This window comes from Schistocerca nitens, chromosome 5, assembly GCF_023898315.1.
Source record: "Schistocerca nitens isolate TAMUIC-IGC-003100 chromosome 5, iqSchNite1.1, whole genome shotgun sequence".
Classification (NCBI taxonomy): Eukaryota; Metazoa; Arthropoda; class Insecta; order Orthoptera; family Acrididae; genus Schistocerca; species Schistocerca nitens.
The window spans coordinates 503994173-504130832 of record NC_064618.1 but is presented as its reverse complement, the minus strand read 5'-3'; the positions used below and the strand labels follow the sequence as shown (position 1 = coordinate 504130832).

Here is a 136660-nt window from a genome sequence, read left to right as displayed (position 1 = left end):
AGGTATAAAAGAGCGTGCCTTGGCAAAGCTGTTGTTTGTACTCAGGCGATTCATCAGAAAATGTTTCCAACATGATTGTGGCCGTACAACTGGATTGCAGAATGGTGGTTGGACCTAGATGCATGGTACATTCCATTTTTAAAATTATTACGGAATTCTATATTCCGAGATTGACAGCGTCAAGAGTGTGCTGAGAATACCAAATTTCAGGCATTACCTCTTACTACAGACAATTCGGTGGCAGATGGCCTTCACTTACAGACAGCAGTGGCCTTTGCAAAGAGTTTTCAGTGCTGACAACTGCAAAAATCAATGTGTGACATACAACGAACATATCAGTTAGGACAGTGTAGCGAAATTTGGCGTTAATGGGCTATGGCAGCAGACATCCGACGCAAGTGTCTTTGCTAACATCACCTGCAGCACCTCTCCTGGGCTTGTGAGCATATCGATTGGACCCTAGATGACTGGGAAACCATGGCCTGATCAGATGATTCCCGAGTTCAGTTGGTAAGAGCTGACCGTAGGGTTAGTGTGTGGCGCAGACCCCACGAAGCCATAGACCCAAGTTGTCAACAAGGCTCTGCAAGCAGGTGGTTGGTCCCTAATGGTGTGGGCCATTTTTACTTGGAAAGGACTGCGTCCTGGTTATGGTCAGCTGCTTGGAGAACATTTGCAGACATTTAGGGACTTCATCTTCCCAACAATGATGGAAGTTTTATGGATAACAATGCACTGTGCCACAAGGCCACAATTGTGTTTGTTTGAAGAACATTCTGGACAGTTTGAGCAAATGATTTGGCCACCCAGATCAACCGACATGAATCCCATCGAGCATTTATGGGATATAATTGAGAGATTAGTTCATGCATAAGATCCTGCACAGACAATGTCTTCCCAATTACAGATGGCTATAGAGGCAGCATGGCTCACTATTTCTACAGGGACTTCCAATGACTGAGTCCATGCCACATCGAGCTGCTGCACTTTGCCAGGCAAAAGGCGGTTTGACAACACATTAGGAGGTATCACATGACTTTCGTCACCCCAGTGTATATGTTCAGTATCTCACGTAAGTCATATCTGGTATGAGTCCCACACACTTAAGCAGTATTTTGATGTGGAACACTCACATGGTATGAAACGAGTCTACTTTGTAGATTGGCTACATGTCCCAAGTATCCTGCCAATGGACTGAAGTCCACCATCTGACTTGCCTATGACTTAGCCTGTGTGAACATTCCATTTCATTTCCAAAAAAAGTGTTATACCCAGGTATTTTTGAGTTGACTGATTCTAATTATGAAATTGTCGTCTTAGGGTACTACACTTTTTCATTTTGTGAAGTGTGTAATTTTATATTTCTGTGTGTTAAAGTAAGTTGCTAGTTTATGTACTGCTTTGAAATCCTATCAAGATTTAATGAAATAATTCTGCAGCATTTTTCAGATTGTACTTCATTATAAATAACTACATCACGTAAGATAAACTCTGACCTTGTTATTGCAATTACTCTGCAAGGTCATTAATGTAGTCTGCCTACATAGCTGAGTGGTCAGCTTGACTGGCTGTCGTGTAAGACCTGGGTTTGATTTCTGGTACTGCCAGGGACTTTTACTTGGTTGGAGGATGAGAGAGGTTGCAGTCAGCCTCGTGATGCCAATTGAGAGACTACTTGACTGAGTAGTAGTGGCTCCAGCTCTCAGAAACTCACAACAGCAGAGTAAGTGGTGTGCTGATCCCACGCCCCTCCATACTGCATCGAATGATGCCAATGGCCGAGGATGACACGGCAGTCAGTCGGTACTGATGGACCCATCAGGGCTTGTGGATGGCATCAATAATATACAAAATGAGCAAGGGTCTCCCAAAAGACTTTCCTATGGCACACCTAGGTTACTTTTACTTTTGTCGATTACTTTCTGTCTCAAGATAACGTGCTGTGTCCTGCCTACCAGGAAATTATCAACCCAGTCACAAAGTTTGTTCGATATTCCATCTGATCATACTTTGGTTTATAAATGTTGGTGTCTTATAGAGTCAAACGCTTTTCAGAAGCCAAAAACTTGCTTGATCCATGGCTTTCAGGAGGTCGTGAGAAAAGCACGAGTTGGGTTTCGTGTCATCGATGTTTTTGGAATCCATGCTGGATGCCATAGAGGATGTCATTCCATTCGAGATACCTCATTGTATTTTAGGTCAGGATATGTTCTATGATTTTACAATAGTTGGATATCAATGAGAACCGGTGGTAATTTTGTGGATCAGTTGTGTTACCCTTTCTGTAGTCAGACGTTAACTGTACCTTTTTTTTTTTTATACAGTTTTTTTGTTGAAATGATCTGTAGTATATAATGGTTAAAATGGGAGCTAACTCAGTTACAAATTCATTATAGAATCTGACAGAGATACCATCTGGCCCTGGAGCTTTGTTTAATTTCAGCTGTTTCTCAATTCCACTAAGACTAATACCTATACTGCCCATCTTTACAATGGTGTGAGAAGTAAACTGAGATAGTACATCTGTATCTTCCTTAGTAAACAAACAATTGAAAAAGGAGTGCAGTGTTCCTAGTTTTGCTTTCATGTGCTCAGTTTTAGGTTCTGTGTCATTCACAGCCACTAATTTTCTGAGAGATCTGTAGATAAGATTTGCTTTTCTAGTCATTAAAGGCTTCAACATTACCCTCTTGTCACCCAAATATGTTTCATTCAGCATCTCTGTATCTGTGTACCTATGCTACGTCTTAAGTCTATTATACAGAGGTCGCTGTTCCTTTACAGAGAATATAGAATGTATCAATACAAAGACTGCTATCAGAAAAAGGACATTGTCTGCTATTACTATGAAAACGATAGATTGCTACTCGCCATGTGGCAGAGATGTTGAATCGCTTGTGGACACAACAAAAAATCTGTTATACACAAGCTTTTGCCAAAGGATCTTCCTCCGAATTACATGACATACATCCACACGTTTACGCAAAAGCAACTCGCACGCACATGACCACTCTCTCGGGCTGGCGAAGCCAGGCTGCAGTCTTGCCTCGGCAGCCAGAGAAAGTGGTCGTGTGTGTGAGTCGCATTTGCATGAATGTGTGGGTGTGTATGGTATTGGAAGAAAGACTTTTGTCCGAAAGTTTACTTGTTTAATAGCCTTGTTGTTGTGCCTATCTGTGACTCAACATCTCTGCTATATGGTGAGTAGCAATCTGTCCTTTTCATAATATTATCTTTTGTCTGCTACGTCGTATTAGTAGAAGATATGTCGCAGTGATCCATGCTTGTAGTCTACATGGTGTAAGCTGTGGTGAATCCTTGAGTCCTTCCACCAAGTGTTGTCAATGTCTTTGTACGGAAATGTAAGTCCATGAGAAGTGTCCTTTAGAAGTACAGTGACATCCTGGGTGAATAACCAGGGCTAAAAACTGAGGGGTAATGCAAGTCCGGTTGTAACTGGTATTCAGTCTTTCGTATTGATATTGATCTTAACCAAGTCTCAGTCCAGTTGCTTTTAAAATATATTCAAAAGATTGGTATACCCTGTTAATCTCCCCCTGCAGGTCCGGGGGTTAGAATAGGCCCGAGGTACCTCTGCCTGTCATAAGAGGCGACTAAAAGGAGTCTTAACACTTTTTGGCCCTATAAGTTCAGGTTTCATTTTATGGTTTGACCTGCCACTTTCCAAATTCTACAGAAGTGCACGCCATATGGGGAAAGACACCTTATGTCCTGCACGAGTTATCCATAGTGCCTTTTGATTCAATCTCCTGAACCTCTTGTCATGACTTTGGATCTCCACCTGCAATTAAACTATTTGGGCGAGGACACATTTTGGGGTATGTCATCTTCTTCCATTTGTCCTGTCTTCTTTCACCTCCATGACAGTATTGGATTTCTCTGCACCCAATATCCAGCACAGTAGGCAGTCTTTTGTGGTGGAGCCATCATGTACCCATTTGGTGGTAGGTGCCTGACAACACAGGGATTCCACTGCTGATGCCTGAGCTGCACCCCATGTATGCCAAGGAGTAGATGATGCTTGTCTTCCTGGAGCATCAGGACTCCCGGCAATGGCCATCATGCCAGGTGGCCTTTGCTATGGCTGGGTGGCGCCCGTGGGGAGAGCCCCTAATTGGAGTGGGTGGCATCAGGGCGAATGACCCGCAATGAAGCGGACTAAGTCGTCTCTTGCTGGTGACTGTCCAGCACCAGCAGTCTCTAAGAAGGGTAAGATTGAGTATAATGCTGACAGATATGACCCTAAATCGTTTCCCTCCCTCGTTACACCATGGGAGGAACGTAGGGCTACAGAAAGAAGAGAGCCATATTTGCCTCGGTATTTAGTCTGTAGAGAATTCATGGGGACTCCTTTCTACCTATGAAGCCTTAATTTTTTGTTGAACATCTTGAGGATAAGTTTGGAGAAGTGACTTTGCTGTCCAAGATGAGAAGTGGCGCAGTCTTGCTTCAGACAGCACCCCTAGCTCAATCCCAAGCATTACTCAGTTGTGAACAGCTGGGTGATATTCCTATTTCCGTCACTCCCCATAGAAGCCTCAGCATGGTCCAGGGGATTATTTTCCATCGCAACCTCTTGTAGTCTGATGATGAGCTCCATGACAATCTAGAATGGCGGGGTGTTCATTTCATCCGGCGCATTTACAGGGGACCCGAAGACAACAGGGTTGCTACCAGTGCCTTCATCTTGGCCTTTGAGAGTCTCCCCCTATGCGGTGCTGTAAGTGCTGGAAATTCAGGCACATCTTCCCGCTGCACTTCCAACGCCACATGTTGACGCTGCAGAAGTCCACTGCATCCAGATACATCCTGTGCGCCTCCTCCCACGTGTATCAACTGCAGAGAGCCGCACTCTCCCTGCTCGCCAGATTGCACAGTACTCCAAAAATCGTGGAGTGGAAAATCATGGAGTACAAGACCTTGGACCAGTTGACTTATACAGAGCCTGAACATAAATTTGAACGATCACACCCCCTATTCAGTTGACGTCCACATACACTGCAGCTACGTTACCATTGCCATCACAAGTACCAGTCATACCACACTCTGTGTCTTGAACAGTGGGCCCTCCGGGCCTCCAGAATATCTGTACGTCTGCCCCCTTGGTGGTAGGGGGAAAATCTTCCATTGCTCCCAAAGTACCTACTTCAGGAGCAAGGCCCCCCTAAACGCAGGGAATATCGGTCCCCTCCCCCCAGCCGGAGAAGCAACAGCCTCCACCGGCTCCCCTCGTACGTAAAGGATCCCTTGGGACCCTCTCTCCCAAGGCCTCCACTAATGCCACAGCATACACTCGCCAGTGGCTAAAGGAGACACAAGCTGCTGGACGAAGAGCTTCACGGTCTTCCTCCGTGCTTGAAGCTATCTCAGAGAAGTCCACCCAGCAAGCCCCTAAAGAGAAGTGACAGGGCAAGCAAAGAAGTCTGCTAAGAAAAAGGACCCTCCGGTGGCCCCAACACCACCACTTCCTACCAATTCTGCACCTGTGGATGAGGTGGAGATCTCAGCGTCCCCTGAGGACCTGGATCTCACTGTTGTCTCATCCACAATAGGAATGGATACATATACTCAATCGGTGGCAGCAGGTGACCCTGAGGCATAACCTGCCTCCTTGTGTGCTTCATGCACTTCCAGCCTCACAATAATGTCATCCTCCAGTGGAATTGCTGCAGTTCTTTCCACCACCTGGCTGAGCTACAGCAAGTGTTAAGCTTTACACCTGCTTTCTGCATTGCCCTCCAGGAAACCTGGTTCCCAGCAATGTGGACCCCTGCCTTTCGCAGCTATAGGGGATATTACAAGAACCATTGTGACTATAATAGACTGGAGTTTGTGTATATGTCCTGAGCTCAGCATGCAGTGAACCTGTGCCCCTTCAAATCCCTCTTGAAGGTGTGGCTTTCAGGATAAGGACGGTGCAGGAAATAACTGTCTGCAATGTATATCTTCCTCCAGATAGTGCAGTACCCCTGAATGCATTGGCTGCACTGATTCAACAACTCCCTAAACCTTTCCTACTTTTGGGAGATTTTAACATCCATAACCCCTGGGGTGGCACTGTGCTTACTGGCCGAGTTAGAGATGTCGAAACTTTCCTTTCTCAACTCTACCTCTACCTCTGCCTCATAAATACTGGGGCCCCCACACATGTAGGTGTGGCTCATGGTACTAACTAGGCCATTGATTTATCTGTGTGCAGCCCAGGACTTCTCCCATCTGTACAATGGAGAGCCCACAATGACTTGTGTGGTAGTGACCACTTTCCCATCTCCCTGTCACTCCACAGTGCCATTCCCCCGGGCGTCTACCAAGATGAGCTTTAAACAAGGAAGACTGAAGCTTTCACCTCTGCTGTCACCGTTGAATCTCCCCCCACATAGTACAATCAATGTGCCGTGTTATATACCGAAGCAAAAGCAATTGCCGAGCACTTTGCTGAGCACTATGTTCAAGCCTCCGTGTCAGAGAATTATCCCCCAGCATTTCACACCCTCAAACGGCGGATGGAAAGGAAAGCCGTCTTGTTCACTGAACGTCACAGTGAACCCTATTATGCTCCATTTACAGAGTGGGAGCTCCTTAGCTTCCTTGCACATTGCCCTGACACAGCTCCTGGGCGAGATCGGATCCACAGTCTGATGATCAAACATCTCTCGTCCGACTAGAAGCGACATCTCCTCATCATCTTCAATCGCACCTTGTGCGATCGTGTCTTTCCATCGCAATGGCAGGAGAGCACTATCGTTCCAGCGCTCAAACCTGGTGAAAACCCACTTAACATAGATAGCTATCAGCCTCACCAACATTCTTTGTAAGCTGTTAGAAAGTAATGTAAGTTGACGTTTGTGTTGCGTCCTGGAGTCATGTGGCCTACTGGCTCCATGCCAGGGTGGAATTCTGAGTTTCCCTCGAGTCTGCCATCTGAACAGCCTTTTCCAGACGCCAACACCTGGCTGCCGTCTTTTTTGATTTACAAAAAACTTACGACAGGACCTCGTGAGATCCTACCCTTGCCACATTATGTGAGTGGGGTCTCCGGGACCCACTCCTGATTTTTATTCAAAATTTCCTATCGCTCCATACTTTCCATGTCCAAGTTGGTGCCTCCCATAGTTCCTCCCATATCCTGGAGAATGGGGTCCCGCAGAACTTGGTATTTAGTGTATCTCTATTTTTGGTGGCCATTAATGGTATAATAGCAGCTGTTGGTCCGTTGGTCTCACCTTCTTTGTATGCAGATGACTTCTGCATTTCGTAATGCTGCTCCAGTACTGCTGTTGCCAAGCGGTGCCTACAGGGAGCCATCCACAAGGCGCAGTCATGGACTCTAGCCCACAGCTTCCAGTTTTCAGCCATTAAGTTGTGTGTCATACACTTCTGTCGGTGTTGTACCGTTCATCCAGAACCAGAACTTTACCTTAATGATGATCCACTCACTGTAGTTGAGACATCGATTCTTAGGAATGGTTTTCGACACTCAATTGACGTGGCTTCCTCATCTTCATGAGCTGAAGTGGAAGTGCTGGCAGCAACTCAATGCCCTCTGCTGCCTGAGCAACACCAACTGGGGTTCAGATCGCTCTACGCTGCTGCAGATCTACAGAGCCCTTGTTCAATTCTGTCTTGACTATGGGAGTCTGGTTTATGGTTCGGCAGCACCCTCAGCATTGTGTTTACTCGACCCAATGCACCACTGGCATTTGACTGGCAACAGGAGCTTTTAGGACGAGTCCAGTGACCAGCATCCTGGTGGAGGCCAGAGTGCTTCCATTGAAGGTTAGGCGTGCACAACTGCTCGCCAGTTACGTTGCACACATTCATAGTTCTCCTGAGCACCCGAATTACAGTCTCCTTTTCCCATCTATGGCTGTTCATTTCCCACATCGCGGAGGCCCAGGTCAGGGCTTAAGACTGCGGTTCGTGTCCGATCTCTTCTATGGTCCTAAGGACTCAGTTAAACCTGCAGCTCTCTGCTATCACTTCTTCTCGATTCTTGACATGTACTGGGACTATGAAGTGGTTTACACTGACGGCTCGATGGCTGTTGTTCACGTTGGCTTTGTGCATGTTTAAGGAGGACATATTGAACAGCACTCCTTGCCAGATGGCTACAGTGTTTTCACTACAGAGCTGGCAGCCATTTCTCGTGCTCTTGAGCACATCCGCACATGCCCTGGCGAGTCGTTTTTTCTCTGTACTGACCTGCAGTCGTTAATACGCCACAATGTTTTTCAGTTTTGGGAGATCGAATGGCATAATCTCAGTACGCACGGCAAACTGCGTGCCCGTAAGGAGACTATGAATGCATGGAAGACCTCCATGCAGGCCTCTCGCGGGGACTCTGTGGTTCTCTGTTGGCTCCACATTGGCCATATGTGGCTAACACATGTCTACCTCCTGTGTCGGGAGGACCCACCTCGGTGTCACTGTGGCTCACATATGACTGTCGTCCACATTTTGCTGGACTGTCCACTTTTAGCCACTGTGGCGGACTTTTAACCTTCCCAGCACTCTACCTTCAATGTTGGGCAACAGTGCCTCAACAGCAGATTTAGTTTTACATTTTATTCATGAGGTTTTTTTTATCGTACCATCTGAGGGTGAGCATTTAGCTTTCTCTCTGAGGTTGCCACCCTCCCTCCATTTTAACTCTGTCACACTTCATTTGCATTTATTTGTCTTGGTGGTCGTCTTTTCCCTACATGTATCTCCCTTTGTCTTTATGGGGTGGACATTTTAACGTGTTGTAGAGTGGCGGCCTTATGCTGTTTAATTATTGTGATCTGCCAGTCCAGACCATATGCTCTATGGTTGTAATAACTTCTTCTACTTTTCCTTGTGGTGTATGTTTTCCCCGTTTTTTGTTCGTTTCATTTGTTTTCTTTTTAGGTGTGGTGTTGGGTATTTTTGTACCTTGAGCCTTGCTTGCGTCAGGAAAAAGGGACTGATGACCCTGTAGTTTGGTCCCGTTATACCACAAACAAACCAACCAACCAACCAACCAACCCTGTTAATCCAACCTGACATACAAAGATAGAAACTTAAATTGTGGCAACCGTTTATTTACATCTTATACTCAATAGATAAATGTTTGAAAGTTTTACTCCCCTTTAAAATAGTCACCAGCATTGTGAGTAAACTATTGACACTAATGTGGAAATCATAGGATACCCTTAGGAGCATCAGTTGTGTTGATATTTTGAGTAGTATGGCCTATTCTCCACCGAATCTCTGTAACAGCTCTGAAGCGGATGCCATGAAGAGCTTTCTTCATGTTAGCAATCAGACTGAAGTCACAGAGGCTTTAATCTGGGAAGTGTGGTAGGTGCTACAGTGCTACACCACTTCCCAGACCCATCGATCAAATCTGTCAAACAAATCAGTCACAACTTGCGTCATATGCAACCAAGCATTGTCCTGAAAAATTCGCCTCAAACTGTGAATTTACATAAATATGGAATACAATAGCTTGCAATACAAGTCAGGATATTTAGAGGATCATGTGTGACCGTTTGAAATCCTACTGAATTTTGTTTTATAATTGTCGTCTCCGTTGTGTAGATTATGTGAAGAAATTTCATTCATTTTTTGTGCATGGTGCAAAAAAAGTTATGTTTTAAACATTTCTTTACAGATTATCATTATTATAGTTATTGTGTATTGTAATAATGAGTTATTTGTTATTTTCAGTTACCAAAATACACATATGTAAATGGAAAACTAAAAACAAACAAAAAACATGAATGTAAAATAACAATTTAAAACATAAAACAAATATAAGTAACATAATAATTTTAGTTAAGCATGTTGAAAATACTCAGGTAGCACATTTGTGTCAAACTTATTTTTCAAAAACGGTATTTTAGAAATCAGCTTTATTACACAGGGGTGTATGTGACTTGAAAGCTTCTTTAATTTATGTTGTAACAAAAGTTTTCATTTTTTTATAATTATTTAATGGTGGTGGGGTATTTTGCAAAATTTCGAAATATTGCTGAAGTAGGTCATACTTTTTTGAAGAATGTTAATTACACATGAACTTTTATGTGAAAAACATTTTTCAGGCATCATTTGGCATTTGGTTACAGCATTATGCAACCCCCCTCCCCTTCCCCCCCCCCCCCCCCTCTCTCTCTCTCTCTCTCTCTCTCTCTCTCTCTCTCTCTCTCTCTCTCTCTCTCTGCAACCTTAATGTGGAGTAATGAAAGTCATTTTTCCTCTGGTATTGTTCCTTTTGAAATGCAGTGGATATTTACAAAGAAATTCATGAGGGAATAAATATACTGTGAAGCACTGATCAAAATGCCTAACAACTTAAACAGATGTCTACAACATGATCATGGGTTAGCTTTAAATATTATTCTTATAGCACGCTATTGAGCGTTAAAGACTTTCTTTCTTGAAGATGAGTTACCTCATAACATTAATCCATATAACATTATTGAATGAAAGTATGCAAAATATGTCAACTTAATTTGTCTCTCAACCAAGAGTTGCCATGATTGTAAGTGCAAATGTGACTGTACTGTCAAGGGAACAATCCCAAGTGTCAAACAATCTTGATGAAACCTAATGGGTGTGTAGAAGGGGCAAAATAGTGTGGCATTTTTTTTTTTTTGCCCAATTTCACTTTGAAGGGATAAAAACTCACCCCAAAAGGTTATTTGGCATTGTGGGTGGGTCCTACAGAGAGTGACATTGCTTCATTTGATAAGCTGATCTTTTTGGAACACAGCCTGCGACCAGGTTGGAGAAAATCTGCGACACACTGTGCGGGACCCGCCCTTCATTTTGCAAGGTAATGCTTAATGTGTCATGATTGATTTGTTCAATTGATGGGACTTGGAATTGCTGTACCACCCTCTACTTCCCTGTGATAGACAATGCCTCTCTTGTAGTGTCTACCCTTGGAATTTGTTAAGAATATCCGTAATACTCTCGCACTGTGATAACAATCATGACAAAAAGCATCACTCTTTGTTCAATCTTCTCTTTCTCGTCTATTAATCAAACCTGTTAAAGAATCCCAGAACGATGAGCAATACTCAAGAGTCAGTTAAACAAGTGTTTCCTAAGCTACTTCTTTCTTGAATCACATTCCTTAAGACTCTCCTAATGGCACTCGACCAGGCATGTGCTTTTTTTCTATTTGTGTTATGTGGTCATTCCACTTTAGGTAATTACAGATCGTTAATCATACATATGTCATGGTTGTCACTGTTTCCAATATTTTATTAGAAATAATGCAATCAAACAGAAACTGATGATCAACATCAATCCCTGATCCTCTGCAGCTGTTCCTGCATTTCACCACAGTTTTCTGTTGCTAGGGTTGTTTCGACTACGCTGTAGAAGTTTTGCTGGGAAGCACTTACACATCCTCCGTACAGTCCCAAACTCTCCCCATGCATTTCCATATTGAAGTAAGACATTCGTGGACATCGATTTGATTCGGATGAAGACGTGCGCACCTGGGTACGATCATGGTTCCATAGGCAACCAAAAACATTTTTCCTTGAAGGCATTGACTGTCCTGTCTCACAGTGAGATAAATGTATTTATTAACTGTCCTAGTGACTGCTTTTGAAATAATAATCAGTTTGCTTACTTTTTTTCCACCTGTCTCATTTTCGTGTGACTGCACCTTACAGCAACAAAACCACTTTTCCATCAGGAGAAGCTGTTTCAAAAATGTCTGCCTACTATACCAAATGTAGCAAACACATTGTAGCATGGCTGTCCAATCAAAGTGAGATGCAGAGAACATCTATTGAGATAGAAACATGGTAGTGTACACAATTCCACCTTCGCAGAACATTTACTTAGTGCTGATCATTCGCTGAGGAATTTAGAGGATATCGTAATTCTGCACAAAGAGGTAAAAGTGCAGAGTGAACAGAGACTGCAGTATTTCGATCAATCAGCTCCAGCTTGCAAGTTGACATTATGTTGAAGTATTTAAGCCACTACTTCTGACATCATAGCCAATTTACCGCTCACTGTTGGCCTCTGCCTGATGTTTGTTTCCCTCAGAATTATATTTCAAGTTATGAAGCCTATTATCAATTTTGTAATTTCATGTACTATACTTTGTCATGCATAGCTACTTTCTCTCTTTCAATATTTCATATTTAATGTACCCCCTTGGTTCCTCTCCCCCCCTTTTTTCATCGTGTATTAATCTGCTTGTACCATTTTAAGTATCTTGTTCTTTCAAGTAAAGTACGTACTGATCATTGTGGCTTTGCGCATCTTTGTTTTGTTCATTATCGTAACAGGTCACAATGTATTCACTTTGTTTTCCACAGAATGCTACTTCTGTCTGTCTGATTTTATTCTGTTTACGTAGTATGCTTTATTATCAAAGTTACTTTCCTAGTTACTTCATATGTTATAATTATCCCCCCCCCCCTCCCCTGCTTTTTGCTTGTATTTTAATCTGTTACATTCCTTCTTAAAAGTACCTATTCTTTCACGTTAGTTATGTGCTGATTAATGCAGCTCGATGTATTTTTGGCTTTTTTACATTATGACAACGTGTTTTGTGTAGTGTAGTGACTTTATAAAGGCCTATTGGTACTTGGCAAGTTCCCATAGTTATTTACAAGTACTTCTTGTGCAGCTTTCTACCCACTCATATGCACTCCACTGTTTATCTGAGCCTACAGGTTCTTCTCATACCATATGTGTAATGCCTCCTTCCTCCCATTTTTTGTTAGTTTTATTCGTTTTAACTTTAGCTATTAACCATTTTATTTGCTGAAATGGACATTAGCTGCTCAGGGTGGCTACAGGCACACTGGTCTGCACAAGAAGTGCCACCTACCGTAGTTTACGTATCACCAGTGTCTCCACATCTGAGTCAATCAGTCCGTAACACTAGTTGTATGTGTGCATTTTAATTGTTAACATTTGAGGGCGTCATGCACACTGTACTAGACAAGACAACCATTTGTGTCAATATGTGATTTCACGGGTGGGTATACTCTTCTAAAACATTTTTGTAATTATTGTTTATCGAATTTGGTTCCATCTCCCGTTGGCATCTGTAATAATTTGTAACCTAACATGCAGCTGCCTCAATATACCGTTCAATATAACAATTGGAAGTAGGGAGCAGTGGAAGAATAAACCACGATACTGTTCAGGAGAAATAGTGCGGTTTTCTGACTGTTCGGAAACAGACAAGGTGCTGGTACCTGGGTATACAGGGTTCAGCCTAGACAAGAGAGCACAATACCTCTAGGGAAGGAACAGATATTTTCTATCAGAGTGTGCGTGGAGGTGAACATACATAGCTGCTACAAAGATTGGGCAGCTGTATTCGTTCAGACAGCCAAGCAGCTCTGAAATTTCCGTCATCCATGGGTTCAAAGATCATTGCAGAAAGCCATGCACTCCTTGTGAGTTGGGGGTGAAGCAACAGAGTAAACATTTTGTGTGTCCGTGTTCACTCAGGAATTAGTGGTAATGAACAAATGAAAGACTGGCCAGGACAGGATTGATGACTCCATCTATTGGAGCAGAATTCTAGGACACCATTTGTTGGAGCAGGATCTGTCTTAACCATCATAAAGATGATGGCAAAATAAAAACTTTTCAGCTGGATCAGAAGGCAGATGCAGAATATTGGACTAAGATCCAAAAACAAAAATGTGGCAAGCTAATGATGCCAAAACTGTTTTAAGAGAAGTTCTGCAGTCCTGGGCTTGAAACTGGCCATGGGAACTTCAGAAAACACCTGCACATGATGGGTATAGAGAAAGAAGCCCCTATGTGCGGACTATGTGGGTGAGGATGAAGCAGTAGAGGCCAAAAGATAAAATATTTGGGTCGTTAATTCCTGAAGAAATTGTGTCTAATAAAGACCACGTAAAATGTCTCCCACTGCTCTTATGGGTACTGGTTGGCCTTAAGGAATGACAGGGAGAGAAACCACACAGCCAATTCAATTACACCATAGGTCACAAGGGGCTAAGGCTACTCTTGTTTTGTCTTCCTGAGTAAATCAAATCAAGATGCATGAATGAACTTTATTAAGCTCCCTGGATACAACAGAGATTTGTTCAAAATAGTAACTGCTCATTACTTAAGAGACACTATAAGTAGGGGCATCTTCTGGCTTTTTGGGAAGAAGGCATTGTGACAGGGGACTCGACTTAAGTTTCTGTGTTGGATGCCCATCAGGAAAACGACATGGCTGATAGTCAAGATATTCTGGGGTTTATCAAGCTCCAGGCATGTTGCAGTATTGTTGTGTAATTTTATTGTGATGTGATATGGCAAAGGAAGCTCCAGTGTCATTGAAGAATTCCAGCAGATGATGTGAAAAGCATCCCTTCGGGTTAGAGAAGGCTAAATAGCTCTGCATCTTGCCTCACCTCACAAGTAAATGTATTATGCACTTGCACTTCATATTTGTGTCTTCTGGACAACAGTACTTAAATCGCTGATAGCCACTCGGTCATGACAAATAATGTTCTTCTGAAAGTGCTCAGAGATTTAGCAAGTCGCTTCTTAGAGTGTAAGGCCCACACGGCAGAACTAAGATTAAAGTGAGCAGTACCTAAATTTGTCTGTGGATTCCAAGAGTTACAAAAATTATGCTTGCATTATTCATGTCAGTTTGGCTGTCTCTGCTTTGGTGTAGATTTAGTAAGGGCAGTTTTTACGGGACCACCATCCCTCTAGATAAATTGTTTCCGTTTAATTAATAAATCTCTCCTGAATGACCTGCCAATAAAATCATTTCCTACTGAAACAGTATTATGAAAAGGAAAGTTGCTATTCACCATATAGGGGAGATGCTGAGTCACAGATAGGCATAACAAAAAGACTGTCAGAAAGTGAGCTTTCAGCCATCAAGCCTTCATTGAAAATAGGCAACATACACACGGATACATACAAAAACGCAACTCTCTCTCTCTCTCTCTCTCTCTCTCTCTCTCTCTCACACACACACACACACACACACACACACACACAAAACCACAGTCTCTGGCTGCTGAGACCAGACTGAAAGCCCTTGTTGCCCCTTATTCACATGTGTAACAGAGACAGTGCATCACATGCTCATTTTTGCAAACAACAAGTAGCAGGTACATGTTGCAGGACTCCAGCCCTCAAGTCAGTGGTTGTGACGTACAAATTCAAGGTAAGTGTTTTTGAAAGTGGATTCATTTGCACACTAGAGATCAGGAACAGAGCAATGAGGAGTGTAAAGTTGAGGGTTGCACATATTAGAAATCAAGATGGCGCTTTTATGCTGGTGCTACATTGGCTTGTTTCCTTCCTGCTACAGTTCCAGGAGTATGACGAGTCTGAGAATGTTGGCACTGGTATTTGCTACCTACTCCTACTGGAACTGACCGACTCTCAGGATCAGATGGCCTCTAATGAAGCTATGTTTTGTGAGACTGGAGGGTGTAAGTTGAAAATTAAGTATATACAACAGCAAATGTGCTGCAAAAGAGGAAGAGTAATTTATGGAGCAAGTTTGATGCTGTAGTTGATGCTTCAAAGTTCCTCCAATGCAAACAAAAGCAGGGTGGCAATTCTTCTGAAAAACCTAGGATTACATTTTATGTGGGAAAATAAGGGAATTTCATAAAATCTCAGGGAATTCTGTGTTTTTAACCTAGCATTGAAATTGAATTATTAGTATTTATAAATCACAAATTTTTAAAAAAACTTAATATCTCATAGTGTGTTAATTATATTAATATTATTTCACATAAATTATCAATGCTTAAAAATATGTAGCTTATAGCTCACCTGCGAGGAAAGAAAAGTCACTATCGTGGTGTGCAGCTCTGGCCAATCCCCCCAAGCTGCACACCATTAATTTGTCAGAAGCTTCTTGACACCATCTTCCTCCTCACACCTGGAATTCTCAGAGACTTTTTTCCCCAAGTTTGAGTAGCCACAGTGAAGAGGTTGTTTCTTATTTGTTCCACATCCACCAAGAAAAACATATGTGCTCTGTCAAATGGAAACAGGGCACAGGGAAACATCACTTTTCTCCATACAACCAAAAAACATGCTATTTTGCGTATTCTTTTGGTTATGGCAACTTGCATTTATGGGCTAACATTGAGCTGTGTAGCTCATCATTCATTTCTGCTACGTCATAGGATGCACTTAAGAGTTTAAAGCGAGTATATGGAGATCATTCCTGATCTCTGTTGTATACTGTCCGGTCACCAATAAAAAGATGGGGAGTAGGTGTTTTACTCAGTCAGCCTACCTCACAGGAAGAAGCACACTGCAGTGCAACATAACTCAGGTAACGAGATTACCTGTGCACTTGGGCTCATTGGTCTTTGCTGTACTGTTGTACTGATCGGACAACTTGTGCTTGAAGTTATTCAGGCTTACACAATGTGTGTGTGTGTGTGTGGGGGGGGAATGGATATCCATTTTGTGTATGGTCAGTGTCACCAAACTCTTAGCGGTAGTGCATTTGTATTGTGCACGTTATCCTGATCGTGCCAAGCCCTCATAGTCTGTCACTGCAAACATTAGAAAAGAATTTTAGGAAACTGGAAATATGAAAAACAAAATACACAAATGAAAATGAACAGCTGCTGATGAGAGAAATTCAACCAACATTTCAGCATGGAAGACACAAACCACATGTCACTACAAGTTAGCTTGAATGTGTGAGTGATACCAGCCACTGAAGAGTGATGCAAATACTGTAGTCCAATACATTTCACCCTTTCCAGAAATTACTGCATCAACAGCTACATGTCAATGGTTTTCAAAATCTGTTATAGTTCTCTAAATTGGACCTATGTAAACTGCAAAGTGATTCTGTGTTTATAAGTGAAGTATTGTTTACAAACCATGGGCAAATTAACCTTAACAATATGCATTATTTGGCAGTAGAAAATCCACACTCGCTCAGTGATCTGGATAAACAAGGACCTTAGTCTGTCAGTTGTGGTGTGGGCTTTTTAAGAACTGCATCATTAATCCCTGTTTTATTGATGGAACTCTTCAAGTAGCCACAAATATATACAGTTTCTAACAAACATGCTGCCACTGTTATTGATAGACATCCCACTGGACATAAGGCAGCCCATATGGTACCAACATGATAAATACCAACATGATGGATGGCATACCCATTCTGTACAGATAATTACAGACATCATTGGATTTGTCACTCAGGAAACAAAATAGTGCACACACTTGCCAGAATTAACACTTCTGGAATTTTATCTGTGGAGAAAATTAAAACAATATATCTATGTGGAAATGATAACTTCCAAAGACATGAAATGCTGTATAACACATGAAATGCTGTGGGAAGTGCAGATGAAATTTAAAATGCATTATTTTCTATGTGTAATCACCTTATTGCACATATAAGTACTTAATGTGAGTATTTGAAGCGACAGTTGTAATAATAAGCTCACAGACTGTAACTGAGTTACCCATACGAGGATTGTTCAATAAGTAATGCCCAACATTTTTCTTATCTCAGAACACATTTATCGTTACGAGTCAGAATTTGGTGACAGTATATATCAAGATGTCTTGTCCATGTTCTATTTTTCTATGTAGTCTCTATCACATTCTATGGCTGTATGCCAATGTTGTGGAAGAGCAGGTATTCCCTGCTGGTAAAAGCTCTCGTCCTGTAGGTGTAACCATGTTTTCTTTGCATGACTGACACTCTTGTCATCTTTAAAGCGTGTTCCCTGCAGATAACCTTTAAGCGGCCGAAAGAGATGGAAGTCCAAGGGTGCCAGGTCTGGACTGTAGGTTGGTTGAGGTAATGATGTGCAACCCAATTTGGCGATGTGTTCATTTGTTCTCAGACTTGGGTGTGGGCGTGCATTATCGTGCTGGAGCAACATTTCTGCTGGATTCTTGTCCGATCGAACATGTTGGAGTCTTCACGTATGCCTCTGAATTGATGGTTGACCCTCTTGGCATCACATCCACAAGAATAATGCCATCACAATCCCAGAAGACTGTCACCATGACTTTTCCGGCAGAGGGGGTTGTCATGAATTTCTTCTTTCGTGGTGAATGAGGACCCACTTCATGGGCTGCCTTTTTGTTTCCAGCGCAAAGTGGTGCACCCAGCTTTCGTCCCCCGTTGACAGCCTCTCTTTTAGCCTCAAAATGCGCCTACAATTCAGATGAAATGGCCTTTCTTTGAATCTTGTGGTTCACTGTGAGCATTCGTGGAACCCATTGTGAGCAACTCTGAGTATCCAAAAGTCTCGATCAGTGCATACGCACTTCTAATGCTGACCGACAACTGTAGCAATGGCTGTGACAGGACGTCCTGAGTGTGGCTGATCATGGAGCTCTGCTTCTGCATTTCCTGAGGCTGTAAGTTTCTTTACCTATCACCCAAATATACTCCTATCAACTGCAGCATCACCATACACTGCACACAAATGTTTATGGATGTTCACTACAGTTTCTTTTTCTGCACACAAGAATTCAATAACAGCATGCTGCTTGTAATGTGAGTCATACGTATACACCATTTTGACACTGTACTATGACTGCCATCTGTCAGAACAGTTTGAAACTTCACCAGCCCACAGAACAAACTTCAAATGTGGAGTACCAACAAGGATGCATGTCTATGTATATTGTAATGCAGACATTTGAGGGGCTTGTTCTCCTGACAGAAGATCATCACTTTGTGATGCTGTTATCTAGTTATGCTTTCATAATTTCAACGCATATTATGCTGCTGAAGTCCTTTTTGCTCTCCCCAGTGACACAGAAAAAAGAATATTGTTCCATTTAAAAAAACTGGTGTCATCATACAGCATAATACAGTATAATATAATAAAAATATATAATACAAAAATGTTTAGATATATGGAAATAATGAGATTAATTTTTCAGCACTCAGACAAGCACAATAAGCTGGGCTATGCCTGTAAATGGGTTCATATTAGTTCTGCATGGATGAAATAGTTTTTCTCTTGTTGTAGATTTATGCTTACAATTAATAATACTATGTCCAATCGCCTTATCCACCTGCAAAATCTTGAACATGTCCATGATATGGGAATCGGATCTTCATGGTAACTCCGAAGTACACAGGTGGGCTTTTTCAGTTCCTCTATATTTCAGTAATACTTGCAATAATAACTCAATTTTTCACTAATAAAATATGAATGTATTATTTGTTCTACACACATAAAAAAATACAGACTTTTCACTTATTCTCAAAACCGCCGATTACACTCTAAAATAACGTGTGTCTACTCTTGTTCATTAGGGGGGGGGGGGGGGGAGAGAGAGAGAGAGAGAGAGAGAGAGAGAGAGTCCTTCCTGTTACCGAGGAACAGGAAAAACGTTTTTTAACATTTGAAAATCAGAAATACATGACAGTAGACACAGGCTCTACACTGGGCTAATGCTTCACCTTTTCTCTTTGCTTTTAAAGAAAATGAAAACATAAGAGCAAGAAATGCAAAAGCTACATCACAAAAGTGCAAATTACTTACGTGCATTTAACACAAGCAACATGATTAATAGATATTTAAGAAAGTTGAAACCTATCCCTTTAACATACATATGATTTTTGGTGATTACATGTCGAGATTATTTGCAGTGGCAGCTGCTGTGTAAGAGCATGTGAACACCCTTTTGCCACCTTGCGGATTTACTGATTATACTGTTAAATGTGATGTAGATGCAGTAATCTGGAATACACAGCACTAAGTTTACCACACTGTGCTACATGTTGCTCCTCTAGACTCAGTGAAACTTGCCATCAGGGTCGCGAGCACACCTTTACTTGTGCACGTTTTAAGAAGCTTCTGCGCATCTGCAACTGGCGTGATGTAATTCCCTTACGGGCAAGGTACAGACAGATTTGATAAACAATGTGCACCATTCACAGCATGCTAGCCCTTACCACTCAATTACAAGTTTACACCAGTGCCACCAGGTGGTAGCACACTGCAGCAAATTTTTATCTATATTCACTTAGCATAAATCCTGCTAGGCGGCAGCATGCTCAACAGATAAGTGAATCCACTCACTATATAGTAAACTGGACCAGACATCAGTATATGTTATAGTTATACTGATGGAAAAGCCTATTTTGTGGGACTCTGAATGAGATATAGTCCATTAAGTTCAGGATTTTATCACAGAGTAATCCATTTGAAGTGCTGAGAACCATAAAGCGTATTATCGTCGATTGTGAGACTGTAGCATTTATTCAGGCATCTGACATCTGTTGATCATATGGTGGGTCTGGTTTATCTGTACTGTTAATTTTTAAAAAGTTTGTTACTTTTGAGGAAAAATTATTAATTGATTAATTATTCAGTACAGTATATTATATTACTTATGTTATATGGAAAATTGTAAACTAGTTTTTGTGTTTTGATGAGTCTCCTGTACATTAAGTCAACGGCTTGAAATTATATGTTACGAGACAAAAAACTTCTATTCTGTATGCTCATATTATACATATATATCTGAACATTCACGAAAGCTGTCTTGCTGGTTTCTGTAATATTCACTTAAATACTCAGGTCAAAGAAGGTGTGCTTTTGGCCCTTATGACTCTCAGCACCTCATTTGTGTTCTAGTCAAGTGACCTTGTTGGTATGTAGTACTACCTGAATTTAATCATTTCCACAAATGGCAGTTTGTGTTTGGAGTTGGCGGTCTGCTGTGCAGGAAGCTGCTTTCCTGGGGACAGGCAACATGGACTCTGTTGAATCTGTATTAACCACTAACAGAAAAGAAAATTACCAGTAAAAGTTAACCGCAAAGAAACTAGGACATTCCACACCAGATCCGTCGTCCGAGAAAGTGATGAAATCAAATAAGTATGACTTTAAGTGAAAATTTAACAAGAGTGTAAGTTATTGTGTGCCTGCAGTGTAAGAATACGTGATTTTCAACACAGAAGCTAATTTGTTAACTAATACATGAATTAGTACTCTTGTACATTTGATGAAAAAAGGCACAAAAACTCCAACTTACACAAAAATGTGAAACTGGGAGTAACAAAAGCTTGAACATTATTTCGTTCTTGCCATAAACTGTACTTAATTATGTACAAAATAAAATTCCACATAAACATTTCTTCCTTTTTTCAGACAGGTTATGCATGTTATTATTATTATTATTATTATTATTATTATTATTATTGACAATGGCTGAAGTTTTCTAAATATGTTGATAAGCATAACTGTTATACAGCAGATGCTATTAATTTCGAACTGTCATAGTTATCTGAATTTGTAAATTTGTGAACACCCAGAATGTATAGCTATGAGCCAATTATTTGTAACACACCATCCTACCTTGGCAGAAAACATGATAACCAAAGAAATCCAGAAAAATCTCAGTCTTCCTTTTCTTAATCAACCTCAGCTAGAAAGTAATCATCTTGTTCTGTCATCAACATCTACCACTGTACCTCTGAATCTACCTCAGAGGACTGCCCTGTGCTTGTTCATGATCAAAGCCAGGTTTACAGACTTGTAAATAAATACTGTCATAGTTACAACACTAGCAACTTAAAGGTCATCCATGTATGTTGATTAAATAAAATCTGCACTCAAAAGCATGTGAACCACATCAGAATAGTACTTGACAATGGACTGCCAGCTTACAGAGAGGGTTTGGTTAAGGCGCAATTAAAACACATTTCTACTTCACAGTTTTTCAAACCCTAACTTTGCTCAGTATATTTACAACCAGATTGTAGGTATACTGTTTCTACTTTGTGTTTTCACATATAGATGTTTAAGCTCTTAGTTTTGTGTGTGTGTGTGTGTGTGTGTGTGTGTGTGTGTGTGTGTGTGTGTGTGTGTGATACAGATAACATGAAATTAGCTTTGAAATCTCTCATTCAACTGATTCTTGAGCCCTATCATGGGTTTGTTTAGTAAACATGAGAGCATCATGGGGTTGCTCATCTAACCCAAACTCCAGAAGCAGGTATTGCGAGAGGTTTACTGTTAAAATTCCAAGAGCATTCATTCCAAGTAGAGTCGGACAGTGCATTGCTGGCTGCCACGTACACCTTTTGAAATGACCTTAACAAGAAAATCGGAGAAATTTGGGCTCATTCAGTAACATTTGTCCTATGTACCATTTGCAGGTGAAACAAGGAAAAGGGGAAATGATGGTGGTACCAAAAGTATCCTTGGCCACACACTGTAAGGTGTCATGTAGTGAAGTTACAACACAGATTTTAGCAATTCTGTCAGCTAAATTAGTATAATATCATAATACATTGTCAACTTTGTGCAAAAAATTTGTCACTGTGCCTTGTAGGAAAAAGGAGAGAAGAAGTAAAAGTGAATTCAGTGTCTCATTGATGATGAGGTCATTAGTCAGAGCACAAGCTCAGACTGGGAAAGGATGAGGAAATCAGTTGTATACTTTTCAAAAGAACCATCCTGGCAGTTGTCTTAATTGTTTTAGGGAAACCACAGAAAACTGTCATGTAAGAGAGACGAGCTCTCTTCCTCGCAATTGCAGAATGTTTGTTGCTGCAAGAAATATTATTTTGTTTATGCAGGTATTACGATCATGGAGAAGCACTCCAACATTCTGTTTCTGAGGCTTTTATTAAAAGAAAGCAGTAACAAATTACCTGTTGATAGGTAATACCCATATAAGAACATTACATAGGTATAAAACGTAAAAATCATGTTCCAGATTCCTCCTGTAGGAAATTCCTTTGCATTTAGCTACAAAATGAAGCTTAATAGATATTCAAATGTTGATTGATGAGTGTTCATTTTTAAACATGCTTGTTACAATAGACTTCTCGAGAATGCATCAAGTTTTCACATTCATCATCTTGATTTCATCTTGACAAGAACTCCATTTTCTGGCCGCAGAATCAGTTCTCCAATTAGTGTCATCTTTTCTCTATCTTCTACAGATTCTATTTTAAATTTTCTTATTATGTTGGACAAAACAACTTTTTCTTCTAGCAGTGCAAATTTCTGACCTGTGCAGCAAAACATAAGTTACTTGTAAATAAAATTCAATGTACAAAGTGTTAATGCATTTTTTGTATTAAAACCATAGTTACTCACAAATACAACTTATTGAAAAATTCAGAAGAAGAGTTACTTCTCATATATTAATTAAGGTTCAATAAAGTAATACTATAGAAATATTTGAAGAAACATTATAAGACAGTATCATTGTCTGAAAAACAGTATCTTATAATTTCTTGATGTAGCAAACAATGGAAAATCCAGGATCGAATGTAAGAATGCTATGAAAAGGCCTTGTGGCACAACAGATGCAGCATCAAAAATATTTCTGCATACATATAAGTTAATACCTTCCTTGTCTTTTATAAACAAGTTCTTACCTATGCAATTCCTTGGTCCACCACTAAATGGTACATATGCAAATGGATGCCTTCCTTGTATTCGTTCTGGCAAGAAATTGTCTGGGTCAAAGTGCTCAGGATTAGGCCACTGTTCTGGATCACGATGAGTATGATATATGTGAATGTTTACAAGGGTGTCTGGTGGGATTGTATAGCCATCTGCAAGAAATATTACAACAAATTACTTTTCATTTCAAAAAGAACTTTCATATAGTCAGACAGATGAAATTTAACTACAATAAATTTTAATGCAAACAGCAGTCTGCAGAACCACCATATATACTTTTGCTCCCTATTATTCTCGCTTGCTGAAGAATCAATAAGAACAAAGCTAAATCAGAATCAATGTACCAAGACTACATAAAAATTGCAGCATAAGATATAAATTCAATTATGTACAGACAGTTAAAGAATCAACTTACCACTCAGAAATGTTACAGCTCACTCAAGGATAGGTATATTGTACTAAGGCAAACAAACCTCATTCTTTTGGAACTCTGGATAGAAGGATGGAAACATGAAAAAAGTGAGAGAGAAGTAGGTCAAAACAGGAAAGAATACCAGAAGTTGAGATAGTGTGCATACTGATTATTTTATACTTTTTAGTCCATTTTAAAAATACAGTACATTAAAAAGTTTTTTATTTAAATAATTATTTTCTGGTTTTTAATTTAGTGCTTCTGAAATATGTTATATGGACACCGTAATTGATTGTAAATAAAAAATTAAATAAACTGGCACTATATTGAAGCATGCAAGCTCTAACATTAATTGAAACTGATGCCAATCTGCCTTGGCATATTTAATAGAAATGCTAATAAGGGATAGAAAATACACAGCTTTGCAGGGAGAGACAGAATATAATGCAGCAGGAGACCACAGGCCCATTTGGCAAGTAACCAATCCGGCAGGCAGGGAAAGTGAGGTGCCTCATGCTGGCTGGGCTCTCATGGTAGGTTGTACTGACCCACTCAGACTTGCCTGGCTGGCTCAAGTGCCAGGCAGGCCAAGTCACAGCACACAGGCTGGCTCAAGTGCCAGGCAGGCCAAGTCACAACACACAGGCTGGCAGACTGGAACCAGCACTGTGGATGATGCTACACTGGGCAACAGCCTCAAAGTTTTGGGAACGTATGAAAAATACTCCTTTCTTAAGTTGCAGTTTACTCAGAATACTACTCAGAAGGAAAAAACTTATAGTGACATACCTATTTTTGTTTCCTTACGGAGTATACGTCCAATAAATGGTACACTGGGATAAAGTCTTAAACCTTCTTTGATGACACGTTCTAAATACTTCATAGCTTGAATATCCTGCATAGTTGTAGGTCTATCAGAACCTTGGAATATGTCAAACAGTTCTTCTGCTACCTTTTCCTGTGGAAATCAAGAGGATGTTAGTCAACAACAAACAATCTTAGGCAACAGAAAAAAACACAACTGTCACTGTAGACTCATCTGTTACAGTTGCTCCAAACTGACCTGTACATCCTTATGAAGTCCCAGAAGATACAGGATCCATGACATGCTAGCTGCTGTGGTGTCATGTCCCTAGTAAATGAATTTTTATCACATTACATGTACATAAATGACAATAGAGTTTTTCAAATTCTGAAAAATCTAACTATGAGATAGTCTACTTCATTTTATTGTTAAAATATATTACTAACTGAGGCATATGAGACTTCATGGTTGCTGTTGGCTCCATATTAACACTTCACTGTTGTAAATTTGATACTTCTTCATCATCAAACTTTGTTTAAAAGCACAATGATGCAAATGTAGTTTTGGCTATGAGGTATAAAATACGCTAAGGAATATATACAGCAGGGAAAATGGACAACATAGCATCCCCCCCAGCCCCGTCACAGACACACACACACACACACACACACACACACACAAGAAGAGAGTATATATTGCAGCCATTGTGGTAAATAGCAATATTGGGGAATCATTCATCACAATGATCCAAGTGACATATAACCGTGCTTTTGTGGAGTTAATTTATAGTAAATTTAAAAAATTTCTCATCTGTTGTCAAACATGCCATAACATTACTTGATCTCAACACTACATTTAATAAGCACAAATTGTGCTCCAGATAAAATGATGTCTAGAGGACTCATCTGCACAATCCTTACTCACTTCAGGATTTATTTTCTTAGTGTCATACTGAAATTACAATGAATTAGGAACAATGCAATACTGTGGGCACATGAGAGTATATCTCTAACACATCAAAAGTACAACATAGGGAGCAGTTGAACCCTCTTGAAGACATAACTGCTATCAAGGAAATGTCTTAGACCTGTATTTGTTCTGCAATCCACTGAACATTACATGACAGGGGTATCATGCAGTCTTCCTTGAATACTGGTTCTCTAAATTTACTCATCATCCAAGAAAAATATTGGCTAGTGTAATAGTCTAGAAACTGTATCTCATTTTCCTTACAGATATCATCTATATTCCCAGAACTTTTGTACAAATCTAAGTATGCCATTCACATTTCCTAATGTAATACACATTTTACATGTTCACCCCATTTTATATCTCTTCTTAGTGTTACCTCTAAATATTTAAACAATGTTATCGACATCAAAAGTTCAACACTAATCTCATAATCAGATACCGTTGGGGTCTTTCTCTTTGTTATGGACATCGTCTTGCATTTATCCACTTATAAAGATAGTTGCCATTCATTACATGAAGCAAGAGATTTTTTCAATTCCTTCTGATTCCCACCTGTTCTGACTATATAATTGTTGAGAATAATTTTTATTTATTCTACTATTGGCCAATTTCAGCTGCAGAATCATTTTCAAATGCACTGGAGTGTACAGTAACACTAATATTGGCTAATTTCAGGCATAGATCCATTTTCAAGTGGGTTTGAAATGTTCCTACAAAATTTACAAATTATTATTAACTTAAGTCATCAATCTGATTGTGCTGCTGACCATATTTGATAAATTGTTCATAGAGCTTGTGAACATTAGTGTTGTCTTTGTTCCTCTGTGGCACAACCCAGTATTACTTTTGTTTCTCTGGAATATTTGATGCTCAGTATATAATACTCAGTTCTGTAAGCAAAAGTTCATTGAAGCCGTCACATAATATCTACTGAGATACTCTGTATGATTGTATCTTTGTTATTAGTCAAAATGTGGTACACTGTCAAACACCTTCCCAAAATCGAGGAAGACAGAATCTGCCAGTCCACTTACATTTACTGTTCTCAAGATACTTTGAATGTATAAAACAAGCTGGGTTTCACAGTGGTGGTTTTCCATGAGTCTGTGCTGATTCTTTGAGAATACGTTTTCCTCCAGCAATATTACTTTATAATTCCGTGCATCTGTTCTTTTATAGTTTTTGTATACAGGAGTGACCTGCACTCTTTTTCCAGTCACTAGACTAGTGACGCTGGAAACTGTTGATGGCAACATATTTTTATCAACTGGTATGCAAATATTCAAGCACTCAGATACTGTTACTGATTTAGTATATAGTATGATATAACTGTCTATCAGAAAAAAAACTGCATAGATTTTCAGTCAGATACTGATAAGATTTCAAAATAGCGCAAAGATTAGCAACTTGCTTTAAATGTCCAGAAGTATAAAGTTGTACACTTCACAAAACAAAAAAGTGTAGTATCCTATGATTACAATATCAATGAGTCACAATTGGAATCAGTCAACTCATACAAATATCTGGGTGTGACAATTTGCAGGGATATGACATGAAACAACCACATAGCCTCAGTCACAGGTAAAACAGATGGTAGACATCTGTTTATTGATAGAATACTAGGAAAATGCAAAGAGTCCACAAAGCAGATTGCTCACAAAACACTTGTGTAACCCATCCTAGAATGTAGTTCAAGAGTGTGAGATATGTACCAAATAGGGCTAACAGAGGAAAGAATGTACACAGAGAAGGGCAACAAATGTTCGCTCACATGTTTGACCTATGAGAGACTGTCATGGAGATGCTGAAAAACTTGAACTGGCAGGTGCAAAATATCCTGTGAGAGCCCACTTACAAAGTCTCAAGAACCAACATTAAGTGAGAAATCTTGGAATTTACTATAACCCCCATACAGACTGTGAAGACTAGAGAACTCTATTACAGCATGCACAGAACCATTTAAGCCATCATTATTACTCTGCTCCACATGCAGATGGATTGGAAGAAGCCTTAATGAGTGGTACAAAGGAAAGTACCCTCTGTCATGCACTTCATCCTGCACATTATAGATGTATTTTGTTGAGCCTGCAACCTTTTTTTTTTTTTTTTTTTTTTTTTAAATTCCTTCTCATCCTGACCGATAAGTCTCCCCTCATCCAGGGTTCTGGATGACTTTTCTCCAAAAGCTTGAAGAAGTTAAACCCTTTTGTGTGTGTGTTCCTCTGACAGCACTTGGTGAGTAGATTTTTTAGCTATCCATTTACATTACATATACATGTCCTGCCAGAATTGTTACCTCGAACATGAAAGTATCCACTTCCTCTCTTATTTCCAAGTCTGTCAGATTTTTCCCACCATCAGAAGCTTCCAGCAACAAATCCAAGAAAGCTACTCGTTTCTTCTTTCCTATCAAAGACAACATTTATCAGCAAATTCAAAATAAAAGAGAAAGAAATTTATTATAAAGTAACTGCTATGACAAAGGTTTATCAGATACACTTTTAAAAAGTAAACTAAGGCTGTTCCGGTGTTATCACATACAGCTGGCAATAAAAAAACGGTTGTGAAAATTATGAGTTTAAATGTCAGTTGTAAATGATTAATGGAAAATCTCATATAAAGATGTGAAACAAATACTAACAAAGAGATAGAGGGGCTGGCCAGTACTTACCTCAGCTCAGTACAGCCGATAGATAACACAAAACAGAACATAAAATTTACATTCCTAGCTTTCGGAACTTTGTTCCTTCATCAGGGAGGAGAGAGGGGAAAAAAGGGAAGAAGGGAAAGTGGATTCAGGTACTCACAACCCAGGTTATGAAGCAACAGGGAAAGGTAAACAGGGAGGGTAGCAAGGATGGAGGCATGGTTGTCAGGGCGAAGCCAAAGTCCTCTTCTTTTTCCCTCTCCTCTTTAGCCATTCACACATCTTTTCATCCTACATAGTTGTGTTTATCTTTATACTATATATCTCTTTACTTCTGTATACATCCTCTTTGGTTTGAAGCTGGCACAGTACTTAAGAGTAGAATATCTTTGGCTTCGCTCTGACAACCATGCCTCCATCCTTGCTACCCTTCCTGTTTACCTTTCCCTGTTGCTTCATAACCCGGGTTGTGAGTAACTGAATCCACTTTCCCTTCTTCCCTTTTTTCCCCTCTCTCCTCCCTGATGAAGGAACAAAGTTCCGAAAGCTAGGAATGTAGATTTTCTGTTCTGTTTTGTGTTATCTATCGGCTGTACTGAGCTGAGGTAAGTACTGGCCAGCCCCTCTATCTCTTTGTTAGTATTTGTTTTAAATATCACTTGTGGATTTCCACAAGTTAAGTTGTTAATTAGCAACAAGGGTCATTTACATGAAGACAGAAACTATCTGCATCATGATAGTGGAGCAGGATATTCAACCTAGTGGATGGATCTAGTGTAACATATGACTTTCACTAAGGTAGACAGCAACTAAAATGGAAATGTTACATGTTGCACATGTGTTAATTTCTAACAATTCAAAACCTCACTGTTCATAATCACAAGTGCCTTTTTAAGCCAACACATATTTCCAAATTTCAGACCTTCTTCATCATAGGAGACATGAGAATAACACTAATTTTATTCTGTTGGAGGCGAATCATACTAATTATAAAACTGCCATGTCTGTCTATTTGGACATGTTAATTTCCAAAGTAACAGAATTAAGCACTGCAATCATATCTTTATGAATAAAAACTAACATTGAATTTACTTTGCATTGTGTATTAAAAACTTAATGTCATTGCTTTGCTTCTTTCAGTAGGTTTTGGAAAAACCTATCTAGTAAGTTTGCTGTGTGTTTTGGTTTCCTACTCATTACAGTTTGATATCATTACATATACAAACAAAAATGTCTAGAAAATGGACAAGTCTTTCCAACTGGAACAGCTAAAAGAGTGAGGACTATGAAGTCTTAAGAATACAGTGAAGATTGTGAGGTGAGACTTGCTGTGGCTAAAGAGCATCAGGCTTTAACTTTCTCTATGGAAACTCCTTCTGAAAGCGAGTCATTATGTATCTCTGATAAAGAGCATCATGCATTATCTCGCTTCTCAGAACTGTTCACTCACAAAGCTTAAAGCTATGCCTCATCAATGTAACTTCATAGAAGTGGAAATTTTTATGGGAAGTAGTGCAGGTAGGAGAGTTTTTTCACCCCAAATCCTACATATTCCTAATGGTTTACAATTTCACTTTAAAAGTGTACAATGCCTGATAAGGTTATGTTATGATACGACCATAAACAAAGCACAAGGCTGCATACTGCAGGTTTGAAACTTAATGTCAGTTTGTGTGTGTGTAAGTGGCCTTCTCCTGTATTCGTGAAGCAAGCAATCTCTTTGTTCATATCTCCAATCATACTACTTCAAATGTTGTACACAAAGAGGATTTATAAACCAATAATAAATCCCACACATACATAATCTTGGGTACAGCTGTAAATAAATCTCTGGGTAATGTTGGATTTCTCAGCTAGTTATGGAATAAAAACCAAAATATGTGATTCAAGTTTAAAGATAATTCCTATTGAAATGGATTTGCAAATTATAATATTGCTCTATAATGCTGTGCATCTGTTCTTTCCACAGTTCTGAGTACAGGAAATGTTGGAAATTATTGATGTCAATGTATTTGTTATCAACTGAAACACAAATATGCAACAGCACGTCACTCAATGGCCTATGGTGACATGTGACCCTAGCGTACCTCAGTATTACCACTGTGGAAAGGGAACCTACATTTTCACGTGGACTCAAAACCACATGTCATTCCAGCCAAATCTTCACATCACTGAGAGGAGAAGGCCAGGTTAAAGGCAGACTGAAATATTTGGTGAACCAAACAGGATTCGGTCCTGTGACTTCAGTTTCCACACATGCCCTAGGCCACCAAACTCAACAGTTTGTAAGTAGCAGCTGTTAATGATCATCAAACATTAAAATTAAATGAAGTTAACTAGGACTGTTCACTACCACTGAGTACATTTTAATAATTTAATTAAGAATGATGAAAGAAAATTTCAGAAAATGTGTTCTACACCTAGTAGGATTTTGTGGAGCATGCTTATGCAGTGATATGCCGCTAATGAGGCGTGCAGCACCAAAATAGGTTTCTTCTCTCCCAGATTATAAAAAACTTCATTTTTGAATTCTAAATAAGTTCTTGACCATATTGACACAAAAGTATTTCTGGTTTTGTGCTAAGTTCTTACTTAATGCTCTGATTCCAAGAACGTGGAAGGCTCATAAACTATTAACAACTCTATTTTGTTTCTCTTTTAATCTCATGCAGTGTATTGATGGATGGTGCAATAGTATCAATACACCTAATTAAGCCTACATACAGCACGATCACTGTGAGCAGTGAGCAGTGCAGCATCTCTGGATGGCAAGTCACATGGACCCATCAGCTAGCCAGCTTTATTAAGTCAAGTGGCCCCAGGCCCAGTCTCACATTTATTTAATAGTTGATGTTTTCTCCTGCACTGGAGTGTTGATGATGGCTCTGCACAATACAGGTTTTATCTGGGTATTCTTTAGAATGACTGTGTTATTTGTTCAGTACAACTGGGCCTGCTAGGGTTCTGAGTATAGTGACTTCCAGCTACCACTATTAAGTTGTTATTCTGTGGACTGTGATATCATTTTGGACAAGTGACTGGTTTCAGTCTTGTCCATGACTGACACCGTCCACCATAATTCAAACTGTCTTAATTCCAATTGTTTTCATTTGTAGTCCAGGGAAATTCACAGGGCCAGTAACTTTTATGAGCTATTTATCATTTAATCTGTGTATCTGCGTATTCAATATTTTATTAATAAATTACTTTAGTGATTTAAATTGGAGACTATTAAAGTTTGCTGTGTGAATTGGGTATGACTGCCAATCATCCACAAATATTGTTGGTAATAGGACCATGTTTTATTCTTTTGTGAGTGTTTAAGGATATTTATTACTTCTCACTTATATTACTGAGGAAAGATTTGAGTTAGTACTACAATCAGTTTATCACAACATTAGCTGACAAAAATGAAAGAATATCAGAGAGAATTGTTACACTTGCTGGAATAAACAAATTCTAAAAATAATATTAAAATATTAGCAGTGTGACAAATATACCAACTGGTCGAGAATCATCATTAACACAAACTGAAATTGTGAACCAACTTGTGAAATTTCCAGATAATCAGATGAATAATAAATTAGTAGTTTATCAGATTTGCAAGAACTGCCTTTTGACTTAGCATTTAGCTCACTCTAACAAACTGACAGTTATTGCAAGAATCTGTAGTTATTTCGATATCATACTTTTTCACTTCAGTTTCATTTTACATTTCTATAAATCTTGTACATTTATGTGCTTTAATGATACAGTGTGGCATGCAAATCACTTTTCTTACACATGCCCTGTAGATTTTGTTGTGTACTAACACCAACTGTCATCTAATTTTCATTACTTACTGTTTCCCTTGTAGCTGGCATGTCCACAGAGCTTTTAGGTGAATTATACCTTCTGTCATCAATTAACAGTATCTCTGTTCAGCTTCATAACTCCCATGAAACCCTTAAGAAGAAATATTGGGTTCCAACCTTTTGTGATTCAGAATTTACTTCAGCATATTCTTTATGGTGAGCTTATGGTCCAATTTATAACCATGAAGTCTTTCATGACAGACTTGCTGTATTAAATGTTCCAGGTGAAACTTAATTCTACATGAAAATCTAAGCTTTCGATAACATCCATCATTGTCTTCATCAGGAAATGAACTGACTTGTGAGTGTAATAGGAGTAATAGTCACATGGATGTAACTGATGTAGTTGTACCATGGACATGTAATAAGGGGAGTTGTCATGCTATCACGAACTTGAAGCCAACGTTAGCCATATTAGTTGCCCTGAAAATTAGGTTCTGGTGGAAGTTTTTATTCAGACATGCCAGGTTGCATCAGGTATGGGTATACTTATCATTCTGATTACAGTGTAAAGGAATCACATTTCATTTGTAAGTGGAATCATTCAAGCAATATTTTCTTTTGTTGATAATTCTTCCGGGTTATATGGCCGTGGTCCATGGCATTCTTCTATTCCTAACGTTTCGTCCAATACTACGTTCGACATCCTCAGAGGTATGGCTGGTCCTGCTGAGTCCTACCGACTGACGAGTCGGGCGTCGGAGAGTGGCCTAAATACCGAGGAAAGTGGGCATGGTCTAGCTTGCACATAGTGGCAGAGAGAAAACTAGTCAAAGATAAAATGTAACTATCGATAATAGTCCATCATAGATAAAAATCACTTATCGATTGTGTAACACCACTGTCCAGATCTTGCTTAATTTCAAGGCCTCTTCTTTTCTATTAAAATTATCTTATTGTTTATAAACAGTGGACAGTGGCGTTACACAATCGATAAGTGATTTTTATCTATGACGGACTATTATCGATAGTTACATTTTATATTTGACTAGTTTTCTCTCTGCTACTATGTGCAAGCTAGACCCCGCCCACTTTCCTCGGTATTTAGGCCGCTCTCCAACACCCGACTCGTCAGTCGGTGGGACTCAGCAGGACCAGCCATACCTCTGAGGATGTCCAACGTAGTATTGGACGAAATGTTAGGAATAGAAGAATTCTATGGACCACGGCCATATAACCCGGAAGAATTATCAACAACAGTACCATCCGGTTGTGAAAGCCTTCATTGTATGAATATTTTCTTTTATATACATCAATGTTGGCTACTCTACTTACTTTTACTGTAATAGTTTTATTTCTCTCATGTGACTTTAGATTTCCTATCTGTCCAACTTAAAAAGCTTTTTGAGTGAATGCTGTGAGCTTAGAAACTGACCAAACACAGCAAAATATTGTCATAGTAATTTCAAGAATAGAACATAGACCGAACATCAGTTTCTTTAGTACATATTAATGAAAATGCTGGATTACAAAAGCAGCCTTTTCATGTCACATATGTCTCTTGTTAGTTATTTGAAACGTATAACAAAAATAAAGTTATATTAATGAGGTAAAATGGATTGTATTGCTGTATCAAACATGCATTTAAGACTAAAAAAAAGTCTAAAAATGCCTTTCTGATGCTGTGTTATCCATGAAAGGACTGTAACATTTTCTATTTAAAGTGACTGGTGCATGCACACATCAGAAATTAAGAACAAGTAGCAATCATAAACAACAGCCTGCTAATGTTTTGGGCCATCTAACATGGCCGTATTGGCTTCAAAACAATGTACAGCTTAATTGTCACTTGCCCCTATCATACTTTCATGATTTTTGTCCACTGGGATGAGGGAATACAGTGGCACCAACAATGATGATTCATCTGTGGCATCTTGTTTCCATTAGGACATATAATATGGGATACACTCCTAAGCAGTTCATCAGTATCAAGTGCCCAAATCCACACATTGCCAAGTTCTTAGTCTATATTTCCATTCGGGTGGCAATCACCAACCAGGAGTAAGTGAAACTGAAGTACTAAGTTATTAAGAGAGAAGGAAATTGGTGGCTTACAGACAACAGAACTAAACTAAAGAAGTAAATTACTACAAGATTAAATTTTTGATTTATTCCCATAGTAAATTTATTTACTTCATAACTGGTGGAGAGCACCATGAAAGAATACATACTATGTCAGTAACTTAAGGAGGAAAGAAGGCCAAAATTTACTCATAAGCAGTAGTAGGAGAAAAGTTAGAGTGTAAGGTGTGTTGACAGGTTTCTGTGTGTTAAATACCAAATTCTATAAATTATCTGGACTACAAAGAATATATGGAAATGGAAGAAGAGGTAAACATCCCAAGGATGAGGGTTTTAATTGAGAGAAGGGACCTACTTCTGAAGTATAGTGACAATGACCTCAAAGAGTGGTTTGGGTTTCGTGAGAAATCTGTTGAGTCGCTGCTTCGTATGCTGGGGTCATTACTGCAGCATAATTCTGACAGGAACCATGGTTTGTCTCCGAGACTGCAACTTCTCTGTGGTCTGCAAATCTTTCACACAACTACTTAGCAAATTGTAGCAGGGGCTCTCATTAACACCCATCGCACTACTGCTGGAAGAGCTTGTAACAGTGTGGTAAATAGTTTAATTACCTTAAAGCCACTGTATGTGTCCATGCCACAGAACCAAGGAAATACATCACAGAACAAAAGGGAATCTATTGAATTGGTGGATTCCCAAATGTCATAGGGGCCATAGATTGTGTACATATATTCATACTTTTTCCTTCTGGAGCACAAGCAGAATTATATAGGAATCAAAAGATTTTTTTTCCTTCAATACACAAATTATCTGTGATGTCAATATGAAGATTTTGAACATGGTAAGCCACTGGATGGTCTCCATGCATGATGCATGTGTTTGGGACATTAGTAGAGTTGCAGAATTTGAAAATGGACAATATAATGAGTTGCTTGTTAGAGAAACATCTTATGATCCCTGTGTTTCAACCTCACATGGGAGCCAAAGGGCACTACAACAAATCCCATATTGCTACCAGACATGTAAAAAGGTATACATTCATTGTTTCGAAATAACATTTCCACATTCTCACTAAAACAATGCAACATAGACAACAAGTGTGGAAATTTATTGTGAATGCTGCACAACTTTGGAATAGAAGTTGGAGATGTGTTTCATCCTGATGTTGTGGAGATGAATGACACTGATCAATGTGCTCAATACACATTTCAGCCAGAAGCAGATGCTGCAGGCAGAAGGTCTATTATACTTGATGATTTTAATTAAAATTGTACCTAATTTGCTACTAAAATAACAAGTTCGTGTAAAGACTTTTCCTTCTGAAATGAATAAACAAGGCTCTGGATCATCACTGCATCAGTGAAATATGCCCTATTTTATAGTTATGTTTCTCTATATCTTTTTTTTCCAGTTAGGGGATTAACATTTTGTTTCTTACTTCAGTTCACAGAGTTGTACAATAAAGATGTTTTGATTATTTCTACAGAAAACAAGAAGTCTACTTTTATAAATTTGGTAATACAAGTAAATATTAGAATGTGGTGATTACAAAAATTAAATGTACTGATACTGAAATAATAAACATAAATATTATGTCATGTGAAAAACAAGAACATAGTAACCATTGGAAAAAATATCAAGCAAATAAAATGTATACTGAAGCACCAAAGAAACTGGTATAGGCACACTTATTCATATACTGAGATATGTAAACAGGCAGAATACACTGCTGCAGTCAGCAATGCCTGTATAAGAAAACAAGTGTCTGGTGCAGTTGTTAGACTGGTTACTGCTGCTACAATGGCAGGTTGTCAAGGTTTAAGTGAGTTTGAACTTGATGTTATAGTTGACACATGGGCAATGGCACACAGCATCTCTGAGGTAGCGATGAAATTGCCATTTTCCCCTATCTTAATACTTAATTGTTCTTGGCCATCTCCATGTTGCTGTTAGCTCATACTCCAACCTGCAAGTGCTCCTTGAATTAACATGTGTCACCCACCAATAGATAAAGCTAACATGATATTATTATCAGAAAGTGATGCAATAATACAAACAACTTTCTGAGGAGGGCAACCACAGCTTAGAGACATTAGCAATAACAATAACAATAATCAACACTCAACAGATGTTTAAAAATTACAACAATTAAAAACTCAAGAATGATGAGATGTTTCCAAAAGCTGCAAAGCTGTATGAGGTGCTTTATTGACAACTACTGGTATCACGTCAGTATAGATGCATCTACAGGTTTATCTGTCAAAAATACAAATCACAGTGTGAAATTTTTGAAATGGCAGAAATATAGAACTGTAGTGTTGACATTCAACAAGAAACAATTATGAGTACTCGCAATGATGTGGGTGGAGTCCCAGCTTTCAGAGGTCAAACCACAATGGTGGGTTGTCATAACAAAATTGAGTACCCCCGAAAGATGTTAGTAAAAATGTACAAAGCATGGCTGCTGAATGTGCCAGGCCTAGAAAAGAGTGGGGGGGGGGGGGGGGGGGAGGAAACTAATAATGAATGGAACTGCTGTGAGCAGGGATAAACTGCCTAAAAATAACTGATGTCTAGGGAAAGTATACAAGAAATATTATCCCAAAAATAATAATCCAGTACGAAAACAAAATATTGCAAATGAAAGAAATCTGAAAAATAGCTTACTGGATAACACCACATAGGATTTATCATAAGATACGGTAGACACCAGCTGCGTAAAACCAATGTAGTAAAAGTTAAAATCGCATGCAATGTGTGTACTTCTGTCAAACTGATAAGTGGCTGATGTGGTGTAAGGAGTCTGTGGAGACATGCAATACACAGGAAAGTGGAAGGCCACATTGGCTAAGAGGCAACCAAAGTAAACACATGAGCAGCTGGAAGAGGAAATCAGATGGAAGTGAAAAAGAAGGGAGATGGCACTATGACTTACGCTGTTCATTGCATCCATGAGCTGCATACACCACATGTTCCATTCATTATTAGTTTTTCTCTCATTTTTTTCTATGTCCGACTCATTCAGAAGGCATGCTTTGTACATTTTTACAAGCATCTTTTGGGTGTCATCAATTTTATTATGACAACCCACCATTGTGGTTTAACTTTTAACGTGGATAACTTCCTGAAAGCTGGGACTCCATAACCGTCACCAACATTATGGACATATAACCATTTTGAGTACTTGTCATTGTGTCTTGTTAAATGTCAAAACTATGGTTCTGTATTCCTACCATTTCAAAAAATTTTCACAGTGATTTGTATTTTTGATAGATAAACCTGAAGATGTTCCTACACTGATGTGAAATCAGTAGCTGTGAATACAGCACTTCATACAACTATGCAGCTTTTGAAAACACCTCATCCTTCTTTACTTTGATTGTTGTAATTTTTACGATAATTTGAGCATTGAGTGTTGTTATTGTTACAATGTTTGTGGCAATATTTCTGAGAGGAACTGAAATGCCAGCAAAATGCTGAAATGGCTTACTTCTTTAGTAAAAAGGCATTTCTACTTTAGTTACAACTAAAGAAGTAAATGGAAATTGAGCTTTCCGACAGTTACTAGAAAAGTATATTACTATGGAAGTGTTACTAGAAAAGTATATTACTATGGAAGTAATTTACTAATGTGGTCCAAAATAAAGAAGTTGTTGGTATGAATTCTGATTTCCACATCCTCTCTGATGGTTGAGACCCAGTAATTTAATTTTCTTAGCTGCCTAAGAAAATCAAAGATGTGCTGCAGCCTGTGAAGATTAGTCATGGCCTCAAAGTCTCAAGTGTTTACAGTATTCCGTGTCACTAAATGGGCCAATCTATCTGAACCACTTCCTAGTGCTGTACTGAATGTCAGTGACACATCGAGTACAAAAATCTAGAAAAATCTGCTGTTGGCAAACATACACAAGTAAGGTCAATATCTTGTTTCAGAAGACACGAATCCTTGCCTACTAATGGAATACAATAATCAAAGAGCCTATAGAAATCAGAATGTGTGTGAGTGACGTCATTGGAGATGTGTGCTAGTCCTCAACAAAACATAGAAGCAAGAATTTAATACCAAGAGACTGTGTAGGAGTATGCCTCCTATTGAACATAGTGTATAAATAAAGATGCTATGGCACAGTGTAATCTGTGCTCACAGTGAGCAGTTGAGATTACTGCATCATTAGCGTTTGTGTGATCCACTTACTTCTTTGACAGTCAGTTGCTTTCTAATGAAAACACGGTGGATATTATTGAAAGCTCAGATTTTTACAGAGAAATAATGTGATAAATGCACCGACAACATTTAGAGTCACATTTTCAACCAGTTTTTTAACTTTGTAGAGTCTACAGATTACAGTACACGTAATTATATCAATATTGTGTCATGTGTACCTACCAAAGACTTCCTCCTCATCATCTTTGGGATTCAGATCTTTATTATTGTTCAGTCTTGAGGCCTTTCTCTCCCTAATTACCTGTAACATTGGGCTTCACATTACTTTAAAAATATTGGAATTGTGTACTTGTGTGATATATTTTATAACTGTTGTAGAACTACAGTAATGCATATCAGTAATGAATAACCTTGACATTTCACAAAACATTGTATTACTCTTTGAGAGCTGATTTATGAAAGTAACCATTAGAGAAAAAAGCCTATTTTGGAAACAAATCAATAGTAATCCCTGATACTGAAAAATTGTTCCACACAGTTTACAAAAGAAAAAATAATTATAATCTGCTCTGTGACATCCACCACTGTATGGAATTCATTTTATACAAATCATGATACAAACTGTGTATGACATTAACTTCAAATACACTAGTGTGTTGTTATTAATAGAATATTGCCACATGCACTTTCTCATCTAATGATTAAGATACACATATTGTTAGATGACTGTTATGACTTGATTCAGAAAACAGCTCATCGTATAACTTTGCATTGAGACACCTGAAATGCAGATACACAGTTGTAAAGAAACTATTTTTGGTAAATATGTTACTTTTTATACAATGTAGTAGTTGCAAATGACATTTCAAATATTATCTTCTGCAAGTTTCTGAATTAAAAATCAGAAAGAAAAGGGGAAATAATAGGCAAGGCAGATAGCAAAAAGTGCTAACACACTGTCAATATATTTAGAATTAAAACACAAGTTGGAAGAAAAGCACAGAATGAAACAGAAAAGATTTAAAATTTTTGAAGCTAATAATATCTGTTAAAACAAAAAGTACTTGACGTATCACAGAACAGCAGTTTCCAGTCGATGGAATAGCAAGTGGAATGATAAAATGATAAAAACAAAGGACACGAGCTTATAATGAAAGAGACCAACAAAATAAGGGGATAAAACATAATAAATGAACATTAGGAAGCTGGTTGGGAATGGAACAAGAAACGGGGAAATGAAAATGCTTGTAACTGACTTGAGTGAAGTCACTTAAATATGATATGCAAATAAAACTATGGAAAGCTGCATATCTGGGAATGTAGTATAGTGAAATAAACAAATACATTTTATATAGCAGAATTAATAAAAGTATAACATAATTAAGAAACTCTATAATGAATGCAGGAAAGTGTGAAAATCTGGGAACCAGTATCAGCATAACCATGTGATAGATAGATTGATTGATTGATTTTTATTGTTGTAGAGACCTCAGAGATCATCTGAGGCATTACAAAAGTCAGTATTACATAGTATAAATGTTACACAAATAATTACAAAAACAAGAAAAATATTACACAATATAAATATTACACAAACAATTATGGTACCTACACACAAAAACAAAACAGAGAAACTTCTGGTACAAATTGATATTGCATAGTAAATTTAGCCAATTACAGACTTACTCATATATAGAAGCATATAAAAACTGATCACAAAGTGAAGTCATACCATATTCTTTGCCTCCCTTAAAAATTCATCAGTTTCATAAATGCTGAGCTCAAGAAGAAATTCTTTTACTTTTTTTTTGAATTGTTGAACTGGAAGATCCCTGATATGTTGGGGTATGGCATTAAAAAATTTTATGGACTTGTATAAGAAGCACTTTTGTGTTTTTTTTATAGTTACATCGGAAATATCTCTTAAAACAGTGAACTGTGCTTACTCAAGACTGTATTATCAAATCATTTTCAAGGATCTGATAGCATTTCACCATAATTATTTCAAGCTCAATCTTGTATTAAGTGCAGCGTTGTTGTCATGTGAGTAAGTGTTTTGACTGGATCATATCATGAGGACACAATCTGACCATTGTGCCTAAGAATAAGAGAAAGGGTGATTATTTATATAGCTGGTGCCACATGGCAAAATTCATTGAGATTCACAATGTTTCATGCCAAGGGTAGGGCACAGATTTTAAATCACTGGTTATATTCACTATCAACCTATAAGGGGCAGTCAAATGAAAACAAGTCAGATGGGAGAAAAGTAAGTAAACTGTTTACTGTTTCAAAATTAATCACCATAACTGTTACTACTTTATCCCACTGTGAGAGATGACGGTCAATGCCTTCATGGAAAATTGTTTTTGGTCGCCTATGGACCCTTGATGGAACCCAGGTGTCAACTCTTCATCCAAAACAAACTGATGGCCATGAATGTCTTTCTACGGAGCTCAAAAAATATGGAAATCACATCAGGAGAGATTGGGACTGTATAGTGGATGTGTGAGGGCTTTCCAGCAAAACTTCTATAGTGTAGGCAAAACATTCAGGCAAGCATTATCCTGCAGCAGACTGATGCTACCTGTTAACACTCTTAGGTGCTTGGACTTGATGGCGCACTTCAATTTTTGCATAGTGGCCATGTACTGCTGTGCGTTAATTGTGGTGCCATGTTCAAGAAAGTTAATTAGCAGTAGGCCCTTACAGTTGAAGTAAAAGGTCAGCATGACTTTCCTGGCACTGGCATGCATATCTTCAGATTTTTTTTAGTGGAGATGAATCCATGTGCTTCTATTGTTGCTCTCCAGCTCAAAATGATGACACTGTTTCATCTCCCATGACCATCCGGAACAGGAAACGATATTTTTTATCATGAAACCATTCCAGGTGTTGCAGGAATGTTGAGGTTCTATTCAATTTCTGCTCCTCCGTCAGGCTGTGGGAAACCCACTGTGCACAGATTTTGCTGAACTTCAGGTGCCCTGTCACAAGGGCATGAGTGGTACCATGAGTGATGCCCAACATGAGCCATGTCCATCGTCGCTCATTTTTGATAGCAGCATCCACTACAGCAAGGACAGAAGGTAAGGGACACAATGAGCTTGACTGCTGTCTTTAAATGACGCCAGTCATTCTTAAAATCATTTAGTCCATGCAAACACACTTGCAAGTGACATACTTTTTTTCCATACACAGCACACATTTGGGCTTGAATTTCTCTTCCTGACACTCCATACACAGTCGAAAACTGCACTTCACCTTGCTGTTCTTGTTTCCCAGTCTTGACAGTGGAGTCAGATGCACATATGACTCGCTGACCTTATGTCGAGCACATATAACAGAGAAATGGTGCAACAGTTAATGTTTCAGTGTTCCTTCCTGATTCCCAAACGAGGGCACTTCTATACATACTTCTACCAGCCTTGCCAATGTTCACTGCATGCTTGTTATATAGTCTGTCTTGTTTTCATTTGACTGCCCTTGTTAGGTTGGTCATGGGTGACAGAATCTCAGTAGAACTTAATTTGCATAAGATGTAATGGACAGTAGTCTGATCCTCAACAAGCAGCAGACTTCAGAGAAACACCAGGACAAGATACTTTGAGGCAAACTGAATTGTTAGCCATCTGTGTCAAAAGACCAGTATTTTGTGTTACACTCACCATAATACAATGGTAAAGCTGTACAAATTGTGGTGGAAATTATGATACATGGAACACGAATAAATGTCCTAATACCTTCTTGAAAGAATACTCATGATCCAATTTAAAAGCCAGTTCACAGTAAGTGTTAAGCTAGAGAGCAGGAAACATGTTACAATCTGTACAACATGATAGAGAAGGTCTCATGTGGCAGTAGCAACATTATGATGTCTATGCGTATCAGTGACTTCTTTGAAAGTCTGTCATATTACTGACACACAGTCTGTGAATCCATGAGAGATGAACACATGATGTATTAGAAGACAGAATCCACTGTAGACTAGTCGTTTCATATCATTCTAAACATATGTAAGCTCACTCTGAATATTTTGTCAATAATCTAAATGTAATTGTTCCAGAACAGTTTTGTTATTTTTATTTTTGCTTTTCACTTAAAGCAGTATGTCTGTCATTTTGTTAATGTTCAGACAAAAGTTCTTGCATGTTTTCACATTTTCTCTCCTTCCTGCTTTACAGCATAATCTTCTGTGGCCAATAAAGTATTTTTCTTTCAAGCTGTGCAGTAAGAATAACATGCAGAGTTGTTAACTAATTATCTTGCAGAAAATACCTTGGGATTCTTACACTTACACTTGTAACTCCAATGTAAGTGTAAGAATTCTAAGGTTCTGTAAGCATGCTTTTCATTATCAACTCTTCATAATATTCTCATTGTGCAGTCTCAGCAAACAATAGATATGAGTTAGAAATGAAGTGTGATACATTCAACTGCAGTACAAAATAGAAAAATAATTTCTGCATGTACTGTGTCTTCCAATCTAATACAGCATTGTTTCACGTGTAAGACAAGATGATTTATCTGGTGATTTCAATACAGATCCCTTAAAGTACATTACAGTTTATTAAAAACTAAATGATTTTCTGTGTAGTTATAATCTGTAGACAGAGTTGATGGGCCAACCGGATTAACTAGACACCTCTAGCTCTATAGATCACTTTTACACCTTCTTAGATATCTGCAGAGTTAGTAATTTTGTTTTTGAGAACATTTCTTGTGGAGAAACAGCGGGCTGGCTAAAACTACTTTCGCCGGCCGCGGTGGCCGTGTGGTTCTAGGCGCTCCAGTCCGGAGCCGTGCTGCTGCTACGGTCGCAGGTTCGAATCCTGCCTCGGGCATGGGTGTGTGTGATGTCCTTAGGTTAGTTAGGTTTAAGTAGTTCTAAGTTATAGGGGACTAATGACCACAGCAGTTGAGTCCCATAGTGCTCAGAGCCATTTGAACCATTTTTTTTAAAACTACTTTCAAAATGGATTAAAAACAGTGTCAATTGCAAAAACATTTATTTTGCTGGTAACCAGTTTCAGTTAGTGTTTGACCATCCTCAGACCCTGATAATGAAATACAAACATAGAATGGATTTAGAAGGATGTCTGATAATAGTAGTAACATGTAAAATACAACATGTATAACAAATATTAAAAGAAGAAATTATACCCATGATGGTAGGTGGTGGTGGTGGTGGTGGTGGTGGTGAATGGAGTGGGTCTTGTAACTCCATGAACATCATCTGCTAAGGAGAGCAACAAAGTTGTTGTTTAAATACACAATGCTCCGCCCACAGCATACTAAATTACATCAGCGATACCCACTCAGGCATACAGGATGTAAAACAGCCATCACAGTAAGGGATATACAAAATAGTTACATGAAAGCTAATAAAAAATGAAGAAGTGGGTACATTACGGTACATAAAATAACTGCTACAAACAGAATGTAAAGGAGAGAATCAATCATAATTGCTTGTGAGAACACCGATAGCCATCTTTGGGGATTTATCATAAACTTGTAGAGTTATCCCAGCAAAGACAGTTGTTAAGCAATGCCAATGGTTCCCATGGAGACAGCCTTGTCTTATCAATATGCGCCATCCAGCAGAAGGTGATTTCAGAGCCGCAAATCTGACTGGATGTTAAATATGCACCGACATGCAGGCTAGCAGTGGAAATGCATGACAAGTATTGAAAATTGCTCCTAGATCATGAAAATACTGTTTGAGAAACATCATTGTTTACCATGGAAGCAGTGCGGAGGAATTGATCTTCACATTTCAGCAGAAGTCTTATGGACATTTTGTGTCTGTAAACAACTATATTCACAGTATCTTTTAACTTCTGACTGCTTATGTGTTTGTTTTACATTTATGGCCCCTTATATGGGTCCTTGATGTATTATATCATAGTGATGTAGACACTATGTTAAGGAACTTTGTGGAATACTTATGAATGTAAACAACTATGTTCACAGTTCCTTTAAACTTCAGTTTCTTATACTCATTGTTTTTTGCTTTTGACTATCTCCTGGGTCAATGAGATTTTATGCCATAATTCTTTTGATGTAACTTATTTTTCATGCTTTAGGTATTATGTACCTACTTTGCTTGTTATCATGTTGGGTACTTGGGTAATGTCATATGGAGGACCTGACACAATATGCCAGATGTCTTTCTTGCATGCCGTTATTTTGTAACACTTAGCTGCTATTGCAACTCTGAAGTCTTTTCTGATGAATCTTGCATATCAACACCGCCACACAATTTATGTAGCAAATAACGGCATCACTCAAGCTGTATTTTCACTGGCACTATGATCTAGGAGCAATTTGCAATACCCGGCATGCATTTATACATGTCAGCCTGCGTGCCAGCATGGATTTAACATTCAGTCGCTGTCACAGCTCTGAAATCATCTTCTGCTGGATGGTACATGTCGATATGACAAGGCCATCTCCATGGGAACCATTGGCATCACATAGCCAATATTTTTTGTAGCGTAAAATATACGAGTTTGTGATAAACCCCCACAGAACACTATCAGTGTTCTCACAACTGATTTTGATTAGTTATATCTTTTATAAAATGGGTGTTTCAGAAGTGATGGTCAGTAATTCATTCATGGAAAGTACAGGCCAAAAGTGGCAAAAAAGCTTGAATGAACATGAGTCCACAAATCAACTTTTGTCAAGGTACAGCATATTTTCTGTTGCAGTTCATCAGTGTCTAGGCACACATGGCATCTCTAAACGTTAAAGTAGGTGTTAAAAATGTTGTCCATGCATCTGAAAGCAACATTGAACTCATCTCCGAAATGAGTTGTGAATCCTCTCAGACAGTACTGGGAAATTTCGTAAATCCTGGAAGGCTGCTTCAATCCGCAAGCATAATTCCTCAAGAGTGTTGACCTCAGTAGCATAGAACAGGCTTCTGACATCACCCAACACACACAAATCCATGGATTTAAATCCAGAGAACATTGAGGACATGGCACCAGCCCTCCGCTACCTATCTAATGTTGACCATATGTCTGGGTTAGAAGCTGGCATACTCATAAATGAAAATGTGCTGGAACATCATCATACATGAGCCACATGTTTGGGCAGTGGGTCATCATCATGTATATCTGGAAGTACAGTCTGCAGAAAGCACATATCCTGCTGTCTGGTTAGTCTCTGTGTTAGGAAGTGTTTTCCAGTTATGCAGTCTCCGAGCAGTCCTGCCCAGACATTCAGCAAATAATGGTGATGATGTTGTGATACATGTGTTGCATTAGGATTGACATCAACCTGAATGTGACAGTTGTGGTAGCTAAAAATACCATCACGGGTAAATCCAGCCTCATCCATGAACAGAATACTGCTTACAAACAGGGGATTCAGAATACACTGTTGTTGCACCCATTGGTAGAAATTCTCTCTAGGAGGGCTTGAGGGCTTGTACTCACTGAAGATGATATGGATAGAGTATTTGCTGATGTAAAATGTACCATACACTGCTATGACTCAGGACAAGCTCTTGGGTTGTTGAGGGCTTGCACTCACTGGAGATGATATGGATAGAGTATTTGCTGATGTAAAATGTACCACACACTGCTATGACTCAGGACAAGCTCTTGGGTAGCAATCCTCCTTGTTGAAGTATTCAGACATTTGTGTACAATGCGTAACACTCTTTCCTCAACATCAGGTGCTATGAATCTGGGTCAAACTTCTTGTACATGGTGTGTGAAACTCCTGGTTTCTCTAAGGCACTGATGTACACCTGTCAGGCTGCCTGTGGAGAGGAAAAGCTTTTTCATACAATCGTGCAGCCTCAAGGGCACTGCCATTTGCTTTGCGATACAAGAAGTGCATATCAGTATACTCTCCATTGTTGTTACCTCTGTCCATGGTGCCTTCATGTTCATAACTGTTTGTGAGCCCAGTATGACACAGTGCACAGAGGGAGAAAGGGAAGTAGTTGCACATTTGTAAACTTTGAGATACGATCATAAATACCATGGTATCCAGGGGTGTTTACAGTTGGTTCGAAACTCAAATTAATGCGATACCTTGGCAACGGTTGATTTTCAGACCCATGTTTATCGGGGCTTTTAATCTACTTTTGGCTTGTACTTCCCATGTGTTAATTATTGAGCATCAATTCTGAAACATCATGTGTATTTTTATCACATACTGATAAAATTCTGTTAATAGCAGGTACTTTGTATAATGTAATATACTTATTTCTTCATTTGTTATCAGCTTTCATGCAACTATTCTGTATACACCTTATTGTAACAACTGTTTTACATCCTGTATGCCTGACTGGCTATCACTCATGCAATTCGGTATGCAGTGGGTGGAGCATCACATATTTAAGCAACAGCTGTGTTGCTCAACTAATAGTTGATGTTTGTGGAGTTACAAGATCTCCTCCATTCACTGCCATCACCTACTACCATGGGTATAATTTCTTCATTTAATATTTGTTATATACAAAGTATTTTATGATGCCATTATTATCAGACATCCCTCTAAATCCATTTTATGTTCATATTTCAGTATGAGGATCTGAAGATAGTCAAACCATGACCAAAACTGGGTACCACCGAAATAAATGTTTTTGCAATCAAGACTGTTTTTAATCTTAAACTGCAGATTTGATATAATAAACCTTCACCTTTCTGATTGTCTTGCCAGACAATGGAAATACTGAACATGGTATGATTCACGAAGTATATATGAGATGAGGAAAATTATATGTCTGAATGAAAAATCTTTAAGAGTCTTTTGCAACCTGGGACATGGAATGAATTTTACTGTACAGGAAATGTTGCAGACAAATGGATGAACTTCTGTAATGCTTTGCTTACCAATTCAAATGTTAACATGTCCAATTACTTTCAAAAAGAAACATGCCCAAAATTGTACAAGACTGCCTCAGAAAAGAAACAACTGTAGGAGAAAATGTTTATTACTTAGAAAATACATAGAGTTTGCAGAGACATCAGCTAGAGCTAACTACCAAACATGTTGAAAAGCTTACAAACAAGCACTGAATTTATTCACAAAGGAAATCTTACAACAAAAAAATAGCAAACTCAAATAACAAACAAATCAATATGGAACTGTGTAAATGGGAGACTCAGAAGAAAACCTAAGCCTAGTGTCAGCAATATTCCAACTGAAGAGTGATGATGTGAATGCCTTAGACACTTATGTAGTCAGCAGTGCTTTTAATACCCATTTTATTAACTCAGATAGCATATGTGTGAAGTCTGGTCCTTACCGGGTACAAAAACCAGTGTTTATGTATGAAACACGTACAGAGAAAATTACATATAAAATGCCAATATATGTCTCTACTCCCCCTCCCATGAACCATGCACCTTGCCATTGGAGGGGAGGCTTGCGTGCCTCAGCAATACAGATAGCTGTACTGTAGGTGCAACCACAACAGAGGGGTATCTGTTGAGAGGCCAGACAAATGAGTGATTCCTGAAGAGGAGCAGCAGCCTTTTCAATAGTTGCAGGAGCAATAGTTTGGATGATCAACTGATCTGGCCTTGTAACATTAATCAAAATGGCCTTGCTGTGCTGGTACTGCAAACGGCTGAAAGCAAGGGGAAACTACACACATAATTTTTCCCGAGGGCATGCACTTCTACTTTATGGTTAAATGATGATGGCATCCTCTTGGGTAAAATATTCTGGAGGTAAAATAGTCCCCCCTTTGGATCTCCGGGCGGGGACTGCTCAGCAGGATGTCGTCATCAGGAGAAACAAAACTGGTGTTCTACGGATTGGAGCATGGAATGTCACAACCCTTAATCGGGCAGGTAGGTTAGAAAATTAAAAAAGGGAAATGGATAGGTTGAAGTTAGATCTAGTGGGAATTGGTGAAGTTCATTGACATGAGGAACAAGACTTCTGGTCGGTGAATACAGGGTTGTATATACAAAATCAAATAACATTAATGTGTGGCTCTAGTATTGAGTAAAAAAATAGGAACACAGATAAGCTACTACGAGCAGCATAGTGAATGCATTATTGTAGCCAAGACAGACATGAAGCCCATGCCTCGCACAAGTTTATGTGCCAACTAGCTCCACAGTTAATGAAGAGATTGGAGAAATGTATGATGCAATAGTAAGTAAAGGAAGAGAAGGAAAAGTAGTGGGTGAATATGGACTGGCTGTAAGAAATGAAAGGGGAAGCCAACTGGTAGAATTCTGCACAGAGCATAACTTAATCATAGCTAACATTTGGTTTAAGAATCATGAAAGAAGGTTGTTTACAGGGAAGAGGCATGGAGACACTGGAAGGTTTCAGATAGATTATGTAATAGTTAGACAGAGATTTAGGAACCAGGTTTTAAATTGTAAGACATTTCCAGGGGCAGATGTGGACTCTGACCACAATTTATTGGTTATGAAGTGTAGATTGAAACTGAAGAAACTGCAAAAAGATAAGAATTTAAGGAGATGGGATCTGGATAAACTGAGAGAATCAAAGGTTATAGAGAGTTTCAGAGAAAGTATTAGGGAACGACTCAAGAACGGGAAAGAAATACAGTAGAAGAAGAGTGGGTAGCTTTGAGAGCTGAAATAGTGAAGGCAGCAGAGAACCAAGCAGGTAAAAAGAAGAGGGATAGTAGAAATCCGTGGGTAACAGAAGATATATTGAATTTAATTGATGAAAGGAGAAAACATAAAAATGCAGTAAATGAAGCAGGTGAAAAGGAATACAAATGTCTGACTAAGCAGGGATGGCTAGAGGACAAATGTAAATGTCTAGAAGCCTGTATCACTAGTGGTGAGACAGATACTGTCTACAGGTAAACTAAACAGACCTTTGGAGGAAAGAGGAAAACCTGTATAAATATCAAGAGCTCAGATGGAAAACCAGTCCTAAGCAAAGAAGGGAAAGCAGAAAGGTGGAAGGAGTATATAGAGGGTCTACTCAAGGGCAATGTACTTGAGAGCAATATTATGGAAATGCAAGAGGATGTAGATGAAGATGAAGTGGGAGATATGATACTGCTTGAAGAATTTGATAGAGCACTAACAGACCTAAGTCAAAACAAGGCCTCAGGAATGGACAACATTTCATTTCATTAGAACTACTGATTGCCTTAGAAGAGCCAGCCATGACAAAACTCTTCCATCTGGTGAGCAAGATGTATGAGATAGGCGAAATACCCTCAGACTTCAAGAAGAATATAATAATTCCAATCTCAAAGAAAGCAGGTGTTGACAGGTGTGAAAACTACCAAATTATCAGTTCAATAAGTCACAGTTGCAAAATATTAATACGAATTCTTTACAGACAAATAGAAAAACTGGTAAAAGCTGACCTCGTGGAAGATCAGTTTGGATTCCCTAGAAATGTAGGAACACATGAGGCAATACTGACTCTACAACTGATCTTAGAAGATAGATTAAGGAAAGGCAAACCTATGTTTCTAGCATTTGTAGACTCAGAAAAAGCTTTTGACAATGTTGACTAGAATACTCTCTTTCAGATTCTGAAGGTGCAGGGTAAAATACAGGGGGCGAAAAGCTATTTACAATTTGTACAGAAACCAGATGACAATTATAAGAGTCGAGGGGCATGAAAGGGAAGCAGTGGTTGGGAAGGGAGTAAGACAGGGTTGTAGCCTATCCCCTATGTTATTGAGCAAGCAATAATGGAAACAAAAGAAAAATTTGGAGTACGAATTAAAATCCGTGGATAAGAAATAAAATCTTTGATGTTTGCTGACAGCATTGTAATTCGGTCAGAGACAGCAAAGGACCAACAAAAGCAAAATGAGGATAATGGAATATAGTTGATGATTTTTGCTATTTGGGGAGCAAAATAACTCATGATGGTTGGTGGACGATAAATAGTTTAGACAACAAGAAAATGGAAGCTTTCGAAATGTGGTGCTACAGAAGAATGTTGAAGATTAGATGGATAGATCATGTAACTATTGAGAAGGTACTGAATGGAATTGGGAAGAAGAGGAATTTGTGGCACAACTTGACAAGAAGAAGAGATCTGTTGGCAGGACATGTTCTGAGGCATCAAGGGATCACCAATTTAGTACTGGATGGCAGTGTGAAGGGTAAAAATTGCAGAGGGAGACCAAGAGATGAATACACTAAACAGATTCAGGAGCTTGTAGAGTGCAGTAGTTACCTGGAAATGAAGAAGCTTGCACAGGATAGAGTACCATGGAGAGCTGCATCAAACCAGTCTCTGGACTGAATACCACAAAAACAACATGTCTCTACTGGGTGGGATGAAATTTCCTCCATTATCTTAGAAAATGTGTACATTCACTCATTCTTGTTCTGGTCCACCTCTTCAGTGAAAGTTTAAATAAAGTTGTACTCCCATCTGAATTAAAATGTGGAATAGTCCAGCCATTACACAAAAAACTGCTGAGCCATCAGCTTAATTCTGGTCCAAACCAAAGTATTAGAAATGATTATTGCACTAAGATTTGAAAACTTTCTTGTAAAAGAAAAAAAGTTACAAGAAACTCAACATGGTTTTAGAAAAGGCTACTCAACATCATCTACCATATGTGACCTATAAATAATTTATGAAATTAGATGAGAAAGAATGGGTGGCATGTTTGTTCCTATATCTGTCACACGTGTTTGACACAGTATCTCGTGAGCTGCTACTTGATAAACTGGAAACTTATGGTCGCAAAGGAATAGCTGAAAATCTCTTACAGTCATACCTAAAGTACAGATATCAGGTCACATAAGTCACTGAGACAATGAGTAACATTACTGAGAAGTACAAGTGTGTGCGTGCGCGTGCGTGCGTGCGTGCGTGCATGGAGAAAAAAACTATTTTGAAAAGACCCGCTGGTCCTCCTCCTATACTAATCAGGAGCTGTTCCTATCTAATACTTCATGCAAAATATTTTAACTTTGTACAGACCACTATTAGCCATTTATATACTGGAAAAATCAAGATCTATCTGATCCAGATATTTAGGTAGAACTGGGTAGAATTCATATTCTTGAGTCCAAGTATTCAGCTATATTGTAGGAGTGGCTTATGAGGTATTCTTTTACTTTGCATTTAAATATTTGGTGCTTTTTTAGTTCCTGCTTATTGTACAGTGCCAATATGTTATAGACTTTTACATCAGATTATAAAACTATCCTAAATCCTAGAGAGAGATAAATAGCGTACATGGAAACTATTTCTATGCATGGTATTGTGGTTGTGAATTGCTGAGTTTATCCTAAATTTACTCTTTTTATTAACCACAAGTGCTATTAGAAAGGATGTATATTGATATGTAAGTGTAATATTATCTAGATCAGTGAAGAGGCTCCTGCAAGATGATCAGTTATTAACTTAACACAGTATTCTTATTGCATACATCTGCACAATAGGAAAATAGGATGTATTGCAGGGAAAGTTCCCATCTGCACAATTCAGAAAAGCTGCTGTTGGTGGGAAGAATACAATGGCACAGGCTATGAAGCAGTCATTGAAATGAAGGAGGTTATTTTGGCAGCGTGTACAGCAACAAGGTGTTTCTTGGCCACAGTTTGTCGATGGCCATTCATGCGGACAGACAGCTTGTTGGTTGTCATGCCCACATAGAATGCAGCAAAGTGGTTTCAGCTTAGCTTGTAGATCACATGACTGGTTTCACAGGTAGCCCTGCCTTTGCTGGAATAGGTGATGTTTGTGACTGGACTGGAGTAGGTGGTGTTGGGAGGATGTATGGGACAGGTCTTTTATCTAGGTCTATTGCAGGGATGAGGTAAGGGGTTGGGAGCCCTCCATCTATCCTGCAGCACTTCACTGTTCACCCCCCTCCCCCTCCCTGCCCCAGCCTCCTCCTTACCTCCACCCAGTCGCCAATTCCATCATGCACTGGTGCTGTTGCTTGGTTTCAGTTGCCTGAGACTGCAGTCGTGTGTGTGTGTGTGGGGGGGGGGGGGGTTATTGTTGACAAAGGCCTTAATGGCTGAAAGTTTTATTTGTGACACTCTTTTTGTTGTGCCTATCTGCAACTCAGCAGACTCTTTTCATAATATTGTTAAATTATGATAAAATGCATAGATCAGAAGTATTTCTAAGAATATCAAATTTTACAGTGTCATTTTAAATGCAGCGTCCCATTCCCTTTTTCGGCATGCAATATAGAAATAAAACTTTTTAATAAAATATACTGATTACCTTTTCTGTAAAGCCATGAAGAACATTAAGGCTTTCATAATAAATCTTCCCATATTTTGTTCTCTTGTATATAAAATCAGGATGTAGCCATGGACGAACAATTCGCTGAAGTGTAATTTCACTCATACTGCAAATGGTTTAGTGTAATATTAGATGATCACAAAGTGAACAACACAAGATGATTATTGTAACAATGCTGCTACACAGACTGACTATTTTACTTGAGTAACACATAACAGATGCAAGTAGTTTTTAGAAATTCATCTCTACTGACAGAAACCCATGCACACTGCACTTAAGCTTAAAAAATTTAAATTTGCCAAAACAAAAATTTGTTTACCACTCATAGATGGTAATGATCATTATTACATACCTATGTCCTTCCCTTTGTCATTTTCCTATTTATTTGAAAATGAAAAATCCTTTTATTCTGCTTTTGATGAAATACTCTTGTATTCTTGAAACTACAGACTGCATTTAATCTTCCCATCTTGCCACTAACCTTTCTGAACTATTTCCGGTAGGAGATTCTAACTTTTGTGGTAGAAAGGATGTTGATGTGCGATGTGAAGCTTTCACAAGCAACAAAGGACACACAGCAGCTCCCCATGTTGCTCATCAGGCTGTCCAGCATGACTTGTATTAATGCCTATTATTTACAAAATATTTCTCTCAGGAGGTAAACAGTGGTCCATGCTGGCTGTGTCATGGCTGTAATTGTTTGGTCCACAGTACTCCATGCACACTTCTTTATAGCTATCTCTGCAGTGAGCTGGCCATCCTAGGCTTGTGGCATTATCATGTCTCAGATCTGAATGCGCCAGGCAGGTCTTGTGTGGACAAGTGTTACCCTCCATGGAACCAAAGTCCTTATATACTATGGGGAAAGATGCACACACCAATGTAGGATGTCGTCTCTACTGACTGCAGCTGTCGCAGCACCCAATGAAACACACATTCCTAACACTATGCACTGAGATGAGAACAATAGTGTCAACAGATTTATGACTTGACAATACTGGCATGTCAGATGAATGGATGTTGAGTACAACTCTGCTGGACAAACTGCAACTCATTTGTGAACAACACTTTAGTAGTAACACTGTTCACGTTTACGTCGCACTTCACTTAGCGTAGACTGGGACTGTGTCCTAGGCATGGCCGATGTTAACTGACTGGGCACGGCCCGTGATGTCTAAGTTGTTGTTGTTGTTGTTGTTGTGGTTGTTGTGCCGGCAGAGGTCGCGTACGAATTCTCGCGTGCCCTCTGGTGGAAGGGACTACTTGCGGCAACTATCGTCCGTGATGCGCCGTGCCGATGTGCGCCTCCCGCGATCTTTCCGGTGGCTACTACTGCACTCCTCCTTCGGGGGGTGAAGCCACTGTGATCCACTGCATCGGAAGGTGGAGCATCGGGCAGGAGCGATGACCTCCACATCCATTGGAAGGCCGGAGTCGAGGGGATCTGCCAACCCTCCAGCCGGAACCTTCGAATACGGCTGGAAATGACCCACACGAAGAGGGCCCCCGTCGTCCCACCACCGGAGCCCGGGACAGAACGGGCGACAAGCTGTCGAACTCCGGATCCTGTTCCACCTCGGGAGGGGCAAAACTCAGTGGCGGGGACGATGGGGAAGGGACGACCACAGGTGAACCAGCCTCCTGAGAAACCGGGCCTGCGAGGGGGGCTGGCTCTCGCTGGGGCATCTCGAACGATGGCGATGCCGGTGCTGGAGCTACTGGAGGCTGCCAAGTCTGAGAACCATCACAGTGTGGCAGACTCACAGCGGGGAGAGGTGGTAACGTCCCCTGGGAAACCAACACGGGTGCCGGCAATGGGGAAGCCGGTGTCCAAGAGGTCGGAGGGTGGGTGCCCAAACGTGGACATAGCTGATTTTGGTGACGACATACCACCCGGTCCCCCGCCTGCAAGGTATAGAGCCGGCGGCCATTTCGGCACAGGACCACCGCCGGTATCCAACGTGGATTGCGACTAAACCCACGTGTCCAGACCGACATACCCAGTGGAAAGCCAGGTACTCCGTTTTGCGAAGACTGGCGAGGACCAGGCCGGAGGAGGTGCAGCAGAGTCCCAGGTTGGCGCCCATGGAGGAGCTCTGCGGGGCTGCGGTCTCCCATTGGTGTGGTCCGGTATGCCGTCAGGAAAAACGTCAATGCCTCCTCCGCAGAAAATTCGTGCACATACTTTTTCATCTGTGTCTTAAATGTGCGCACCATGCGCTCGGCTTCCCCATTCGATTGTGGATGGAAGGGGGGAGAGCAAACGTGCCGAATACCGAAGCGCCTACAAAAATCCTGGAAGGTCTGCGAAATAAACTGCGGTCCATTGTCTGAGACCAGGGTGATTGGCAGACCTTCCACAGAAAATATTTTTGCTAGTGCCTGGATTGCAACTTCTGAAGTGGTTGAGGAGCAGCGAACCACATATGGGAATCGGGAATAAGCATCAATGACAATGAGCCAAAAGCCATTGAGAAACAGGCCCGCAAAATCAATGTGAACACGTTCTCATGCGTGGGTTGCCGGCGGCCATGAAGAGAATGCTGCCCTGGGAGATGCCTGTTGGCTCGCACACTGGGAACAGGCGGCCACCAAGTGCACAATTTCTCTGTCAATACCGGGCCAGTACACATGTCTGCGAGCCAAGGTTTTAGTACGGGAAACACCCCAGTGCCCCGCATGTAATAACGTGAGGACCTCCCTTCGTAAACTTGCAGGAACAACCACGCGAGGAGCTGTATCATCGGTAGCCAGAAGGAGAACTCCGTCCAAGACCGAGAGGCGGTCTCGTAGAATAAAATAATTACGAAGAGGGTCCGAGGCCCGGCCTGGAGGGCAGGATGACCACCCCTGCTGAATGAGGCGAACTACCTGCCGGAGAACCGGGTCAGCTGCCGTTTCCCTGGCGACTCAAGAACTAGTGATCGGGAAGCCATCAACCACTTGGCGGGACGCCACATCCAAATGAAAACACAATCTCCTCTCGATCAAACGTAGGATCCGGGCCCACTGGAAGATGGGAAAGAGCGTCGGCATTGGCATGCTGTCCGGTAGGGCGAAAATGAATGTCATAATGGTACTTAGAGAGGAACAAGGCCCAGCGCTGTAGTCTGTGGGCCGCCCTATCCGGAATCTGATAGGCGGGGCCAAATAACAATATTAACGGCTTATGGTCAGTGATTAACTGAAACTTCGTGCCATGCAAGAAAGGGTGAAACTTGGTAACAGCGTAGACAATGGCCAAAGCCTCTTTCCACCTGGGAGTAATGGGCCTGGGCGGGACTAAGTTTTAGACGCAAACGCCAGTGGTTGCTCGGAACCATCTGTGTTGCGATGGGCCAGGACCGCCTCCACCCCATACTGCGAAGCATCGGTAGCCAGGACCAACGGCTTATGGGGGTCAAAAGTAGCCAAACAAGGCGCGGACGTGAGGAGGCCCTTCAACGAGGTGAACACTCACTCGCATGCAGGCGATCAATCAAAAGGAACACCCTTGCGCAGAAGGCAGTACAGGGGGGAGGCTACAGTGGAAGCCCTGGGAATGAACCGGTGGTAATAGGCTATCTTGCCTAAAAAAGCTTGTAACTCTTTCAGCGAAGCGGGCCGAGGAAGGTCGACTATACCTTGGACCAAACTTCCTAGTGGCTGGATGCCGTGCTGAGAGATGGTGTAGCTCACATACTCAATGGACGGTTGGAAGAAGTTTGACTTAGGCAGGTTGCAACGCAAGCCCACAGACCTGAATTTGAGAAAGAGGGTGCGAAGGTTGTGCAAGTGTTCCTTCGTGCTGCGGCCTGTGACAATTATGTCATCCAGGTAATTAATACAATGAGGGATTGTCGACATGATGTGCTCAAGATAATGCTGGAATATCGCCGGGGCACTGGATATTCCGAAGGCCAACCACTGGTATTGGTAAATGCCAAATGGGGTGTTGACGACCGCCAGCCGTTTGGAGTCCTCAACAAGTGGTATCTGATGATAAGCCTCCAAAAGATCGATTTTCGAAAAATATTGGCCTCCCGCCACAGCGGAGAACAATTCATCAGCACGAGGCAAAGGATAGATGTCTACCACCAATTGGGAATTAATGGTGGCCTTGAAATCGCCACAAAGACGTAATTTTCCCGAGGGCTTCCTTACAATAACGAGGTGCAAAGCCCACTCACTAGAAGAAATGGGAAGAACGACACCTAGGGCTGTCAGCCGTTCTAGCTCTTCCTTTATCTGAGGGCGGAGAGCTAAGGGGATTTGCCTCGCGCGTAGAAAACGCGGGCGAGCCGACGCCTTCAACATTAAGTGAGCTTCAAAATCTGAAACACGCCCCAGGCCCTCCTCGAAGATATCAGGAAAGTCTGAGATCAAAGATTCCAATGACTGATAGGGAACGTCTTCGGAGACCAACTGTATGGTGTCAGCGATAGAAAAACCGAAAGCTTGAAAGGCATCCAGGCCAAAAAGTTTAGCGGAGCTCGCATCACTGACAACAATAAAAGTAATAGGCCGAGTGACTGATTTGTAAGTCATGTCGGTAGTGAATTGACCCAGTAGGGGAATGAACTGTTTACCATAACCGCATAGACGCCAGTAAACTGGCGCCACGGGGGCGATCCAAGGTCGGAACAAGTTTGTGCATTCAACAACGAAACTGCCGCGCCCGTATCTACTTGCAGTTGTAACCCGTGCGACAGAACCGACACCTCGATAAAGAGTTTGCGTGCCGATGCGTCTGGAGCCTGGCCCGATGAAACTTCCTGAATGTCAACGTCCATGTCCTCTGTACCTGCTTCCTTCGATTCGTTTGAGGCTGAGCGGCAAACTTTAGCAATGTGACCTTTATTACATTTGCGACAAACGGCCCAACGCTGGGAGCACTCTGACCGATCATGATGTATATAGCACGACGCACAGGACGGCAATGGCGGCCGGCAGCCGGAATTCTGTTTACGCGCTGTGCGGGAGTGGCCGTAACGGCCGGATTGTACCGCTCGCACGTCGTCCACTCAGGACACGGCGGACGCGGACGCGCCGCCCTGAACCGCCGCGACGTCGCACCACACTTCCAGCTGTTGACCTGCAGCGTGAGAGACTTCATACGATTGAGCAATGGACAGGAATTCCTCAAGGGAAGGGTCTTCTAACTGCAGGGCCCGTTGCCAGACCTCCCTATCAGGGGCCGAACGAACAATGACGTCGCGTACCATAACGTGGGCATACGACTCTCGTGACTGCTCTGTGACAAAATGACACTTGTGACTAAGACCGTGCAGGGTAGCGGCCCACGTCCGGTAAGACTGATGGGGCTGTTTCTTGCATTGATAGAACTCGACCCTAGCCGCCACAACATGCGTGCGGCGGCAATAATATGAAGACAGCAATGAACACAACGCGTCAAAAGACAAGGACGAGGGTTCCTGCAACGGCGCTAGCTGCCGCAAAACTTGATACAGCGAGGGAGATATCCAAGACAAGAAGAGAGCACAACATACCTCCGTGTCGGCAACATGAAATGCCTGGAAATGCTGCCGAAGGCGATGTTCGTATGCGTCCCAATCCTCCGCCGTCTCGTCATACGGGGGAAAGGGAGGAGGGAACGGCGCTGGAGCAGACGGTGTGGAGAGCAACACCGGAAGCACTTGTTTCATGGTGGCCATGAGCTCTGTCTGCTGCTCAACCAAAACCCGCACTAAATCCTCCATGCCGTGGAGAAGCTGCGAAACTGGAACAACGACGCAACATGCAAAAGAACGAGCCTACTCGTCGCCAATTGTGTAGTAACACTGTTCACGTTTATGTCGCACTTCACTTAGCGTAGACCGGGACTGTGTCCTAGGCATGCCTGATGTTAACTGACTGGGCACGGCCCGTGCTGCCTGAGTTGTTTTTGTTGTTGTTGTTGCTATGCCGGCAGAGGTCGCGTCCGAATTCTCGCGTGCCCTCTGGTGGACGGGACTCTACTTGCGGCAACTACCGTCCGTGGCGCGCCGTGCCGATGTGCGCCTCCCGCGATCTTTCCGGTGGCTACTGCAACTTTACTCCTTAATACACTTAGAGGATGCAAGACACTGCACTGTCAAGCCACATTGTGCCTTTATGCAAGCAAATATATCCAGCAGGTTGCCAAAATATTTGTTGAAACCAACAATGCACAGTCTGATAGGAGATCTGTAACCCCAAGACTGCCAGATCTCTCCACACAGGACATCAGCTATGGTGGTTGGGCATCTGCAGCCACTTAAGGCAAAATAATGATCCCAATGATAAGACTAGAACATAGTCAAACAGTAAACAAAAAACACACACACACACACGTGACCAGAGTCACTGGCAGTTGAAGCCAAACTGCTACTAGAGACTATGGTCATGTGTGTGTGAGAAGCATTTGCATGTGTTTGTATGTGTGTGTCTGTGTCTGTTCCCTAGTTCTGATAAAGGCCTTGTTGCCTGAAAGCTTATTTTATGACAGTCTTTTTGTTGTGCCTATCTGTGACTCAGCATCTCTGCTATTTGGTTGAGTAGCAACTATCCTTTTAATAATATTGTTACACTGATTGTAGCTCGTCCAATGATCTAGATGGGTATAACCTCACCTGGCTGCATTCACTGAACCATCCTGCTGTCATACAACTTCAATATAGTGTAGAAAGTCACTCAACATAGAAAAGAAACCACTATAAATAGACTGTTGTAGACACTTGAAGTAGCTTCATACAAATATAACATATGTGTCACTAGTTTCCATGTCATCTTACCAGAGTTTAGTCTGCAGAGTGTCACAATGACACAATGTTTTTTTCATAGACCTCGAAGATCCCTTAGGTTATAAACAAGAAGTAGATGAAAAATATATCTTAATCACCTCTCCATCTCCAACTGTAATTATTATCTAGATTCAAGGAGTAAAAACTCTTATTAGCAGTGTGATAAATAACAATGCTCAGTGTAAAAAAAGACCTCTCTTCTTCCAGCCCCTAGACAGCTGTTATTCTTTATTAATATCAAGTATGAAAGCAAGCAGAAGTATATAAACAACAGGTATTTAGTAGTTTAGTAGCAATGTTGTAGAAAGCAGCAGCTTTTGTGCTAATTGTATTACATTAATTTATACTCTTCCTGACTGTTTACAATAATTGTTGTTACATCAGCATACTGCTGACTAAATTAAATTAGCTGATTTATGATTAGAAGAGTGCACGAACTATATCTCATGTCTGTTCATCAGCAAACTTTAACAGGAAATTATTGGATCTAGAAATAAAATTGATAATCTATCCTCCACCTAGTGAGTACTTATTGGAGGATATTTTAACTGTACATAGTGGTCCCTCATTTGAATATATAGTAATCACGTGCTAGGAGGTAGACTTACAAATAAAAAGTTATGCAAATTGTAACATTTAGATATATAGGTTTTTTCATCTGCAGCTCATGTAGAAGGAGAGGCAGCAGGTCAGAATTAAATGCATATCAACACTTTTTCTTTTGTGCTATTTGTTGTATCTTCGTAGGCCAGAGCTCTTGAGGACTTCTGTATTTAATGCTTGAGTATTTATGTTTTCTATTATTCTTTCCTCTGTTTTCCCAGATCAAATGACATCAAGTTTAAGGAGCTGATCTTTGTTATGCATTATTTTCATGTCTATATCTACTGACACCAGATAAGCAGAAATTTGTAGTTTTTTATTTGCCTTTAGTTTAATTTTTAGGACCCTACCCTATTCACACAGGAAAAAAAGACAAAAATTGTATCAGATTGAGGTAGGGGTAATTGAATCAAGAACAATTTGCCATAGATTGCAACAAATGCACCATTGTGGAGTCACAGTCATAAAATGGCACCCAGTTGGTGATGAGGATGGAAGCTTGTCCAGTAATTGAACAGGGCTGGGCATATCCAGCTGTACTGTTAAATCTCTCTGAGCTACTGCTGTGTAATCCTGTGGTTGTTGTGCTGCAGTACACTCATTGTTTATTATGCCAAAGTCACTATAAATAGGTACACAAATAATGAGCTAGCCAACTGCTGCCTTATGAAGCAGCAGGCAGCTATGCATTGTGTGGTATTCAGATCCATGGACAGTAAGGAAGACATGAGGATGATAACTACCACCACCTCTCAAGCATAATACTCACAGCTGTACCATGCCCAGCAACCATGGCTAATGGTGACCACGCCAAATGAGGATTGGAACTCATTTTAAGGGGATAGGCCCAGCTACGGAGCTCAGCTCACTGCTCCACGCTTAATATTGTCTTCTAACTTCACTGCACCAATGACTGTTAATGTATTTATTGATCTGTGGCTATAAATTTGAGTTACAGTTCATGACTATCTACTTGGACTTAGTGAGTGCTTTTCTGATGAAAACTTGAACTTCAGACTTGACAATTCTTGGAACAATCACTGGACTCTGCACTTCTGACACTCACACCAAACTTTGGTTGTGTTTTGTTTAACAGTTAGTTTGTCTCAATAAATAGCTGAAGAATTGCCCCTAACTATGAATATGAGAAGCTTCAGCTTACGTGTTCCAAAATGGAATAAATGCAGCAGCAACCACCTGCCATATAACAGCAAAATTAACTGCTGGAGCACTGTCATTAACAGCAACTAGTTTTATTCTAGCCGTAACTGCAGCAAACACTACTGCAAGTAACTATACAACTTTTGCTCCATTCAATGAAGTACAGAAGAATGGAGCATCTAGTTACAGAGTGGTATATTTTGAGAACTACAATGTAAATTTCTCACCCAGCTACATGCATTTTTCTTGTCATGGTACCCTCCAGAAATTTTGTGTCTTTTGCGTAAATAGTAATAAATGAATAGCAATGATTGATCTGCAGTTTTCACTCTCCCAGAGCTGTGGTTGGACAAAATATCAACAATCACACAAGTGTCTGAAATATGGTGTTCAGCAAAATAGCATTTAGAAGACCAGATATATGTAGTCATGTTGCGGACATCACATTGGGGCACCAGTGGCCACCTTTTGTAGAGTTTGCTTCACACCAGCTTATCTCACTACACTGTCCAACCCTACCAGAATATTTATAACAGTATCACACCCAATTCCCATTCATGACTGCCATCCTGTCTTGACTGTTTTACAGAACATTCCTGGCAGGAGTACCCATGTACAAATTCACGGTTCAAATATTGCCATAAACAAGGCCATTTAAATAATGTCTGCAACAGCAAAAGAAAAAAGCATACCCAACTACAGTTAAACAGATTCATTATGTATGAAACAGCTACTATATTGAATGCTACTAGGCAAAAGCCCTCTAAGTTGCAAATTTCACTATGGCTCAAAAATAGGCTAAAACATTTTAGGACAGCATTGTTATGTTGGTAATCTGGATCCTTGGTTCTTTTGTTTGTATACATCGAGTATGACGAGTAGACTATCTTTGCTCTTGATGTTCACTCTCTTAAGTGTGCTACATGTAATGTGCGGTTATCAGAATATAAGTATTATGAACAATCTGTTACTTATCTTTTTCAATGTCTAACCTTGCTCTGCTAACAGGTTATGGGCACAGAATGGTGAATCTGTGCAGTGAACTATGTTTGTTGTGTGGGTAGGAAGATAAATAACTGAAGAAGCACATTAGGTTATGTGCCCGCATTGTGTGTGATACTTGCTTTGATTTGTGTTTTGTCATCTTCATCAGCATTTGAACTCTCGTTTTTCAGAAGAAATCAGTCATGTATTCTAGTGCTTTGAATTCGAGTGTCTGAAAATGGCTTCAAATGTAAGTTTGACAAAAACCACAACTCCAGTGGTAGACTAACTGAGAAACTAGGATGATTGTAACACATGGAAGTTCGGAATGAAACTCATTCTAATGTGCGAGAAGTTATGGCATTATACCGTAGGTGCAAGTACTGCTACAAATGCAGATTTATTTAATTTATTTAATTGTATGGCTAGTGCCCCCCCATCGGGCAGACTGTTCGCTGGGTGCCGGTCTTTCAATTTGACACCACTTCAGCGACCTGCATTCGATGAGGGTGATAGGATGATGATGAGGACAGCACAACACCCAGTTCCTGGGTGGAGAAAATTCCCCGATCCAGCCAGGAATTGAACCCGGGCCCAGAGGACTGACAATCCGTCACGCTGACCATTCAGCTACCGGGGGTGGACACAAATGCAGAGAAGGATATAGATGCGTGAACACTTATTCTTTTGCATGTGGCTAAATCTCTGTATGCACACGTGGAAAACACAACTAAAGCAAAGGGAGCTAGGGATACTTAGGAAAACCTGCTTGCTGGTAAGAATAAAATCAGATGGATGAATCTCTGGGATGTTCTACTAGATACTACATTATCCAAATCCGAAGGAAATATTCAAAATTATGTTACTTACATTTTGGATGTAGCCAACAAAATGCAGAGCATGGGCAAACCAGTTGATGATGGGCTAATTGCACTGCTTATGCTTAGAGGTTCACCAAAAGTTTGTTTACCATACCGGATGGGTATAGTGTCCAGTACAACACACAAAAATTTCACATCAGAAAATATCAAAGCGAAGTTGCTGAATGGTAGGGTGGAAGAATACCTCAAGTTGGACAAAGATGGCAGTGATAGTGCCTTATTTACAAAGAATTGTAAGAAATCACAACAGGGTTTCTCAAAAGACAAGCAAGAAAAGAAGAAAGTGAAACGCTTCAATTGCTGGAAGTATGGCCACTTCAAGTCCGAATGCCTCAGAAGCAAGAATTGTCAAAGAAAGAATCAAAGGGAACAGAAAAGTCATTGTTTTGTGAACTTGGTATATCAGATTTCAACCAGAATGAGTGGATCATTGATTCTGGAGCATCGTCACACATGACATCAAGAAAGGAATGGCTTAAAGATTTTGAAACAGAAAATAGCAAACAAAAACTTGTGAAGTGTGCTGATAATGTTGAATTAGTGAGCGAAGGGAAAGGTGATGTTATTGTCAATTCACCAGATATATCCTCAATAAAGAATGTTATTCTTGTCCCTGGCTTAGCAACTAATTTGTTGTCAGTTTCTGCTTTAGTCAAGAAACGCATAGATGTTGTTTTTGACAAAGATGGATGTAAGGTGCTCAAAAGAGGTGAGATACTTTGTTCTGGATCAGAGTCAAATGGCATTTATAAACTCAAAAACGTTGAACCTGTGTTGTCAGATGAGCATGCTCTTGCTGTTTAAAATTTTAGTAATCTGGAAGACTTATGGCACCGTAGACTTGGTCATGTTAGAGTTGACACTAGACTGAAGCTATTTTTGCAGAGTGGTGGCATAAAGTTGGAGTGTTGTAACTCTGAAACTCTTGACAAGTGTAAATTGTGTGTGCTAGGTAAGGTGTTGAAATTCCCATTTCCTAAGACTGGACGGCAACGTGCATCTGAGTTGCTCGGCCTTGTGCATACGGATTTATGTGGCCACATGGAGCAAATGTCACATGGTATGGCTAAGTACATGTATATAGTAGTGGATGATTATTCCAGAAGGACATTCTGTTATTTTCTCAAGAATAAAGATCAAACATTTGAATTTTTCTGCGAGTTTAAAACTTGGTTAGAAAATAGAATTGGTGCAGAGATAAAATCAGTTAGATCTGACAATAGCAGTGAATTTGTGAACTCAAATTTTGATTTATTGCTTAGAGAGAATGGAATAGAGCATCAGATTAGTGTGCCCTATAGCCCAGAACAGAATGGGGTTGTGGAGAGGACCAATAGATCAATTTGTGAGATGGCACAGTGTATGCTATTTGAATCTGGTCTGCCTAAGCAGTATTGGACAGAGGCATGCAATGCAGCTGTTTACATAAAGAACCATGTTCCACACAGAGCACTTAATGCTAAGACTCCACAGGAATTATTGACTGGAAAAGTATCTCGTTTGAATCATTTAAAGGTGTTTGGTTGTCGAGCTCTTCTCCATATACCAGATCAAAACAGAAGAAAGTGGGATGCCAAAGTTAAAGAACTTGTTTTTGTAGGTTATGATGAAATGACCAAGGTTTACAGACTAATTGATCCACAGAACCCGAAGAAAATAGTGAAAGGCAGGAGTGTTGTTTTTCTGGAGAATGAGTGCATGACTGACAATACCAGGACACCAGCTGTTAATAATGAAGATTACTGTATGTTCTAGTCAAATAAACAGTATACTGAATGGGGAGAGGCAGAGGAAGAAGAAGAAGAAGAAGAAGAAGAAGAAGAAGAAGTCAGCAGTGCTGGAAGTGACAGAGATCAAGACCCACACTACATCCCATATGCTCAGTCTGTGGCGGACACAGAAGAGACTGAGGTGCAGCCAATGGACCCTGATGCTTCAGAAGTGGACCAACCAGTCAGAAGATTAGCCTGTATATCCAAACCCAAGGAGTACCTGGATTATGTCACCTATTTGGTAAGTGATTTTTCTAGTTTGGGAGAAGATCCAGTGAACTTGGAGGATGCCATGTCGAGGGGTGACAAAGAAGACTGGATAAAGGCCATAAAAGAGGAAATTACATGTTTCCAGAACAGTGGTGTTTGGGAACTTGTAAATCCACCAAAGGGTAATAAAAGTCTTGTAGGTAACAAATGGGTATTTAAGCTGAAAAGGAATGTGGATGGTACAGCACTCCAGTGTGCTAGATTTGTTGCTAAAGGGTTTACACAAAAATTTGGCATTGATTATTGTGAGACTTTTTCACCTGTTGTGAGACATAGTACTCTTAGAGCTCTCATTAGTTTAGCTGTAAATCTTGATTTTAAGATCTACCATTTTGATGTTAAGCATGATTTTCTGTATGGGGACTTTAAGGAAACTATTTTCATGAATCAACCAGATGGTTTTGTTTTAAAAGGGAGTAGAGGTAAAGTCTATAAACTAACTAAGGCCATTTACGGTTTGAAACAATCGGGCAGACAGTGGAATGAAAAGGCAAAATGTACGCTTTTAGACCTAGGTTATGTAGCAAATGCCAATGAAGATTGTGTGTTCATTAAACGGCCAGGTAAAAATGTTGAAATTATTGCTCTGTATGTAGATGATTTGAATGTCTTGTGTTATAACATTGTGATGAAAGACAAGTTGTACCAGGGGTTGCCTGAAAATTCTGAAGTTAAAGACCTAGGAGAAGCAAAGTCCTGTCTGGGTATGTGTATAACCAGAAACTGGGAGGGAGGTAGTTTAAAACTTTACCAGAAGGGTTATATTGCAGATGTGTTGAATCGCTTTGATATGGGCGATTGTGCTCCTGTTAGAACACCAATGGAAGCTGGATTAAAGCTTTGGGATATGCAGGGTGATAAAGTTCAAGTGCCATACCAAGAACTTATAGGTTGTTTGCTGTATATCAGCACTAATACAAGATCTGACATATTTTATGCAGCAAGTGTTTTAAGCCAGTAGAATTGTAAGTTTACTGGTGTTCACTGGAAGGCAGCAAAAATGGTGCTTCGTTACATCAAAGGTACTGTAGATTATGGCATTGTGTTTGACAAAGGAGACTTCAAGGATATGAATATGACTGGTTTTGTTGATTCGAATTTTGTAGATGAATTCTGCAGCCAAAGAGGCACTTTATTGAGACGGCTAATAAGTGAATTGCTAAATAATAGCACCAAAATCCTGTAATCATTTTCCATGACAACCAGAGTTCTATTAGACTGTCACAAAATCCTGTGTTTCATTCTAGATTAAAACATGTTTGTTCTAAAGGACATTTTATTAGACAATGTGTTAAAAGAAATAAGACTGTTGTTAAGTATTTGCAGTCAAAGGAAATTCCTGCTGATGTATTAACTAAACTGCTTGCCAGAGAGCAACACATGTATCTTGTTCATAAATTGAAATTGTCGCCAGATTAAGTGGTAGTGTTATGTTTGGTAATCTGGCTCCTTGGTTGTTTTGTTTGTATACATCGAGTATGACAAGTAGACTATCTTTGCTCTTGATGTCCACTCTCTTAAGTGTGCTACATGTAATGTGTGGTTATCAGAATATAAGTGTTATGAACAATCTGTTACTTATCTTTTTCAATGCCTAACCTTGCTCTGCTAACAAGCATTGTAGTAGTGTATCAGTTTTGCTAATTTTGAACAAACTAATTTATGAACAAACTTGTATTAGCTTAGATTCACCACAGCTGATTGAACCAAGCAGCAACCCTAAAGTTATGTCAGGCAACAGACCCCATTAACCCTTGAGCGGGCGCGCCTGTGTATAAAGTGCACCAACCGCAAATAACATTGTCATGCACAGTTCAACTGTTGTTTTACAATAGCACACCCTTACCTATTTCTGCATTATTGTTTCAGCTAGCACAGTGAGAAGATGTGTTGTCATAGGTTCACATGAGCTAAAGTAATTTAAAATAAACTGCAAAAGTGTCACCTTAGTGTACACAGTACACCATGAGCTCAGTCATGTAAGTAATTTTTTCTTCACTTTCATTTCGTTCCTTTTTAATCGAATCAAAAGATAACATGTAATAAGCAGGGCAAGACCAAAGCTGACAGACAACAAGCTTGATTGATTACTCAACGAGGATCCAGAGTTCAACTCTGTACCAGACAACAAAAACGATGATGACTCTGAAGAAGAAGAGGAATTTATCACACGAAGTGACCACGATTCAGATTCTGATCAAGTCCACGAATAAGATGATGACTGACTAGCCACTCTCCACTGGTGGTATTTTTATTGAGATGCACAAAATGTGTAAATGGAATAAAACATGTCCTAATGTGACTTTGAAAACAAAAAGAAAGAATATTGTGAAAATATTCCCTGGGCGTACGTGTGTTGCCAGAGGGGTCACAAGTGAACCAGAGGCTTTATGCACAATCTTGGCGTGGAAATGACTGATGAAATTTTAAAATACACGAACATATACATTCAAGCTAAGAAAGAATGTGTACAATATCCCAGAGAAAGGTATGCTAAGGAAACTACAAGGTGTGAAATAATGGCATTGTCGGGATTGCTGTATCTCATCGGGACTAAGAAAGCAAACCACACAAATGTCATTGAACTGTGGACAGCAGATGGTACTGGTATGGAGATTATGAGATTTGTTATGAGCTACAGAAGATTTCTGTTCCTTTTATGATGTATCTGTTGTGATGACATGAGTACAAGGCAAGAAAGAGGAGTAACTGATAAACTTGCTGCAATAAAGATTCAATAATATTGGATGCATTTGTGGTGGGTGAACTGCAAGAACACTTACAGTGTGGGACATTTTGTGACAGTAGACAAAAAGTTGCAAGCTTTCAGGGGTTGCTGTTCTTTTGTTCAATATATCCCAAGAAAACCAGTGACGTATGGGATAAATATATTTGTTTTAGCAGATGCTAAAACATTCTTCACTAGTAATATTGAATAGTGTGGAAAACAAAGTGAAGGATGTATAAACAAATATAAATTCTATAATAATTATAAATATTTGGGGAAACAACCAAAAGTATTCTTAAAGGATCTATTTGGCTCTATTCGAAAACATGTTAGCAAAGCCAGCCCTTAACTAATTCCAAAGTAATTAACAGTTTTGTCAAAAGTACTGTTTTCACAACTATATTTGTTATGTTCATGGTTTAAACAAATAATACGGCTTAACCTGTGTAGTAGAAGAAACAGTTAAAAATAAGGAAGTTTTCTATGTATTCAGTTAATTGAATGAAGTAAGTTTTAATTGTAATTTCTGTAAATTAAACTTTGAACAATGTGTAGTTTCAGCACCTGTTATTGTGAGGATATATAAGGACCTGGTTTTTGGTCCTGAGACAGTCAGTCCATGGCCGAGTTTCAGACAAGGAACCTGTATTGGTTAGATCAACAATAATGCATCTGTGAAATCAGTGTAACACAGTTAGGCCGTGTGTTAAAACAACGACAGTGTCAGATTAGATTAGATTAGATTACATTACGTTTTCATTCCATAGACCCAAAAAATGAGATGTTTCTCATAGGTGTGGAACATGTCAGAAAGTATAACATAAAAATGTAGAACATTTGAATATATTACTTACTACCCTGATCATTTGTCAGGAGACAGTTGAAATAGGTTAATGCAATGCAGTAAACTGGAACAGCTAATATTTACAGAACTAACATGCTGTCAGAATGAAACACTGTTATGCACTATTAATAAATTTATCATACACAAAATATCTAATCTTGACTGTTGAGACAAAGTGTTGTCAAAACTGAAATCTAACAGATATTTTTACTAAACTGGCTTAACTGTTTCTGCTAAGATATTCATCTATGTAGTAGAAGGAGTTGCCTGTCAAAAAGTCTTTCAAACTCTGTTTAAGCCATGCTTTATCTGAAACCAAGTTTTTATGGTTGCTGGCAATTTATTGAAAATGTGTGTTCCTAAATATTGGAGTGATTTTAGATCTTTATGTAGACTGTTCTTATTCCTAGTATTGATATTATGTATTGAGCTTTTGGGTGTGAACAGAGATGTATTATTTGCAACAAATTTCATTATGGAATAAATAAATATACTGAGAAGCAGTGGTTAGAATACAAAGTTCCTTGAACAGGTTTCTACAAGATGTTCTTGAATTTACACCACAAATGGTTCTTATCACATGCTTTTGCACTCTAAAAACTTTTGCTCGGTTACCTTATTATTCTACAAGAACTGTGACCTGTGTGATTAGGCTTTTACTGCTCGTAGATGTTCTACAGTAAACTATTGTAGCAGTTTGTGGATGTTAGCCTGCAACCTATTAATGAGGCTTATCGAGAGTTAAACAATAGTGCACTGGCCATATAGCTGTGTATTATTGGAGGGTTGTGAACTGTGAAAGTAAAGAACTGTGAAACACAAATGTGCTTCTTTTGGCTACATCATTTAAAGTGGTCAGTTTTGAACTTCCAAACCCCATTTTTCAGCCAATGTAGCAACACAGTACATCAACACCGAGGACAACAAATGAAGAAATTAAAGCAGGCGAATGTCACAATTTCCCGAAAATGTGCAAGACAATTAAGTGTGTAGATGGAAGGAACTTTGTGATAACTGATACTTCTTCAATATACACACATCAAAAAACTTCTGAATCATCCCAATTCCCAGAACTCCTGAAGACAGACATTGACTGTGGATATTGTATCACAGACACAGTCCCTTTGACTGTCCAGAGATGGCACTAAACCCACCCAAAGATGTAAACAACAATGCATGAGCAGCACCTATTAAATGGAGGGGGTCCAACAGCCAATCAGTTCCAGTCAATCCACCAGGAACGAGGTTCACGGCTCGTGTTGTCTGTAGTTCAACCATGCCTAGAGGGTCAATACCATGGTTCGATTATATCCGCATTGTTACTTTGGGCCAATAAGGGCTCTCAACAAGAGAAGTGTCCAGGCATCTCAGAGTGAACCAAAGTGATATTGTTCGAACATGGAAACAGGAACTGTCAATGACATACCTCACTCAGGCTGACCAAAGGCTACTACTGCAGTGGATGACCGCTACCTATGGATTATGGCTCGAAGAAACCCTGACAACAACACCACTATGTTGAATAATGCTTTTTGTGCAGCCACAGGACATCATGTTATGACTCAAACTGTGCGCAATAGGCTGCATGATGCGCAACTTCACTCCCAATGTCCATGGCAAGGTCCATCGTTCCAACCACGACACCATGCATCACAGTACACATGGGCCCAACAATATGCCGAATGAACTGCTCAGGATTGGCATCATGTTCTCTTTACAGATGAGTGTCGCATATGCCTTCAACCAGACAATCATTGGAGATGTGTTTGGAGGCAACCCAGTCAGGGTGAAAGCCTTAGACACACCGTCCAGTGATTGCAGCAAGGTGGAGGTTCCCTGCTGTTTTGGGATAGCATTATGTGGGGCCGGCATATGGCACTGGTGGTCATGAAAGGGGCGTAATGGCTGTTCGAAGCGTGAATGCCATCCTCCAACCAATAATGCAACCATATCGGCAGCATATTGGTGAGGCACTTGTCTTCATGGATGACAGTTCGCACCCCCATCGTGCACATCTTGTGAATGACTTCCTTCAGGATAATGACATCGCTCGACTAGAGTGGCCAGCATATTATCCAGACATGAACCCTATCGAACATGCCTGGGATAGATTGAAAAGGGCTGTTTATGGATGATGTGACCCACCAACCATTCTGAGGAATCTATGCCAAATCACCATTGAGGAGTGGGACAATCTGGACCAACAATGCCTTGATGAACTTGTGGATAGTATGCCATGATGAATACAGGCATGCATCAATGCAAGAGGGTGTGCTACTGAAGGTCTCGCTGTATGATGGTACAACATGCAATGTGTGGTTTTCAAAAGCAATAAAAAGGGCGGAAATGATGTTTATGCTGATCTCTATTCCAATTTTCTGTACAGATTCCGGAACTCTCGTAACCGAGGTGATGAAAAACTTTTTTTTATGTGTGTTTAAAGCCTTCATTCTTTTATATAGCAAAGAAAGAGTGTTTTTGTTCAGTATATACTTAAAAAGTGTTGGAATAGATTGATATGTCAGCTGCGACAACAGAATGATATGAAAGTTTCTTATTTGTTTAATCAAATAGCGAATTAGTGATTTAATATAAGTTTCTCATATTGTTGTTTAAATAAACTAAAATCAAACTGTGATTTAGCTCATACATGTTTCCCTTGGTAGCATGATGACAGGTTTTGACTACATGTGTACAAAGTGCGCAGTGCGCCCGCCCATGTTATGAAAATCAGCACGTCTGATCGAGGGTTAAATGCCAAAATCTCAGTTGAGGCATCTTACAAACATATTTAATGTGTGATAAAACTTAATCTATCACTAAGCCTCACGTTGAAAATATATTCGACCTACATTCCTTTACTTCCTTCAGGGTTTCTGTGCAAGACTCATCAAATGCCAGAATCTTCACTGAACTGCACTCAGTGGCCTGTTTGAGTCTAAACATACCTGTTTCCATTGGACCGAGCGAGGTGGCGCAGTGGTTAGACACTGGACTCGCATTCGGGAGGACGACGGTTCAATCCCGCGTCCAGCCATCCTGATTTAGGTTTTCCGTGATTTCCCTAAATCGCTCCAGGCAAATGCCGGGATGGTTCCTTCCAAAGGGCACGGCCGACTTCCTTTCCTAATCCGATGAGACCGATGACCTCGCTGTCTGGTCTCCTTCCCCAAAACAACCAACCAACCTGTTTCCATTAAGACCTGGTCCACAACCCTAAAAATGATTATCTTCTAAAAAAAAAAAAAAAAAAAAAAAAAAAAAACTGATGCCCATTCCTGCAATAGCAATGTGAATATCAATAGGTCATTGTCTGTGCAGCTGTTCATGATAATTTATGCATCGTGCCACACATGACAATAAATGTAGTAGTTTAGCCCAAAAACCGTAACATTACACAGTAACAGCTTAGTCAAACAGAACTGCTTTGCTGGACATATTAAACTCCATTCGCTTACCAAATAAACTTCCAGCTCATTGTAGACTGGTTGCCACTTTACAGCTGTAGCTCCATAACAGTGCATTTCTGTCCTATGATTATCTTGCAGATAATTTGAACTTGTCATTATCTATCCTACTTTGACCTTACTATCAGATTATCTTAGCAACCTGTGTAAATATCATATATATGGAATTTTACATTAACGGTATTTTTCTCTTCCAGAGACAGAGATACGCATTATTGTAACTACAGTTGACATTTGTTCAGCATGCCCTTAACCCACATTGTAAGGAAGTGAGAAATGTGTTGTAAAATGTTTAATCTCCAAACAGAACTACAGTTGTATAAAGATAGACAGTGATATGAAAAAGGAGTTAGCAGACTTATAGATCATAAATACTCCAGTTTCGTAACAAGAAGTTCTTCCATCTGGCAGAAAAGAGGAGCTACATTCTTTATTTTTGACATTAAGAGAACCCAATTTAATATGCCAATCTTTCTATAGCACTATGCTTTTGCATATCAGTCTGATGCTGACTGATAAACAGAAGATCTTCATTCTTTATTTAACTGACATTGATTTGTTAGCTACTCACTGGCCCATAGTCACTCTACATATGGACATTTCATTCCAACCTCAGGATGAAATTAACTTTTTTACTTACGCATAAACAGCTGATACATAGGCGGAATCTGTCTCTTCCTGTGCATTAACTGGTGTCCCCATTGCAGTTTCTGGTGGAGAAAAACTGGGTTTACTTTATATTCTACAGTTTATACACTGTCCAGTTGCAGTAATGTGACCACCTCTCAAACACCTGAATAACCAACTTTGGAAGCATCAACTGCTAGATGACATGCAGGAAGAGAGTCAGTGAGGTTCTGGAAGGTACTGACAGGGATGTGGAGCCATGCTGACCACTGCTGTAGGCAGCTGCACTAGGTTTTTCAGTTGAGTTTCCAGGGCACGAACAGCCCACTGAGGTGGCCCCACAGATTCCTGATTGGTTTTAAATCTGCGGAGTTTGGTGACAACATGAGTACGGTAAACTCACCCAGGCGCACTTTGAGCCACACATGTACATTTCGAGCTGGGGTGGATATGGTCCCAAAGGATAGACACATATTTGTATTGATACACTGTGCCTTCCAGAATGACAAGGTCACCCGGGGAATGCCACAGAAATGCTCCCCAGACCATAACATCCCCTCATATGGCCTGAACCCTGGCAACAATAGTTGCAGCATGTTTCTTTACAGCTGTTTCATGCCATACTCATCAACGGCCATCTGTCCAACGGAGCATAAAATGTGACTACTTCAGAAAGGCCATCTGTCACCACTCAGTGGATCTCCAGTTGCAGTGCTGGTGTGCAAATTCCAGCCTTTGTCGCTGATGAACAGCAGTCAGCATGGGTGCATGAACCAGGCACTTGCTGCAGAAAGCCGTATGCAACAACATTCGCTGAACACTCATTGAGGAGAGACTGTTGGTAGCCCCTTCATTCGTCTAGGCAGCTGTACACCTATTTGCCTCTATATGTCTCCACAGACATTGCTGATGCCATCATCCAGGGCTCATGGTGCACCACAGCTGCCTTGGTACTGGTTTTGATAGCACCATTTTGTCATGCACAATATGCTGTAACCATGGTATTCATGCAAACAGTTTACAAGCTTAGCCATTGCTGAAATGCTTCCACCCTTGGCCCAAAAGCCAATGATCATGCCCCTTTGGATGTCAGCTAATCATTCCATTTCCACATTTCGACAATGACTGCACTGCTTTACGTGTCTCTCACAACCCTTTACATACCCTCCACATTTAGTGCTGTCACTGCCCTCTGTGAGTGGTTATTGTACATTGATGTCAAACATAGGTGATGTCACATTAATGTGAGTGGACTGTGTATGAGAGATAAATGATTTGAATATTGTAAGAAAGAATTTTTGTTATTTTGTATTGACTGTGCAATATCATAGTGAATGTAATTGTGGATGATGCTATTGGAACCATTAATCAATGTGTATTACATAATATAACTGCAATCAATCCACAATGTTCACAGAAGACCATAATTTGAAGGTTGGTGTTATTGGGCACAACTGGATTTGAAAAAAGGAGAAAAGAGAACAAATAAATGAAAGAATATTTTCATGAATGTCTGGACAGGTAGTATAAATGAAAAATAAATGCATAAAGTACACTGATGAGTCAAAACCTTATAACCACCTGCTTAATTCCATGTCAGTCCACCTTTGGAATGCAATACAGTAGCGATTCTGTGTGGCACAGATTTGACAGTCCTTGCTAGGTTTTTAGAGGTAGGTGACACCATATATCCAAACATAGGTCATATATTTCCCTAAATTATGGGCTGGAGGTTTGTGGGTCTGAGTTGGTGCCTGACTGTACCCCAGGTACGTTCCACGGAGTTCAGATCAGGCAAATTAGGTGGCAAAGTCATCAACATGATCTCACTATGAGACTACTCAAACCATTGTTGCATAATTCTGGCCTTTTGAAGCAGGCAGTTATCCTGCTGGAAGATCGCATCGCAGTAAGGGAAGACATCAAGTGTGATGGTATACAGATGGTCCAAAATTATTTTCATGTAATTCACAGCTGTCATGGTGCCTTCAATTACTACCACAGTCCTCACCAGTGAGTGTCGGTAGTGCTGTGTGTACTTCTAGCAGCCATTCACCTGGATGATGGGGTATCCAGACATGACCTCCAGCACAGTGTAAAAAGAAACATGATTCATCTGATCAAGCATCTAATTTTGATCAATTCAGGTCCAATGTCGATGAATCTGCGCCCACTGCAATTGTAACTGATAATGTTGTTGAGTTAACATGGAAAGACATAGGGGTATTTACTGCAGAGCCCCATGTTGAACAATGCACACTGCACACTTGTGCCTGCACCATCACTGTACTCTGTCATCAGATCTGATGTAGATTGCCATGTACCCCACTTTACAGACTTGGCAAGCCATCAACCTCCACACTTTGACACTATTTGTGGTTTCAGCATCCTCCAACCACTTTTAATAGAAGTTCAGAACATTGGCGCATGAGCAGCTGACTGGCTTCACCATTTCTGAGATGTTTGTTGCTAGGTGCTGGGCATAAAAATCTGCTGTCAAAATTACTTATCTCTGGACTTTTTCCACTTTTTGACTGTATTATCACTAAAAGGATTCCCCATTCCTCTATGCTCAGCTTGTATACTTTCCTTATCATGTCATGTGCCCAAAATGCCATCATTGGGACTTCAGTCTCACTGTGGCTAGTGATCATCATGTTTTGGTTCATCAGTGTGACACATACTGCATTAATATAATTTTTTCCTTACCACAAATAACATCGAGCGCACACCGTGTAACATAAGGATGAATGTTGAACACTTGACCATTGGCCTCATCTTTTAATTTTTTAACAAGCAGTTGACTCTTGTCTTCAAAGACTTCAAAAAATGTCTCTAGAATTTTGAAGTGAAAAGTTGGTGTGATCATCTTTCTGTGAGAATGCCATTTAGACCCTGTAAATCATAAATATATAAGCTTAATGCAATGTTCCTGGATTAAAACATAGAAAACTTTTGATCAATTAGTACTTAAAGGAAAAAATTGTAGCAATGAACTACAACAATGCCTGTAAGAACAGAAAGTTGACTTTCAGTTTCTTGTACAATGCACTGACATCAAATTGTGCAACTTTAAAGAAATGGAATGAAGATCTGTAATGGTGCACCCAAAATTAAATTATCAACAAATTTGATGGTACAATGACAACGTCTTCTGAAAATAAAGGACTGGCATGAAAAACCTTGCAGTATATTTTTCACTTTTCTATTCAAAATAAATTGTGCATATCTTCTATCTGTATCCAGTTATTTTCAGTTTAACATCATATTTCTCATTAGTATTACGTGTTAATATGAACTATAATGAGCAATAGCTTTGAAAAGGTATTCTGAGAAATCACTGTATCCAATTTGGAGTTTGGAAATTTAAATATTTAAAGCTAATTATATTTGCATGATTGCAGTCAATGACACATTATTAAATCCAAAAAATTTGCTAAGTTGAATGTACTCATCTATTGACCAAAAGGTTAACTACCAAGAAAAATGAGTTAAAATGAAAACAAGAAAGCGCTGTTGAGACATATGTATCTGTGCCCCTTTCGCTAGAAGACATTTGATAGTGCAGTTTGAGGGAAAAAAGTCAGACAACCTCGCTTTGAGACACAATTGTTGCACTGAGCCAAAAGATCAACAACAGATCTAAGTTGTCACCTAAATTAACTCCTCACACTCCTTCAGGGCAGACTGAGCTGTGGTGGATGCTGTAAAGGTTTCTTGCCTCATTATTGTCCTTTCTGAGATTGTCTTCTGTCTGTAATGACCTTTATTTTGACAGGGCATTAAATCCTAAAGTTCATTCCTTCTAACTAACAAGAAGGCAGAAGTTACACTGTTTATCATTGAGAGTATTCTGGGATGAGCTTACCTACCTACAAAACAAATAAACAAAACACTTCCATGATTCATCACTGATTATTGCTTGTTTGCTCTGGATTGTTATCAAGTTGGAATGACTGATGAAACTGAAAAGATTTTGACAAACTCCAGTAGAAGATATTACAACAAACCCATCAGGCAATATGCCCTCCTCACATGTATAAAAAAGGAGCCTCAGAATGGAATAGAAGAAAGTAGAGTTTGTACAATAGTGTAGTCAATCATTTTCATATACGGTTCCCATGGATGAAATAGAAATTATGACAGATAATGTTGGTTAAAGCACTTGTCTGCAAAAGGCAAAAGTCCTGAGTTCAAGTCTCAGTCCTGCGCACAGTCTTCATCAACCAGGAACTTTCAATGTTGGTTATAGTTCCTAATACTATGTATAACAAAGTGAGCTGAGGAGTATAAAGCACTGTATCAAGAAAGGAAATTAAGTAAATAACCTAATATAAATAACAAGTCATTAAAAATAAAAAAATCAAGAATAAAACACTTGATGAAGATAAATGGGTCTCTAAAGCCCTTTGACTCCTGTGGACAAATTAACGCAGCATGCTCTGCCACTCCCCAGGTGCTGAGGACATGTTTAAATATGGCCCGATTTATCATTAAGCACTACTGACATGTTTACACATCCTATTCCACTGACCCTCTCATTGCTGCGGATGAGGTACTTCCATATCTTGGTAAATAAAAATGTTTCAAGTATCTATCATGCAACATACCTGCCACTTTACATGCTATTATTTACAGAAAACCTTGTTTTGATATCTTGAATCATTTATGAAATATGATGATTGTTATGACCATATGACTCCCAATGCACAGGGATGGAAATGCAGGCACTGTACATGACCATCAGCCATTTAAGAAACCTATAACTCAAGAATGAAATGAGATGTCATTTTGTTCTCAATTTTGCATAAAATTTCTATACATTGTCTGCATTTCAACAATAAAAAATCCAGGATGCAATGTAACATTATTATGAAAAGGACAGTTGCTACTCACCATATAGCAGAGATACTGAGTTGCAGATAGGCACAATGAAAAGACTGTCAGAAAATGAGCTTTCAGCAAACGAGGCTATTGTTGAAGGTAGGCCACAGCAGCCAGAGAATTTGGTCACATGTGTGTGTGTGTGTGTGTGTGTGTGTGTGTGTGTGATGAAGGCCTTGTGGGGACATATTTCTGTCCCCAACAATATCGCTGCAAGAACAGTATCTCTGGACATGGGGCAGTGCGTTCCGAGATGCCAAGTGTTTAAGTTGTATCTGTCCGTATAATGTGTATAAATAAATACTGTGTATGTGAATCAGTTACATTGACAGTCATTAGATATCATGAACATCGTGTTCATTACTCAAATCCTACAATGGTGACCCTGAGTCTTTTGACAAACACACAGCGACATTTTTGTTTGACAATTTGCTCCACCTCCACCCAATGTGAGATTCCAACATCTCACTGACATGGATCATACACACACCGACAGTCAGTCAGCTGCAGTCAATGACAGCAAGTGTTGTGAGTGTTTATCTAACGAATTTCAAAAAATGGCTCTGAGCACTATGGGACTCAACTGCTGTGGTCATTAGTCCCCTAGAACTTAGAACTACTTAAACCTAACTAACCTAAGGACATCACACACATCCATGCCCGAGGCAGGATTCGAACCTGCGACCGTAGCAGTCGCACGGTTCCGGACTGCGCGCCTAGAACCGCGAGACCACCGCGGCCGGCTAACGAATTTCAACAGCTACAAGATGGAAATTGCAATTTTTCTGTGTTTAATACCCACACAACAATGCAACCATTGACACATCAGCACACACAAAAGGATTCCATCAACCACAGAGCCTTTAACAAACACTGAAAATAGTGCTACGAGTGCTTATGTGGATACTAACCTCGTCAGACCACACAACGAAGGGACAACAATGATCAGCAGTAATGAATAATGGCACTACCCTGCAGCCCCTGCCATTCTTGAGTGCAATATTCTAATTGATATACATTCAGCTAGTACTAATGCTACTCACAAGTCTCCCTATCAGCCAAGTGACTCTACCATTATTGAGATGTCTGGCATTGACAGGCTAATTATGGACACCAACCACAGTGACGTAACATACGCCGAACAATCAGTGACAACTAGAAAACATGCAGGTCAGTGTATTAGGCGGTCTCTGGGACAGACAGTGCTGGTTAACAGTGATTTTATACAGAATGGCATATTTCCACAAACTACTTTTGCTCTCACACATCACATGGGTGACGTCATGGCAGCCGTGCAGCGTACCAAAGTGCACCTCAGGCGTGACGTCAAGCACCACTCCCCACACCCCAGCTCGTTCTGGGATACGCTGATGCCACTGCATGCTGGTATGGATGCACGACATGACCGTTTTACCATGACTACCCATCAACAACTACCAACAGATGCACCAACAGCACTATGACCACAAGATGGATATCAGAATTACTAACTGATTGCTATACCACCCGCACTGACAACAAAGGACATAAAGTTGGAGTCAGACATCACCACCATGTCTACAGTGAACCCCATATCACGTGGGTCGACGATCTACCATGAATTTATCCAGTCGACGATGATTACATGACACGCCGCCAATACTATGGGCACACCACAGAGACCTCCCACACTGCAATGTCCTCCGACCAACCGTGACTTTGCCCCACCTACCGTGAGGCATCCTACGACCAAGTGGGGCAATGCCATTAACATGGGCTTACTTGTTACATAATCCGCACCGTGCACTTCATTTTCATTACACTAATGCCACTACAGCAACCACAACGGGCACAATGCAACTAACGGAACAGTGTCCACTGTGGACACACGACCAAACACTGCCAAAAAACTGTGATATCCAACAGAAATATATTTCTCCACAGTTTGCTGATGCCTCTATACATCACAAGGGTGATGGCACAGAGATATCACCTGCGCCATGACACTCACCACTCCATGTGCATGACGTGACTGCCTAGCCGGCTGTGCCACATGCTGGACCACAGCTCCAACCAGAACGTCAACCACACCATGCCGACAGGTACAACAAACAATGGCCATACCTCATCAGGCCACCACAGTCTGTCTGAGCAACACCATGCAACTAATGCATGGCAACAACTCAGTGGGGCCAACACAAAACAACCACTACAGGAACCACCACCGTTTATCACACTCCACCTGCTGCCCATTCACACAGACTCACCAGAAGTGTGGTTTGCTTTATATGAATGTATGATGAGGATAGCAGAGATTGAGGATGGCCAGAGCAAGCTGTTAATACTTTTCAACCATCTCAGTGAACACATGGAGCTCGTCAGCAATCTACTGCTAAATACTCCGACTGCGCACAAGTATGAGACGGTGAAGTCACTAATGTTGCAATGATTATCAAGCAATAACTGCCCCTTCCCACAAATGGGTCAATGCTGGGCGATGACATACCATTGGCGTTATGGTGAAAACTGCAACCGAAAATTGATAACCTACTACCAGACTGGGCCCTATTGTCATTACAGTTACCCAAACTCCCAGAGCAAATACAGACAGCAGTTCTATTACATGCAGACAAACCACTGAAAATGTGTCTACAATTGGCCAATAGGACATTGGCACTCGCATGCCACCAGACACTGATCAGTGCCAGGACACCTATCTACGACTGCCATGCCAACGACAGATACGGTGCACAACAGACAAGGACGGCAGCAGTGGCAGACACAGCGCAAAGCACTGCACGCAGACCCCGGGCAACCTCCTCCCCCCCCCCCCCCCCCCCACAGCTGGACCCCGCCTTGCAGGCCAAGACAGCTGCAGCACCACAACAATCACAGTGCACGGATCCAGCTCCTGCAGGAAATAAACAAACAAGGGAGACAGCCGATACCTGGGCTGCCACAGCACAGTCCAGCCAAAACAAAATGACAAGCGGCTACTGCTGGTTTCACATGTGATTGGGCGCCAATGCATGCCATTGCTGACAGCCCAAACTACACTGGTGGACTGGCCTAGGTGCACCAGCCTGCCTCCCTACAAAAAGCCACCTTTCTACTGGACATGTCAAAACACATAACATGCCACACACACAGGCAGTTGGTGCGTGACTGTTTGTTTACAACTGCCAGCTACACCAGTACCTGCTGGTCAATATGAGTGCAAACGTCAGCCTGCTACCCCCACATCTCACCACAGGAGATTACAGGCCCTCAACCACACAACTCTGAGCGGCAAATGATTCAATAATACCGCTAATGGGGACGACCTCCATGGTGCTCCGGCTAGATGACCATGCACCGCGACAATGGACTTTCTTTGTGGCCAAAATGGTGGAACCGTCATTACTGCCTCATCCCAGATCTCAGTGGGGCTCTGTTATTGCAAGGTGATGGACTACACCCTATAGGGGGTGTCTGCAGTGACAGTCTGCCACCCACCACAGACCCTTCCCCTCCAGTGTTAGACATGGAGACCACAGCAGATATTGCATTACGCCATGCAACACTGTGTGACAAACTCCACCAAAAGATCACGGCCTATAAGAACATCTGCAAAGAGAACAACAAAGCATGTACAGAGAACAAGCAGCTATGCATCTGCCATCACAAACTGGATAGCCAGCTGCAATGAATCCGCCAGCAACTACAGACAGCCTGGCACACCTGAGAACCACAGGATAACTGTACAACCACTAGCACAGATACACAAGTTAGTACAGTGCCTATTATACTTTGTGACCCAGCTCCCACGATCGGGCTGAACGGTGACAGTGTTTCTGCTCTCACGAGTGGATTACCCACCAACAAGGCTACCACCCCTGTGGACAGATCAGACAACAGGATTCCACCCCCTGGACCACTCCTACCAAACAAAACAGTTAGCATAGTTACAGACAGCACTGTCCACAGAATTAATACAACTCCGGGACTGCCTGTATGCCACTTTCCCCACTGTCTAGCCCCCACAAACTCAATGAGGCCAAAGCACCCATTGAAGAATATCTCCAGGATGGTATAATCAGACTTTTGGACAGTGCATGGGCATCACCTATCACTATGCGGCCAAAGAAAGACAGTACATGGTGCCTTTGTGGCAACTACTGGTACCTCAATGCCAGAACAATTACAGATAGCTACCCAGTCCTGAATATCCAAGACTTTGCACATGAGTTGGCAAGGCAAACTGGACTGTAAAAGAGCATACTTCCAAATACCTATGGCCCCGGAGGACGTTCACAAAATGGCCATTATCACTCCATTCAGTTTATATGAATTCTTATTCATGCTCTTTGGATTAAAAATGCCGCAGTCATGGCAAAGATTCTTTAATGGGTTGTTTTTCAATGTGCCACACTGTTACTGCTATTTAGACAATTTAATTATATTCTCAAAATCTACACAGGAGCATGAATGACACCTGCATGCAGTATACAACAAGCTGTAACAACATGGGGTGGAAATTAGTACTGGAAAATGCCAACTGCGACAGCCTTGTGTCATGTTCATCGGCCACCTAGTCGATGTAACAGGCATATGGCCCACACAGGACAAAATTGAGCAGATTACTAACTGATTCCCTCCCACAAAATTGCCAAGAACTATGTAAATTTCTCAGCATTACCAATTTCAACTGAAGACACCTACCCCATGCAGCTGAAACTCTGCTTCCCATCACTGAAGGTCTATGGGGGAAAAATACATCAGGAAAAAGGAAGCTAACATGGACAGCTGAGATGCAAACTGCATTCGACAACATTAAAGCTCAACTAGCCCACTCCGTCACACTCACACTACCTTCACCGGATGCTCATCTTATCATTACATCAGACGCGAATGACTGAGCAACAGGCGCTGTATTACAGTAGGGTGTGCCAGGGATGACACAACCTCTCCATTTTTTCCCAAGGAAACTGACAGACTCTCAAAGGAAGTGGTCAACCTTTGACAAAGAACTACTGGCTGTGTATGAAGTGCTGTGCTATTTCTGTGACGATATTGAAGGGAGACCACTTACTAACTACACATACCATTGACCATTAGCTGACGCAGTAGAGAATCCATCCGCCAATGCCACACCAAGCAGGTTTAGGCACTTGGACCACATCTCACAGTTCACAACAGATGTTTGCCACATGCGTGGAGCAGACAATATGGTTGTGGACTACCTGTCCCACCTAGCAGCCGTAACCACTCAACTGGATTTCGATAACCTCGCGGTCACGCAGGCAACAGATATGGACTTGGAATGATTCTTCTCAAGCAGTGACATGGGATTACAGCTATGACAATGCCCAGTGTCCGGAACCTTCCACCCCCACCAACTGTCGCCGAACAGTATTCGACTTGCTCCATAACTTAGGTCACCCAGGAGTGCATCCCACAATGAAACTAGTTTTGGAGTTTTATGTGTGGCCGAATATGAAGAGGGAGGAGGAGGAGGATATTAGTGTTTAACGTCCCGTCGACAACGAGGTCATTAGAGACGGAGTGCAAGCTCGGGTGAGGGAATGATGGGGAAGGAAATCGGCCGTGCCCTTTCAAAGGAACCATACCGGCATTTGCCTGAAGCGATTTAGGGAAATCACGGAAAACCTAAATCAGGATGGCCGGAGACGGGATTGAACCGTCGTCCTCCCGAATGCGAGTCCAGTGTGCTAACCACTGCGCCACCTCGCTCGGTATATGAAGAGGGATTGTGCCTCTTGGACACGAGCATGCATTCCTTGCCAGAGGGCAAAGACAGGACGACACAACCAGTCACCGTTAGGGAGTTTCCCTGTCCCAAAGGACTGTTTTTAACTCACACATATAGATTTAGTGGGGCCACTACCTGAATCTAACAGATTTCATTATATCCTATTTGTCAACGACCGAACGACTTGGTGGGTGGAGGCTGCTTCACTCAGGGACATACCAGCAGTGACAGTGGTGAGGTCATTCACCTACCTATGGATAGCAAAATTTGGCTGCCATGAGTCGCTAACAATCAATCAGATTGGACAATTCGAATCGACCCTGTCTACGGAACTGTGCCACCTCTGCAGCTGCCACTGATTACATACAACAGCCTACCATCCTTGTGGAACAGTGGCACTGCATGCTGAAAACACCACTGGTGTGCTATGATAACGAATGGTCAGATGCCCTACCCTGGGTGCTGCTGGGTATCAGAGCGGTCCACAAAGAGGACCTTGATGCCTCACCACTGGAGATCCTCTACAGCGATTAGCCTCCCAGCAGAATTTGTCACACAGGCCACAGACAAAGACAACAAGGACTTACCAGACCTCGTATGATGGGTCAGAAATGGATACGCAGCCTCTGAGTCCCACCGCCATCACACCACACAATACCCACAGTATTTGTGCACAAAAACCAACTGACTTGCACTCACGTAATACTATGCACAGACACCATCAAGCTATCACTGCACCCAGCATACAGTGGACCATACAATGTACTAAGACAGGGACCAAACACATTCGAAATCACGCAAACCCACTACTCCGTCCGTCAATACACTGAAGCCAGCATGGACTTTTGTGGAGATGCCAAGGAACAATACCGCCCCTTTGACATCACGCCACGACACAACCCCCTCTCTCTTCCATCATAACTGATGTCAAACCCTACCTTCCAGAAGATATCACAGTGTCTCCACATGACATGACGATCGTGGTGTCTGCCATGTACAAAACCGACAGTTCGACCTACTCAGCCAGTACCAATGTCACAAACAGGCAGACTGCTGTGCCGACCAAGACATTGAGACGAATATGAGCTAGACAGCATCTCCAGAGATGACCTGCACCGCACCAACTTCAGCATTCCATGCCTTTGGGGGTGGGGGCTGGGGACAGCCCTGTGGGGACACAAGCTCTGTAGACTTTCATCCCCAAGAATATCACTGCAAGAACAGTATTTCTTGACATGGGGCAGTGTGTTCTGAGATGCCAAGTGTTTAAGTTGTACCTGTCAGTATAAAGTGTGTAAATAAATATTGTGTATGTGAATCGGTAATGTTGACAGTCACTTCACATCATGAACATTATGTTCATTACCCAAATCCTACGGCCTTGTTGGCTCAAAGCTCTTTTCATTGTGCCTATCTGTCACTCAGCATCTCTGCTATATGGTGAGTAGCAACTATCCTTTTCATAATATCCTTATCTACATTTCATGTAAAGGAACATATGTGCTAAAATCAACCATATGCAAAGTTTATGCAACACATTTTTACCTCTGCAAACTTTTTAAAATTTTTTGTGCGATACTTTACTTAATTTGATGCAGCACAATAACTATGACAAATAAGAAAAAAAGAAATTTTGTTGTTTATTGAGTGAAGGTATCAGACCATAAGATGTGCAAAAATCAAATTTTTCTACTGAATAGTTTTCTTAAAATTGGATGATAAGTATTTATCAGTGGCTGGAATGCTGTATCTCAGGACAGGCAGCAACAGCAACAAAGCCACTCTCAGTACAGACTGTAGAGGGCATGCCTTTAGCAGTCAAAGGGTTAAATTACAAAAGAAAATCATAATGAAGCCTCAGTAAGATCATAGTTTCTGTTCTGAAATGCATGGGCATTTCAGTCTGTTGCACACCAGTCACTGACAAAGAAACAACATAGATGATAAGAAAGGAGAATATCAGTTAATTCTCTTTTACCTTTTGGTTCTCATTTTCAGAAATAATTTACCCTCAAAATGCTTTTTTTTTCATTAGTAATTCAAAGCAACATACCTTTGCTTGTTAGCAGACCTTGTCCCAACCAAGGATGAAGGAATCGATAAACAAGAGATTTTTCGATATGGTCTGTGCTGCTCATAATTATCTGAAAATTGTGTTAAGCATAATTACATAGTATACTGATTTCTCTTAAAAATAGTTGTTCACAAAACAAAATATGTGATCAGCATCAGATAAGTCCATAGAAATGAAAATAAATAGTTGAATTATTTGGCAATGTTCTTCAGACAGCTGCCACAAATGCGCAAACTGCAAATGTGCATCAACGAAGGACTATATTGTCCAGAAGCTCAGATAATTAATAATCTTTCCTATGTGTTTGCCTACTGCTCCACACCTCTTACCTATGTGAGGGATAGTGGTTTGTCATTATGTAGATAGTTCTGTTCCATGTCGTATTCATCAGCTAATTCCTAATTGTGCAGCTAAAGCAGCAAAGAAGTAATTTGCTTCTTGTGACTGGTTTAAATTTCTAATAAAGAAATTAGCTGTTATTAGCTATGAACATTCACATACCCTACTTGAAGAAACTGCTTGTTAATATCTCAGTCAGCATATAGTGAATTTATTGAGCTGATTTATTATTAGTGTCAGTCATTTTTTTTTTCAAATATTCACTCTGAATTAAAAGAATTATTCTGTGCTATTTTTGAAGTTGGGTATTTTATAACCTAGTAAATGTTAAGATTTGTAAAACAATTATCTGATGCACTAATAATTTTAAAATCTGTATTAATATAATAATAACAAAAATATCTTAATTGCATTCTAAAAGAAATTTGTTTGGGAATGTAGTACTGATGTAATGTGTACATAAAAATATTTACCTCTACATGCTGTGGTTTTATAACATGAATTTCTGCAAGTGGACCCATCCAAGTTCTGAATAGAGGCCAATATTTCCTTCCTCTCTCATCAGCCATTCGGAAAATATCTGTAAGTATTATTTCACAATTTTAAAATTATTTCCAGGAAAAGGGAAATTAATGTTATGTAACACAAGAAATAAAATGAATGGCCGTTAATTTTTATTACTAGCTTGTTGGATTAAAACCAAGAATTTGTTCCCCTTCTTGATGTCATGCACTTTCATATTCCATTAATTATTTCGCTTTTGAAGATTGTATACCTGGATACATTCTAAATATAGTCCTGGGAGTCATGTTTGCCATTCACAGTGCTATCTTGGACTCCTAGCATTGTTAAAAAGTGGACTGGCACACACAAACTCTAGATTCCTTCTTAAATAATTTCCTAAATTATTTTTACAATATTTTCATTTGTTTTATGAATTAAGTACTGAATTTCCAAAAAAAAAAAAAAATCCTTGCCCTCTTCCTTGATATTCAGGTTTATTTACATTTCAGCAAGAATCTACACTAACTCACATATAAATCAAACCTGCTGACAAATAATAAACATCACTTTCATTTTTATGGTTGTTGCCCTTATCACATCAAATGATCTTTCTTTAGAACCTCAGATTGACTGCAACAGGTCACAGATGTCAAATAGTGTCCCATGAAAGAGGCCCACGAGGGGTCTATGGGTCGCATGGCATGGCCTCCAGCCATTGCCACCGCGTCCGCCGGCCACCGCCACGCCCGTCTCTCAGACACTAATCTGCCAGTAATTGGCTGCATGTGCTCTTCCCCTGAGTTAAGTATAAACAACTTTGCCATAAAATTAACTTAAGCATACCTTTATTTACAGTATGTGCTCAAAATGATGTCACTCTGAAGCAAGAGCAGCCTGACATCTCTCGAACAAATTAGTGAACACTCCATAAATTTCAACTGCCGAAATCTAGGAAATGATTAGCCGAACCCTATCTTCCAACTCTTCAAGCGTGTGAGGGTTGGTTGCATACACCTTGTCTTTTAACATGCCCTACAGATAAAAATCACGTGGACTTAGTTCTGGAGAATGAGAAGGCCAATCAACTATCGTATCATCAAAAGCACTTGGTACTGTTGTCATATAAGCATTGGTGATGTGTTGTCTTGCATTATCCTGCTTGAAATAACCATATACATTTTTATTGGGTGTTCTAAAAAAAAAAGGACACAGTATATTTTTCACATACCTGTCAGAATGTATCGCTTCATGCAAAAAGATCTTTAGAACTTCAGGTTGACTGCAACAGGTCACAGATGTAAAATACTGTGTCCCATGAAAGAGGCCCACGAGGGGTCTATGGGTCGCATGGTATGGCCTCTGGCCACTGCCACTGCGTCCGCCGGCACTAATTCCACACCACACTCGTATTTTCACATCATGCAGTGGTAGTTGATTCAATTCATGACGATTTTTGGAGCTCCAACATCAACTGTTCTGAAAATTTGTTTACCCTGACAAATGCAGCCATGGTTCATCAGAAAAAAGAAAAGCATTTCAGGATCAACTTTTCCATCGTACACAGACTGTAACAACCAGATGGAAAAATGATGTCAAGCAACAGTATCTGAGTTCCTCAGTTGATGCACTACTGTTGTTTTCTATGGTTTCAATTTCAATTTGTGTACAGCTCTGTGAGCAGATGCTCTTGACACACCAGTCTGAAGTGCCAAACAGCACTCTTTGACTTCTTTCCAATGCCTCCCCTATATCGTCTAATTTATTTTTGGTTAAAACATTAGGTTGTCTAGGCCTTCATTTTTGTAACACAGATCCAGTCTCTTCAAATTTCTTCACTAGTCTGTCTGTCATTGAATCACTGGGAACATGCACACTGTAAAATTTTCGTATGAATTCAAGATGACATTCCACATATGATTCTGTTTTTGCATAGATCAACACAAGAAACATTAATTAACCCTTCATGTATACCAAACTGAAGGGAAACTCGACAGGAAACTTAAAAAAAAAAAAAACAGCTGAACACTCAATCGCACAGTACAGAAGACTTGTGCACATTGTTTCTGACTTGAGGATGGGACCAGTGGCATATGGACGGGAAAGCCCCAGACTCAGCGCAGTTGCAATAATGTTGTCTAGTAACAATATCTGAAGCAATTAAACTTGACAAAAAAACTCGAAAGAAAATACCAGTACACTCAGTCACACAGCATAGCTGGCACGTGCAAAGTACTGGTGTTCAAGAACCATGCATAGCGACAACCTGCAGACACAGCAGCAACAGCTGGCAAATGCAACTCACGGACCCCTCCTGGGCGTGTTTTGTGATGCACCCTGGACTTCTTACAGTCCATCAGTTCCCTTCTGCAATTGTTTTATTTATACATAAATATTTGTGAGTGTTCCATTCTTGAACATAGCTGAAAAAACTCTCCAGGATGAAAATAATCTTTTTCATGTGACTTAAAATGATGACTCAAATTTATTTACTCATTAGGGCTACTCCACCTAGACTGTATGGCATGTCATGTGATGAAGTCTATATTTTTCAGAATTCCCTCTGATCAATTAAGGCAGCTTTATTTTGGCCGCAACTTTTGTTTCATCTTTGGCAAACCAAATGACACACAAAGATTGTCTTCTCTATGGAATTTTTCATACTTTCATAATTTTTCTTAACAAGAGACAACTCATAATCTCTTTCGCTACTAACTTTTCTGACATCATTGTTAATAAAATTATGCACATGTTCAATTCACCTACAACAAATGAATGTCCTATTTTTCCTTCTCTCTCTTCTTTCCTTCTCCTCCTCCCCCCCCCCCCCCCTCCTCTATCTCTCTCTCTCTCTCTCTCTCTCTCTCACACACACACACACACACACACACACACACACACACACACACACACACACACTGCAAGGCGACAGAAGTAATTCCCTAGCCACATTGTGAAAATACTTTTTTTTTTTTTTTTTGCCAATAGATGGTCTAAAGAGGAACTGAACTACAGGGGGTGGACAAAAATTTGGAAACTCCAAAAACAACACATTACCTTGCCTACCACAGTGTAGGAAGCCCACTGGCATTCAAAACAGCTTCCAGTTGTCTTGGAATGGATAACTACAGGCCCTGTGTGGTTTCCAATCTTCCTGCAAAATAGTGGCAGTTCAGGTAATGATGATGGAAGTGAATAGTGATCATGAACCCTTCTCCCCAAAGTAGACCACAAAGTGTCAATAATATTGAGATCTGGTGATTGTGGTAGTTAGGAGAGATGCAGCAATTCATCCTCATGCTCACCAAACCAGTCTTGGAGGTGTGTGAACAGGGACCCTGTCATCTTGCAACACAGCATCACCATTGCAGAACAAACATTGTACCATGGGATGCAACCTTGTAGAGTAATCACAGGGCCCATGGGATACCATGATAAGGCAGTCCAAATCATCATGGAACCCTAGCCATAGTTAACTCAATGGGATGTAAACCTGGTCAGAAGTGGGAAACAGTGGGAAACAAGACTCATTAGACCAAATGACTTTCTTCCAATGCATCATAGTCCAGGTTTTATGGCTTAGGCAACATGTTTTCCTATTATGGGCAATTGCATCACTGATAAGTGGCTCTGTAATTCAAACTCTCCTTGTAGTTCCCAGCTTAAGGAGCGTGTTGTTTTAGTGCTGGTAGGGTCCATGAGTGCAACAATCAGTTCTGCAGAGACTTTTGCAACTATTGTTCTCACATTTTTTTTGTCAAATCCTATTTATTGGCCATCTGTTACAATCGCACAACACACACTTTCGTTCATGTTGTGACTCAGCAGATGATATTTTTCTGCTTTCCCCGTATGGGATGTAAATATTTGATATGATGCATCTTGAAACACCAAACACTTCAGCTACCTTGGTTACAGAAGCACCCACAGTAAGATCACCACCAATTTTCCCACAATCAAATTCACTTAGCTTTGACATAATGCATTCGCAACTACACAGAACACCATCCTGAACATGAGAGATACTTGCAACATATTGAGGACATTGCAGAGCCACTGTTCAGGGTCAAATACAGCAGCACAACCTGCAGGCTTGGTTAATATCTACATTTATGTTCAAACATGTATTTCTCATGGTGTTTCCATATTTTTGTATTACTTCTGTGTGTGTTCACAAATTAAAATGTTCATTAAATATTCTCAGACAGCCCCTTCATTGTTGAAAACAGCTGAGCAGTAAGTAACTTAAAGATGTCTTACAACTATTAATAATGAAAGTTTACAGAATAAGATGAAAGAAGGTGGAAGTAATTAATCTACGTCACTCTTTCCTTTCAAACTGGTGTTTAGAAAAATTTGAAACGTTTTTTTTTTTGTCTCCTATTGAAGGGACCTATTAAGAGATTTTCATTCAGACTGGAACATATGCAGTACTATAATAGAATTAAGATTCTTATTTAATTGTTATATATAATGTAGGAGGTGTGTGAGTAAAGCAATGAGACTGACAACACTGCGAGCGATCTGGCAATGTTGTGTTGCTCTCTGTTTGTGTAGACCAGTGTGTTCATCCCTTACAGAAGAACAGTCCAAGTTTAAGGTTGAAACAGTCAACATGTGATATTTGAGAGTGCCATCAGTAAAGAAGTGTTTTTGTTGTCTGTTATGAAAATGAGACAATGAATTTAGAGCAATGGTTTTGTGTTAAACATGGGGAATCCATGAGTATGGCCTTTGAAAAATTAAAAGAGGCCTGTGGGAAACATTCCTTATCAAGAGCACAAGTTTTTCACTGGCACAAATCATTTTTGGAAGGCCCAAAACACTTTGAAGATTAACCTCACTCAGGGAGACCTTCAGCCACAAAAACTGACAAAAATATTGAATGTGTGCATGCCCTTGTGAGATTAGACCAATGTTTAACAGTAAGGATTATGGGTGATCTTTTAAACTTAAACACTTTCACCGTACATAATATGTCGACCAAAGTTCTGCACATGCAAAAGCATTGTGCCAAAATTGTGCTGAAAAATCTGGATTTTTGAGTACAATCTTGAGACAAAGTGGCAAAGTGAAGAGCGGCGTACTGATAAATGTTCTCTACCAAAAACACACGAATGAGTAAATCAAAGATCAAAGCAATGATGATTTGCTTTTTTGACAGAAGGGGTATTGTGTATAAAGAATTTATTCCTGCAGGACAAACTGTCAACAAAGTGTTTTACAAAGATGTCCTTGAAAGGGTCAGGAAAAGGGTGAGTCGAGTGAGACCTGACATTGTAGACAAGTGGGCACTGCATCATGACAATGTTCCATGACACATGGGCAATTCCATCATGGAATTTTTGACCTCAAAAGGCCTTCCTGTTGTTCCAGAACCCTCCTATTCACCTGATCAGAGTCCTTGTGACTTCCTCCTTTTCTCAAAATTGAAAAATATTGCAAAAGCACATCATTTTTTGACTCTGGAAAAGCCAAAGGAAGCTACTTCCAAGGAGACAATATTGTTGTTTGAAAAAATAAAAACTTTTCTCACACACCTCATATTTTCAAGAGAATTAGTGAATGACCTGAATTTAATCAGAACATACCTCTGCGTTCAGCAAATAGCATTTCCCATGCAGTTCCAATAAGTGGATAGGCAGCAGGACCAGGTAATCTATCTATGAGTTTACAGTATTCTGCTCTTTTACGTCTCTTTTGGACAAACATTGTTAGAGGAACCAAAATTAGCACTAGTGTGAGTACAGCTGTTAGTAAGTCCATGGTCACAGCTGAAACAAAAATGGAAGAGAAAGAAAGGAATTAATAGAAGAGTTCTTCAGTTTCCCTGTACACTCTGCAGAGAAGAAAGACATAATATCCATACATAACTTACATCAGAGAATAACTGTTCATTTATTCATGAATGCATCATGAAGGATAATCAAATATGATATGTTATACATTAGTAGTGATAAGTATCTATCAAAAATTATTGTGCAGGCAGTATTACTAATTAACTATCATTAATCTTCTAGGTCTTATTTATGCTTAGAGCAGTTACTAATACACTAATTCAATTAGCAGGACAAGTTCATCTTTAAACCTTTCTAACAGTACTTAGTAAGTGTTATTTATTTAGTACTGTTTGCTTAACATTTACCTAATTACACTGATATGCAATAGAATAAAGAAACTCACTATGAACTCTAAATAAGGTAACCAAGTCCAGCTTGAAATTAGAGGTCAAGTATATAGTTTGTCAAAAAGATATAAATCAATCCTCAACTGCACAAGAAAACCTTTATTTGGTTCACTTAACCAGTTTCAACATTTTAAACTGTCATCTTCTGAAGTGAAATAGTCTCAAATCATTGGTAAGCCCATTTCAAAATAACAATCAGACAGTAGTGTACTTTGCTACAGAATCAATAAAATAGAGTGACATTGCTGAAAATATATGCTATGTGTGCCTGCCAAATTGCGAATAATAGATAATATGTGCAACAAAAGTCAATCAGTGACACAAATATAATGTATTATTTGCAGTTTGACAGTTCTTTGTTTGCTACTCATCACACATAGCACATAGTTTTGGCAATGTCACTCTATTTTATTGGTTCTGTAGCAAAGGACACTACCATTTGATTCTTATTACAGTTTTGGCTTACCAGTGACTTGAGCCTATTTCATATAAAGTGAACCAAATAAAAGTTTTCTTTCACGGCTGACAACTGACTTTTTATCTTTTTTGAAATATTCTGCAACTGCTAAACTACAGCTATGAAAAATATCACACATTGTTTGTGAAAACGAAAGTTTATTTGACACTGAATCTCATTATTGAGCATGGAATGCTGTTAAGGGGTGAAAGTATTAGGTAATGAATGAAAGAACAGCAGTGATTATTATTTTTCATTGATCTAATATCTTTAACTGAAAATTTTAAACAAAATGGGATTTTTTAAATGAACATGTTTGGGAACTGTTGCAAACTCACCAGGAAAAGAAAGCCTTGTGAAGATTATTCCTGTCTCTTAATGTAGAATAGCATAATTATTATGACCTGATTAAAAATAATACAGGTCCCTCTTATTGATGTAATCACTGTACAATTATGGATAAAGAATGTCTAATCTTTAACTCCAACCTGATTTGGCAGTTGTGCAGTTAGAATTAGAACACCTGTGTTAATATTATGCCTGATAAGATAGTGGATTCTAGTCAAATATTCCAGATTGGTAAAAAGATTTGGGAAAAGCTATAATAGCCATATCTTCATTCAAACTGTCTTCAACTGCTTTAGTTCTTTGGGCATTAATGCAAAATTAAATGGAATGCGAATTAGGCCAGAGAGTTGTATAAATATACCAGTTATGTGGTACAAGTTGAATAGGAAAAAAGTATTAAAAAACCAAGAGGGCTTTATTGCTAAGTATTAGTGATTCCTATAAGCTGTGGGAATTGGTACAGAACATTTTGAGCTGTGAATATCAGGTAATTAGTATTCTTAGTAGAATTGCAGGGCTCAATGGTGTCAACTGGCAATGAGATATGAACCACCTAGTACGAGATCCTGACAAACAAAATAATATTGTAATTATTGACTGTGGACACAATAATCTAGACAACAATTTCATTTAAGCAATTAAGGCTGTTGACTAAATTCTTTGTTAGTGCTTTGCAGAACATCAAAAAAAATAACAAAAAAGAAAACAGTCAGTGTTATACAACTATTCTTTGTGTTTATTTTTAGTTCTAGTATTGTGTCTGTGAATTTCACAATTCACGCAGAAATACCAGTAAGGAGTAAAAGAATCAGTTAAGTAAGTGCTGGAGGATCATGGTGATTAGATTGCATGGCAGTCATATCCCACACATGTCTTCTGGGTCATGTAGGAGTCCAGTGTATAGGGTTCCTGTCACTATTTGAAGAAGGTTTCCACTTCCTCACAACATGGGCTCAGAAATTTCTGGCTGGAATGTAGGATATGTAGTTGTCTAATGAGGGATGGTAGTTCAGGCTCCAAGAGCTCCCATAATACAGTGGGTAGTGTTCTGACAGCTCATGGTAAAAAGGAGTCAAGTCTGAAGTTGTATGTGAAGGAATATCAAACTAACACCAATAGTATATGTCTGAATGCCACTCAAAAACACTGGCTGTCAGAATAGTCATCTAACAATATTTGGCCCCCACTATATGACAGCTCCAAGAGGGGCTTCTACAAAAACAATACATCTGAGTGGCAGCATTTATGGGCCCATTATGTCTGAAGTGTTGGTGGTTTTTAGAGACTGAAAGAAACTCAGTGGTACAAGTGTTACCAGTCTAGATCACAGCTGATGGCACTCAACTACCAACATAAATAGTTTCAATACCTGTACCAGTGCATCAGTTTTGAGACAACATTGTGGACAAAGAAGTATCTACAGCTGCATCTGTACAATGAAAACCACTGTGATGTGCATAGCAGGGGGTATGGGCCAATGTACCTGTTAAGAGTGTTTCTTCCTGTTCCGTTCACATATGGAACATGGGAAGAAAGATAGTTTGAATGCCTCTGTGCATGCAGTAGTTATTCTAATCTTATCTTCATGATACTTATATCTGAGCAATACATAGAGTGTTGTAGTATATTCCCAGAGTAATCATTTAAAGCTGGTTCTTGAAACTATGTGAATAGACTTTCTCAGGATAGTTTACATCTTTCTTCAAAAGTCTTCCAGTTCAATTCCTTCATAATCTCTGCGACACTCTCGCATGGATTAAACAAACTTGTGACCTGTCATGCTGCTCTGCTCTGTATACATTCGGTGACCTCTGTTAGTACTATCTGATACAGGACCCACACACTTGAGCAATATGCTAGAACCAGTTGCATGAGTGATTTGTAAACAATCTGCTTTATAGATTGATTGCACCTTCCCAGTATTCTGCCAATAAACTGAAGTCTATCAGCTGCTTTACCCATGCCGAACTTATGCGATAATACCATTTCATATACCTACAAAGTGTCACACCCAGGTATTTGCATGAGTTGGCGGATTCCAGTCCAATGGTGACTCATTGATGTTATAGTCATAACATAACATGATTTTCCATTTTGTGAAGTGCAAAATTTTACATTTCTGAACATTTAAAGCAAGTTGCCAATCTCTGCACCACTTTGAAGTCTTATCAATACCTGACTGAATATTTATGCACCTTCTTTCAGATAGTACTTCATTATAGATAAATGTATCATCTGCAAAAAGCATGATTTTACTATTAATATAGTCTGCAACATCATTAATATACAACATGAATGGCAAGGGCCTCAACACACTTCCCTGGGGCACACCCAAATTACTTGCATCTGACAGTCACTCTCCATCCAAGATAACATGTGTCCTCCCTACCAAAATGTCCTCAATCCAGTCACAAATTTTACTTGATACCCCATATGATCATATTTTTGACAATAAGTGTAGATGTGACACTGAGTCAAATGCTTTTCGGAAATCAAGAAATACGGCACCCACCTGATTGCCTTGATCCAAAGCTTTCAGTTTGTCATGTGGGAAAAGTGTGAGTTGGGTTTCACATGATCAATGTTTTCAAAATCCATGCTGGTTGCGATTGAGGAGGTGATTCTTTCAAGATACCTCATTATGGGTGAGTTCAAATATGCTCTAAGATTCTACAACAAATCACTGTCAAGAATATTGGACGGTAGTTTTGTGGATTACTTCTACTACCCTTGTTGTAGACTGTTGTGACATATGGGCATGGATTTTTGTTTGAGAGATCTATGTAGATTATAGTTAGAAGAGGGGCTAACTCAGCCAAAAATTCAGTACAGAATCTGAAAGGGATACCATCGGGCCCTGGAACTTTTTCCAGTTTCAACAATTTCAACTGTTTCTCAACACCACTGACATTAATACTTATTTCATTCATCTCTTCAGTGGTACAGATAAAATTGGGTCAATTCTCCTGGGCTTTCCTTTGTAAAGGAACATTTGAGAATGGAGTTAAGCATTTCAGCTTTTGCTTTGCTACCCTCAGTTTCAGTTCCTGTCTCATCCTGAGTGATTGGACACTAACTGTGGTGCCACTAACAGCCTTTACATATGACTAGAATTTCTTTGGTTTTTGTGGAAGATCATAAGATGAAATTCTGCTATAGTAGTCACTGAAGGCTTCACACATTGCTCACTTGATGGCCAAATGTGTTTCATTGAGCACCTCTCTACCTGCAGTTCTACATTTTGTTTTATGCCTATTGTGCAGTAAGTAGCCTCTGTTTCTTTGGAAATGTCTTTACAGAGACTGAATACCACAGAGGGTCCCCTCCATTATGGACCATTTTACAGGGTACATTTCCACCCAATGCGTGGTCAACTAATTTTTTAAACTTGAGCGATAGCTCCTCTACATGCCCCTATTCTGCGCTCAATTTCCTCACTGAGTTGTGACACTACTGGTTTTTTATCTAGTTTACTGAACATATTCATCTTTCTACCCATCTGTACTTTGTTAATCATTGTCGCCACAACGCCATAGTCGCTGATACCAGTTTTGATGTGAACGTCTTCAAAGAGATAAGGTCTCTTTTTTGTCATTACATCTAATATGTTTCCATCATGAGTGGGGTTGCAAATCATCTGTTCTAGGTAGTTTTCAGAGAAGGCATTCTGTAATGTTTCATAAGATGTCTTGTCATACCCACCACTAATAACACTTCAATCTCACCAGTTGATTGCTGGATGAGTAAAGTCTCCACTGATGGTTAAGTATGACTGGGGAACTTACATACAAGCGAACTGAGTCCACAGCTCATAGTCTAGTGGCTAGCGTTGCTGCCTCTGGATCACGGGGTCCCGGGTACAATTCCCGGCTGGGATGGGGATTTTCTCTGCCTGGGAACTAGATGTTTGTGTTGTCCTCATCATTTCATCATCATTCCTGACAGTGAATAGATTGGACTGTATTCAAAATTGGACTGTGAAAAAATTGGGACTTTGTACAGACACTGATGACCGCGCCGTGAAGCGTCCCACAAACCAAACATCATCACCGTACAAGTGAACTGAGGGTTTCTCTAAAGTTCTTGGTTATATCTGGTGGCAAAGCTGGCGGTCGATAGAAAGATTCAGTTACAAACAGCTTCAGTTTCAAACTCGGTGAATTTCAGTGTTTTGACTACACATGCCACCTCCATTTCGGATCAGACTGTCCTTTTGACATACACTTAAAATTTCCCCAAAAACCGTAGAATCGGCGAAGAAAGGAACATACGGAAAATCCTGACAGTAAGAAGGGGCAGGTTGATAGGACGTGTGTTGAGACATCAGGAAATAGCCGCCATGTTACTAGAGGGAACTGCAGAGGGTAAGAATTGTAGGGGAAGACAGAGATTACAATACATCCAGCAAATAACTGAAAACGTAGGGTGCAAGTGCTACTCTGAGATGAAGAGGTTGGCACAGGAGATAATTCGTGGCGGACTGCATCAAACCGGTCAAAGGCTGAAGACTAAAGAAAAAAATAAAAGAATTAGGAACATTTTTGTTTCTGTTATTGTACAATTTCACATGGAGGACTGATTTAAGGGCCAAACAACTCAAGCCGCTGCTTGGGGAGCCAAAAAGCGAGATTTGTACACATTGTGTATTACCGTTTCTGGCGAAGACTTCCAAGGGGTTTAAGAGTACGGGAGAAAAGAGGGCTGGGGGCGGAGAGGTGCCAGCAAAATTTGTATTTTGTTTATAAATAAGTAGATAATACCTTTTGTGTCGCTCATGGCTTTGTGTAAGTATTTTCACCTCCCACCATTTCATTGAGGGGCGTATTAGTTTAAATTGGTGCTGTCACGAACAATCGAACAAATGTCTACCACACGAAACGCATGAACACTACTGTTCAGCTAAGGTGGGGAATTATCATATATAATAATGTAGGACGTGACAAAAATGCTGCTGATTGGATATTACGAACTTCAGAGCACTGTACCTGATAAATTTCAGCTGCTCTCCACAGCTGGACATCGAACGCTTGACCATGATAAGGAATAAACTGTTTTCAGACACAGAACTGCACACGCTAACCAATTGCAGAGCCTAACTGTTCTCCTTCCCTACTGCACAGGCAACAACGACTTAAAAAAGTGACAGCTGCGTTGATTCCAGATCGCAGTGTTCAATTGTTTCGCGCTAGCGCATTGTTTTGTGTCTGCTTGTCCAGCACTTTGTGAAATAGCTCCTTATTTTTACAGTTTTCAGTCTTCATACCGATGAACCAACTGACGCAAATACGTCTGAAAAAAGAAACTGTCTGCACATATCAGCGATAAAGAAAGTAAGGAAACTGAAAAACATGCCGACACTATGGCGGTGTTTTTTTTATTTTTATTTTTTTATGTCACCACCAAGCAGCAAAAAATCTTGTAAAGACGTTAGTTCCTCAAATAGACATACTTTAGAGCAATCGTTGTTAAGCCTTTTTGCTCGGTAGTCAATACTGACTTTGTGAAGATGCACCTCGGGTCGCAAAGGTGCCGACATTATTATTGATTGGTAACCTACATACGTTAGTATGTTATGACCCCCAAGAGACTAGCTGCAGCACGGGGACAGTAAGTTGTTCGCCGAACTCCAAGTATTGACACTTCTTGTCAACTGGTCATTGTTTCTGATTGTTGCCACCCTCAGCAAGCCCGAAGTTGTTGCACTGAAATTGCCTGGTTCTCTGTTACCTGTGTAATCGTATGTTGTTGTTGTTGTGGTCTTCAGTCCTGAGACTGGTTTGATGCAGCTCTCCATGCTACTCTATCCTGTGCAAGCTTCCTCATTTCCCAGTACTTACTGCAACATGCATCCTTCTGAATCTGCTTAGTGTATTCATCTCTTGGTCTCCCTGTACGATTTTTACCATCCACTTTGCCCTCCAATGCTAAATTTGTGATCCTTTGATGCCTCAGAACATGTCCTACCAACCAGTCCCTTCTTCTTGTCAAGTTGTGCCACAAACTCCTCTTCTCCCCAATTATATTCAGTACCTCCCCATTAGTTATGTGATCTACCCATTTAATCTTCAGCATTCTTCTGTAGCACCTCATTTCAAAAGCTCCTATTCTCTTCCTGTCCAAACTATTTATCGTCCATGTTTCACTTCCATACATGGCTACACTCTGTAGAAATACTTTCAGAAACGACTTCCTGACACTTAAATCTATACTCGATGTTAACAAATTTCTCTTCTTCAGAAGCGCTTTCCTTGCCATTGCTAGTCTACATTTTATATCCTCTCTACTTCGACCATCATCAGTTATTTTGCTCCCCAAATAGCAAAACTCATTTATTACTTTAAGTGTCTCATTTCCTAATCTAATTCCCTCAGCATCACCCGACTTAATTCGACTACATTCCATTATCCTTCTTTTGCTTTTGTTGATGTTCATCTTATATCTTCCTTTCAAGTCACTGTCCATTCCGTTGAACTGCTCTTCCAAGTCCTTTGCTGTCTCTGACAGAATTACAATGTCATCGGCGAACCTCAAAGTTTTTATTTCTTCTCCATGGATTTTAATACCTATTCCGAATTTTTCTTTTGTTTCCTTTACTGCTTGCTCAATATAAAGATTGAATAACGTTGGCGAGAGGCTACAACCCTGTCTCACTCCCTTCCCAACCACTGCTTCCCTTTCATGTCCCTCGACTCTTATAAATGCCGTCTGATCTCTGTACAAATTGTAAATAGCCTTTCGCTCCCTGTATTTTACCCCTGCTACCTTTAGAATTTGAAAGAGAGTATTCCAGTCAACATTGTCAAAAGCTTTCTCTAAGTGCACAAATGCTAGAAACATAGGTTTGCCTTTCCTTAATCTATTTTCTATAATTAACCGATTAATAATGGCAATTGTACTAGTATTTAAGTGCATTAAGCAATATGTTCATTGCTTTGTATTACAACACTCTCAATTTAATTTCCATATTCCTTGCTACAAATGTATATCTGTATTTCTTTATTCATCCCATAAATTGTTATTAAGTACGTAGTTTGACAAACGATACAGGATAAGTCAAGTTTGATATACTACATACAAATTTATACATACTGTGATTTAGAAAAAATCAGTCAATATAAGTTGACTACTGGTAATATAATTATAAACACAATAAGATGATTCAAAGAATAATATGGTTAAGAATAATTATGTGATCAATTACACTGTATTTTCTGGTGCCACAAAAACTCAGAAACGGAACAGAAGCAGTAATCAAGTAAGTACTCTCTTAGTTTCACTTTAAATTTAGGTAAATTTTGTATCTTCACAAAGGATGGCATGTGCTTGTATAACATAATGCCAGTATGATACACTCCTCCCCTTTAAATGTTTGTGCTTTCTGAAGTGACATGAAGGTAGTGCTTCTGTCAAGTATCATGAGACTGGAAATCACAATTATGCTTCAAGATATTTTCTTCTTTTAATATGATCACTTTTATGAAGATAAGTACTTCCTAGATATACAGGGTTATTCTAAATGATGAACCCGTTTTCAAAACTTCATATTTATTCAAGTGCCAGTCCAAAATGAACCAGCTTTATACCAATGAAAAGAGAAAGTATTTTTTTCATAATGTTTGATATCAATATAATAATTTGTAATTAATTAGTTTTTAAGAATTATTTAATAATTAGAAATGTGATAAATGTTATAAATGTCCAATGTGGCTACTGCTGGCTACACGCAAACATCAGCGCGGTAGCCAAACTTGTCCCACACACACGAAAGCGTATATGCTGTTACTGAGGGCACGGCAGCAGTGCTTCAGTTCCGCAGATCATTCAGAGTGGTTGGTAGAGGTGGGATGTAAACATCTTCCTTCACATAACCCCATAAGAAATAGTCTCAGGGTGTGAGATCAGGAAATCTCGGTGGCCGAAAGTGCAGAGCCAGGATCTCAAGTCCCCTGTGACTGATACAGTGCTGAGGAAGGGAGTCATTCAAAAAGCCTCGTACATCACGGTGTCAATGGGGCGGAACTCCACCCTGTTGGAAAAGGAAGTTCTGGGAATCTTCCATAACTTGAGGGAACAGACATTGGTCCAGCATGTCCAGGTACATGATTCCTGTTACAGTTCTTTCTGCAAAGAAAAATGGTCCATAACCCTCTGTACAGGATATGGCACAGAACACGTTGATCTTCGGCGAGTCTCTTTCGTGTTTCAATGGTGAATGTGGATTTTCCATACCCAACAGGTGAACATTGTGTCTTTTGACTTTTCCACTAAGATGGAACGTCGCTTCATCGCTAAAAATTACACAAATGCGTCATCCTCAATTTTTGCTAGCACATTACCACACAATGCGAGATGCTTCTCTTTGTTATAGGGGTTGATAGCCTGCACAAGTTGTAATTGGCAGAGCTTGTACAGCAAACACCATCTCAGAACTTTCTGCAACAAGATATCATGATCAGTTATCACATTTCAAGAAGATTGTTTTTATAATGAGTATTCATGAATCCATGTAATCAGTGTGTCAGAATTTATGCTATTCACTGCGTTTACATGCGCCACATCTTCCGAAAGACGAAAACCGAATTTCGGAAATCGTTTTTGCTTGTCGTGTTTTCCAAGTTCTCGACTGGCTCTGTTGGTAGACTTACTGGGACTATGCACAAAACTTTCTCGAATTCGTCAGACATCATCCTCTGACACACGAGGTCGACCTGTGCTTTTTCCTTTGCACACACTCCCAGTCTATTTAAATTTTTTAAACCAACAGCTAATGCTTTTGCGAGTTGGTGGTTGAACACCAAATCTGGTACGGAATGCCCACTGCACTGCAATTTGTGACTCACTTTTCGCAAACTCAAGAACACAGAAAACCTTGTGCTCGTCAGTCACCATCTCACTCACAACTAACAGTGAAACGGAATGATGGCCATACTGCCACGCGAACTCTACCGACCGCTTCTGAAACCCTCAATGCTCACCTGCCAAAAACTTTGAAACTTTCTGTATAAACAAGAAAGAGGCAGTATAATGGTCTACACGAGTCTCTGAATTTAGCCTGTGTTATTATTCTAACAATATTTTTTGCAGCCTAATTTTTTTCTGCTAAATATGGAGTTCCCCCAAAAGATAATTCCATACATCGCTAGTGAATAGATACTGCTGTGGTACATCGTGAGCAGTGATGTACGACTTGTATTTTGTGAGAGGATTTTTACAGCATGTGTAACTGTACTTAGGTCTTTATTTAAATTATTCATACGTGTCTCTCATTTCAGGTTATCCTGAATACGTATACCTAAAAATTTTGTTACATTTGTAGATGTGACAGTTTTTCCATCAGTGTTAAAAATTGGTGTTGATGGGTGGAGTTTCTGTGAAGTGTCTTTTCAGAATTTATTATTAGCTTATTTGGACTGAACCGTTGTTTTAAATCTTGTATTACATATGCAGGTGTTTTTTGTATGCTGCCTTCATCACATGACTTAATTAGGTTATTTGCGTCATATGCAAAAAGTACTGTTGTCACTTTAGTTAATTTTTTTCGACCGATCATTAACATAAAGAATAAAAAGAATGGGCCCAAGGACTTATCCTTGAGGGGCTCCTTATCTGATTTTTTTGTGCATAACTGTAAAAATTAGAAACTGTGTGCATTTTTATATCTTTGAATTTCATTTGAGTGGTCTCTCAAGGCTCATACAAGTAAGAATGGATCCACCCCTTTGGTAGGCCTCGTATTCCATAATTTCTTAGCTTCTGCAACAAGATATCATGATCAGTTATCACATTTCAAGAAGATTGTTTTTATAATGAGTATTCATGAATCCATGTAATCAGTGTGTCAGAATTTATGCTATTCACTGCGTTTACATGCGCCACATCTTCCGAAAGACGAAAACCGAATTTCGGAAATCGTTTTTGCTTGTCGTGTTTTCATGTTAAGGTCTGCAGCTGATGTGCTATCCCAGTTAAATATGACGTCTGAAAAACAGCTGATACAGTATCTGATTCAGTCAGCACAATCGTTAATTCTCTTCACTGAAACAATACGGCTTCATGCTCAGTCTAACATTTCTGCTTCTCCTTCACTGTACAGTAAGTCCATACTAACCGAATATTCTGAAAGCAAGACACAACGTGACAACCCAATCACGTTCAAAACCGGTTGCGTTTACACGGAAGCGAAAAACGATTGCAAAATTGTAAAACCGGCAACTAGAAGCGGATTTCCAGAATCCATTTTGAAGCTTTTTACGAAATCCGGTTTTGGCAGCCTCGTGTCAATTGGGTGATAGCATCTGACTGGTTCGTGATCTTGCACGCCTGTGAGTTGTTAATACTGGAACACCCCAGGTGGCGACGCCACTTAAGATCTACATCTACATTTATACTCCGCAAGCCACCCAACGGTGTGTGGCGGAGGGCACTTTACGTGCCATTACCATAACCTCCCTTTCCTGTTCCTGTCGCGTATGGTTCGCGGGAAGAACGACTGCCGGAAAGCCTCCGTGCGCGCTCGAATCTCTCTAATTTTACATTCGTGATCTCCTCGGGAGGTATAAGTAGGGGGAAGCAATATATTCGATACCTCATCCAGAAACGCACCCTCTCGAAACCTGGACAGCAAGCTACACCGCGATGCAGAGCGCCTCTCTTGCAGAGTCTGCCACTTGAGTTTACTAAACATCTCCGTAACGCTATCACGCTTACCAAATAACCCTGTGACGAAACGCGCCGCTCTTCTTTGGATCTTCTCTATCTCCTCTGTCAACCCGACCTGGTACGGATCCCACACTGATGAGCAATACTCAAGTATAGGTCGAACGAGTGTTTTGTAAGCCACCTCATTTGTTGATGGACTACATTTTCTAAGGACTCTTCCAATGAATCTCAACCTGGTACCCGCCTTTACCAACAATTACTTTTATGTGATCATTCCACTTCAAATCGTTCCACACGCATACTCCCAGATATTTTACAGAAGTAACTGCTACCAGTGTTTGTTCCGCTATCATATAATCATACAATAAAGGATCCTTCTTTGTATGTATTCACAATACATTACATTTGTCTATGTTAAGGGTCAGTTGCCACTCCCTGCACCAAGTGCCTATCCGCTGCAGATCTTCCTGCATTTCGCTGCAATTTTCTAATGCTGCAACTTCTCTGTGCTTCTGAGGTAAGCGGCCAACGGCCAACTTTTCTTAGCTCATGGCCGAATGCACGAGTGTCAATTAGAATTGATGATATAATATCAGTGTCCCTGAAAGAATTTTTATTTCTTACTGAGGAGGAAAACCACACTATTAAGAAGCTCTTAACGTTAGTGGACGTTTCTGAATTCAGCTTATAGTTGCTAGACGCATACATTACATTACATTTCGTTAATACTTGTTCCATAGATCGCGAATACGACATTTCATAATGATGTGGAAAGTGTTAGTTTAACGTAAGTTTTCTTTACACGATATTATCTTTTTTCTATTTTTTTAATCATAAAATACGGCTGAGAACCGCGGGCCGCACGAATACTTTATTTGGGCCGCATGCAGTTTGACGACCACGACCCTAGAGCAACACTTTCTCAAAGACGATTCTGTGGACTCTCACTAAAAGCCATACCGGTATTTTAAAGTCAATAGATTCAACTTATATTCTGAAAGAATCTGCGAATTTAAAGGCTAGAAAGTTACTTATTCCCTAAATATCTCTCCGGTAGATGTTTCTGAAGTTTTATGTTATTTCTTTCTAAATCCTCTTTTTACTTCGTGGATTAATCTTGTCATTAATCTCTTTCTTTTATGTATTGTCTTGCGTTCGACATAAATGTCCAAAAAATATGGCTTCTTTTTCTCATTACCTATGTTTCCATAAATTTCATCATTACCGATGCTTCGTAATTTCCAACTTTCCATAATTTTCCGAGGACCTAATATTGTCCAAATGATTCGCCTTACTTGTATTCCAAATTTATGTAAATTATATTTTAATGTTAGACTTTCGATTGCATATTGACATTCTGGTATCACTACCGTGGTGTAAAGTCTTATTTGCATTTTTAGACAGGCATTTTTTATTGTAAAAGTCTTTGGTCCACATACCCTTTTCATTTTATGTATCCTTTCTTCTATAGCCGATTTTTCCAACCATCTGTTTGTATAATCAACCCAAAATATTTAAATTTTGAAACACTCCCTTTTTGGCCAATAAGTTTTCAGAAGTTCTCGTGCATTTTTAATGTTAGTTAAAAATTTGTTTCTTTCAAATGGCTCTGAGCACTATGGGACTTAACTTCTAAGGTCATCAGTCCCCTAGAACTTAGAACTACTTAAACCTAACTAACCTAAGGACATCACACACATCCATGCCCGAGGCAGGATTCGAACCTGCGACCGTAGCGGTCGCGCGGTTCCAGACTGTAGCGCCTTTAACCGCTTGGTCACCACGGCCGGCTTTGTTTCTTTATTCTGCAGAAATTCTTAAGCTGGCTCTCCTGACTATCTCTTCTAAAAGATAAATTTGTGTTACAGAAGATGTCACTTTTTCAGAAAATATAGCAGTCATCTGCAACTGCAAAACAGTTTATTCCAGTACTTTCCTCTTTCCAACCTTGTTGATGAAATCTCCTACACATTCCGTATTTCAATGCAAATTCTCAATATTTTTTTAGAACACAATTGAAAAGAATTTGGGATCAGCCATCACCTTGATATTGTTACCATGAAATTCACTTTCGATACTGTGTCTGTAAATGTTTTTACGAATTACATTTGCTTTGGTTTCTTGGTAGAATCAATCTACAATCAATCTACAAAAGAGATTGCTTACAAATCATTTGTGCAATCAGTTCTAGAAAGTTGCTCAAGTGTGTGGAACACGCTCACCAGATAGGACTAAAAGGGGATACTGAACTTATACAGAGAAGGACAGCACGAATGGCCACAGGTTTGTTTAACTCACGGGAGAGTGTCACATAGATACTGAAGGAACTGAACTGAGATACTCTTGAAGATAGGCGTAAACTATTCTGAGGAAGTCTATTAACAAAGTTTCAAAACCGGCTTTAAATGATTACTCTAGAAATGTACTACAGCCCCCCAAGGTATCGCTCACTTCTTAGGAATCATGAAGATAAGACTAGAAAAATGAGTGTAAGCGCAGAAGCATTCAAACAATCACTCTTCCCGAGATCCATATATGAATGGAACAAGAAAAAACCCTATTAACTGGTATAGTGGGACATACAGGGAACAGACAAAATAATGTGAACACCTGTACTTACTTGGGAATGGTTGGACCCCCATTTGCCCGTAGTACAGCTGCGATTCTTCTTGGATACTGGCATATAATGATTGTATAGTCTCCAGTGGGATGTTATGCCACTCTTCGATCAGAACCTCTTCTAACACCTGTACTGACGAGGGAGGCGAAAATCGACTCCGGAGTCAGCGCTGCAATACCACCCAGAAGGGTTCGATAACGTTCAAGTCCGGGGGATAAGCTGGTCAGGAAAGACGTTGCAGTTCAGCTGCGTGCTCCTCATACCACGAGTGTACTGTCCTGGCTGTGTGAATGAATGCATTATCGTCCTGAAATATGGCACCATTGTTGGGGAACATTTGAATCATGGGCTGTACCTGATCACCTAAGGCCGGTTGCACACACGGCGGTAAAATCTCCGTCGTCAGCAGCTTACGTGTTGCAGGCTATTCGCTTTGCCTTGCGCTTGGGCATCTAAACGAGTCAGGAAGTTTTTTATTGGCAGTGCTCGTTTATGATCAAACCAGTTCACACAAGTTTACTACTTTATTTGAAGTATTTGTTGCTTTTAAGCACACGGTGTCGTCTGGAATGAATAGAGTGCGAATTATAAGTTTATTGTTATTACGTCGAAGAATGAAAAGGAGAAGAAATGATTAATTTGGGTGCATCCAATTAATGAAAGAAGAAGGGAGGCTGGAGCTTTCTGCACGTTGTTTGAAGAGTTGAGGCAGGATGGCACGAAATTCTTCGATTATTTCAGAATGTCGGTGTCTACCTTTGACAGGCTCCATGGGCGGTTGAAAGATACTATTCAGCGGAAAAATACCAAAATGAGGAATTGTATTCAGCCTGTAGAAATGCTGGCAATAACACTGAGCTAAGTTTGGGATAATCATTTTCAAACTAGTTTTAAAGTAACGGTATTTAATGATAAAATTCCGAAGAAAGATATAAAATATCTACATTACCAAAACTTTAAATAAACAAACACACATTAGTACACAATATAGTATTAGAAATTGATGTCCATTGTAGTGGACGAATTCATTATCTGTGTCTAGATTACTCATGTCTGAAAGAAGAAACCAGTTAACAACTGTGAACACCACGACTAGACTGTATTCACACTGAACATAACAGCTGTAGTCGGTAGAAAAACCGCTACGTGTGTAAGCGTGCATTTGGTCAAGTGCGCCACTACTTTGGTCGTGGCGGTAGAATTTGCCGTCGGCGCCAGTGGCAGCCGGCGGTCACACAGCTACCGCCGTCGTCAGATTTACCGCTCGTTTTTTCTTCCGCTTAATGTGCAAGCTCTGACTTACTCCTGTGCACCACGGTGGGAACGGCGGCGACAGTCAGTTGACCGCTGCGGAAAAATCCGCCGTGTGTGCAACCGGCCTAAAATGTTCACTTATCTTTGGCTGTAACACGGCCTTTGAGAGTAATGATGGGACCAGCAGAATACCATAGTATTGCTGCCCGCACCATCACACTTCCACCTCAATGCAATTGAATTAAGCAATCAGGATTGTAGGCTTCTTTCGGTGTTCTCCAGACATATACGTGGCCCGATGTTGAAAATAACGAAAACGTTGATTCGTCGGACCATATGACGTGTTTCTACTGATCAGCCGTCCAAGTATTTATGCTCCTGGTACCATGTATTACGCTTCTTTGCGTTTGTCGTCGTCACTAATGGTGTCTGTATAGCAGCTCGTCCATGAATATTCGCTTTATGGAGTTCTCGGCGGACAGTGTCGATAGATACGGGGCCTCGAAGATGGCTATTGAGCTCTGCAGTCACTTTAGCAGCCATGTGTTTGTGTTGTTTTGACACAATTCGTGTTAGCGTACGACGGACGATCGACACTTAGTTTGCGTACACTAGTACGTTTATAGGATGATGTCTTTCCATGTTTTGTCTAGGCTGTCATGACTGCTGAAACAGTCTCGGGAATCATTCAATAAGTTGGTTATCTTGGTTACTGATGCTCCAGCTAATCGGGCCCCCGCAATCTGCCCTCTTTGGAACTCTGTTAGGTCTTTCATTGCACGTCAACCTCAGAGCAAATACGAAGTGTGCACTACTCGTAAACAAATTGCACTGATGGCAAGTCTGTACTGAACACTAGACTTGGCCACTGTTTCTATGTTTCGATACAGTGTATCGATACGTGGAACTGTTTCAGTGTTTCGGAACGGCTGTGGCTCACTGTTTCGAAACAGTGGTGTTTCATTCCGCCCGTGTCTCGGATAACCGGAACAGATTCGATCTCGAGCCAGACAGAAACTGTATCGTTGTTTCAAAATAAGGCTGTTTCAGTCCACCTGTGCTTGGAACGGACTAATTGTATCGAAACAGTGATGTTTCATTCCGCTCTGTGTCGGACGAGATTCGGGCTCGGCACAGGTACTGGAACACCACATACCACTTTGTGAAACACTTTCAAGAGTGTCGAAATCTTTTTGACAAGCAATAGCATGAAGCTCAGGACTGAAGACCACAACAACAACAACAGCATGAAGCTTAAGATATCCGAAAATAAAGCTTCGTTTCTATCTGACTGTCCTATTCCGAAATGGCGTAACATCTGCTTTATAAACACTAACCAAACTATAAAACAACGCATACTATTTACATTCAAAATAATAGATATGTGAAAATCATTCAGTTAAATTACACTTTTTTTATAACACACGTTTCTCTGGTCATGTACAGTAATCATATTAAGAAACGCAAGTAAGCCTACAACATTTTGAATAAAAAAAGGCGTAGAGTGACAGTTATTAGACATATACATAAATCTGATGTAGGTATAATTGCAAGCAACCTGTTTGACATATCACTGATAGTGTAATGGTGAACGGGAAAGGGGGGGGGGGAAGCATGGTGAATTTATAGTAACGGTTCGAAACACCTTGAAAGACAAAATTTTTTCTGTTATATTTTGTTATTTATTCGAATTATTTGGCATTATTTGTGAGTCTATAGCCACTGTGCCTATTATCCACAGTGGTTCCCTTTGTGTGCATGGAAATTAGCAAGATGGGTATATTACCCATACTAACGGAACGTGGGAATCCCAGTAGCATATCCGTTGTTTCTGCAGTTTGTTCCCACCTCCAGTTCCGTTCGTGGTGGTTCTTCTGTTTTCAGCTATGGCTGTCCTCAGCCAATTGAAAAGTATGAAAGTCACCACGACACGAAAACAGAGCATTCGCTTCAGGTAATACGAAACTGCCAAGACGCCTAAGTGATAGTTTCATACTTTCTGCGATATGATTAGCGCTCTCACACCTCATTTATGTTTATATGGACATACGTATACAGTAGACATTCAAGATGATAAAATGTGTAGGTTTATTAGATCACAAAAAAACAAACTGTTTCAGTGTTTCGAAACAGCGTATCGAAACATTACAATGTACTGTTTCATTTGTTTCGAAACAGTTACGTGTTTCAGTTTGCCCATCGCTACTGAACACGCACATTCCAGCGAGACGCGCGCCTTACCTGCATTGTTGACCGTCAAACACAACCATCCCATTATTACCACTTTTCACATTATTTTGCCTATCCTTCGTACCTGCTGCGATGCACCTCATGGTGGTTTGTAGAGTGCAGATGCTTACCTTACACCAAGTTCTCAGATTATCTTATTTGGTTTCTCCGTCAACAGAATCTAAGGCCTTTTTGAAATCAGCAAACATTTATACAATATCTTTTGCAAACAATCTCCCGTATAAATTAAATATTTGCTCAGAAAATGGTCTACCATAACTAAAACCACCATAATCTAAATGACTGCCTGTTGTTGTTTCTATTCTGTTTAATAGCATCTTGGAAAATATTTTATGTGCAACTAGTAGCAAAGAAATTCCTTTTGACTTGTATACATTTAAGTGTTTGACTATGTTTATCAATTTCCAGAATTGTCAGGGCAATTTTTCTAACAGTCTACGATCACAAAGACTGTCTTCAAACTATCGATTTTGGCCCGTGGTGACCGTATTCAAATCTGTTAAAAACCACGTAATATAACAACGCCAAACAGACATCGGCAAGAGGTTAAAATTAGTTAGCCATCGTCGAACAGAAGAAATAACATGGCGTGAGCTAATCCACATACCGGCAGTGTTTTAACATGAACGACGCTAATGTTAAAAGTAGTTTGTTTCCACTCATTTTAATAGATATAACATTTTCATCGGAGCTAGAACAAGACAACTGATTCTTTCTGTGTTCGCTAAAATTCCCAGAATTTATTTTAAATGGAAATAAATTGTTTCTTCTTTTAATATGGGTATTTTACACTGGATTAAAATTTAGAAATTTTTTTCTGTGTATTACATATTTTAAATAAAAAACAAAATATTTTCCCGCTACTTCTAAAAAAACGAATTCTGTAGGCCAGTAAAGTATTGACACTTTGATACTTGGACACATAAAAACAACAAATAATTATGCATACTATAAAGTGAACAAAAAGTCGCTTGCCTTGCATGTTTTCTAGATGCTTTGCTCATCGACCGAAATTCAGTGAAGACGTCCGACTTATGATTTGTATCTTAAAAGAATAAAAATGTTATTAAAATGTTTTATTGAATTTGCAGTCTTTTGCATAATTTCTGGCAGTCATTTTAAGTTTTTTAAAGGCATGTTAAGACAATTTTAGCCCATTTTTTTGTCACTGCAGTACCAATTTGGAGATTGCAAACAGTAATCTCCCGTATAAATTAAATATTTGTTCAGAAAATGGTCTACTATAACTAAAACCACCATAATCTAAATGATTGCCTGTTGTTTCTATTCTGTTTAATAGCATCTTGGAAAATATTTTATATGCAACTAGTAGCAAAGAAATTCCTTTTGACTTGTATACATTTAAGTGTCATAAAGTTTTATTGGTGAAAAAACGCTGTGTAAAAAATAGTTTGGTGGCCACAGAAGCCTTTCGATATCCCTAGAACCCTTACAATGAGTTCACCACGTCAGTTAAAGCTACCTTTACGCCTCAGACTGGGCATTAGATGCATATTTTACGTGCGTAAGTTCAGTAAATTTGAATGATGATGAATAATAATGTCGAAAAAACTTTCAAGGTTCCCTGAGAACATCATCTTAAGAACATAAGGTAAAAATTTCGACGACTTACCATGAATAGAAATTCTAGAAGTGGCCATCACCACAACTGGTACATTTGGTACCCAAACATCATTGTTTTTTGGGTGTACCTTGCTAGAGTAGACCGAGTTTTAGGTTAATGTATCAGGAATGGAAGTTAAAACTTGATCCGTTTGTTATGGTTAATTATTTAGATAATTGCGATGCACGGTCCAAAAACCGGTTTTTGCTGTTTTATGCATAAGTAGGGCAACCTTGAATCTCTGAATCTTTGTAACGGATAATGATATCGAACAAAGTTTCGCAGTTCGTCGAGGACATCATCTTAAGAACATTTAGTTAAAACTACGACGATCTGCCACAAATAGAAATTATTGAGGTGGCCATTCTCACAACTGGTACTTTTCGTAGCCTAAAATCATGGTTTTTCGGGATTTTCCCAGCAACCGCGCATTACAAACTGTTGCTTTTATGAGCCACCTAAGATCCACTCTAGACCATACGGAATGTCAAAGAACCAACCGATTTGCCCAATTTGCCTAGGCTGGAGGAAGTCTATAACATTTACATTTTGACCCTGTTTTGTAGAATAGCTATAGTACGCCCGTCCTTCCTATAAATATACGAATGTTTGCTAGGCTATCCAAACCACTTTACCCTTCATATCTGTGATCAATAGACCACGAGATATGAATCCGTGAAAAATCGCATTTTGGAACATGGCACAGTGCACTGTCGCGCATGCACCGATACATTTTGATGATCGTACTGTTGCAGCCGGAGCTGCCGGAGTTGGCTGTCATGTGCGAGTGAGGTGTGCTTGTGTGTGTGAATGAACGGTGTGTGTTTCTCTTTCTTTTTCTGACAAAGGCTGTGGCCGAAAGCTTTGTGTAAGTGTGTTTTAACTGTGCCGTCTGCATCTTGTCTTTACGTTAAGTAGCGATCTATATTTTCTTGCATTGTTGATATTCCTAACTGGAGTTTCCATTGTTTAACTATAGTGGAAGACATTATTAGACAGGCGTTGTGCCTCACGGAGATGTTTACAACTCAAGTTCGTGTGTTCATTTAGTCAGAGCAAGAGCGTCTTGGTGATTTCATTCTAGTCAAGTGAGAGGCGTTGCATCTTACTGTCATCCTTACGGATTAGGAACACGTACAACCGAATCCCATTTTGGTCGTTGTGTCAAGATTTCTTGTGTACGACCTTCGCACTTCTCACGTGTTAGAGACCCCCTCCAAATGGCAGATGGAAGTGGCTTTTTATCTCTTATCGGCGGGCGATTAGTTGTTATTGGCCTTTCACTACATCAGTGTTATTTCCAGAAAATGTGACAGAGTCTGAAAGGCAAAAAGAATGAACTGGCTACTTATCAAAAGATAAATGGTTATCGGCATGAGCATCTTTTTCAAGGTTAGTGTGACGCGAAGATCGCTACGTGACCTTCACAGTGTTCCTTCAAGAAAGTATCTAGGATTTGTGCTGAGGCTGGGTAGAGGGGGGGAGGGGATGGTGGACACTCAAATTGCTTCGTGGGGAAGGGGAGAGACGGAGGAAACGAAGAACACTTCCTTACAAAATAAAAGTTCAAATCTACTGAATAACTCTGTTTATTCATCACCAAACAGGTAATGCTACCAGTTTTATCATACATAGGCCTATCTAATGCTTACAATATACCGAACCATTTCGTAGTTGATGGGGAATAAAATCATCACCGTATCACCCAGTTCAAGAATGCCTGAATGGAGTAACTATATTTTCTTTTACATTATAGACATTATTTTAAAATATTGTTACACTCCTAAATATTTCTGCGGGTTTGTACATCATTTGTAGTTGGAGGGATAATAAGCTCCAGCAAACTTCATAAATCTAAAAAAAAGTTTATATTTTATATGTCGAAACCTTCTTCAAATTACACGTTGAAAATTTCTGTGTGGTATTTCATGTTTTTCGTTGGCATGAGGATAAGCGTGTTTTGCTACTGATTTGTTATACTTCTGTTTCCATCCTGATAAAGTGTCTCAACGAACACGACGTGGTATGGATTCGACTAATGTCTGAAGTAATGCTGGATGGAATTGACGCCATGAATCCTGCAGGGTTGTCCATAAATCCAGAAGAGTACGAGGGGGTGGAGATCTCTTCTGAACAGCACGTTGCAAAGGCATCCAGATACCCTCAATAATGTTCATGTCTGGGTAGTTTGGTGGCCAGCGGAAGTGTTCAAACTCAGAAGAGAGTTCCTGGAGCCACTCTGTAGCATTTCTGGACGTGTGGGGTGTCGCATTGTCCTGTTGGAATCGCCCAAGACCGTCGGAATGCATGCACAATGGACGTGAATAGATGCAGATAATCAGACAGGATCTTTTGTACGTGTCACCTGTCAGAGTCGTACCGAGACGTATCAGGGACCCCATATCACTCCAACTGCACACGCCCCATACCATTACAGAGCCTCCACCATCTTGAACAGTCTCCTGCTGACATGCAGGGTCCATGGATTTATGATGTTGTGTCCGTACCCGTACACGTCCATCCACTCGATGCAATTTGAAACGAGACTCGTCCGACCAGGCAACATGTTTCCAGTCATCAACAGTCCAATGTCGATGTTGACGGGCCCAGGAGAGGCGTAAAGCTTCCTGTCGTGCAGTTATCAAGGGTACACGACTGCGCTTTCGGCTCCGAAAGCCCATATCGATGATATTTCGTTGAATGGTTCACACGATGGCCCAGCGTTGAAATTTACAATAATTTCGGAAGGGTTGCACTTCTGTCACGTTGAACGATTCTCTTTAGTCGTCGTTGGTCTCGTTCTTGCATGATCTTTTTTCGGTCGCAGCGATGTCGGAGATTTGATGTTTCACCAGATTCCTGATGTTCACGGTACACTCGTGAAACGGTCGTACGGGAAAATCCCCATTTCATCGATACATCGGAGATGCTGTGTCCCATCGCTCGTGTGCCGGCTATAACACGACCTTCAAACTCACTTAAATCTTGATAACCTGTCATTGTAGCAGCAGTTGCCGATCTAACAACTGCGCCTGACACTTGTTGTCTTATATAGGCGTTGCCGACCGCAGCACCGTATTCTGCCTGTTTCTCTTTATTTGAATACGTATGCCTATACCAGTTCCTATGGCGCTTCAGCAGTGTGTAATCGGGAGGGGGGGGGGGGGGAGGTTAGGTTTGTAGGATACATCTGTGCCAGCTTATTAAAATGTTTCTGACTGCGAAAGCATAATACTGACCATTGACCATTTATTTTTCAAATACACTATCTGATCAAAAATATCCGGTCATCTCTATTTAATACGGAATTGACCGACAGATGTCACGAGAGGCAGATTCGCCACTATAAAACGACGCAGGGAGTATTGAGTATTGTGCTGGAAAAGGAAGCACTGCAGACACAACAAAAAAGCAGGGGTATGAATATTTCTATTGTAGACTCTGTTGCACAGCTGAGTTAGTGCTCCACCAACACCAGCGGTGAATTTCTCCTGAAGAAGATTCCCAGTGTTTGTTATCAGTAGCGAAGCAGTAACAGCGAAAGGGGTCGTTCGGGAGAAATCTATGACTTCGAACGTGGCCTACTCATTAGATATCACTTGAATAACAAATCCATCAGGGGCACTTCAGTTCTTCTAACGCTGACAGAGTCGACTTTTGGTGATGTGATTCTGAAGTGTAAACGCGAAGGGACAATAACAGCTGATCCAAAACCAGGCAGATCTCACGTACTAACGGACAGGGACCGTCGAGTCCTGAGGAGGGTGGTTGAAAAAGATCGTATGAATTCAGCGGAGGAAATCACTCGTGAGTTCCAAAGTGCTGCCAGCAGTTCTGCTAACACAATGACTGTGCCAAGTAATGGAGTACAGTTTTCGAGCATCTTCTCATACGCCACACATTTCTGTAGTCAGTGCTAAGTGTCACTTTAGGTGGTGTAAAGAACGGCGGCACTGGACAGCGGATGAGTGGAAGCAAGTGACCTGGACTGATGAAACATGCTATACCCTGTGGCAGTCCGACTGAAAGGTCTGGGTTTGGCGAATGAGCTTACGTTAGGGGGAGCGTTTTTCGTGGTTAGGGAATGGCCCGTTATTGCGCTGAATATAACGCTAAATACGGAAAGATATAAACACATTCTACAGTAGTGTGTACTGCATACTGTAAAGGAACAGTTTGGTGACTTGTGACTATTGCATCAGCACGACAACCATACAAGTAGCATCTGTGAAGCAATGGTTTGTGTATAATAGGATTCCTAGCATTTACCGACATGCTCAGAATACTGACCTGAACCCAATGGAACACGTTTGAGATGAGTTACAACGTGGACTTCTCTCCACACCCCAGCGTTCAATACACTACCTTCTCTGGTTTCGGCTCTTGAGGAAGGATGGCCTGCCATTCCTTCACAGACATTCAAATACCTCACCGAAAGTGCCCGCAGCAGATTTCAAGCCGTTATAAAGGCGAAGGGTAAACACACCCCTTATTAATGTCCACCAATAGTTGTCCAGATATGTTTGAATAGATAGTGCATGTGTCAAGTGATTTTAATCGCGAAAGGGGTAACTGAGAAAGCAGAGTTCGTATGGGATTTGTACATACTACTGTCACGCTGGTTACATTGTGTTACGTAAGAGTACTTTCTTTAATCATATTTTATTTTGTTTTTACATTGGCTGGTAACACAAAAAGAAACAATGCAAACTGAAGATAAAAGGATGTCACAAGGATTCTAGAACCCAGAGCAGTCCCGTATTTTCAGTTGCACGGAGAATAGCGGAGAACGGCGAAAAGCGAGGGGCGTTTGAAAAGTCTGTGCAAAGTTCGAGAGATAGCACCACTGGTGCGTATCGAGGTCATGTTTAATTAGTAGCATCTTTGGAAAGAACGTACACCAAGTTTCAGCCATATTGGTCTATTTCTTTGTGTTTGGCATTCATGTGAATCAAGGAAGTCGGGTGATTGTCAAAAAATCGACGAAGAAGAATTTCGTGTGGTGATTAAACATTACTTTATGAAAGCTAAAACGCCTCAGAAGACTAAAGAGAAGCTTGACAAACATTATGGTGACTCTGCACCTTCGATTAGAACAGTTTATAAGTGGTTTCAAAATTTTTGGAGTGACCACATGGGCACAAGTGATGCTGAACGCTCTGGACGCTCTGCGGTGGTTCTGACTCCAGAAATCATTGATAAAATCCATGATATGGTGATGGATGACAGAAGAGATAAGGTGTGTGAGATTGCTAGTGCTGTGGGCATCTCAAATGAACGGGTACATAATATTTTGCATAAACATTTGGATATGAGAAGGCTATCTGCAAGATGGGTTCCGCAATTGCTCACGGTTGACCAAAAACGAAATCGTGTGAAGTGTTGCAAGGATGGTTTGCAACTGTTCAGGAAGAATCCACAGGACTTTAAGCGTCGTTTCGTCACTGTGGATGAAACATGGATACATTACTATACTCCTGAGCCCAAAGAACAATCTACACAGTGGGTTACCAAGGGAGAATGTTCATCAAAAAAGGTGAAGACCATTTCTTCGGCCAGAAAGGTTATCGCGACTGGGATTCGCAAGGGATCATCCTCATCGATTACTACAGGTGCATATTATTCATCGTTATTGGACCGTTTGAAAACCAAGGTGCAAGAAAAACTCCGGCAATTGGACCATAAAAAAGTCCTTTTCCATCACGACAATGCACCAGCACACATCTCAGCAGTTGTGGTCGCGAAATTAATGGAAATATGATTCCAACTCGTTTCACATCCCCCATATTCTCTAGACTTTGCTCCATCTGACTACTATTTGTTCTGCAATTTGAAGAAATGGCTGGCGGGATAAAGATTTTATTCAAATGAGGAGGTGATTGCGGCAACTAATAGCTATTTTGCAGACTTGGACAATTCCTATTGTTCAGAAGGGATCAACAACTTAGAACAGTGTTGGACAAAGTGTATAAGTCTAAAAGGAGACTATGTCGAAAACCAAAAAAGGTTTACAAGAAGCATGTAAGTAGTTTTTATTTTTGCATGCACTTTTCAAACGCCCCTGGTAGTTGTGGGGTATTACGTGACAAATGACTCTGAGTACACTTGCTACTAGTCAATGTCCATACCATGTTCCGGCTGCCTTCAAGTTGATCCTGAATTGATACGACACTGTGTGGCTTGGCAGGATGCGACTTGGTTTGCGAAGACCATTTTTTTCTGTGTTTATGAGGAGGAGGGGAGGGAGATGGCTGCTGCCTTTCGTGGGGTACACCCTCGTATGCATTAGGAAATACTGACACAACAAAGGCGTGCAGAGTCTCGTGGTGATTACATTACCAAAATCAGTGAAGCTTCCTTGCATTTCCAAGAATACTTACATGAAGTAGCTATCCTCCGTTCTCCAGTAATTTTAGAGATATAGAGTCCATTCTTTGCAATATTCGACATAATAAACTGCGTTCCGGCGTAACGACAAGCGCCGGTACGAAGATGAAGAACGATACAACAGAGAGGGATGTGAGACGACGTCAGCCAACAGCATGCTGACTAGCCCGGCCGCACTAGAAGAGGAGCACTAGTAGACCCGGACTAGAAGAGCAGCGCTAGAAGCCAGGCACTAGAAGAGAGGCACTAGAAGACGAACTAGAAGAGCCACACTAGAAGAGTCGTGACTTATGAACTTGTGGAATTAGCTTACATGAAAATTGTATCTATCGAAGAACACTGATTGTTCGCATGTAGCCAATTGATTGCGACCCACCTTGTACATACGCAAGTTAGATATTGTCAATTCAAATACTGAAATAAACTCTATTAACATATTTTGCTTGTATTTTGTCTAGCTATTCGAGAAAGCAGCTTCCTGGGCTCCCTATATTGCACAAGTGGGCAGGATCTCACAAACTGTATGTTGCACTTTGCTGTGTTCTTCATTGCTGGATACTCATGTTAAACATTTTAATTTTCACCAACCATATTAATATCAACACTGCCTATGTTCGACGTCAACGTACAATAACCGTTCACAGACAGTAAACGGCAACACCAGCATTGGGGGGCTATATGAAGTACGTCGGGGACAGGGGGGTGGGGGACACGGAAAACAGTGTAGTCGTTGTCGTAATGTAGAACTGGAGCGACTTATCTGACGTCCAAATGGGCACGATCGTTGATTTTGGGGCTAACAGTCCAAGAATTTCCGAAACGGCTTACTTTGTAAACTGTTCACGTGTCGCCACGGTTAAATTATACCGTTCATGGCAAAATGGTGCTATCCAAAACCAGCACTGAGGCAACTCTGGTGCTCCACGGGCCATAGATGACATGGGTGAACGACGGCTGTGGAGATGTACACGGGCGAATAGGCGAGCAACTGTTCAGCAACTGATCGCCCAGATGAACCAAGGGGTTATCAACAGTGTGTCCTCACTACCATTCAGCGAACTTTGCTGTGGGTGGATCTCTGCGGCAGGCGCCTGGTTCATGCACCCACACTGACTGTTGTTCATCGACGACGAAGGCTGGAATTTGCATGCCAATTCGCAACTAGACGTCTGTTGTGTGGCGACAGGCGGCTTTTTCAGGTGAATCACGTTTTATACTCCATCGGCCTTAGAAGTCTGAAAGCAAACAACCTCTAACATCGCCGGATGGGTCCAGGCTGGAGAAGGTAGAGTTGTGGCCTGGGGAATGTTTTCGTGGCATTCCCTGGACCGTCTCGTCATTTTGGAAGACGCAACGGATCAACAGAAGTATGTATCTATGCTTAGGGACCATGTCCCCACCTACATAAAGTTTATTTTTCTTCGGCACGATGGCATCTGCCAACAGGACAATGCAACGTGTCTCACAGCTTGTTGTGTAGGTGCCTGATTCGAAAAGCTCCAGGATGGGTTTATCGTGCTCACCTGGCAACCAAACTCCTCGGATTTAAATCCAGTCAGTGGAACCACATTGATCGTGCTGTTCGTGTCATGGGGTTGGGTTCTTTGGGGGAGGAGATCACATAGCGAAGTCATACGTCTCATCGGATTAGGGAAGGATGGGGAAGGAAGTCGGCCGTGCCCTTTCAAAGGGACGATCTCGGCATTTGCCTAGAGCGATTTAGGGAAATCACGGAAAACCTAAATCAGGATGGCTCGATGCTAGATTGAACCGTCGTCCTCCCGAATGCGAGTCCAGTGTGCTACCCACTGCGCCACCTCGCTCGGTCTTCGCGTCGTGGATACCTATTCGAGAAATCTCGTGCAACTGGACAAAGCACTGGAGTCGGAATGGCTCTACAACCCTGTCGGTACCTTCCGACACCTCATTGACTCACTCCCTGCATATCGCCCAACAGTCCGCTCTGCAAGAGGTGGTTATTCAGGGTTTTGACAGGTGGTCACATTAATGTGAGTGGACGGTGTGTTATAAGTCGGCTAGTTGGATTAACTGAAGGACTGTCAACCACTGTGAGATGAGAGACTTAATGCTGGGTAGAACTTTAGTATATCGACAATGTAAAAAGACAGTGTTGTATAACATCGTAGACCAGGAGGTGCAGAAAGATTTTAGGATCGTATACATGTTTAATGTAGACTACTGTGCTTAGTGCAGGTGCTATGGATGTTGATTGTTGCTGTTTATTGTGAAGGGACTGGAAGAGTCAGATATGAACTCTTGGAACTTCGATTTGTGAGATCTTTTTTGCCATAGTCTGCTGTTAGTGTATCCACTGCAAATTCTACAGTCATTTCCAGCTATTTCTATAAAATTAGCATGTTTTGGTACACCTGGCTTATTAGAACACTAAACGCGTACTACTGAACAGTCCGTTCATCTGAAGGCTCTTCTGTAATCCTACGCCACCTGCTAACGCTCCAACGAGGTCACGTAAGGCATATCCAGATAGATCTCGACACTGGAAGATTAAATAATTTATTCCCAGAAACATTCCAGATTAATTGGAAACTCGCTCCTCCAAAAATTCCTATTCTTGTGTTTTTCTGTATGGTCCAAAACATATATTTTATTTGAAGCGAGCCAACAACTTCAATTAACTTGAATTCTAAAATTTTTCTTTGTACATTTAGTGCTAATAAAAACAAGGAGATCTACGTGATTGACGCCAACAAACATCAGAATCTTTGGAGGAAGTAAGAAACATTAGTGATTAGCGCCTCGTCGACATCGAGGTCATTAGGGACAGAGCCCAGGATCGGATTATTGAAGGATGGGGAAGAAAATCCGCCGTGTCATTTCAAAGTATCCATCCCGCCATTTGCCTTAAGCGCTTTAGGAAAGTCACGATAAGCCTAAATCAAGATGGGCGGATGGGGATTTGAATAGTCGTCCTCCCGAATGCGAGTCCAGTCCGCTACCTCTCCCGGTAAAAAAGTTTTTGCATAAAATGGTTCAAATGGCTCTGAGCACTATGGGACTTAACATCTGTGGTCATCAGTCCCCTAGAACTTAGAACTACTTAAACCTAACTAACCTAAGGACATCACACACATCCATGCCCGAGGCAGGATTCGAACCTGCGACCGTAGCAGCAATACGGTTCCGCGAGACCACCGCGGCCGGCTTTGCATAAAGGAACCTAGCAAGGTTTCGCAACCAAAGATTAAGAACTGGCCGTAGCCCCTTCACAGAATCATCCCGGATTTCCTCTACATCTGCTTCTACAACCACACTCCGAAAACCACTCCGAAGTGCGTAGTAGAGGCTACTTACCATTGTACCACGGAGTTCCTTTCCGTTCCCACTGCGTGTGGAGCAGGGAAAAATTATTGCATAAATGACTCTGTGCGTTCTGTAATTAATGTAATCTTGTCTTAGCGGTCCCTGATGGATCGACATTAGTGTGCTGTACTATAGATTCCTCACTTAGTATTTATTCTTATACACTCCTGGAAATGGAAAAAAGAACACATTGACACCGGTGTGTCAGACCCACCATACTTGCTCCGGACACTGCGAGAGGGCTGTACAAGCAATGATCACACGCACGGCACAGCGGAAACACCAGGAACCGCGGTGTTGGCCGTCGAATGGCGCTAGCTGCGCAGCATTTGTGCACCGCCGCCGTCAGTGTCAGCCAGTTTGCCGTGGCATACGGAGCTCCATCGCAGTCTTTAACACTGGTAGCATGCCGCGACAGCGTGGACGTGAACCGTATGTGCAGTTGACGGACTTTGAGCGAGGGCGTATAGTGGGCATGCGGGAGGCCGGGTGGACGTACCGCCGAATTGCTCAACACGTGGGGCGTGAGGTCTCCACAGTACATCGATGTTGTCGCCAGTGGTCGGCGGAAGGTGCACGTGCCCGTCGACCTGGGACCGGACCGCAGCGACGCACGGATGCACGCCAAGACCGTAGGATCCTACGCAGTGCCGTAGGGGACCGCACCGCCACTTCCCAGCAAATTAGGGACACTGTTGCTCATGGGGTATCGGCGAGGACCATTCGCAACCGTCTCCATGAAGCTGGGCTACGGTCCCGCACACCGTTAGGCCGTCTTCCGCTCACGCCCCAACATCGTGCAGCCCGCCTCCAGTGTTGTCGCGACAGGCGTGAATGGAGGGACGAATGGAGACGTGTCGTCTTCAGCGATGAGAGTCGCTTCTGCCTTGGTGCCAATGATGGTCGTATGCGTGTTTGGCGCCGTGCAGGTGAGCGCCACAATCAGGACTGCATACGACCGAGGCACACAGGGCCAACACCCGGCATCATGGTGTGGGGAGCGATCTCCTACACTGGCCGTACACCACTGGTGATCGTCGAGGGGACACTGAATAGTGCACGGTACATCCAAACCGTCATCGAACCCATCGTTCTACCATTCCTAGACCGGCAAGGGAACTTGCTGTTCCAACAGGACAATGCACGTCCGCATGTATCCCGTGCCACCCAACGTGCTCTAGAAGGTGTAAGTCAACTACCCTGGCCAGCAAGATCTCCGGATCTGTCCCCCATTGAGCATGTTTGGGACTGGATGAAGCGTCGTCTCACGCGGTCTGCACGTCCAGCACGAACGCTGGTCCAACTGAGGCGCCAGGTGGAAATGGCATGGCAAGCCGTCCCACAGGACTACATCCAGCATCTCTACGATCGTCTCCATGGGAGAATAGCAGCCTGCATTGCTGCGAAAGGTGGATATACACTGTACTAGTGCCGACATTGTGCATGCTCTGTTGCCTGTGTCTATGTGCCTGTGGTTCTGTCAGTGTGATCATGTGATGTATCTGACCCCAGGAATGTGTCAATAAAGTTTCCCCTTCCTGGGACAATGAATTCACGGTGTTCTTATTTCAATTTCCAGGAGTGTAACTTTGTTAGTAGCCTTCAAGCGTCTACCAGTACAAGTTTTCCGGATATCCCTGAAACTCGCCGTGAATCACACAAAGCCATGATCATTCGTGCTGAACTTCTTTTTAAGCGTTCAGTATCCCCTGTTACTCCATTTGGCATGTATCTCACACAGTTCAGCAGTATTCTATGATGGGTCATACGAGTGTTTTGTAAGTAATCCCCTTTGTAGACCGCATTTTCCCAGTATCCTACCAAAAAACCGAAGTCTGTCACCTGCTTTACCTACGTCCTAGCCTATGTAATACACTGTCTAATCACATTAATGTAACTACCTATCAAAAGCCAGAAGAAACATCTTTTACAGCGCGAGAGGTGCAGGAAAAAGAGTCAATGAGGTTCAGAAAGGTACCGAGGATGATGTGGACTCATGCCGACTCCATAGCTGTACTACGTTACTCGGTTGATGATCGCCGGCCGGAGTGGCCGAGCGGCTCTAGGCGCTTCAGTCTGGAACCGCGTGACCGCTACGGTCGCAGGTTCAAATCCTGCCTCGGGCATGGATGTGTGTGATGTCCTTAGGTTAGTTAGGTTTAAATAGTTCTAAGTTCTAGGGGACTGATGACCTCAGATGTTAAGTCCCATAGTGTTCAGAGCCATCTGAGCCATCGGTTGATAATCCATAGCGAAAACAGCCCAGAAGAGGTGGCCCCACAGATTCTCGATCGGATTTAAATCCATGGAGCTTGGTGGGCACTGAAGTACGGTAAACTAGTCCTGGAGCTGTTTGAACCACGCACATACACTGTGAGCTGTGTGACTCGTTGCATAGTCCTGCTGCTAGATGCCGTCGTGCCGAGGAAAAACAAAGTGCATGTATGTGTGGACATGGTCCTCAAGAATAGATGCGTAGTTGTTTTGATCCACTGTGCCTTCCGGAATGACGAGATTACCCAGGGAATAACTCCAAAACATTTCCCAGATAAGAACGCTCCCTCCCGGTTGCAGGATGTTTGCTCCCAGAGGTTTCGCTCCGTACACGCCAACGGCCCTCTGTCCGATGGAGCATAAAACGTGAGTCATCTGGAAAGGCCACCTGTCGCCACTCAAAAAGTCTACCAGTTGCGGTACTGGCGTGCAATTTCCGCCTTCGTCGCCGATGAACAGTAGGCAGGAATCAGGCACCTGATGCAGAGGCCCTTACGCAGCCAACGTTCGCTGAACACATGTTGAGGACATACTGTTGGTAGCCCCTTGGTCCATCTGGGCGATCAGCTGCTCAACAGTTGCACATCTGTTCACCCGTACAAATCTCCGCAGCCGTCGTTCACCCATGTCATCTGTGGCCCATGGTGCAGCACAGCTACCACGGCACTCGTTTTTGATAGTGCCATTTTGCCTTGCACGGTATACTTTAACCACGGCGACAGTGCTGTCACCTGTCGTTTGCGAGTAGTTACTGCAGGTGGTCACATTAATGTGGTTGGATCGCGTAATTCCATGTAATAAACCTACAAATTGCTACAACCAGGTGTTTTTTATGAGTTGACTGATTCCAGTTGTGATTCATTAATTATGTAAACATTGTATACCAGGTTTTTGTGTTTTTTGAAGTGTGTAGTTTTACATTCTGAACATCTAAACCAATATTTGCACCACTCTGAAATCTTATCAAAATCTAACTGGATAGAGCCTTCTTGAGAAATACCTGTTCCATTATACACACATAAAAATAGTTTTGCTTCACCTCGATTCAGAGAGTTCCGGAGCCTGTAAAGAAAATTGGAATAGAGATCAACATAAACATCATTTCCGCCCTTTTTTATTGCCCATGAAAACCACACATTGCATGTCGTACCAACATGCAGCGAGACCTTCAGAGGTGGTGGCCCAGACTGCTGTACACACCAGTACCTCTAATAACCAGTAGCACGTCCTCTTGCATTGATGCATGCCTGTATTCGTCGTGGCATACTATCCACAAGTTCATCAAGGCACTGTTGGTCCAGATTGTCCCACTCCTCAACGGCGATTGGGTGTAGATCCCTCAGAGTGGTTGGTGGGTCACGTCGTCCATAAACAGTCCTTTTCAATCCATCCCAGGCATGTTCGATAGGGTTCATGTCTGGAGAACATGCTGGCCACTCTAGTCGAGCGATGTCGTTATCCTGAAGGAAGTCATTCACACGATGTGCACGATGGGGGCGCGAATTGTCGTCCATGAAGACGAATACCTCGCCAATATGATGCCGATATGGTTGCACTGTCGGTCGGAGGATGGTATTCGCGTATCGTACAGCCGTTACGACGTCTTCCATGGGCATCAGTGGCGTACGTCGGCCCCACATAATGCCACCCCAAAACAGCAGGGAACCTCCACCTTGCTGCACTCGCTGGACTGTGCGTCTAAGGCGTTCAGCCTGACCGAGTGGCCTGCAAACACGTCTCCGACGATTGTCTGGCTGAAGAAACTCGTGGTTGCAAAGATGGACCTCGCCATGGACGTCGGGAGTGAAGTTGCTCATCATGCAGCCTACTGTGCACAGTTTGAGTCGTAACACGACGTCCTGTGGCTGCACGAAAAGCATTATTCAACATGGTGGCGTTGCTGTCAGGGTTCCTCTGAGCCATAATCCGTAGGAATCGGTCATCCATTGCAGTAGTAGGCCTTGGGCGACCTGAGCGGGGCATGTCATCGATGGTTCCTGTCTCTCTGTATCTCCTCCATGTCAGAACAACATCGCTTTGGTTCACTCTGAGACGACTGGACACTTCCCTTATTCAGAGCCCTTCCTGGCACAAAGTAAAAATTAGGACGCGATCGAACCACGGTATTGGCCACCTAGGCATGGTTGAACTACAGACAACACGAGCCGTGGACCTCTTTCCTGATGGAATGTTTGGAACTGATGGCTGTCGGACCCCCACCTCCTAATAGGTGCTGCTCATGCATGGTTATTTACATCTTTGGGCGGGTAGTTACTTCTCTGAACAGTCAAAGGGACTGTCTCTGTTATATAATATGCACAGTCAACGTCTATCTTCAGCAGTTCTGGGAACTGTGGTGATGCAAAACTTTATTTGATGTGTGTAGCTAACTGCATTATCTGCAAAAAAATCTAAGGTCACTATTATTATTGTCTTGAATGTTTTTAATATAAAGCATGAACAGTAAGGGTTCTAACACACCTCCATGGGTCGTACGTGAAAATGCTTCTACATCTGTTGATAACACTTCATTCAAGATAACATGGTGCGTCTTCCCCAACAAGAAATAACCAACACAGTAAGAAATTTCGCTTGACACCCCATACGATTACACTTTAGATATAAGCGTAGGTGTGGTACTGAGTCGAGTGCTTGTCTGAAATCAAAACATACTGCATCTACCCGACTACCTTGATCGACGTATCCAAGATGTGAAAAGTGCTGGTTGGATTTCACATGACCGAAGTTTGCGGAATTCATGCTAGTTGGATGCTAGTTGGCACGGAGAAGGTCATTCAAGTTGAGATACCTCGTTGCATACTCCAGAATAGAAACAGAACTATGGAGGTGAACTTCAAACGACACTAACTTTCATTCTGAACCGGATAGTGGTTATTTTAGTCTTCCAGGTCACCTCTTTGTGAGGTGAATAAAATCACGTTATTTGTATTCAGAAAAGTTATTACAGTTAATTGAATGTTAATAATTACAGTTTAGTGTCCAAAACAATGCCAAAACAACCAACTCTCGTGATTATAACGAAAATTTTATTATGTAGTGGAAACTGCTTTGACACTGTGGTGTACCACCCCAGATGCCTCATTTTGTTGAATGTTTTTTACAAAAATAATGATCTGGGTTCGAGTAACTTTTTATCGGTTTTACTCGGTTACGAAGTGAACATTTCCACTGGCCGTGTGGCCATTTTAAAACATGCGACTCAGTAGAATATTACTGGTTCTATCCTCACTACTTCTGTCTGATGGACAGACTCAGTAACGAGGGACAATAAATACGTGTACAAAAAGAGTAATTGTCAACTATGTGGATACAGAGGTCGGTAAGCTAACACATTTTGTGCCTTCCCATTCACCGAGTCTTATGAAATAATATTCTGGTTAGCTCCTCGCTTAGGCAAATGTATTCTTTTCACAAAAGAAAGTAATTACGTGTAGGATTCACATACGTGCATCACGCAGGCATCTCTGTAAGCAACTGGAAAGATTAACCACAGCCTCACTTAATGAATTTTGTATCAACAATCAATCAGAATCTGAGAGTATTCACAAGCACAACGCTAGATGGTTAATGAGAGTATTCACAAGCACAACGCTAGATGGTTAATGACGTGCATTGTCCTTCAATGATTCTGACTTTGGCACAGAAAGGGGTGAAATATGCAACTATAAATAAAACTCTCCATCATTCTACCCATGAGTAGATAGAAATCAAATATAGATTAAATATGTTTCTCTTTAACAACTCCTTCTAAACTATAAACAAATTTTTGAGTTTTAATAATTAGTCAGTTTTTACAGAAAGAACTGTAAATAGCCAGCATGTAGCATCATAACGTTTATCGTGATATGATCTTTGGAACAAGTAACTAATTAACCATCTGTTGAACAATTAGAAATAGACTTGCAAGGGCGGACTAATAAAACTCTAGCGACAATTGCAAATAATTTTGTGCTGTTATTCTTTGAGTTTGCACTTGCGAATCAAAATATTTGTTGAAAAACGTCATTGTTTCATTGTTGTGATAAAAAGTAGTGTTATAGGCAACAGCGAAATTCTGCTACCTCTGCATCTATTTTCCGTGGGTCTATAAATCACTCTAACACGCGAATGAAGGGATTCATTTCAATTTAATGAATGCTATGTTTCACTATACCCTGCACTAAAATGAGAATTCCTTTCCCGTATGAAGTATAGTAAGATTATATCGTTATATGCGTTTTCCTGGACGGTTAATAGTCTAGTGTTTACTCAGATCCTTCCTTCTTGAAATTTTGTAAGCTCCGCTAGTTATTTGGCGCTTTCTTGCAATAACTATCAGTCCGGGTTATTTAACATTTCATGGGTTAATGGAATCTGTGGCCATTTGAGACTTTATAGTTTGTATATGGACGAAGAAGCTGTGTGTTTAGCCCGATTACGATTTGACATACGTGATCAGTGTTACAGAATAAATTGAGCTATTGTTTTATAAGGACATATGGAAGAACACACTGTATTGATTTATCATTTAACCTGCTTTTGCCTCGCAAATCCATCATCAGACAGTTGATCGAGTATGGACTGCTAAGCGCAAAGCCGCTGGACAAGATAGACTGTAAAACGTCCATAGTTAGTATTTTTGCTCGCCCTTGTCGAAATCTACGAAGCAATGGCAGAAGAATGCACTAACATACTTCAAAAACAACATCTGTAGAAAAACTGCAGCTTTGCTCAGAGGCACCTAATAGGTGTCACCTAATTCACTTCTCTAGCTTGCGTGCCCACAGTTGTACTTGCTTCGTATTGCGCGCTGCGGTGAGTGTGTACGCGTATGTCTGTAGTGAAGTGTCGTGTTTGTGTTGTTTATGACGATGAGAGAACGGAGAGGGTGAAACCCAGTGACAACACGTAGCCTTCTAATCTTGAATAGCCAAGATTTAACGTACACACCCGACAGACGCATCATTCGACAGGGTAACATGCCCCACTCCTGCGGAGAGTTTTCGAGTTGGAGCACAATTTGGTGATTAGAAACTCTACTGCCCTTTCCTGAAAAATACGGGCGACAAAAATTTACCGCACCGTCTACCTCCGAGTCGAGTGCTATAGCGAAAGCGCGCGCTAGTGAACTCAGCTAAGATACGTAGTGTGACCACTTACTATTACTCCCACATACGTATAGGGCATGAGTAATTCCTGTTCTGTTCTTTACCCTTCAGTCAAAGGCTAGTACACTTACATATTCCTCAAAAAGAGCTCGCTGTACCGTTTCCTATTTGAGAACAAGATGCCAGTCTTTGTATAAGATTTGAAGCGTAACAAGGTATGGCTTTATTTCCATTTTCTGTAGATAATATCATTCGGTCTAACGTAAAAGGTTCAATAAGGAACAAAAGAAATATTTCACGGAATCATAGATCCACTCTTATTCAGAAGGAAACTTTAATCCTTATTAAGTCAGCAGAAATCCCTGTTCAGATTACTGCTTATCCAGTGCTTCGATAAGCTGCGCCACAATAGGATGAATGAAACCACTATTCGTCGATTGCAGTTATCATTGAACGCACTCGCCACAGACGTTTCTGTATAAATTGAGCATCGGATGTGCTGAGACACAACCGAAGCGAAACTTTTCAAATATCCCAATTAGCAAAAGGTAAAAATTACGTCTTCAAAACAAAAGCAGTTAGCTCAAAATAGTTCCTGATGGTCTCCGTGAAATAGGTACGTGGTAGCGTTTACAGTCCTGTGCGATATGATTTTAAATTTGTGCCCTCCCTCTTAGGAAAGGTGATCAAGTGATCATCCTCAAGTCACATATTACGTTAAATCGATTTTAAGGACGATTTGACGCAAATGAACCTACCTTAAACACAATGTAATGTTAATCCATGACTTCAAGATTCTTATTTGACCGAAACTGGTTATCCAGAAACTAATATTCATTACAACAGAGTTCGGTGATTCCATGACGACATTCTGCTGATGAAGTAACAGCTCTGATCCCAGCTAAGATGAAGTACGTTATTACATTGAGGGAATACAGTGGAAGATTGATTAGATAATCAGAGTAGGGGTCTGGCAAAAATGTAATACAAGTAAATGGTAATAATAATAACAATAATCAACATCTCTGTCATTTCACTATTCAGTTCTGTATTGTACTGTTCTTTCTTTATTCCCTTTCTGGAAAACTTTACACTAAATCTCTGCAATGGATAATTCCAGCCGGCTGGAGTGGCCGTGCGGTTCTAGGCGCTACAGTTTGGAACAAGCGACCGCTACGGTCGCAGGTTCGAATCCTGCCTCGGGCATGGATGTGTGTGATGTCCTTAGGTTAGTTAGGTTTAATTAGTTCTAAGTTCTCGGCGACTGATGACCTCAGAAGTTAAGTCGCATAGTGCTCAGAGCCATTTGAACCATTTGATAATACCAACTTGTTGTCCTGTTTCTGAGGTCAACGTCTCACTTGCAATGGGGGATGCTGTCTCGATTTTTCGGGCAAACAAATGGGAAGATTCGGTACATAAATGGAAACCAAAATGGTCGTCATGGTCCTATTATCAGCTGATAGTGTGTGTAAAGTTACATCAAGGAATAATGTGTGCATAGTGTGTGCAGTTAAGAGAACTGAGATATAAATGAACAGTTTAACACTAGATTTTTTTATTATTAAATAACTTGTTTGCAAAACAGTATTTTACGCTACGTATAAAACAGAATGTGGTTGTAATGTTTTAAACAGACTGGCCTTGTATTCTGGAGTATGGAGGCTCCAGTCTCCATCCACCCATTCCGATTTAAGTATTCTGTGGTTTCCCTAAATTACTTCAGATGAGCTGCGGGATGCTTACTACTCTGTGGCCACGGTCGATTACCTGTCCCATCCTTATCAATCTGGACCTATAGGTGTGTGAATGCCTGTCTATACAGTGTGTAACAGGTATAAGTCCAGATATATTTATTTGTTAATATGTTCACACATCAGTGATTTGGTTGTTTTTATTGTGTCGAATAGTCTTCCCATAAATATGTCATAAACTTTACGACCTGATGTTTTCTACATGGTAATACTGCACCACCAAGTGGACTACATTCGTCAGTGTAGACTGAATGTTTTGCATCAATGTTAACACACGTCAGCACCTGACCAGCTGCCCAAAGGAAAATAAGAATTAAAGGCATGCTCTTGCCACATATTCTTGGAGGTACTACCCAACCTAAAAACATATGACTAGTAATAACTACAACTATTAGTCTGCAAATGACGTAAATACTGATGTAATGTTCTTCAGTACACCGTCCTCAGCTACCATTAGAAACATCTACACTTATACCCGTTACATCCTGTATAAGTTATGTACTTTGTGTTCCTAAACTGTAATACCACATGTCCAGTGAAAGTGATCCACGGTTGAGTAAAACTACTACTGACACTACTACTAGTTCTACTACTACTACTACTACTACTCTTGCTACTACATAGGCGGACGTTGTGGCCAAGCGGTTCTAGGCGCTTCAGTCCCGAACCGCGCTGCTGCTACGGTCGCAAGTTCGAATCCTGCCTGGGGCATGGATGTGTGTGATGTCCTTAGGTTAGTTAGGTTTAAGTAGTTCTGAGTCTAGGGAACTGATAAAGAAAGAGAGCCCAGTACTCACGTGTTTGGCGACCGGCAGAGACGCAAGCAGTCGTCCGTGTGTGTTACTCTAGCAGAAGACGTGCTTCTTGTAACAGGCGCGTCCTCCACGAGATAAGGTAGACCTAATGCGGCCACTGGACTCCCCCACATGGGCACTCCACTTGCAACGTTAACTGGCAGGTGTTATCGAGATATCAGTTGGAGTACTTTCGAAGGAAGGAAGAAGGGCAGATTACAGTTTAATGTCCCACCGACATCATAACTGGGGCATCTCCCGAAAAGGACGAGGAGGGGGGAGCGTAGTTAGCTTCAAAAATGGTACAAATGGCTCTGAGCACTATGGGACTCAACTGCTGTGGTTATCAGTCCCCTAGAACTTAGAACTACTTAAACCTAACTAACCTAAGGACATCACACACACCCATGCCCGAGGCGGGATTCGAACCTGCGACCGTAGCAGCAGCGCGGCTCCGGACTGGAGCGCCTAGAACCGCACGACCACCGCGGCCGGCAGCGTAGTTAGCTCGTTTAAAATACTCCTCTCAGAAAACAGGGTATTCTGAACACCTACGAGGGGAAGGCCTCAGACGAGGCCAACCGATTCGGCTCATATTTGGCAGCTCGGTTGTATACAGCCTAAAAGAAAGACTAAAAGAATTTGGCTCATCACCTCCTATGACACGTAATCAGCTCAAAATCGAGAGGAGCGATAAACAATTGGAAATGAGCATTTTTCATTATCATACACTGAGGTGAAAAAAATGGCTCTGAGCACTATGGGGCTTAACATCTGAGGTCATCAGTCCTTTAGAACTTAGGACTACTTAAACCTAACTAAGGACATCACACACATCCATGGCCGAGGCAGGATTCGAACCTGCGACCGTAGGAGTCGCGCGGTTCCGGACTGAAGCGCCTAGAACCGCTCGGCCACCGCGGCCGGCCACTGAGGTATGAAAGGCTAGTACACTGTTGGATATGTTCAAAAATGTGTGTGAAATGTTATGGGACTTAACTGCTAAGGTCATCAGTCCCTAAGCTTACACACTACTTAACTTAAATTATCCTAAGGACAAACATACACACCCATGCCCGAGGGAGGACTCGAACCTCCGCCGGGATCACAGTCCATGACTGCAGCGCCTTAGTCCGCTCGGCTAATCCCGCGCGACTGTCGGATATGTCATTTGTACTCAGGTGATTCGTGTGAAAATATTTCTGACGTGATTATGGTCGCACGACGTGAATTAACAGACTTTCAACGTGGAGTGGTAGCTGCGGCCAGACGCATGGGACATTGCATTTCGGAAATCGTTACAGAATTCAATATTCACTGTGCCAAGAGTGTGTCGAGAATACCAAATTTCAGGCATTACCGCTCACCTCGAACAACGCAGTGGCCGACGGCCTTCACTTAACGTCGTTTGCGTATAACTGTCAGTGCTAAGGGACAGGCTGTGCTGCTTGAAATAGCCACAGAAATCAATGTGGGACGTACGAGGAACGTATTCGTTAAAAGTGTGCGTTGGCGTTAATGGGTTATGGCACCAGACGACTGACGTGAGTGCCTTTGCTAACAGCACATCACCTGCAGCGCCTCTCTTGGGCTCGTGACCATATCGGCTGAACCCTAGACGACTGGAAAACCGTGGCGGGGGCAGATGAGTCCCGATTTGAGTTGGTAAGAGCTGATGGTAGGGTTCGAGTGTGGCGCAGACTCTACGAAGCCACGGACCCAAGTTGTCAACAAGGCACTGTGCAAGCTGGTGGTGGCTCCATAACGGTGTCGACTGTGTTTACATGGAATGGACTGAGTCCTCTGATCCAACTGAACCGATCATTGACTGGAAATCGTTACGTTAGGCTACCCGGGGAAAATTTCCAGCCATTCACATGGACTTCATACTCCTCTCACTCAAGCAGTCGCCCCTAATCAACCATGAGGTTGCAATGAACAACATCACTGTATCTCGCTCCGTTTACCACATTCAGCTCTGCTCCAAGAAGCTTCATCGTATTCTGTTTTGCAGACCTTCGCAAATACTTTTGATTCCTAAGTACATTCTACTAACAGGAAAGTGTTTCTATAATTTGAGTAACATTTTTATTTGTATGTGATTACTTACGTACATAAGCTTGTAACCAAAAAACGCATTCAATAAATATTTGTTTGTAAAGAAATGTCCTCGATCCGATGTAACAGCCTGTCTAAAAACAGAGCTGTTATTTCAATCTGTTTTACCTTGGACAAATTTGGCTTCAGACGGGTATCAACTTTATGCAAATAACATAACTACAAATCCTTTAAAAAGGTTGATTTAAAGACAACGAAGAATAATAACTTCTTACCTTTACAAAGAGTTTCAGTGAATCATTGAGAGCGGTGCAGACTTCGGTGACAAGCGTTGACATACTTTGATTAGATATTTAGATCAGATACATCAACTTCGTAAAACAATCTCCAGTTGCCAAAAGGCGCAAAGCTATTTGGCAGTTTCTCTTTGCTAGATATAGCACGTCTACGATTTGTGTCCTTCTTCATTATGTCTGGCTCAATCACATTAATGTTCAAAGTCTTCGAAAGTCATTCGATAAAATTTTTCGGACTGCTTAGTGTTGTCCACAAGCTGTTCACTAAAAAGGTCATTTCCACCGTACAGTTCCCTACTCTTTAACACTGGTGTTACACAGCGACGACGGGTGTTTGCTCTGCTTCTTTAACTGACGGTACAGCACAATAAATGCGGCACTTACAATGTAAGACGTGTATTTATGGAAGATGTTTATATTTTATTAATAGGATTAAGTAGGAATAATTAATATTTGTCATTTTGGAAATAATTGTGGTAGCAGGGAATGTCTGCACCAAAGTATTGTTGGCGGGAGAGACCGCACATTGATATAATTTTAGAAAGGGCGGGAGAGACCGCGTATGGATACATTTTAAGAAAATGGCGGGAAAGACCGGGCATTGATACATTCTGTAATGGTAGCAGGGATCGTCTGCACCAGAAAGCATTGTCGGCGGGAGAGACTGCACTTTAGCTGTCGTAGGAAGTCAGTAGTAAGCGAGATGTGACGCGAGTCGGTAGCAGGTCTGAAGCGAGAGGTTGAGAGGAGCGGTGTGTCTGCCAGCCACCAGCTATGATTTACAAGAGATTATAAACGGATGTACAGAGACATCAGCTAACTATTATCATAAGAGGAACTAATATTATTGAATTTTTTTTTTTTTTTAGAAACTCAAGACTACTGAAGGTATGTTTGCGCAATGCTAGTTTTAAGATTGTTGTAAAAAGTAAGTCCCGCTTGAACGTTTGTAAAATCATTTCATTACCAACAGTAAATATTTGAAGAATCGTTTTCAGACTATAATTAAAATTTTGCCAGCAATATTGCATTACTGATTATAGTCCATTCCAAAAACCATCAACGTAAAACTTTGCAAAATTTTATTGTTGTCAAGAAAAAGTTTAACTATGAATTACGTAACTTCAGTCAAATTAATTAAAGAGTAACGTCAGCTTTGCTATTAAAGAATAACGTCAGCTTTGGTAATAAATACAGCTACTTATTATGACAGCCCACCAGCAGATAATAGAGTATAGTAAAACAGAGTAAGCATATTCATGTCGCAGTTCGATGTAGCAGTCAGATGGCGATCCAGTAACAGTAAAAAAGGTAAGGAACAGTTTTGGGTTATTGCAGGTAACGACTGAGGGCCACCACGACGACGCATTCTATGTTTCGTCGAAATAATCAGCAAATCACTTTTAATAAGCAGCATTTAAATTTGTACGCGAAGAATGCACTTATTATTATTGAAAAGGAGAATTAATTTCAAAGGAAAGATTTCATTTGTTATTATTAAGCAAGAGATAGATATCCTAAGGGAAGGTTTCATGGGTTATTGTAGAAGGGAAGGTTGCGTAACAAAAGAGATATAGAGGAGACGGGAAGGTTTCAACATCTTTGACCGTTCCATATGCGACCGTGCGCGCCCTCCAACTAGAAAAACTGCGCGTCTCGAAGCGGCGCGGGTCAGTGTGGACCCCGCCTTAAACGTAACTAGTCGATGCGTGAGAAGTTGCGTGCTGTAATCGTTTCGAATTCGAAAGTTCGCCCACACATGGAGCACCCTCTCCATCACAATGGCATTGTGAGGCCACACACAGCGCTGTGACATCTACAACAATCCGACACCTTGGGTTCATCGTCATCGATTATCCTCCATAAAGTCTCGACTTGGCCCCATCCGATTTTCATCTGTTTCCCAAACTTAAAGAACATCTTCGAGGGCTCCACTTTGATAGTGATGAAGCGGTGCAAGCAGAGGAGAGGTTGTGGCTCTGTCAACAAAGTCAAACATTCTACAGTGCCAGCGTCAACAAATTGGTTTCTTGGTCGGAGAAATGTGCTCATTACCAGGGTGCCTCTGTCGAGAAATAAATTTTAGCAGCAGTCGGTGCAAATATACAGCATGCAAATGGTATTAGCACTACGTGAAATAAGTAGACCTAATTCTTCCACGCCATTCCTCCTCCCGTGAAGCCTGTGTCCTGGACGGAGCTTGCTTCCTTGTAAAATCGCACCCACGTCAAATCTGTTCGCATAAAGTGTTCTCAGGGAAAGCACAGTGTTGAACTAAACAACTGTTATATTACAAAACACTAATGACTTACGAAAAACTTATGCCACAATTGTCTAGTATCGGTACATATAACCGATTAAAATTTCAAATTAATCATTGCAACATTAGTAAAAATAAATGTTTTGTGAGGCTGCATCGAGCTGTAGTAAGACTTCTTTTACATTAAGATATTATATCAAAGATACATGCAGTATGTCAGTGAGGTATTGCTTATCGTCGTGTTATAAAGTAATTTATCCTTCCTACTGGAAGATGCTGATTGTACAGTTACTGTATGGAATTATCCTTCACGTTTGCTGGCCGAAGTGGCCATGCCGTTCTAGGCGCTACGGTCTGGAGCCGAGCGAGCGCTACGGTCGCAGGTTCGAATCCCGCCTCGGGCATAGATGTGTGTGATGTCCTTAGTTAGGTTTAATTAGTTCTAAGTTCTAGGCGACTGATGACCTCAGAAGTTAAGTCGCATAGTGCTGGGAGCCATTTGAACCATTTTGAACCTTCACGTTTCTAGTAAACGGTATGCGATGACAGTGAACCTCAGGGCTGCAAAAATCCGCATGCAAAAAGCAGCTGAACAAAGAGGAACCAAGTAAATGAGGAGTAGACGGAGTGAAGACAGATTTGGAAGCTGGGTACCAGAAGTGGCAAAAGTTCCACGAAGAGCAAACGTACAATGAAGAGAGATAGCGCCCTCTCGAAAAGAAGGAGGAGGAGGAGATTAGTGTTTAACGTCCCGTCGACAACGAGGTCATTAGAGACGGAGCGCAAGCTCGGGTGAGGGAAGGATGGGAAAGGAAATCGGCCGTGCCCTTTCAAAGGAACCATCCCGGCATTTGCCTGAAGCGATTTATGGAAATCACGG

The 136660-nt window shown here is 40.8% G+C and overlaps 1 protein-coding gene across 1 annotated transcript; it reads right to left on the bottom strand.

Annotated features, from left to right (window-relative positions):
* Window positions 1-22588: 22588 nt before the first annotated feature.
* On the bottom strand, window positions 22589-131298 carry LOC126259507 (cytochrome P450 4C1-like). The gene is made up of 13 exons (XM_049956356.1): window positions 131170-131298; window positions 91700-91882; window positions 86081-86187; window positions 85248-85338; window positions 75289-75474; window positions 72593-72662; window positions 52461-52587; window positions 38499-38577; window positions 27882-27991; window positions 24872-24940; window positions 24598-24766; window positions 23369-23548; window positions 22589-22996 (listed from the first exon to the last, which is right to left on the bottom strand). Exons 2-13 carry the CDS (start codon window positions 91872-91874, stop codon window positions 22839-22841), a joined length of 1521 nt encoding a protein of 506 aa, XP_049812313.1. The 5' UTR covers window positions 91875-91882; window positions 131170-131298; the 3' UTR covers window positions 22589-22838.
* Window positions 131299-136660: the final 5362 nt, after the last annotated feature.

What these genes read in the sequence shown, in the direction of transcription:
- LOC126259507 (XM_049956356.1), bottom strand. Translation starts at nt 91,874, where the DNA reads ATGGACTTACTAACAGCTGTACTCACACTAGTGCTAATTTTGGTTCCT. An exon ending in GACTTCATAAGGATGTACAG is followed by an intron (nt 24,767 to 24,871) that starts GTCAGTTTGGAG and finishes TGATTTCCACAG; the next exon opens with GAAAAGGTAGCAGAAGAACT. An exon ending in CCGTAAGGAAACAAAAATAG is followed by an intron (nt 23,549 to 24,597) that starts GTATGTCACTAT and finishes TATTTCTTGCAG; the next exon opens with ATGGCTATACAATCCCACCA.